The following is a 117,835-nucleotide window of genomic DNA, read 5'->3' as shown; positions in this document are numbered from 1 at the left end:
GTGAGAGGATGGCGCAAAAGAACCGGGCAGGTTCCGCCCTGCTGTCCACAGGGTCGCCAGGAGTCGGAATTGACTCAGCAGCACCAACAAGAATATCATATTACATATAATATTCACAATAAAAACCCTGGCAAGTCCCAAGCGTACCGTGAACAGTGATGGTCTCGGGATGTCAGATTGTGGGTGGTCTCTATTCTTTGTACACACACTGGTAAACTTCCCTACGTGGGTACTAAAACTTGACAAAACTCTTTTAAAATCCTATCTAAATTGGAACCATCTTTTTGAAGGACAATATATGCCACGAGCCTTAAAAACAAGCATGCCTTTTGGCCCAGTAATTTGACTTCTAGAAACGTACTCTAAAGAAATGGACGTGCGCAGAAATTTATGTACAAAGATGCCCGGACAGCGTTTCTTATGCTGACGTGGCCTGGAAACGCAATTATCCAACAACGAGGGCAGGTTAAATAAATGATGAGGGATCCAGGATGACCGGACGCCAGCGAGCTGTTAGAGTTCACGCTAGTGACCATCAAATGCCCTGCGAGGAAGTGCGGATGGGTTATTAAGGAGAATCTCAAGAAATGACAAAGAGCCAGTCTGAGGTGTTGCTGGGCGACTGTGAGCCCCTGAGCACAGACGCCACCCACATCTGTGACGCACTGATGTCTCCCCAGTGCCAAGAAACCCTCGATAAACATTTTTTTGCTGTGGAACTCCATCCTACATAAAAATAATGCTGACTCCCTCTCTCTATTCTGTGTGTGCAAACACACACACACACTTCACACACACACATTCATTATACACACCAGTCATTCACTTCACAGAAACACCCCAGGAGCAGGTGCTCTTCCAAGACCTGGGGACACGGGCGCAGCAGGGAACAAAAGACCCAAATCCCTGTGCCCTGGCAGCGCGCATTCTAGGGAAAGAGACGGACGCTGAGGAAGATAAAGATGGAGTGGGGCCTTATGAGAATGAGGCCTCCCTCTGAGTGGGCCGGAAGCCACCTGAGGGCTCAGCACACAGGAGAAGCTTCTGGCTCCGTGCGGGGGGCCCGGGGTGGACGCAGGGGTGTGGTTGGGAGGCTGTTGTGATGACCCAGGAGTTCACGGCAAGGTCCACAAACAAGTGTCTCAGGGCCCCCGCAGCATGACCCAGGGCAGCCCCTGCGTGGTGAGAGGTTGGGAGGTGTTTATTTTCTTCTTTAAGCTTTTCTGTAGTTTCTAACCCTTTGACATTGACCATTACTCACGAGTACATATAATTCACAATTTTTAAAAATCCCATCTGCCTTTCAGGTTCCAGTTCAAATGACGCCTCTCCTGGGAGGCCTGCCTGGATTCCCACCAGCCCCAACAGAGCCCCCTCTTCTGTGACTGCCCAAGGCCCAGCCTGCCTGGAATCAGAAGGGGCAGTCTCCACCAGGGCCAGCCTGGACACCCAATCCCGAGGGCAACGGCCTCCTGGGGACACACAGAGGCCCGGGAGCCCCTGGATTCTGTGGGAACAAGGCTCTGCCTCCCCAGGGGGTCCCCCAGTTCTGTCCCTCCCTCCAGGACTGTGCAAACCAGGCCCCTTTTTCCTGTCACCTTTGCCTGTTCCTCCGAGTCCCTCACATACCACGGAGGCTCCTGGAAGCCTCGAGCTAAGAAATCCACTAGATGGGGGAGCCCCAGGGGTTCCTTGGAGGGGCCCTCATGGGAGACTGGGGGGCCTGGGTGGACGGGGCACACCAGCCGTCGCCTGTCTTGGGCTTCCTCCTTAGAAGGTGTGTACAGGGGTGGGGTGAAAGTTTCTATAGCAAGAGACCAAACTGGCAATATTTTGAAGAGAGGACCCCAACTCGCAGGCCAGCACCCTGACCCTGGGGACTAAGCGACACCCCCACCCGGCTCTGGCCTTTTCTGCTCCCTCAGAGCCCAGGAGAAGATGCCCCCAGAGGCCCGGCCCCAACCAGGGACAGCCCCAGCTTCCAGGCCTGGGCTCAGCCCAAAAGTCATTGCCTGCCTCCCAAGGCTGTGGCTCCAGGACCCTCGGCTGCCGCTGAGCACCCCCCACCCAAGCACTGCCCGCACTTCACACCACCCCCAACCCTGGGTCAGCAGGGGGGAGGCAGCCGGGAGGGTCGCCCCAAGTCTGGGTGGAGAGGGGGCGGAATGTGCGCTGCAGGTGCAAGGAGGAGGGCAGGACTCGCCAGCGCCTGAGGTCAATGTGAACGCGGTGCCTGCAATGGTCCTGGGGGTGGCGGAGTCACACGCCTCCGGCCGGGTCAGCAGACATGGTCTCAGGGACCCCTACCATGTCGATACACATGCCGTGCTCGCTCGACTGCTGCCAGGTGACAAGCGGTGGCTCTCCTGGGCCTGGGTGTCCAGCCCCGGGGACAGGGGCCACCAGGGGGCCACTCCCAGCCCTTCCCCTCCTGGAGGGTTAAGTGTCCCCTGGGGGCAGGAGCGGAACAGGCTCCCTGGGCCTCTTTCTCCCTTGGAAAAATTGCTCTGCTCCTGCCAGCTACCCCTTGACAAACCCTGGGCTGGCCCCTCCCTGCCCTCGGCCGGCACCTGCCTCTCCCCAGGCCCTCCAGCTCCTGGGTGGGCAGCCGGGGCACTGACCACCTGGAGGCCTGTCCACCTGGAGGTACAGGCCGCTGCCCGGCTGTCAACACCACCACACTGCTCTCCCCGTGGCCTCCTCAGAGATCCTCTTAGGACACAGACCCAACGGCACCAATCCCGCTCCTGCTTGACCCCCTTGACAAGACCCAAAGTGTCGAATGAGCCGGCTGCTGACCCCTTTAGCCTCGTTCCCCCCACACACCCTCCCACCTTACCTCCACCCGCCCGCCCCAACACACCTTCCCTCCACTACCCAGCCGCAAGACCCCAGGGGGCTGAGCTCTGCTGTCTTTGCGCCCCAACTTCCTCAGCTCGGACATCCCCCCAAAACCAGTCTGACTTACCCCGCATCTCAGGTGAGTTGCCGCCTCCCCCAGGAAGCCCCTCCCCAGCAGGGTTGGAGGGCCCTCGCTGCGCTCCCATGGCCCTCGTTAGGGTGCTGAGCACTTGGGGCTGTCATTGTCTATTGTCCTGCTGTCCCCCCAACGCTGCTGCTGCCCCTGCACCCGGCACAGCGTCGGCGGAGGCCCCGCCCGGGTGAACGAATGATGGCACCATGCACGAGGGGCTCCGCGTCTCTGCGCTCGGACGGGCCGCCCCTTCATCGAGGCCCCATATTCACAAGGTCCCCGGGGGCGTCGGATGCCCTCCTCCCCCCGGGTCGGAGCTGGGCACTTTGCCCTCCCAGACTCTCTGTCCCCAGGAGGGAAAATACCAAAATATAGAAACACACACTAGGGCCGCGCCTCTGCCTTCATCACATCCCAGCTCGGGGACGGTGGGCAGCCCGCCTCTCCTCTCTGAGCCTTACTTCCCTCCTCAAAAGGCAGACATGCCTCCCTCCGGGGATCGGTTTAAGGATCAAGGGGAAAAGATTTCAGTACGCAGCACGGCGCGGCGTCCGCCGATATGCTCAGCAGACAGCAGGCTCCCTCCTGGATCGCGCCCCTCCTGCTTCCCGCCGGGCGGCCGCGGCCCGAGAACGGAGGCTCGTCCCAGCACCAGGGGGCAGCGTTTCCCACTCCAGCCCGAGCCCGGCGCCGGGTTGGAGGGGTTCACCTGGATTTCCAGCGAGGCCTGGGGTCCCCGGAGCCTCCGGGCGGCCCCCTCTGCGGTCCCATCAGTCCGTGGGGTCTGAAGTTCAGGGGCTGCAGGGGGCGGAGAGGGGGATGTGCCCAGGGAAGAGGGGGGCTTCCCCAGATCCTGGAGAAAAGGGGGCAATGCTGGAGGTCATTTAGGGAACGCGAGGCAGTGGAGCACAGTGGTTGGGACAGGTCCTTGGACCCTGACAGGCCAGGCCAGAGCTGGCCCTGCCCTTCTGGGTGTCCACCTCCTGGAGCCTCAGTGTCCTCTCAGCTGTAACAGTGGAGCCGACAGACCACCTTCCTGGCCGCTAGCAGGAGGCAGGAGGGTGTCAGGGAGCAGGCTGCTGGCTGCGTGCCTTAATGCCCCAGTCAGGGCGCATCGTGTGTTTGCCAGAGGTCGTGTCCAGACACGCCCAGCAAAAATATCCAGCTTGCTGGAGCCCAGGCCAGCCGCGGGCAGTGGTGGACGCCAGGAAGGAGCAGCCAAGGGGGCTGCGAAGCGGTGGGCCGAGCTTGCCAAACGCTCCATTTAATGATTAAAGCCACAGATGTCTCAGAACAGGCGTCTAGGAGAGACACGTGGATTCCACACGCACACACGCACACGCACACACATTCTCCACAGGAGGCACATTTGCGGTTTTCAAATCCTGCAGATACTGAAGGAGCCAGAAAGTTCCCTTTCGCGGTTAGTCCTTCAAGGCCCATTGTCCTTGATTTACAGCCTTCAGGAGCGACAGAAACCTCGGGGAGAGAAGGCGGACGTCACCGGGGGCCCCTCCCATCCGCCCCGGTGCCAGGCAGAGAAGGCTCCAGTGAGGGATGTGGACTGAGCGGAGGGCACCGAGCATAATGCCCCCTCACTGAACTCCGGCCGTAAAAGAAATCGCAACACACCCTGCGCGTCCTGGCCCTGCCTCTAGAGGGGGCTGCCAGGGGCTCGGGACCCGCCCGTGCTGGGACTCACCAGGAGCTTTACAAAAAATGCAGATGCCCAGGCCCCCATCTAAATAGGCTGAACCAGAATTTCTGGGGTGGGTCTGAGAAGTCTGCATTTACGACAGCCCTGGATCCGATGACCATTAGGCTCAGGAATCTGAACTGGCCCTCCTCACTCTTCCCGCTCTTAGGGATGATGAAGAAGGAGTCATGTTTTAAATGCTCTATTATTTGAGTGGAAGGGTTTTCTATCAATCTTGACAGCTCGTCTCTAAACGGCTCCATCGGCCACTTCACCCAGGAATCCAAGGGGCGCACACACGCACATGTATGCATGCACACATATGCAAACACACACAGGTGCACTGGGTCCGGGATCCCGCGCTCAGCAGTTTGCCAGGAAACCAGGCCCCGGGCCTGTCACAACCTGGAAGGGATGCCCAATCCCCTACGCGGCTCACGGTCAGCGGTCTGGCGGCAAGGAGGCCTCAGCTGGCGGTCACAGGTGGCGGGCTGCTTCCCAGATGATCTGCAGGGCCATCGAGGCGCAGGGGAGCTGGGCCACGGTGTAGGCCAGAGAGCGGGTGGGCGCCCGCAGCTTCCCCAGGTAGGCCACGGTGTGCACCATGCGGCCCAGGAAGAAGACGAGAAAGTGCATCTGGGCCACGAAAGGGTCGGGCCCCAGGAAGGAGTAGACGAAGCCCAGGAACAGGAAGGGGTAGATGGTCTCCATGTCGTTCCGGTGGGCTCTGGGAAGGCAAGGGGCAGCGGTCAGCCAGGCGTCAGCAGTGAGAACACCACGGGAGGCAGCGGTCCTCTGCCCTGAGGGGCCCCGCACCACTGGGGGTCATCTCAGGAGAGTCAAATCCGCTCACGGCCAGGACAAGGAGAGCCCCAGAGGCAGGAGGGACCACGACCCTAAGCTCCCGTTAACGGGGCTAGGAGCCAGACAGGCTGCTCCTGGGGTTTTTTTGCTGAGCCCTAGGGCTGGCTGGGCCTTGGCCCCCACCGCACTCTCCCCACCTTCCCCTCTGGCCTTGGATGCCAGGCCGGAAAAGTGGGGCTCAGCGGGGTGAGTGAGAGCTGGGAGGAGCCCAGGTCTGACTCAAGCCCATGCCCTTTACCCCCAAGGCAGCTCTGAGGCGCCCTCCTTCCGAATGCAGGTTCCCGGGCCCTCCCGAGCGGGCTGGGCTAGAGCCTAGGAGCGTGCATCTGAAACCCAGGCCCAGATCTGTCTTATTCTGCCCCTAAATATAAGCAACCCCTCCTCCCCGTTTTGGGGAAAATAAGAACAAGAACAGCTTCCACTCACTGGAGCCAACCAGCTGCCGGACCTCGGCAAAGCTCTTCATTTCATCCCTGCTGTCCTGTTTCTTTTTTTGTTTAAAATCATCAAGTGTGTGAGTCTGTGGAGTGTATCGGGGGCGGGACGGCTGTGTATAACCCTGCCATAAATAAATGACCAAGAAAGAAAACCCACTTCTGCTAAGAGTTGGTTCACATTTTCCGTGACTCCTGCTGATGGGCAGCTTCCTTTACAGAGGGTGGGGAGGTCGAGTCCCATAAATTAGAGACTGAGCGAGCGACTGAAGCCCTAGATGGCATGTTGGAAGTTCAAACAAACAGGAATCCAGTGCCCAGCCCATGACCTCCCCCAAGGACGGGCCACATGCGTGAGGCACCGGGACTCTGCTGGAACGGAAGCCCCTTCTCCAGGCCTTCCAGCTGGAACGCGTTTCTCCAACGCTCCACCAGTGGGCCAGGCAGGGACCTGCTGCAGAGTCCTCCTCTTCCCTCCCACTTGCATGGAGAGCCTTGGGCAAACGCCTTGGTATGTGGCCTGATGGAAAGGAATTGGGCTGGACAGGGCAGGGAAGAGGACTGCAGCACTTGGCCACCAAGTGTCGTAGGTGTCTCTGCAGCATGATAAGGGTCCGTGTGGTCAGGAGGCATTTGCACTGCAGCCTGAGTGATGAGGGGCAATCCATGCCGGGAGAAGAACTTTCCAGAGAATGGGATTGGCATGTGCAAAGGCCCTGAGGTGGGAATGAGCATAGTGTTTTCAAGGCACAGAAAAGTGACCCGTGTGGCTGGAGTGTGGTGCACAAGAGGGAATAGGCAGGATAAGAGTGGGAGAGAGGCCTCATGAAGCGGGATAAGGAGTCTGGAATTCTGTCTGGCATACAAAAGCTCCCAGAAACCCAGCAGGGCCTGGATCTTTCTTAGGTCAAAGTCAGGACATGCCAGTTGGTGTCTCTGTCCCCCTGTCCTGGAGCCAACATGGCCTTCCTGCTCCTTTTCTCCCAAATCTCAACCTTGGGACCCAGCCACAGGGAAAGCAAGTCTGCAGGAGGGCCGGCCTTGCCCAGCCAGGGAAAGACTGCTGGCTTCCACATCAGACAGAGGTGGGCACTGGCCAGACCCGGGCCCTGGGGAAGAGGAGAGGGGGAACTGAGGACTGGGGCCACTCCAGTTCCCCAGTCAAGCAAGTCCCTCCGTCGACTTGTGAGTCATGAGGGAGGAGGCAGCCAGTGTTCCTCTACACTCTCATGGAGATGGAGCTGAGTATCCCAACGTGCCCCCACACCCTCTTAGAGGGACGCCCTTGGAAAACCCATTTTAGGTTGTCACTGTGTCCCAGAATGTGGTCTGCATACCATAGGTGACCCACGAAATGGGACCACCTGGATGAGCTTTTTTTTTTTTTAAGGAAGATTAGCCCTGAGCTAACTGCTGCCAATCCTCTTCTTTTTGCTGAGGAAGACTGGCCCTGAGCTAACATCCGTGCCCAACCTCCTCCACTTTATATGTGGGACGCCTACCACAGCATGGCGTGCCAAGCGGTGCCATGTCTGCCCCCGGGATCCGAACCGGTGAACCCTGGGCCGCCAAAGTGGAACGTGTGCACTTAACTGCTGCGCCACCAGGCTGGCCCCTGGATGAGTATTTTTGTCATACTTATATATTTACCTGAAAGCGTCAGAAAAGCATAACTAGCATCTGAGACCCATTCATTCAGATACCTTTCCTTAAAGTACGTATTTCCATTTTAAGAGTGAGTCAGTTTTCAGAAAGCCGTTAAGAGAATCGTCAGCCAAACCCCAAAGAGCAGGAGGGAAAGAAGTGGGGGAGAGACAGGGCAGAGAGGAGGGTCAAGGATGGAGACGGTGGTGGCCGGTGGGCGCCCTGCTCTGCGGGGCGGAACTCAGAGGTGGGGAGGGGCAGCCCTTGCAGAAAACCGTGCAGCAAGTGCTGAGCGCCATCTCCCAGCTCCAGCAATCGGGACTAGAGGACTCAGAGGTCACCAGTGAGGGAGGAGAGGAGCCAGGGAGCTCAGTGCCTGCTCGCAGCCCCCTCCTCCCTCTGGCATGTCTCCGACCACAGCAGGGCCCCATGAAGCCGCAAGCGGTGTCACGGTCAGGGAGACGTGGGGAAAGCACGGATGATGCAAACAAACCCATCCTCCTCCTCCCCACCCCAGGATCCGAACCGGCAGACATGGAAAGAGTCACGTACCAGACAGACACTTGGGCAAAACGTGTCATTCCAATAATAACTGTTTTTTTAAGGTAAAAGTCACCCAAAGCAAAACCCCACTAGACTGGACTTGCAGAGCCTCCCGCGGCCCCAGGCTGCCTCCCTCTCAGCAGACATTGCAACACCAGCCGCATTTTATGGCATCAGGTGACAGAGTCGGGAGAGGGTGACCCATAGCTATCCCCAGGCATCCCGGGCAGGGACAGCTGCTGGGGGCCAGGCCAGGTCTCTCCCCTCCCCTCTGCCCTGTTCCCCATCCACACTGGTGACTTCCTTGAATCCAGGTTTGACACTAAGTAAAGGGCCGCTTCGTTTTAAAGGCAGGTAGAAAAACGGAGTAAAATGAGGTTTATGCGGAGGCGGGTACTTTGGAGCAGAGCCCACGCGCATCACACGGCCTGGGCCCAATGGCAGCTGAGCCACGCGGCCTTGGCGAGCCTGTTTCTCCCGCCGGAGATAACAGTACCCTCCTCACAAGGTTGTTGGGAGGGCCGAGCGAGGTGGTATTTATAACGCGCCGAGAACACCGCCTGCTGCCGAGTAGGTGTGTTCTAAGTTAGCTGCCATCTTCTTCGTCATCATCATCATCATCAGCCCAGTCCTGGACACAATTGTTAAAGCTAATTTCACCCTCTGCGTTCTGCCAGACTCCAGACCGCCCTCAGACGCCCTGGCCCGACTCATAGACCACATCTTCGGGGTGCTGGGCGGAGCCTGCCGTCCTGCCGTCCTGTGGGTGCTGGTGAGCTCCAGGGCCTCAGGCAAGTCTCCTCCCTCTCTGGGCCTTGGCTCACCGACCACCCATAAAATGAACATGCTGGATAATATCTAAGGAGCTTCTGGGCTCAGAATTGGGGACCAGTCTCCTGCCAAACCGGTTCACTCAGATTAAGTCCACAGACTCCAAACAGTCAGAAATACTCCAAAGCTCGGGCAGGTGTGTGTCTTCCTGCTTTGGGACCACTCAGAGACCCCCCTCACTGCAGTTTCATACACACAGACTCCGAATTGGGCCAAAGACACACAGCCAGGAGACTTGGGAGGCATGGGGAGGCGAGGTGGCTGGGTTCCATCGCTTTCCTTGACAGCTGGTTCCTGACTCCCCCCAGGGCCCAGCTCGCGTTGTGGCCGCAGCATGTTCTCCTCCAAGAACCCGGACCTAGTGCCTTCCTGTGTGCCCAGAAGGCTGACCCTCATGGCAACATAAACTCGATCTAATATTTAACTAACTTCTCCTTCAGGGCCTCTCTCACTCAGGTTCCGGCCAGTTCTCCAGTAGCAGACGACAGGACGGATGGCCCTCTGAGCTCTGTGGCCTCCAGGTCCCAGGATGTTAGGTGAAGTCAGGAGGAGGAGGAGCCCAGGGGACCAGGAACTCCCAGGTCTGGCCATGTGAGTTCCCGATGGATACTCACGGAATGGATATAACACACCATTAAATGAGGTGCTCGAAAAGTGCTGAACTGAATTTCAACGGTCTGAGCATCGGCCCCATAGATGGGGAGTCATTTCGATCAAAGGAAAAAATTGTACTGGGTGACCAGAAATGTCTCGGCACCACATGGGTCTGCAGCTCTCCTGGGCGGGGTTACAGCCAATAACAACAGCCCAGTTCCTAAGCCGCCCATGCAACCACTCCATGCCACAAGTACGCTTCGCAGCACGGAAGCTCCAAAGCTGAGAGAAGCTACACACATCCTTTGGCAGCTGCTGTGAGCCGGTTCTGGCCTTCCACAGTCATGGCAGTGGCTGCCTCGACTGGCATCTTGCCCTTCTCCACTGCCCAGGAGAGCAAAGCCAACCAGGGGGAGGCCGGGACAAGGTTCACCAGTAGGACATTCTGTGTGGGTCTGGCTTTCGTTCACTAAAGTAAACTAGTGCTTAGCACTGTGTCCTGCACACAGAAGGTGCACATTAAATGTTGAATGAATGGAAGATGGATGGATGGACCTCACACAAAGGACTGGACGCTGTAGTTATCTTAGAAAGGGCGAAATAGCAAAGAATTTCACTCCCTACATGACACGTGTCTGTAATTTTTGAAAACCACAAGTACGTATATTATTTTCAATGATCAAAAAAACCGTAACAAAAAAAACCACTGACTTCCTTCTAATAAAAGAATCTCTGTCATTTTCACTACAGCATCCCACCCATCTCCACGGGAAGGTGTTGAGAACTCCGTGAGGGTTTGTCCCCGTCTCACTCCTGCCCAGCTCCCCATCCCCCACCTCTCCAGCGACCTCCCCTGACAACCCCCAGCCCCTGGGAGTGCCACCTCCTCACTCTCCAGCCCACCGAGGTCCAGCAGCAGAGAGGAAACTGCCAAAAAGTCCAACACTGACCACTTGAAGTCATCATTTGGTCTCCAACAGAATTTTACACAGTCATTTTGTAAGAATCATTTCTTGAGTAATATTTACTCACATGGAAAGTGCTCATGAAATAATGTTAACTAAAAAAAATCAGAACCCCAAATTGGGTATATAAGGCGTGACTAATTTTATGAAAGATATTTAGACATAGAAGACGAAGAGGAGACAGACGAAAATGTTAACAATGATTAGAACCGTGGGAGGTTTTCCTCTTTCTCCTCTCCAAATTGTCTGAATGAGGAATTCTGATTTTTACAGTAAGAAAAATTGTTTTTGATTGATTAAGGGAGGCTAAGCGTATGAAATGATATTCAACTTCGCTCAGAGCGAAAGAAATACAGAGTAAACCCTGAATGTGCCATAAATTTTCACCTATCACGTTGGCAGTGTATCCACCCCGAAGTGGGTGCACTGAGGCGGCAGAGGGAAACGGCACGCACACCTGCGGCAGGAGCGGCGTCGTGCACCGTTCGGCACTATTTCTGACCATCTGGCTGCGTCCTGCAGTTTTTGCTCACACATACACACCAAGGCAAATGAAAGAGGTTTGGGTGCAATTGCTCACAACAGAGACGGACTGAGAACACGGCCCATCAGAGGAACCGGTGAGATGAGCTCGGATCGTCCGTTCAACAGGAGGACGGTGTAGACCCCGGAGCAGCCATACAATGAACGTGGCCCCTCTCTGGGCTGACGTGGAAGAATCTGTGTCATTTGGGGAAAAGGCACAGTGCAGACCAGCGGGGAAAGGGGGGTCCTTTGCGGGTAAGAAGGAAAAAGCATAGCACATGCGTTCACGTGTGCAGACAGCGCCTCTGGGACGATGCGCGAGACACTGTAACAACCTTTGCCCTTGGAGAGAAGAGCTGGGGCGCTGGAGGCCAGGGGTCGAGGGAGACTGGATTTTCACGGGATGCCTGTTTCCAACTCTGTAATCCTGAGCCATGAGCAGGTTCTACTTTCCCACAATTAGAAATTAAATCAATGAATAAGTTAAAACAATCTGAGGGGGTCAGGAAGGCAGAAGAGCTTGGCCCCCAGCAGCCCCCAAACCCCGGGGGTTCAGAGAGAGACTGAAAGGCCAGGCCGAGGCCCAACAGGACTTGCCTCAGGCAACGCTCCACGTCCTGGTCGTCCCGGTGAAACTGGAGGCCTCCGTGTCTCAGGGCGTCCTCGGGGTTGGCGAAAGCCTGGAACACACCAGCTGAGGGTCACTGAGATGCACGGCCTGGGCCCCGGGGTCTGCGGCGGCACGGCCACATACACATCCATCCACCAGCATCCACAAGCTCCTACTATGTGTCAGGTGCTGGAGACTCACCACGAAGGAGGGGGCTGTGGACTGAACGTCTGTGTGCCCTGTGCATTCATCTGTTGAAATCTAACCCCCGATGTGATGGGACCAGGAGGTGGGGCCTTTGGGAGTTGATTCGGTCATGAGGGTGGAGCCCCACAAATGGGATTATTGCCCTTATATAAGTGGCCCCGGAGAGCTCCCTCGCCCTTTCGCCATGTGAGGACACAGCCATCTCTGAACCAGGAAGCAAGCCCTCCCCAGACACCGAATCTGCCGGGGCCTTGATCTTGGACTTCCAGCCTCCAGAACTGTGAGAAATAAGTTTCTCTCGTTTACGAGCCACTTGGTCTGTGGCATTTTGTTAGAGCAGCCCAATCGGACTGAGACAAAGGCCCTCCCATCCACGCTTTTGTGAAGCTTACAGTCTGATGGAGGAATTGCCTGTGGAGCAGGGAAGACCAGGTGCTGAGTCTTAAGAAAGGGAAGACAGGGCTGGCCTTGAGAGTGCTCACAGAGACTTGACTGAGTCTGGGGGTCAGAGAAGGCTTTTCTTCTCCAAGGCAGTGACACTGAAGCTGAGGCTTAAAGGATGCGTCAACATTAACCAGAGGAAGGGAGGGTTGGAGCAACAGCATTCAAGGCATAAGGAAGAGTATGTGCAAAGACCCTGGGGTCAGAAGAAAATGGACATGTTTGCAGAACAGAAAACCAGGATGGCTGAAGCATAGAGAGCAAGGGATAGAGGCCCAAGATGAAGCTGCAGGGGTCAGCAGGGGTCCTAGAGGACCCTAAGAATTTGGACTTTGAACTAAGAGCAATGAGAGTGGGAACTCCAGCTCCACAATGACTAACTGCGGGTTTCTGGACTTCCCTGAGCCTCAGCTTCCTCATCTGTGAACCCTGGATCAGCGGAGCTCATGCACCCTGCCAAGAGTGAAGGAGAGAACTGGAGAAGCCTCCAGCACAAGATGGTTGGCACAGGAAGAATGCTTAACGAATTGTCTGCGGAAGGAAGACACTTAAGGTCACACTCAGGTCATTAAAGGCTCATGCCTGTCACTCACTTCCACGGTTCCCTGCCGGCATCCTCAGCAGCAAGTTTGCTAAACTGCTCATCCAATGGCAAGTCCTGCTGCTGCTGACTCATGAGCCCAGGTGACACCTGTCTTCAAGCGCTGGTTTGTCCTGTCTGGTGGGCCTGCCCCTGCCCCACCCCAGAGGTGAACGTAGCACGGCACTGATGCCTGTCACGGCCAGGATGGGAGCCCTCACACCCAGAATTCCTCTCCGCTAGCCCTTAAGTCACGGAGTCATCAACTCTGACGGCCCTGCACAGAGTGCGTGGACCCACGACAGCCTTGAAAGGGCCTTAGCATTCAGTGGGCAGCTGCCTTTGGAGTCTGAAGTCCACGAGGTTGCTCGGTCCTGAAGACGGATCTGGAATGCAGGTGAGCCTGGCCGGGAGCCACCTGCAGTGTGGACCGGAGGAGCCCCGGCGACAGAAGCTGGAGTAACTACCTCTAGCTGGGGCAGGGGGGCAGGCCTCTGGATGCCCCCACGAGGGACCTGTGGCAGCTGCCGTTCGTGTTAATTCCGGTTGTAATAAGTAGTGAGAACCAATATTGGTGGACCATTTGCTCCGTGCCAGGCGCCGAATTCTCCTGGCAGTACTGTGATGAGCCCCAGTTTACAGATGAGGAAACTGAGCTCCCAGACTTGCCCGCGCTCCCAAGGCTGCTGGGTGCAGGAGCCAGAGCCCCATCCGTCACCTCCCCACAGTGCAGCTCTCCCGCTCCTTCCTGGCTGACTCTGAACTCAGAGCAGAAACGATAGGGACACTGGTAAGGAGCACCTCGGGGACAGCCCAAGGGGATGTTCCTTCTGCCACTCCCCACTGACCAGGCACAAAAGCACTCCAACAGGTTTGTCTCCTCCCCTCCCTGAGCTCACATTGCAAGGAAAGCTCTGGGCTGCACCCTGCTGTTGAGGACCCCATCCCCCTGGAGCACGTGTGGGCTCTGGAGCTGGACACCCGGGTTCAAACCAGACTTCGCAAGTGATGTCTCCTCTCTGAGCCCGAGTTCCTCACTTGGAAAATAAGCTGAACCCGGCTCTTCCCCTCTTTCCCCTAGGGCTGTGGTGGGTATTAATGCTCAGCTCCATGGAAGGACTCAGTGGGTGAAAGTAGCTGCCCCTGCTCCGTGCCTGTAACCTGCATGCCAGGATGAGCCAAGGTGGGAGAAGTCAGGAGTGATCAGTGTGCCTCTGCTCCGGGTGACAGTTCATCTGGGGAGCTGCCCTGCCTTCAGCCCTGCCTGTACCTGTGCCAGGAGCTGAGCCATCTGCCAGGCAAGATGCCACTCCCCAGTGTCCCACGCCACGCCTTTGAACTGGACAAAGGGGGACAGTGGGGCACAGTTTCCAGAAACAATTCCTCTCTGAAATGCCTGGGAGGATGGTCAGCAGGTGCACCCTGGGCCTCTGTGTCTAACAGGAGGGCTGAAGAGCTTGTCCAGCAACGTCCCGGGCTCTGGCTGTCCGGTGCTAGCCGAGTTGCTCTGGAACCGTCCTCCCGCCCACCCGCCCCGCCTGGCCCGGATCTCGGCCCCTTCCTTGTTTTGTCTCGGGGACTCGGAGCCTGGGGAAAGCTCCGCCCCGAGCGCTCCGGTGGAGCCTGGCTGAGACCTGCTCTGGAGGCTGCAGCAGGCTTGGAAGCGACCTCACCGGCAAGTTGGGAATTTCCATTAAAGGTTTCCGGGGCTCCTGTTTCGCCGGTTCCCACTCCACCCAAGCATCAGATCTCCCGTGCCGGGAAGCCGCCGGTTCGACGGAGGCTTTCCGCTGCTTGCTCCACCCCCAGGACCTGCTTCCCCGGAGCGGAGCGCAGGAGAGCCCAGGGCGGGCCAAGAGTCACGTCCTGCCGAGAAGTTACCTGGTGGCACAGCCAGTGAGTGCACGCTCTTAAAACAGAGGACAAGAAGGTGCAGGTCCTGCTGGGACCGAGTGCGCCATCCCAAAGGGCTGGGAGAGGCACCTGGGTCCCGGCCTGCTCACACTCGGGCGCTGAAAACCCCGTGGCCGTGTTTCTCTTGTCCCGGACCTTCCCCCAGCACAGCGCCAGAAGCGCGCGCACGCCGGGCTGGGTACCCGAGGGCGGCACGTACCTTCTTCCTCAGCCTCACTTGGCCCGTGATGACGGCCACCGCGTACATCTTGATGACCAGCAGCGTGCTGCAGAGCAGGAAGGCCGGGAGCGCCTGGCCACTCACCATCGCGAGGCTAGGGGGTGGCATCTCGGCGGCAGGAGCTCCGGGGAACACGGCGAGAGCAGGCGTGAGGCTGTGTCTCCTAGAGAAGGGCGGAGGCGGGGAGAGCAGTGAGGGGGGCCTATCCGCGCTCAGCACCCGCCCACGCCCAGCGGCAGAAGCAACATCGGACTCCAGATGCTGGGAGAGAAGCAGAGAGACGGAGGTGTCCCGGATCCAGGTACTGGTTCCGGACCACCCCTCCCTGGCAAATCCTTAAACACTCTCTAATCGGTTTTCTCCTCTCTAAAATGTGGGCTACCGCAGTGCCTGCCTTCTGGGGGTGTGACAAAACTGGCACATGGCAGGACCTGCATAGGTGGCCAGGTCACTGATCTGTTCCCACCTTCTTGAGGGTCAGGGCAAGTGCTGAGCATGAGAACCGAGCATCTGTCCGCACACTCAGCCTGCACCCTTGAACCACAGCCACACCTACACCCATGTGACTTTGATGTTCGTGGAAGGCTGAATAATGGCCCCCAAACACGTCCACGTCCCAACCCCCCCCCCCCAGCCTGTGCACACGTTACCATATGTGGCAAAAGGGACTTTGCAGGTGGGAATAAGTTAGGATACTGAGATGGAGAGATTACTCTAGATTATCTGGGTGAATCCAGTTTCACCACGACGGTCCTCCGAAGAGAGAGGGAGCAGAATCAGAGGGAGAAAAGATGTGAAGACAGGAGCAGAGCCCAGAGAGGAGCGAAGATGCTCGACTGCTGGCTTTGAGGATGAAGGGAGGGGCCGTGAGCCCTCTGGAATGCTGATGTCTCTAGAAGCTTGCAGTTCCCTTGACTTTAGCGCACTGAAATTGATTTAGGACTTCTGGCCTCCAGAACTGTAAGATAATAAACTTGTGTGGTTTTAAGCTGCTAAATTTGTGGTCATTTATGACAGCAGCCGGAGGAAACTAGCAGGCTTTTCCACGGTCTTCTTTAGCATCTCTATCACTAGCACCAGCTGTGTGACCTTAGGCAAGCAGTCTCCCTCTCTGAACCTGTTTCCTCAACTGTAAAATGCAGCTGACAGTCAGTCACTCCCCACAGCAGCTGTGGGAACTAAGAAGAGTCATGTCTAATTATTAAGCACCTGGCGCATACAGTGCCCTCCATCTATATGAGCCTCTGAGCCTCAGTTTCTTCCTCCTCAAAATGGGGATAATGATCCCACCCAGGAAGGCTGCCAGGAGGGAAACTCGGTAACCCCTGCCCTTGCTGCTGGCGGCAGTGGGTGGAGAGTAGGGAGGGGGTAGGTGGGGGGCGGGGTAGCTTCTTATCCATTTGCTATGTGCCAAACCTTCCTTATCTGGACAAAAGATGTCCTTGTAAGCTGACACCACTGTTTCTGGAGCATGGGGCTGCCAGGCAGGGTTGTCCCAGCCTCAGGAGATAAACGATAGGTCACGGTCAGGACGCAGAAAGCATCGGATGTCCTGAAACCTGTTTTCTCCCTGCCTGCAAGTCGGGAGGAGCTGTGCTGGCTTGCTCCTTGCTGATGTTTCTATCTGAGAACAGAGGGTGCCCCCCTCTCTTGCCTCCAGCTCTGAAGAACCACCAGAGGCGGCTGTCTTTCTTGTCAAAAAGCTCAGTTATGGGGTTGGGGTCTGTGGCTGTACTGCCCCCAGAATCGAGGACCAGAGACAGCCCAGCAGAGGACCCTCGGTGTCCATCCCTCCTTGGACGGGGCGGGCTCTGTCCTGTTTGTTCTTCTGAAACGACAAGCTAGAAACGTCACCAGCAGGGTTGGGAAAACCAGCGTGGGCAAGGAGCAGATGATAACCTACTGTGACGTGGAGCCAAAAATAAGAGGGACTTTTGTAGGGATGTCCTTCCCACTAATGTGTTTGACTTCACGGTAGGAATCTTTTCCTCGTCATCTGCTGAAATGAACCAGTTAAGCCAGGGCTTGGCAAGGAGGACAATCCCCTCTCTGATCTTCCGCCAAGAATTTCCCTACAGCCTCTCTCAGTCAGCGGAAGCTGCCATGTTTTGGGTGGCGGTGATGATAGTGGCCTTACTTTTCTCTAAGCTCCCATTACATTCTCTGCCCGTAAAATGGGATTGGTGCCCCCTGCCTTGCACGGGGCGGGGGGTGGGGGAAACTGGAGAGGGTGTGGGAAGCACAGGGCAGGGGATGGGGGTGCTCACCGTGGGCGTAGCCCTGAGGCCGACAGGAAACACAGTGGTGCCTGCACAAAATGAGGGCAAGGGATGGCCTGCGTTGCTCCAGGAGGCCTCCTGGGTGTTGGAAATGTTGTATATCTTGACCTGGTGGCGGTTACACAGGTGGATATAGATGTCAAAATTCACTGAGATGTATCTTCAAATCTTGTTACTTTACAGTATTTAAAAAAAAAAAATTCTTCCATCACAACTCCACAACCCTGAGCAAAGAGGAGGTGTTATGTCTAAAGCCCCATGTGGCTCCTTCCAGCTCACCCTCCTCGGCATTTCCTGAGGATCAGAGACCCAGCTCTCTGGGCTATTTAATTGTCTGTGACTTCAGAGAAGCCCCAGGGAGAGCAGGAAGTGGCCCCACCTTGCCCGCTGGTGCCTGACCTCAGTGAGTATTGCTAGGGCTTTCTCTGGCCAGGGATGGAGAAACGCAGTGACGAAAAAAATGACTGTAGCCGAAGTGACCTTTTAAGTCAGATTTGTACTGTAGTCGTCACTGTAGCATCAACCCTGCTGGGAGAGGCAGTGTTTGTGAAATGTGGTGTGCGGGCTGCAGAAGAGGCAAATGTCAATTAGTGAGCACTTTCCGATCGCTCTGCAGCCCCTCCTGGGGCAGAGGTGGCCTCTCAGGATGAGCAATTCCATGAGAGATGATTTTGTCTGCCAGCTCACCTCTCTTTGCTACCTTCCTCTGGAAAGTCACACCCTTCCTTTCAGGAACTGTGCTCCTATTGCCTGTAATTCTGGTGGGAGAACCAATCAGAATGCTCTATCTTCTTCCTGTGGGGAAGCTGTGTGATCCAGACCAGCCAATCACAACGTTCCTGGCACCTGGCCACTGAGATTGGTCCAAGCGGAACCAATCAGAGAACTTTCGTGGGAATTTAGATTCTGACACAGATAGAGAGACCGCTGGCGGCTCCAGGAGGGGCCCTGGGATGGTGTTGGCCTGAAGTTGTGAGCATCCATTCTTCCTCCTCACACGGAGGAAGGCTGTATTCTGGAGGAGACAATGAGGCCCCAACTTCTGACTCACCCAGATCTGGGAATCTAGCGGTTTCCTTTTTCACTTAAACAAAACATCAATCAAATTACGTCTCTCCTCTGCTCCAAACTGCAGTGGCTCCTATCTCACTCAGAGTCCAAGCCGAAGTCTGGACGATGGCCCGTGACCCCATCCCCATCTGGTTCTCTCTGAATTCCTTTTACTCCTCCCCATCTCTCTCAGTCAGCCTCTCCCATTCCCTCCTTGCTGGTCCTCACACATGCCAGACGCTGTCTTTTCTCCATCCCAGCTCTGGCTGCTCCTCTGTCTGAAATTCTCTCCCTCTCAGCATCCCCTGGGTTGACACCTCATCTTCAAGTCTTTGCTCAATTCTCAGGCCCACCCTGACCATCTCAGTCAGTTCTGCAGCCTGTCCCCACCCCGAGCACTCCTCATGCCACTTCCCTGCCTCTGCTCTCTCTCTTCTTTCCGTAGTGCACGTCCCCGGACGACGCATTTTATTTCATATCCCTGCTGTCTAACACCTGGCTTCCGAGGGCCGGAACTTCAGTTTTGTTTTCCGACGGACCACAAGCCTTGGTCCTGTGCCTGACACATCGACACAGCTGCCGTTTGTTGAATTGAAATGAACTGAGATGACTTGATTCAGATTTCTCTTCTTTATAACCAAAAGAGTCTAGACCAAAGTAAGTGAAAAGCTCCAAACTTTGGTTCTCGGTCCTGACTCCTGCCCGCCTACTTCCTGGAATGCCTGGGGTAGCCTCTCCCAACAGGCAGAGAGCCAGGGAAGAGGCCTCCGGGTCTCCGAGTGGCACCGGCTGCCGGGCAGGCTGGGGCCAGAAGGAGATGATTGGGGCATTGCCCCAGGGCCCCTGCCTTTGATAACCATTCAGTCAGAACCGGAAAAGGTGGTGCGATGTTAAATTGAGCTAATTTGCACGTTGGCAGCCCCAACACTCGTCCAGCAGTGTAGAAACACAGCAGCTGACATTTATGACAAGGATAAATGCAGAAGACTCGGAAGCTGCCAGTCAGCGAACAGGGCTGGTCTGGGGCTGCATGCCAAGCCCAGCCTGGCTCCTGAAGCCGTTCCTGAGGCAGCCACGATGGCCTTCAGGGAGGATGCGATCCCGTTTAAGGAGAGCAGGCAGATGGGGTGACGGTCACAGGGTCACTGGACATTGCCCATACGGCCACCACTGGGCTAATTCCGGAGGCCATTGCATTTAATCCTGCTGAGGAGATATGACTATTAGGCCCATTTTAAAGACGTGGGACCTGAGGCCACGGTTGGTGTTTGTATACTCACCCTGGGACGTCCCACAGCTGGGCTTGGATCGAGGTGGATGTTCTTGACACAGAGGCAGTACCGTTCCAGCTCTGGGGCTGGGGGCTCAGGCCCAGAGGAACTGGATGTGGTAAGCGCTCAAGGACTAGCAACTTTTAATGAATAACTTAGGGTCTCTCCCACTGTCTTCGTGTGTCCCGAGTCAGGAAAGCATGAAGAGCTCCCCAGGGAAGCTCTCGCCCTCTTGGGAGCGAGGAACAGCAAGGTTGCTCAGCTGTGGAGTCCAGTGGTAAGAAAAGACTAGATAGCCACACTGTGGAATACTACTCAGCCATAAAAAGGGATGAATTGTGAATACGTGCCACAGTGTGGATGAACCTGGACAATATTATGCTGAGAGAAAGGAGCCAGACCCAAAAGGCCACATATTGGCTGATTCTCTTTATATGAAATGTCCGGAACAGGCAAATCCACAGAGACAGAAAGTAGATGGGTGGTTGCCAGGCTGTGGGTGGAGGAGGAAGGGGAGCCACTGCTTAAGGCATGCGGGGTTTTCTTTCAGGAAGACAAGAAAGTTCTAGGGGTGGATGGTGGTGATGGTTGCACAACAATGTGAATGTGATTAATGCCACTTGAATTGTACACTTTAAAATAGTTTTATGTTAAAAAGAGAAAGAAAAAAAGAAAAGCCACGGCCGCTGTCTTGTTCATAGCTGTATTTACACGCCTAGCATGGTGTCTGCACTGAGCCAGGCTTTGTAAATATTTGTTGGAAGACAGACCGCCTAATGTGTGCAGGAAATGCTAGTGGATTCCTGGGGCCGGCTGTGGTGCCCAACTGCTTTTCCTGTCTCGGGAGATCCAAGCTGCTCCAAGCTTGGATCGAGCGTGGCCCTTGATGGAGCCCGTCTGCTGCCCCCCCCCCCCCCCCGGCCTGCGAGCCTCAGCTTCCATTCCCGACATACAGAGCTGTGATTGGAAAGGGAGCACTTCCTGGATGCAGCCTGGGGACAAGGCGCAGCTGACGGGAGAGGCAGACGGGGGCCGAGGGGGAGGAGCACTGTTTATCCCAGCACAAACCACTGCCAAAACATTCCTAGGGAAGCTGTGTCACCCCGAGTGTGGCTCTAGGCAGAGGCTCCAGGATCAGCAAGAGTCAAGACCCTGCCCTGTGCATCAAGCGAGCACACGCGGTCTCACGCTTACACGCGCACCACCCACGGATGCTGTGTTCCCGCGGGCGATTCCAGCGTCCAGCTCTCAGACACATGGAACCCATTTCCTAGGAGGCCCTGGAGGGGAAGCTTTGCATTCCTAGGACCGGGCTCAGCCAGTGATGGCCCAGGGGATGGGGGTTTTCAATGCAGGAAAGATGGGAAGCCCTCCCACTTCTTCAGCAGCCTCCAGGATGCAGACCTTCCTCAGTCCCACGAGAAGCACAGCCCCTTTCCCTCAGGGCCTTTGTCACGGAGACAGGGTTTTATGACTGTGGGTTTTTTAAACTGATCATCTAAATGTGCCAGATGCTGAAATTGTCAAGGGGGCACATGCGTGTTTCCTCCTTTAGCTCCATGCAAGGGTCGTAGACTCTGCAACTCCTGACGGTCCATCTCAATGCGAACCCTCCAGTCCGGGGAATGCATTACTTTCTGATAATAATAACAACAATGGCCGCTGACGCCGCCTTCATTTCTGAGGCTCCTCCCAGGAGCCCGGTACCTTTTACATGCGTTTTGTACAAATCTACCTTGCGTTATCTTCAGCATCGTCACCCTCCATTATGGAGCATTATCGGACCCATTTTATACATGGAAAAGCAGGCTTGAGGCTATGAATGACCTTCTCTAGGGTCACTGGTCTGGCAGAGGCGGAGCTGTCGGAAGCCAGAGCCCATACTTGTAACGCTCAGGCGGGGCTGAAGTTTGAAGTCAAGCCAGCCTATTCCCTTCTTGCACAACTCTCGTTGTTCAAAATTCCTTCCTCTTTGGAGCCATAGAGAAAACACATGCTCCCCTCCCCTCGCCTCCTCTGATTTGCCCTTTGGAAATCAGAAATCAGAAGCCATCACCAGGCCAGCCTGGATCTCCCCTTCCAGGCAAATCAACCGCCACCCCAGCAGCTCATCCTCAGATCTCACGTTTTCCAGCCCCCACGACCAGTGGATCGTTCTGTCTGCAAAGGTACCTCTTAGAGGGGCCATAACCCCGTGTGCCGCTGACCCAGCTCAGACCAGACGGGGACCACCACACCTCGCTGGAGACCCCTCACTGCTCCAAGCACAAGAAATGTGACTCCGAGCAGGTCTGGTCACATAATTTGTGGGACCCGGTGCAAAAGGAAAATGCAAAGCTCCTTGTTGGAAAGTTATTAAGAATTTCAAGATGAGGACAGTAAAGCACTAAACTGAGCCTGGGATGGTGAGCGAGTGCACAGTGCGCCCTGCTCCGAGCCCGGGGTCGCTTGGCGGGGGGTGGGTAAGGCGGGCATGTGCTAGACAAAGCCAGAGGAAGGTTCACCTCTGACCTCATGGGATCTGTCACCACCTCGATCTAATATAACAGGGCCGACATTTTATTATCAGTAAAAACATCAAGAATCATAGCAGCTGGCATTTTTGAGTGCTTCCCCTGAGCCAGGCGTCCTGAAATTTTTTTTTTTAGGATTTTTTTTTCCTTTTTCTCCCCAAAGCCCCCCAGGACATAGTTGTATATTTTCAGTTGTGGGTCCTTCCAGTTGTGGCATGTGGGACGCCACCTCAGCATGGCCTGATGAGCGGTGCCATGTCCGTGCCCAGGCTCCAAACCAGTGAAACCCTGGGCTGCCAAAGCAAAGCGAGCGAACTTAACCACTCGGCCACGGGGCCGGCCCCTGAAATATTTTATTTGAATGACACTTACATAACGTTCACCACGTGCCTGAGACGCGTTGGCTTATTTAATCTTCATAACGTCCGGTTGAGGTAGGTACTATTACTCTGCCCATTTCAAAGACGAGAACCTGAGGGATGGAGCTGTCGAGGAAGTTACCCAGTCGCACAGCTAATAAGTGGCCTCGCAACAGCTTTTGGGGTAAGGACTCCTAACACCATTGCCTCTAATTTTCAGCGAGCACTCCTGAGGCTCAGAGGGAGAAAAACCCCAGCGTGAAGAGATCGCAAGTGCAGGATTTAAACGTAGAGCCACCCAGTTGCAGAACCCACACTCTGAGCCCGCTGCGGTCCGGCCTCCACTGAAGACCCAGGTAACATGCCTGGGGTACATTGCACAGCGTCCCCCAAAAGATAGGTCCACGTCCCAACCTCCGGCACCTGTGACCTTATTTGGAAATAGGGTGTATGATTGTTAGGGTTCTGCAAAGAAACAAAACCAGTAGGATTTATTATGAGGAATTGCCCCATGAGATCAGAGAGGCTGAGAAGTCCACGATCTGCCGTCTGCAAGCTGGAGACCCAGGAGAGTGGGAGGTGTGGTTCAGTCCAAGCCCAAAGGCCTGGGACTCAGGGAGCCGATGGCATGAACCCCGCCCAAGAGCTGGAGAAGACGAGATGTCCCGGCTCCAGCAGTAAGGCAGGAGAAGGGAGGTGACTTCTTCCTTCCTCCACCATTTATTCTGTTGAGGCCCTCACCGGATTGGGTGAGGCCCACCCACAATGGGGAGGGCAGTCTGCGTTACTGAGTCCAGGATTCAAACGCTAATCTCATCCAGAAACACTCCCACAGACGCACCAGAAGTGATGTCTAACCTAGAACCCCATGGCCAGTCAAGTGGACACATGGGATTCACCGTCACAGGGGCTTTGCAGATGTATTTTTAGTTGAGGATCTTGACATGAGATCATGCTGGCTTTAAGGTGGATTCTGAATCCAATGACTGTGTCCTTACAACAGAAAGGAGAGGAGGATTCGGATACAGAAACAGGAAAAGGCCATGTGAAGAAGGAGGAAAGATTGGCGCAATGCAGCCGCGAAGACCGCCGGGGGCTGCCTGCGCCCCAGGAGAGGGGCCTGGGAGCAGTGGACCCCCGGAGCCTCCAGAAGGAGCCACCCAGCCGACATCGTGATTTCAGCCCTTTGGCCTCCAGAATCTTGCCCCAGAGAATAAAATTCTTTTGTTTAAGCCGCTCGCGTCATGGTAATCTGTTACAGCAGCCCCAGGAAATGAACACAAAGCCTTCTCGTGTTTTTAAAAGTGTTTGTGCATCCACGCGACGTGCGTACCTGCTGGGTGGATCCCCAGACAGTGCCTGCTTCACATAACTCAGCAAAAGACTGAAGACTTATTTAACTGACGCTGCCAACTTGAAAATAAACCCACAGGTCCTTCCAGGAACCCCGAGACCCAAGGGCTGCAAATGGGAAGTGTTCTGATTCCTCGTTTACAGACAAGGAATCGGGAAGGGGAGGGGGCCCCCCCTCGTTACGGTCGGAGAAGAGCGAGGACGGTCCGGCTCGCCTGGCCTCTAAGGCTGCGTGTGGAGTAGCGCTGTCCACCAGGGACATGATGCACACCACCGTGCAGCCACACAGGGAACTTAGAATTTTCTAGTAGCCATGTTAAGAAAAGAAAATGAAGCAGGTGAAGTTAATTTAAATAATCATATTCGTTTCCTGGGGCCACTGTAACAAATTTCCAGAAACTTGGTGACTTAAAACAATAAAAATTTATTCCCTTGCAGTTCTGGAGGCCAGAACCCAAACCAAGGTGTCAGCGTGGCTGCACTGCCCGCACAGCCTCAAGGCTGGGGGGATCTGTTCCTGCCTCTTCCAGCTTCTGGCGGCTGCCGGCATGCCTTGGCTTGTGGCCCCGTCACTCCAGTCTCTGCCTCCGTGCTCACACTGCCCCCTCCCCTGCTCTCTGTCTGTTCCAGTCTTCCTCTGCCCCCCACTCATAAGGATACGGGCGATCGCACTGAGGGCTTCCCTGGAGAATCTCCGTATCTCAAGATCTTTAACCGAATCACAGTTGCAAAGAAAGATGCCTTTTCCACAGAAGGTAACATTTACAGATTCCAGGGGTTAAGACCTGACATCTTTGGGGGACATTATTCAGCCTACTATACTATATTTTATTTAACCCGGTTTGTCCAAAATGCTATCATTTTAACATGCAATCAATATTTTTTCATTATTAATGAGATATTTTCCCCTTTTTTCATATTAGGTCTTCAAAATCAGGTATGAATTTTACACTTGTGGTACATCTCTATTGGGGCTTCCCACGTTTCGGAAGCTCAGGGACCACGTCTGGCTGTGGCTGCCATATTGGACAGTGCACTCGACACAAAGGTTTCTGGGACTTTTGTCTTCTTGGTGTTTTGTTCCTTTAAGGCACAGGGAACAAGGTCACATTTGTTAGCATCTCAACGATTAGATTAGAATCTCAGATAAAATGCATGCCTTTCAGTCCAGACCCGTGAATCAAGAGGCCGAAACTGCCCTTGAGGTATGTGCCCGAATCGTGGGCTGATTTTGAGCAATCTGGACTTAAAGTCAACTCTGCAGACCCCAGTTTATTACCAAAAGAACGGCAAAATGCCTCTTCCCGTCTGCAATAAGGATGCCAACCTGGGGGCTGAGTTTTACAGTTTGGAAAGCGCTGATTTTCTGTGGCCAGCTCATATGTTAAATTTCATCCCACTTGCAGAGAAGAGGAAACTAAGGCCTGGAGACACCAAGTGAGCTGTCGACCATGGCCCAGAGGCTGACGAGCAGGAAGGGGCACGAGGCCTGAGCCAGTGCCCGGTGGCTGTCAGGCAGCCCTGCTTCCTGTCTGAGCACCGTACTTCGCCTCTCCGAGCCTTGCTCTCCCCGTCTCTAAAATGGACGTGCTAATAGGCCCTCAGCCCAGGCTTGCTGACATAACCCAAGTGGCCTGTAGAACTGTGCCCGGCATGAAATGCAAAATATCACTGCTATTGGTGTTGTTTTAACAACTGAGATTCAACCAGGCCAGTGTAACCCCGGAAGCCGAGCCCAGGGCCTGGGGATGCATGTACAAAGGTCTACTCGCCTTCCACGAATTAGCAGTCCAGTCGGGGAGGAGACCGGTAAAGGACTAACTACCCCACAGCAGGAGAAGAACCATGATGACGTGTGTGTGCCAGGTGAGGAGAGAAGCACAGAGTTTGAGAAAGGGGGCTTTTGCCGGGTCCCCCAGGAACCTGATTGGCTGCTTGGAAGCCAGGGGGTGTACTGGATAAGGCCCAGAATGGGGGCCCTGCCTGAGCCCCTGTAAGGTGGTCCCCCTCATACACAAGCAGACACCTCCTGCAGGGAAGCAGCCCCAGGCAATTCCTGGGTCGGGCCCCCATGGACACAGAGAGCCCCTGACCACAGGGAACCAATGGGAGGCTAGACGACAGCCAATGACATCGACAGCCAGGGAGATTCCGCCCTAACAGGTGCTCCCCAGGTGTGAACGGAAGATACCCAGAGAGAGACGGGGAGGTGGGCACAGGAGCCCAGACACACCAAGAGGGGCCAGCTCAGTGCCCGAGGGCTCAGCTGTGAGCGGCAGGAACAGGGCAAAGAACGTGTTGAGAACTAAGCCCCTCTGTGAATCTGCTTCAGGTTCTGGCCAGCCCTGGGGTCCTCACCCGCTCTCCCGTGTCCCACCGGAGAGGTTCCCCTTGTACCGAGAGCATCCTCCCGTGGGCTCCTCTATCCTGGCCTCCTCAGGGCAGCTCGGTGCTAACAACAACAAAGCGAACCAATGCCGCTAGCCCAGACTGGTCAGTGCAGGTCTGCACTGGTTCCACTGGATGCTGGGGTCCACCAGAAGCCAAGGCCCCATCGAAGGCCATTTCGGATCCCACTTGTCCTCTGGGTACCTCAGGGTAAGATGACATTTTCTGTGCAAGCCTCTGACTGCTTCCTTGTCCCCCCATGACCCTAACTCCACCACCATGAAGGCCTCCGGTTCTCACCTTCCCCAAGAGCCAGGTTGTCCCTGGCACGGAGGAGCGCGTATTGACCCAAGCGAGCCCCTTGCAGCCAGCTGCCCCTCCTCACTGCCTGTTCCTGCCAGGCTGTTCTCTGGGCACGGTTCTGGCCACATGGACCCATCAAAGGCCACTAGGGCCGTGAGTGTGTCCTGGTTGAGCACGTTGAAACAGCAGCTGCGAGAAGAGACCAACCAGCTCTGCGGGGAGGGGGCCAGGCCCCGGGGTTGAGCAGGCACCGTCTGGCTCCAGGACAAGAATGGGACCTGGCAAAAAAGAACAGGCTCCTCCTGCCGGACAGGGCAGCTGAGGGCCAGAGCTTCAGCTGGGGCTGGGGACACAAGCTGGGCAGTAAAATTTAGTGATAAAATAATAATTATTATAGAACAAGATTAATGATAATAATAGTTAACTAGTAACAATAACTAATAATATTTTCCAGGTCCTGTGCCCAGTGGCTTATATATTTGCTCATTGGCCTACTGTCATCCCCATTGTAGAGATGAGAAAATTGGGGTTCACAGGAGTGAAGGGACTCCATCAATTTCGGAGCTAAACTGTAGTGCCATGTGTATACATATGGCTGGTGTGTCTGACAAAGACTCTTCAGATTGCCCAGGGCAGGAGGACGGCTGAGAGGCGCTGGTGCTCAGAGCAGGATGTGGAGACCCATTGGGCGGGTCTCCATGGGCCCTGCTGGATGCTCTGACCTCCCCCAGGATCTGCAGTTTCCAATCCGGCCTGCTCATCTCAGAACCGCAGTCAAGCAGCACGCGCACTATAATGACTGCTCAGCCCAGGGCACTGGGCTGGGAGGTGGTGTTCTGGAAGCGTTCTGAGCTTGGAGCCTGGAAAGGACCAGACACATCCCTTGCCATCCCTCGCACCCTCTGGCACCGGCTGCAGCCCGGGACCCAGGCAGCCTGGCTTGACCATCTCGGAAGGCCATGACCCTTCTATCTCATCGTCAGCAGCCCCTCCAGCCCTGGGGACAGCACAGGTTTTGGCTTCTGAATTGCACCCCATTATCCTAGAGGAAAAACTTCTGCTTCTTCCCGGCTGGAGGCCCAATTTGCACCCAGCTTTCAGTCCTTCCCTAACTCTGCACAGATTGAGCCACACATGGAGCACATGAAAGCGGCGGGCCTGGGACCAGAAAGCCAGGGCGAGTCCTCATGGGAACCAGGGACGCATGAGGCCCCAGAACAGCTATTGCTGAAGGTGGCAGAGTTAAAGCGAGAGACGGGAGTGCACGGCAGACGTGCCTGCTCACTCATTCACCCATTCACCCACGTGACCCCTGAACCCTGGCCCTTAAGTGTGCCAGGCCCATGCTGGCCAGAACACAGGGGTCACGTCAGAGGCCCCTCCACATCCGGAGTGGTTTGGGCTTTTCCCTGAGGCAGAGTCGACCTCATGACCTCTCTCAACCCAGGCCGGGAGCCCCTCTGAGCCAGCCTCGCCCTCCCTCCTGCCTCTTACCCTGGCCCCAGACGCCTCTGCCTGAGCTCATCAGGTGATGCCTTCAGCGATGTCACAAGGCCGGCCTCGGCCAGCTGGAAATCCGAGGGGCTTCGGGGCTCTTGCTTTCTCCTCCCTCTCTCTCAAGCATGACTCAGGCGGGGACAGGCCCTGGGCTGTGGTGAGGTTCTTCATTTTTACGCAACGGCTTTCTTCACTCCGACCCTGCAGGGGGCCCCTTGCCCGCCTCTCAACCCCTGAGAGTCATGGCTCGGATCGGACGCTGGGCAGATGCAGACTCTCTCCTCTGCCAGGGGTCAAGGCCAGTCCTCAGGAAAGGGCCACAGCGGAGGGGAGCATCCACTCCACTCCAGAGACACCCTCTGCCCTGCATGGCTGGTACCTCCTCCCTCCTTCTCCCCCTCCTCCTCCCCCTTCCTCCCCCTCCCTTCTCTTTTTCCTCTTCTCCAACCAAGAAAGTGACCTCATAGCCAAATTCAACTGGTTAGTGAGGGCCGTATGATTTTTCCAAAGGGTAGCTGTATTTCTGAAAAAGGAAACCAGATAATAGGTCATTCATTCCTTCCTTCATTCATTCATTGAGAGGCATTAGAGCATGGGCTCGGGAGTCAGACCACCTTTGGGTGTGCCCCTGCCCCACGGCTTGCTGCCTTTGGAACTGTGGGCCAGTGACTTCCCCATTGACCTCCGTTCCCTCATCTGGGGATGCAGGAGACAAGCACATAGGGGGCCCAGGGCACCGAGAGAGCTGGCACTTTCTCGACGGCACGAGGGAGCCTTTGGGTAGCCTCAGGCGGGGTGCCGATGTGGTCATGGGGGACAGGGAGCCGGGGAAGGAGAGCGGCAGTGAGGAGGCTGGCGCTGTCGCCCAGATGAACGGTGATGGGCCTGAGAGACGTGGAATAGAGACCCGAGAGGCCCCAGGGACAAGCTGGCTGTGACGTGTCAGAGAGAGGGCCAAGTGAGAAAACAGGAGGTCAGGAGAAGTCAGAATGGCGGGTACCTCTGGGCGGAGGAGGGGTACTGACTGGGATGGCACTCGAGGGAACTTCCTGGGTGCTGAGAAATTTCTGTGTCTCCATCTGGCTGGTAGTTACGGGGATGTCTACATAGGTAAAAAAAAAAAAAAAAAAAAGGTTGAGCTGTGCATTTAAGATTTGTGCATTTGACTGCAGGAACATTGTACCTCTAAGTAAAATAAAATAAAATAAAACTCCAATGGCCAGGTCTCTGACTTGAACAGCTAAGCAGAGGGAGATGCCATTTACGGTGATGGGAAGCCTGGAAGAAATGCTGACCTGGGAGCAAAGGTCAGGAATTCAGTTTTGTGCTTAAGCAGTTGCTGAGCACGTAAGTTGTTATCAATGCACTCCTCAGTATAAACAATGCCGAGATGAACATCTCTGTGCCTTCAGATAAATTCCTGCAAGTGGAATTCCTGGATCGAAGTGTACAGGCGTGTCTGTAGGACTTGTGACTCATGTTGCTAACAAGGTTTTATCTATTGCCTTCCTGCCAGCATTTGTTCATTTGTTCTTTCCGTCACTGAGTGCCAGCTCTGTGCCAGGTGCTGTCCTGGGTCCTGGGGCCTCAGTGGCAAACGAGACGGGTCAGTGTCTGCCGCCCCCTCCCTGGAGCTCCCAGTCTGGTGAGGGGGGCAGTGTAGGAAGAGGGCCCTCTTGTTCAGGAGGGTTTATTCAGCCCTGAAGGGGTACAGATTGAACACACTTGCCCACAGCCTTAGCCGGAAATCAGGGACCAGCCGTTGTCAGTGATTTTTCTTCTACAGAGAAAGGTCTAGGAGACAGCTGCAGCCAACACAGCTCAAGAGGAAAAGAGCTCCAGAGGGGAAAAGCACTCCAGGAAAGGGAACAGAATGTGCAAAGGTCTGCCCTGAGGAGGACGTGGCAGGGGAACAGAGCCAGGGGAGAGGTTAGATCTTCATCCCAAGAGCAGTGGGGCCACAGGAGGGTTTTAAGCAGCTGAGGGACTTGGGTTTTTAAAGATGGCTCTGATTGCTGTAGGAGAAAGGATTGTGGAGCCAGGACGAGGCAGTTGAAAGCCCACTGGATAAGTTAGATGTTACTTTGTCCAGGGAATTTGCATTTAAGCCCCCCAACCTCGCCCTGGGGCTTAACAGTAGTTTATGCACAAAGGAAATATGGTTTTTAGTGGCAAAACCTCATGTGATCTCAGTTACACTGACAGAGCTTCACTCCCTAGACACGGAGAGATGGCCAAAATACACAGGAACATTTCTACAAGTTCCAGAACAATAGCTATTGTATCAATCCCTTTTTTGTACAAACCAAAGCAAATATTCCCACACAGGGACAGCTGTGTGTTTGTACAAGCAGAGGAAAAGGTCAGGAAGGACAGACACCCAGCCAGGAACCGTTCATCTCTGGGGAGAAGGACCAGAAAGGCAAGGAGGAGACCATCACTCCGGAATTTTCCGCATTTCTGTGCTGTTGCAATGCTAATCTTGGGCTCCTATTTCACACCTTCCAGCCTTGCGTTAACTTCCGGTTTAGAGGAAATATGGGCGATGGAGGAAAAAGCTGAATGACAGCCAGAGGCAGCAAGAGACAAATCTAGAGGGTAGGGCTTTCCATGGAATGCCTGGCCCAGTCTCTCCATCGGTCACTGTCACAGAAAGAGGGGCACTAGCTTAGAACCGCAAGGACACACCGTCAGACCCGATGCATGGTCCTGGGCTGAATACCGCTGTGCATGAACCAGCTGTGAAGGACAATTTGGGGTTAACTGGGAAAATCTTAATAAAATCTTGTTTTAGATAATTTTCTGAGATGGAAATCACCAACCGATTAAAACAGGTCATGAAACAGCATATTTTGTTTTGTTCCCAGAATGAAATCACATTAAGATCATTGTCAGCTTCTCCTAAGAACAATAAACATTCTTCTCTAAAACCACAGCCGGTCATCATCCCGTAATCTATCTGGTCCTATGAGGTCTCTGTTGGGAAAAGGAAACTGTGAGGAGAGTGCGCACATGCTCACGCCTGGTGAAAGATCCAGAAGGCTCTGGCATTGGACCAGCGATGATGTCTGAGAGGCGGGCATGTGATGATTCTGTTTATTTTTGCTTGTTTATATTTTCTAATTTTCTTCATGCACATGTCCTATTTTTGTAATTTAAAAATATCTTTAAAAATACACATGCATTATTGGTGCTTTTTATTTTTAACTCTCAAGTCAAAAGAAGTGATAGATGGCAGCCCGAGACTCCTCACCTGCCTCTGTCAGACCCTTCACTCGGCTGCGCAGGGCCTTTCAAAACCTATGTGAGGTCTCGGGTGGCGGTGCGCCCCTGAGCCGTGCGCCCTGGCTTCGCCCCAGCGGCGCTGTGGGGCCAGTTGTGCGTGTCATTTGCTCTTGTCTCTGGCGTCCCACCTGCATTCCCCATGCGATTCCCCGGGTTCAGATCACCTGGTGCAGCCTGATTGCACCCATTGCAAAGGCGCTGGTGGTCACGAACACCCGGAGCTTCTGGCAGCCGGGGGAGTGGTCCCTGGCAAGGTGCTTCCTGCTGTAGCCGAACCGGCTTCGCAGGCTCTCAGAGCGCGGTTGGAGCACGTTGGACGACAGGACAGGGCCAGAAGTGGGACGGGAGGCCAGCAAGGCAAGCCGTAGAGCAGGTGCTCCACTGTCTTGGTGCTCCGAGTCGACCAGACTTGGGCTCAGGTCCCAGCTCCTCCACTCTCAAGTTGGAAGGGACCACCGGCAAGGCGTTTCAGATTCCCAAGCCTTGCTTTTCTCATCTTCCAAACCAGGGCGATGGCAGCTCAGCTCTCTGACAATGCCACCTCCCACCACCTCTCCTCTATAAAATGTGGGCCATGGTCCCCACCGGGCTGCTCTGAGGAGTGAATGAGGTGCTGTGTGTGCGTCCTTTCCTCTGGCACCGGCCGTTCAAGTTCTCATAGGGACTACCGCACCGACTAGCAATTTTCATTCATTTTGGTTTAATTCAAAGTCTAGCTGCCCATGACAACTAAATTCAAGGCTTACTCCTTGATTAGATCTTGGATTTTAAAAAACCCAACGACCGGGGCTGGCCCCGTGGTCGAGTAGTTAAGTTCACGCGCTCCGCTGCAGGCGGCCCAGTGTTTTGTTGGTTCAAACCCTGGGCGCGGACCTGGCACTGCTCATCAAACCACGCTGAGGCAGCGTCCCACATGCCACAACGAGAAGGACCCACAACGAAGAATATACAACTATGTACCGGGGGCTTTGGGGAGAAAAAGGAAAAAAAATAAAATCTAAAAAAAAAAAAAAAAAACCCAATGACCTCTAAAGGACATTATTGGGATAATTGGGGAGATTTGAATGTGGACTGTGTAATAAATCCTGTAATTGTATTGAAATTAAATTGGGTAAGACAGCGGTACTGTGCTTGCCCAGGAGTGGCCCTTAACCTTAGGAGATGCTAGGTGAAGAGTTCACGGGTGAAGTTTAGTGATGTCTGCACAGTACTTTCAAAGAGGTTAGTCAAAGAGAGAGAGAGGAGGCCCAATGGGAAAGCAGCACCATTGGGTGCTTCCAGGTGAAGGATACATGGGTGTTCATCACAGTATTCTTTCTACTTTTCTGTAGGTTCAATTTTTTTTTTTCCCAAAAATAAAATGCTATCAATTTTCTAAGAAAATTGAGTCTGGCTTTCTTGTTGCGTGAGGAACAGGGCTGGAACTTTTCTCCCCTTTTCTTCTCTTCCTCCTGTATTGCTCTCAGGATCCCCAGCTAGATGGATTTGACTAGACCACCTCCACTGAGTCTAGAGGTGGGTTGCTCAGAATTAGGAGGACGGTCACAGTGCCCTTTGAGACTCTGTTAAAACTACAGAACTTCTCCCATAAAAAACACACACACAGGGCTGGCCCCGTGGCCGAGTTGTTAAGTTCTCATGCTCCGCTGCAGGCGGCCCAGTGTTTCGTTGGTTTGAATCCTGGGCGCAGACATGGCGCTGCTCATCAAACCACGCTGAGGCAGCGTCCCACATACCACAACTAGAAGGATTCACAACGAAGAATATACAACTATGTACCGGGGGGGCTTTAGGGAGAAAAAGGAAAAAAAAAAGCACAACCACACACACACATTTTGCATGTCGTGTCAAGGAGCTGGTGGAAGGTGTGACATCCACCTGCTGGCCCTAGGTTAAAATCTGATGGGCTAGCAAAAATTGGAAACAACCTAAATGTCCATCAACTGGTAAATGGATAACAAAAGCAATATAACCTTAGAATGGAATGCTATTCAGCAATAAAAAGGAACTATCTAGAGACACATGCTATGACATGGATGAACCTCGAAAAGATGCTCACAAGGGCCCAGCCTGATGGCTAAGTTCACACGCTCCGCTTCGGCGGCCTGGAGTTCACAGGCCTGCATCCCGGGTGTGGACCTACACACTGCTCATCAAGCCATGCTGTGGAGGCGTCCCATGTACAAACAGAGGAAGACTGGCACAGAAGGTAGCTCAGTGACAATCTTCCTCAAGCAAAGAGAGGAGGATTGGCAGCAGATGTTAGCTCCGGGCCAATCTTCCTCACACACACACAAATATGCTCAGGAGAAGAAACTGGACATAAGAAACCACATATTGTATGGTCTATTTTTATGAAATATCCAGAAAAGGCAAAACTACAAAGAGAGAAAGTAGATTAGTGGTTGCATGGGGTGGGGACAGGAACTGACAGTGAATATACACGAGGGATCATACTGGAGTGATGAAATGTTTTAAAACTGATTTATGGTGATGGTTGCATAACTTGGTAAATTTACTAAAAGTCACTAAATTGCACATACGAAAAGGATGAACTATGTGGTATGCAAATATGCCTCAATAGTGTTATTTTTAAATGTCACTGGGCTGGAACGTATTGACTAAAGGTTTTGGTTTTTTTTTTTTTTTTTTTCCCAAAGACCCTTGTGTTGGAAATGCCAGCCCACTTCTAGCAGACACACAGGCCCCGTAACCAAACTCGCACCGTCTTCTCCCTGCCCTCGGCTCCTTTGCCCTCAGACCCCATCACGTGTTCGTCCCGCCCTGACTGGGCTGTCGTCCCTCAGGGGAGGGAGGGGTGTTGTCCCGTCTTGCTCACCGCTGTGTCCCAGGACCTACGAAGGGAAGCTGCTCTCTGAATACTTGTCCAACGAGTGAAAGAAGAAACGAATGGCGTCATCCCCCCTTGGGGAGGTGGCTGCCCTTTTACAGGATCATCAAATATCTGACCACTTTTTTCTCCCAGGGAAGGGAGCGAATATCTTTATCCCTCAGGAGAGCATTAAACTCTGCTTGTTGTGTTGCTGGTTTGAAACCTTGTCCTTGCTCCCTGGAACTGCTTGCTTTAGAGTGGTTTGGACGTTGGTGCGTGATGTTTGTATCACTTATTGAAGGCCGACTCTGTGCCGGGGGCCTCGCGTGTGTAACCTCATTTAGCCCTTGTGACAGTTCTACGGACTGGGGACTATTATTATCCCCAGTTTGCATATCAGACAGCCAAGACCCAGACAGGTTAAGACAGTTGCCCAAGGTCACACAGCTGGTCAGAAGCGGAGCCAGGAGGTGAACCCAGGGCCTTTATGCCCAAGTCCAGGCATTTGAAGGTAAACACAGATCATTCTGTCCTCCCGAGGGGGCACACACCTCTGGGTTGTGCAACAGACGGGAGCGGAATGACATGAGTCAGACGTAGGGGTGGGAGCGGAAGCTTCCTGAACCCCTTGTTGCCACCTGTTTCAATGCCTAGCAACTGCATCTTGGGTAATTTTGAGGACGAGAAAATAGGTGCTTTATCAACCCCAGGGAATGGCATTGCTCCTTCAGCTAGGGGTCCTTTCGTTGCCCCGGGGCTGTTTTTTACCTCTCCCTGCCTCTCGTGTCTCAGATACACTCTGCGCCTCTGCTTCTCTCTTGCAAAAACTGCTGCTTCCTCGGTTCAAGTCGGTGGGGCATCCAAGTCTCCCCATTTCCAACCCTGTGTGCTGGCGCCACCTGGTGGCCAGACTTGGGAGCACACCAGCCGCCCTCTGAGAAGCCCCGGGGTGAGGCAGGATTTGGGGAGACCAATGTCTTCCAGCCCTTCTCTCGTGGACAAAATAACAACAGTCTTCAGGGTTCAGATTCTCCAGAGGCGCTCAAGCTACCTCTCTGGATGCTGCCTTAACTGTTTTATTTAATTATAAACTATTTCATTAAAGGAAATAACGTAACCCCCCAGGTCTGACGGATGTTACATTTTGCTATATTTCCTTCGGCTCTCTGTAGCTTTAATAAAATGAGAGCTCTAAGCCCCATTCCTTTGGCCCTCCTCTCGAGAGTCATCTCCATGCAGAAGTTGGAAGTCGGAGTGTATCAATTTCTTGTTGTGTTTTTACTTCAACTACACATGTGTGTATCCATAAACAGTGTGTCGCATATGGGCATTTTAATATGTAAACAAATGGTGCACTGCACATATCCTTTTCTTACTTTTTCTTTTTCACTCAGCTCTGGCTTCTAAGATTTATAGACATGGATATACACAGTTCCAGTGCATCCATTTTTATCTTTTGTATAATATTCCACAGTGGGACTAAATAATGGTTTATCCATTCCCCTAGTGACAGAAAATTAGGTTTGATCTCTATTTTTAATATTACAAGCAGTGTCTCCTTGTGCACATGTGTGGGTCCCTCCCGGACAGGCTTTGCACCCACCTTGGCATGAATGAGTTACAGGGGGGCAGACAGAAAGCGCCCGGGGTGGCCAGAGCCTGGGGCCCTCTGCTCCTCCAGCAGCTCCTCCGCTCACCCCGGTGGACGGTACCCAGACTCCTTCGCTTCATGTGCCACAACGTGATAAAGACTTGACAAGGGGAATTTCTGGGTTGCAGGGCACACACATCTTCAACTTCACCAGGTCTCTCCAAACCGGTGTTGTCTTCTACTTCAGCACACTAACTGACTTCAGGGGCTCTCGCGCCCCCAAGAGATCTGGGTGACTGCCATTTCCTGGTGGCTTAGGAACGGGGAGCATCCAGCCATCTATCCATTCCACAAATATTTAGTGACATCCGCTGTGCCGTGAGTTATACAGCCCTTGTCTCCGGCCCGGGAAGCTCACCAGGGCAGAATCCGGCTCCTTCCACAGCTCTTGACGACACACCCCCTTCCCCACCACACGTAAAGCACAGTCATGAGCCTGAAGGGCGCAAAAGAGAAGGGTCACCCTTGGCCTCTTTGCAAGGTCGTGATGGTTAATTTTACGTGTCCGCTTGATTGGGTCACAGGGCGCCCATGTATTTGGTAAAACATTATTTCTGGGTCCACCTGTGAGGGCGATTCTGGGCGGGATCAACACTTGAATCGGTGGACTGAGTAAGCAGACGCTCTCCCCGGCGTGGGTGGGCCTCGTGCGATCCGTTGAAGGTGTGAACAGAACGAAAGGCTGTTTTCAGGTGTGACATTGGACTTCTCCTGTCCTGGGACTCCTGTCGGTTTTCCTGGGTTTGGACTTCTCAGCTTCACCACCATCACGTGAGCCAATTCCTTAAAATAAATCTCTTATATATAAATATTCGTACATCTACAGCCTGTTGGTCTGTTTCTCTGGAGAACCCCAACTAAAACAAGCAAGGGAAGCCTCTGTTTTGCAGGTGAAGAAGTTGAGATGCACAGATGGTAAATAACGTGCCCAAGGAACTCACCATAAGAGTAGAAAGTGCCGGACCCAGGAAAGCTGCTTCAGCACCACCCCGGCTTTGTCTCACAGCATTTGCTGCCATCTGAAGTGATAACGGCAGCGCGTGGATCACCTGCTTATTGTCTCTCTACCGCAGCCCCGGGCGAGGAGGCCCCCTGTCTGTCTTGCTCGCTCTGACACAGTGCCGGCACATGGGCGGTGCTCAAAGAATGCTTGGTGAGTGAATGAGCAAACGACCTGAGGTGGTGAACCGGGGCTGAGCAGGCTAGCTGGGCAGAGTGAGGACGGGTGCAGACAAGGAGACTGCGCTGGAGGAGAGCGTGAGACAAGACTGACCACTCTGTACATTCTGAGCTTTCGAGACGGCCCCACAGAGCAGTCCTCACACAGTTGCCTGTGCTAGCGGAGGGAGGGGCGTCATGGTGCTCAAAAGCCAGCACGTGACAGGGGGGTGCATATTGGGTCCCTTTGTGGAGGGCCCTTTCCTCATTCACCTGGTTTACACCATGGGATGCTGTCCCCACTCCAGGCCACAGATGTTTGGATGGAGGGGCATCTGATCCAGGCGGGGCTGATCCAATCAGTTCCCTGGGAGTCTGGAATTGGGGCTGAGAGAGCGAGGGGGGAGAAGAAGAAAGTGAGTGCAGGGTCTCTCTCTGGGTGCCTGGACCGGCTGCTGTTGCTCAATCTCCTGGCAGAAGCAGAAGCTGCTGCTGTGCAGAAAAGAATGGAGCAGATCCACAGAGGGAGGGGGATGAGAGGGGAGGAGGGAGAGAGGCGGGCACTGCGGTCCTGGCTTAAGTCCCTCCCTTGGCCCCTGGGCCCCCTGCATGTGGGGACTGTGAGACCCTCCTGGGCCTGATGATCCAGCTCCCTTTGCTGCTTAATCCAGCCCTGGTGTTTCCTTTAGCCTGAAACCTACCCTCCCTATGGATGCAGTTCAATAACCACCTTCTCCAACCTCGGATTTGGACCTCAGCGGTGCGTGATCAATCTGGGCAGCAGATTTTTTCCCCTCCCCATGAAGTTTTGCTTATTAAGTGGGTTGGCAGTCCTCGAGCCCACACCCATCGGGAGGTCAAAGTGGGTGACTGGGTCCCGGGGGAGAAGTCAGTTTTGGGTTAAACATATTCTGCAGAGAACTCACGAGTGAACCACTGAGACTCATGGAAATAAATGACCTGAAGGTCACGCAGCCTGCAGTGGTGTGGCTGGGCTCCAAGCCAGGTCAGTCTTTCCTGAGCCCAGCTCTTGGTGACCCATTTGTGATTGGTTTGGGGGCTGGAGGTGGCACTTGCTTAGGGAACAATAGTGAGAGACTGGAGTGGGGTGGATAAGCACAAAGAACAGGAAACTTCTCCAGGTTTTTCAACAGCGGCAGTAGCAATATCATCGGGGCGTTTTTCAACAATATTGTGTTTATGAAGAATTCTCCTTGGGGCAGCTGGTCAGCCTCAGGTGACATTGGTAGAGCTTGAAGGAAAGAAGCTTTGAGGGACTGTAAAGGTGCAATGGAAGAATATTTATCTGTATCACCCCCACCGCCACACTGATCACCCCAGACTGCAATGCTGGGACTTGCTCCTACCTACCAGATAGGAGCCCTGGTGGGGGGGTGCCGAGTCTTTCTTACCCACTGGAAACCCCTAGTGGGGACAAGCACAGCGCCTGACACAGCCGACGCCCTCCACCACTAGTGGATGGATGAGTGCCTTTCCAACTTGAGTAGAACAGACCATAGTGGTCCAGGCGTTCAAGGAGAGAACTTTCCAGAAATCTTACCTCCTACACCAACCGCCCCTTTCTACCTCCCAGGTTCCCATCCTGCTATGCACACCTGTCTCACAGCACTCACATCCCACAGTGCGACCACATGTGGACTCATCTGTTCTGCCCGAGGCCTCTGCTAAGGTGCCTCTGTCACTCCTCAGCTCGGGTGACCCTCGGGCAACCCTGTAAGTCAGGGACGATTGTTCCAACCATTCCACGAATGGGGAGCCTGAGCCTGGACAGGTGGAGCACCTGCCTACAGTAATATCTGGGGTCATACTAGGGGCAGAATTTGAGTCCAGGCAGTTTGTCTAAGAGGCGGGAGAGAGACAGGCAGGTCAGTGGGGCAGGGGCTCAGGTGGGGCCTGAGTCTCCATCCCAGTTCCACCACTGTCTACTCGTGTGGTAAGTTCCTTGGGCACATTATTTAACCTCTTTGGATCTCAACTTCTTTTCCCGAAATTGGGGATTTCTACTGCTGCTTCACAAGGGCCACTTTAGAACTAAATGAGAAAATGACTGTGGCACACCCAGAACCTGGCACTCAGCAAGCATGTAATAAATGAAATAATATAGATTAATGTCATTTTTAAAAACATGTACGAGCTAGCCCTGATGGCCTAGTGGTTAAAGTTCGGTGACATCACTTCTTCAGTGGCCAGGGTTTGTTTCCCAGAATCGGAACCACATCACCCGCCTGTCAGTAGACACGCTGTGGCAGCGGTTCACACAGAAGAACTAGAAGGACCTACAACGAGGATGTACAACCATGCCCTGGGGCTTTGGGGAGGGGAAAAGAGAGGAAGACTGGCAACAGATGTTAGCTCAGGGCAAATCCTTGTCTAAACACACACAAAAAAGTTACTGTTAAAAAACCACGTCATATTCTATAAAAAGCATATGAATCTGCAGCGTTAGAAAGCAAATCTGTGGTTGATGGGAGGGAGCATGAGGGGAGAGAAGAGAGGGAAAGATGACAAAATGGCAAGAGGAGACTTTTGGGGGTGAAGGATGTGTTTGCTATCTGGATCGTGGTGATGGTTTTGTGGGTGTACACACACATCGAAACTTACCACACTGTACACTTTAAATATATGCAGCTTGTTATCCATCAACTTTACCTCAGCAAAGCTGTTTGAAAGCCTATGGAATATTCCATAGCTATTAAGATTTCATAGAAATAGGGGCTGGCCCCGTGGCCGAGTGGTTAAGTTCTCTTGCTCTGCCGCAGGCGGCCCAGTGTTTCATTGGTTCGAATCCTGGGTGCGGACATGGCACTGCTCATCAAACCACGCTGAGGCAGCGTCCCACATGCCACAACTGGAAGGACCCACAACGAAGAATATACAACTATGTACCGGGGCGCTTTGGGGAGAAAAAGGAAAAAATAAAATCTTAAAAAAAAAAGATTTCATAGAAATAAATCGTGTATCATCGTATGCAAGATAACTAGAAAGGAGAACACCAAACACCAGGGACCCCAGGAGAGCCCCTCTCTGCAATAAGGACACTGCTAAAACTTGGATGAGAGCCGGGCATGTATACAGTTGGCATTTTAAATAACCTAGGTTTTTGCACTTTTCATGTTGTCATTACTTTTTGTGACCCTCCGAAGGTGACAGAGGTAGTAAACGAGAGTCGGGGGTGGAACCCACGTTTCTGAGTCCCGGCCGGCAGCTCACCGGCGCCCTCTGGCGCCCCCCTCGGCGCGAGCAGGTCTCCCCGTCGGTCCGCGTGGGGCCGCCTCCCCTTGCGGGAATCCGAGGCTCCCGGGGAGACGGGCGCGGACCAGGGGGCGCTGTCTCTGGTCCTGAAAATCCCAGCCGGCCGCCAAACCGACGGGCGGAGGCCCGGCTACCGCAGGAGCGCCCGTCCAGGGCTTTCTCGGTTGCTCTTTCAAGTTACGACGGCTTAAGGAGTCAAGCTGGTGGTTTTGAACGTTTTTGATTAACATCTTAAACATCGCAGGCAATGCTCCAAGAGAGCGATGACAGAAAGAGCAAAGGGGAATGGACGACGTAAGGACCAGGGGCGTGGAGAAGAGGCCAGCCTTCCAGCCACAGGGATGCAAGATGGCAGCCACCACGGGCTCGGGCAATTGATGCAAACCGAACAATCAGCCTTAAAACAGAATGTGGATCTAAATACCCCGAAACACTCCCCTTTGCGAGATTTGCAACAAAAATGAATATGAATGGAGTTAGCTCTAATGCAGGGGTCACCCAAGAGCCACCTCAGTGCGAACAAAATGGCAGAACCTGTGTAGCATTGCAGTTGTCCCACAAGAGCTTCAGCGCCCAATGAGGTGTACAGAAAGCAGGAAACTCCCTCAGCCGCCCGAAGGACAGTATGGCAGCAATTAATAAGGATGAAAGCACAGGCTCGCCACCGCCCTCCCCCCAGTTCCGATTTAAGCAGTCTGCATTTTCCACAGTAGGAAATTCTCTAGACAGGTCTTGCAGATCTCAGAGTACTGGCAGTTCCCATTCAAAGGCAATTTCTCTTAAGATACTGTAAATGATACTAATTTTTTGTCACTGTGAAGTATGCTATTCTATAAAATTTTTAAAATTTTCTTAAAAGAGAGGGAATGGAGCACAAAGCAGTGTGAGGATCATTCTGTAGTCCACTCCCGGGGCTCGGATGGCAAGGGGTCACCCAGAGAGCTCCTTGTGAGAGGTTTTGAGGCCCTTTACCCTTGTGGCCATCTCCCCACCCTCCATGGGTTCCAGTGGCCAACTTCAAGATAAACGACCAAAAGACACATCAGGAAGTATCCGCTCTTTTATGGGAACAACATGTCATAGAAATATACAGAATAACATGAACTGGGGGCTGCCCACACACAACATCCCTGCCCATAACTAGTTGGTCCAAGGTCAGGACACCTGACCCAGGTTGGGCCAATCAGGTCGTCTCTCCACGGAGGCCCTGCCATTGAGGCCTACACACCTCACCCCTGGGATCCTCCCTCCCAAGCCGTGGTCACTTAGCACGTTCAACATTTCCATGGGCCGCCCTATATTCTTCTGTGAAGCCCTCGTCCGAGCCACTCAGTGTAGCCTCTACTGTTTGGAAGCAAAGAACCTCAACTGAGAGTGCAATTGGCAACTGGGAGAGGGGGAGGCAGGCCACTGAAGCTTAGGGAAGTGGGGGGATTTGGAATTGACTACTGAGCCCGTGGAGAGAACTGCAGGAGACACTACTTTCCCACCCTCCATCTTCCAGGAGAGCAGAGGGTCAGAACCCATGGTGACAAAACAGAGGAGTAAATGTCACCCAGAACCGCCTTGGGACCACACGCCCACCGAGGGGGATGAGCTCCAGGACTCTGAGAAGCTGAGGCCCAGACCGCCCTCTCTGCCACCACCACCAGGGTAGGGCAGTGGGTCCTAACGAAGCTGGACAGCCAAAAGATATGTGCAAACTTCACCATCCTGCCTCAGAGACTCCCAAGCCTTTCTGTGAAGAATTGTCTGGAAAAGTCTACTGCATGCAAAGGGCCAAGACCTCTGGGAAATAAATTCAGAGACTGATTACATGGATGCTGAACCCCATCATGGTTTAATTCCATTTTTCCAGGTCCTTCCTAGAGAAAAAGCAAGATGTGGACAACTGGATAGAGGATATTGGGGGGCGGGGAGAGATCTGGAGGAAACGGCAGACCGGAACTCCAAACCCTCAGAGATGCCCCCACAGCTGTGCCTCCCCACAGAGCACAGTTCTGTATCCCCCAGGCCGAGGCTCACCCATATCTTCCATTCAGCCTCAGCACCACCCTGGTGGAGGGCAAAATGTGGGATCTGAGAAGGAAAGAGGAGCTCCCTCCAGAAGGAAATGCGGGAATCCACTATGTTACATAATCAGGCAATCTAGGGGGATGTGAGAGCTATAGACTTTGAAGGTTATCTGACCAAGTGGGGCAGGTGGAATTGAGGCTGTGCGGACACGCAGGAGACTGCGTTCAGGGGCCAGCTTGGGAGACCAGGCAGCCGGGGGTCAGGATGCTTTGGGGCCTGATTAATGCAAACCTGGACCCAACACAGACCTTGTCACGTGACATCAAAGGGCATAAGTAGGGCGGGAGGCTCACTCTGCAGGCAGCGGACCCTCGGGTACCACAGGCTTTCCAAGGAGAGCACAGCATGAATAATGCAAAGAGAATCAATTCCCGGGTCCTCACTTGCTCTGCTCTCCTGCCTAAGATTGATCTGCCTCCTTTCTCAACTTGCCTTCCCTCACTCTGCAGAAGAAAGGCCCCGCTCTTGGGCACCTCAGCTCTGACACCAGGTGAGGGATCGAAGCCGAGGGCGTCAGCAAAGTCGCCCTCAATCAAGGCCCCTACTGAGAGATGTGCTATTTATCAAAAGATTTAAAAACATATTTATGCTATTTTGGCAAATTCAGAGGCTTATTCTTATAGAAACTTTTAAAAAAACTTTTACCTTTTAATTGTGGTAAAATACACGTAACATAGAGTTTGCCATCTTAGCCATGTCTAAGTGTATCGTTCAGTAGTGTTAAGTACATTCAGGTTGTCCTGCATCCAATTTCCAAAACTCTTTTCCTCTTGCAAAACTGAAACTCTATACCCACCAAACAACTCCCCTCCCTCGTGCTCAGCCCCTGGCAACCAGCATTCTGCCGTCTGCTCCCAGGAATTTGATTACTCTATGTGCCTCGTATAAGTGGAATCATATAACATGTTTCTTTTTGTGACTGCCTCATGTCACTTAGCATAATGTTTATGGGACCTTTGCATTCACTTTAAAATTTCAGTATATATTTCTACTTTTGTTGCAGACACATGATAGGTGATCAGTAAAAGACTGTTTTATCACTTTAAATATTTATTTTCATGGAAATAGAATAGATAGCTTATCCACTTCACATAATCACATTCAGTCATTTGAGCATTTCTGCCCATCAAATGCAATTTACACACTTTCACAAACCAATTTCAGTTTAGAAGAATGAAAGCTTGTGGGATTATGATTTTTACAATATCATTGATGGTCAGACAGTAGCACATATAAAACTACTTTTTTTAAACAAAAGAAACCTTTAATTTTAGAATAGATTTTGATTTACAGAAAATTTGCAAAGATAGTACAGAGAGTTTTCATATAGCCCACCAGCAGTGTTCCCCATCATTAACATCCTAATGCCAGGGGCTCCACCCTCATGACCTAGTCACTTCCCGAAGGCCCCACCTGCTAGTGCCATCCCATCCGGGGTTAGGTCAGCATACGAATTTGGGGGGATGAGAACACTCAGTCCATCTCAGCATCTCTGGCCCCAGATCAGAGCCCACCCACTCGCAGAGTGTTCTATCCTTGAATGGTAACCACATATTTATTAAGCGCCTACTGTGCACCTGGCACAGCTCCATGAATTAGAGATAGGGAGTACAATCGACAAGGCCCCTGTCCTCCTGGTGCTCTCAGGCCAGCGGGAGAGACGGTCGATAGATGAGGACACAAACAGGGCGATAGGAGAGTAGGTGACTGCAGGTGGGAGCGGGGTTACATTAGATAGGGCAGGTGGGCTTGGGGCTGAAAGCTCTTAGCCAGGTGAGACTCTGAAGCAAGAGTCCAGCCAGGAGAATGAGATGTGCAAGGCAGGAGAGAGAAGGGAGCTGTGGGGCTGAGAATGAGGGAGGATGTGGGATGGGAAAAGGTCTGAGAGGAAGGCAGGGCACATCGCATGCGACTTTGAGGTCAGCGTCAAGAGGGTGGATTTTTTTCCTAAGGGCTTTTGGAAGCCACTGACAGGTTCAAAGCAGGAGTGACATGATCTGGTTTGTTGTGAAAAGACCACCTGTCTCTGTCAGGGGGAAAATGGATCAGAGATGACAAGGGTGGGTGCAGGGGACCCCATAGGGGGCTACTGTGGTCATCCGTGTTGGTGCTTGGATTGTGGGGGAGGCCAAGGAGATGGAGACGACTGCTGAAGAGTTTTTGGATATGAAAATGTATGGGGCCAGCAACCTGTTGATGGATTAGAAGTGGAGGCTGGGGAAAAGAATCCAGGACAACCTCTAGGTTTGGGACTAAGCAACTGGTGGAAGATGGCTCCACTTCCTGAGGGAGGGACCACGGCAGGTGGGACATATTGGAGAAAACAATCGAGACTTCCATTTTGACCAAGTGGATGCTGAGATGTCTGGTGAAGAGCCAAGTGGAGACATCCCGTGTGCAGCCAGAGGCAGCGTCTGGAGGGAGAAAGTTGGGGTTCCTCTTACCCAGGGAGAGGGAATAAAGAGAGAAAGGGTCTAGAACTGAGGCTCGGGGCCATTCGGGACTGTGGAGTGGGGAGACAGAGAAGATGTGGCGACCAAGAGGGAGAGGAAGTCTGGAGAGGAAGGAGCCACCCTCTGGAAGGAGCCATCTAGCCAGGGGACTGTTTTTTGCTCACACATCCCTTTTGTGCATTTTTAGATTGACACTGAAACTTTTCATAAGTGTAAATGGTTGCAAAAGACGCAATTTCCATCTATTGTAAGTATCAATATTATAACATTGCTACATTGCTCTTCTAGTCATGCTCAATGGAATCTGAATGTTACAGCAATTTTACCTGCCATCAGCCATTTATAAGATGCATGAACAAGTGGGGTATTTACGATCATTTCTTGTACTTGAACCCATATTTCCATTCTGCTCCCCTATCAGATATCATCTTAATGAAACATATTTTTTGCCTAGCAGTCTTTTATTGATCATTCCATCTTATTTCTCTGCAACAAAGATACGTATATACTACAAATTAAAATTTAATATAAAAATTTTTCCGGTGACCACAAAGCTCTAAGTGTCAAAACATCTCTTTCGGATCATTGTTAGTACACAACTGGTCAAAACAATAGAAATGTGTTACAAATTTTTTATAAATAATTATCAAACAAAGAATTAAAATTTTATGGCAAATGTATCTCTTAATGAGACGGAGGGGTTCTCTTTTTCTTTTCCGTTTGCTTCATGTACCCACAGGGGGAAACTGCTGAGTGGCTTTTCTTCTTCCCAGGGGGCCAGAGGCGAGGACGGGGAGGGAAGACAGGAGCTCCGGAGGAGGCTGGGGCCGCTGAGGCCTTGCTTGGGGGGAAAGAGGGAAGAGGCTGAGATGCTGGCACGGGGAGCCTCGGAGTGACCTCAGAGTGACCAACCCTCACACGACCTTGGAGAGTCTGCACCTGTCTCCGGGGGTCACACACCCAGGCTGAAGACGGCTGACCTAGGACAGGGAAAGGCCCACAACAAGGGCTGCGCCCCCAACACACAAAAAAGTTGGGACTCAGCACCTGTCCCAGGGCCATCTGACAAACTGTCCCCCTGAAGGTCCCTGTGGGCAGGCTGCCAGCCGGCGTTATCTAATCTAACCAGTTCTCCTGCTGGCTCTGAGGACAGAGGCTGCTTGGCATGCAGCTGGCCAAGCCCAGGACGTTCCTTGGGGGGCAGTCATAAGAAGCGAGAGAGCGGCTCTGCAGCCCCCAGGGCCTCTGCAGCATGAGGGGATGGGAACAGAGAACAGGAGGTTGGGATCATAAAAGTCACAGAACCTGGTTCATTCTCTTTCTTTCTGCTAAGTGGCTCTGGACAATGTGACATTACCTCTCTGGAACTGTTTCCCCATCTGTAAAATGAAGATCACAACAGTCCCTTCTCTCTCTTTTTTTTTCGGCAAGGAAGATTGGCCCTGAGCTAACATCTGTTGCCAATCTTCCTCTTTTTGCTTGAGGAAGATTGTTGCTGAGCTAACATCTGTGTCCACCTTCCCCTACTTTGTATGTGGGACGCCAACACAGCATGGCTCGATGAGTGGTGCATAGGTCCATGCCAGGGATTTGAACTGGCGAACCCCGGGCTGCTGAAGGGAGCATGCGAAGCGAACCACTACGCCACCGGGCTGGCCCCGACAGTCCCTTCTTTTTGAAGTTATTGGGGCACCAGTGAGCTGACGCATGCAGAGCCCCCAGCACTGCAGACAGTGGGAAGGACAGGAAGACCATTTCCTGGGACTGTCGCCTCTTTTGACCCTCTCCACAACCCTGTGGAGCTCACAAGTCAGGAGAGGCTGTTTAGGCCACTGGTGTTTGCAAGGAAATGTTCGTGATCTTGAAGGACTGTGTGCAGTGCTGGAAGGACTCAGCGGTGTTTCGATCTGGACTCACAAGGCTCAGTAACCGGCATTTCTGACTCTGATGATAACACTGCATACACACGGTATATTTTGCAAGGAACAAGGGGATTGGGATCTGAGCAGTGGAAGTGCACAGGAGTCTCCACCATCCCCTGCCCTCTGCCTGCTCCTTCTCCATAGTGCTTCCGCCTCCCCAACCCCAGTCCACCCCTCCTCTCATTTTCATTCCAGAATAACTCTCAAATTCCTTTCCCTCCCTCCCACCGCCTCTGCTCCAGCTCAGGCCACCGCCTTCTCTCTCCTCGAACACTGCTCCAGCCTTGGACCCAGTCTCCCTACCACAGTCTTGGCCCCTCCAACCTCAGGACAGGGCCAGAGTGGTCTGAACAACCCCTGCCGAGCCGTCCTAGGGCCCCCTTCTGGCCCCAGGATAGCCCTCTCTCTAGCATGGCTCCAAAGGCCCTGATGGTTTGGCCCCATCTGCCATTCAGTCGCCCCTGTCGTCACACTCCAGCCACCGAGCCACACGGGGCTCCCGGTGTGCCCGGCTCACCCCCAGTTCATTGAACAAACTCACCCCGCCTGGAGCGTTCGGCCTGACCACTTTCGCCGTTCCTCTCTTTGCTTGCCCCAGTCCTCTTGGGTCATATTTACTCCTTCTTCAGGTCAAAACTGAGATATGGAGGAGGAGAGCCTCCCGTCCTGTAGGTTGGGTGAGGTGCCTCCTCTGTGCGTCCCACTTCACAGCACTGACCACGCTGGACTTAACCTGTCTGCTTGCCCATCTGCCTCCCAGAGCTCTGTGAAGGCATGGGCTCTGTCTGTCCTTTTTCCTGCTGTATCCCCAGCATATAACACTGGATCCGCCACAGCCAGTGTTCATTAAATATTTGTTGATAGATTGGCTGATGGATGAAGCCAGTTTCTGCAAAGGCTGAGCCAAGGTTACCTGAACCACTGTAACTGCCTCCTCACTGAACCTAGCAGCCAGCGTGATCTCTGATCTGACCATGTCGCTCCCCGTGTAAAACCTTCTGTGGCTCCCTGTTACCCACCAGAACAGAGGCTAAACTCCTTACAGAGCTTGCAAGCCTTCCCCTTGCAGTCTCGGCCCAGCTCTGCAATCTCATTCTCACCAGCCTGCACCTAGTATGTGAAATACTTTTCATGAGGATCAAGGCTGCCCCAGGGAGAGAAGCCTAAGGCGTCCTGCCCTACACACTGATCTGTATCATCCTCCGGGAAGCACAGGTCGTCCTGACCTGATTCAACTTGATTCCTTTCCAGTTATAGGACCACCCAATAACCAGACCCCACCTGCACTGACCCCAGTTTAACGATTTTTTCATGATCTTTCTTTTGTCTTGTAAAGAAATAACTCACAAACCCATGCCTTGTAAATTTAGCCCTCCCCTCGACTCATTGCAGCCCTTCACTGCCCGTGGGTCCTGTCCCCACGCCTGCAGCTCTTCACTGCCTATGGGTCCTGCTCTTCACTGCCCATGGGTCCTGTCCCCATGCTATTCTCTGAATAAAGGGGCACTACTACCTGACCTTGAGAGTCCAAGAAATCTTTCTTTCGACTCCTCGGCTCACCGAGCCCGCATCACTTTCAGTTCCCTAAACTGTACCTTCTGCATATTCCGTTCTCTGCATAGAACACTCTACTCGTCACTTTTTGCTTGGCTAACTCCTTTAATCTTCAGTGTAGACAAAAGCCTTCCCTGCTCCACGGCCCCTGCACTCCTCCGACCGCTCAGTAGCGGCCTTTGCCGCTGTCTGCTCTCCCCATGGCCTGGGAGCTGGTGAGGGCAGGGGCCGCCTCCTCTCCTTCACTGCTGTCCTCCCAGCCCCCAGTAAGGGCCCTGCCTTGGAGCGCACTGCGTGAAAGAAAGGAGTCCTGGGCTCTACTTTGCACTCCAGGACACGTCTGCCTAGGTGTATCCCCAGGGCTCAGCCTGGGCTGGGCGCGCAGAGGGCTCAGCAAGTTTCAGGAAGGCAGGCAGGTGGGTAGACATGAGAAACGCTCATTATAGCCCCGGGGGAAGTGAGAGGAACGACCACAAAGCAAGGCGCAGGGCCTCTGAGAGGCTCTTAAGAAAACAAAACCGTAAAAGCTAGACGTGGCGTTCAACTGAAGCTAACGGTCCCTGGAAGGCCTTTCGTGCCACTCACAAAGATGGCGGCACAGAGACACGCCCCTCACCAACTTGGCCGCCCCAAGCAGTCGGCGGGCCTGCGGGGCGGAAGTGACGCACGAACCGGAAGTCCGTCTGATGCCGGCGCCCAGCGTAGCCGCGGTGGCGGGGTGGGAGAGGGGGATGCGGCGGGCGCGGCGGCTGGTGGCTGCGGCCGTGTTGCGGCTGCTGCTGGCGGCCCACGTGGCGGCGGCGTTCGATCCCGTCAGCGTGGGCGTCGTCATCGGGGCGGCTTCGGCGCTCACCGGCTACCTGTCCTACTGCCGCTTCGCCGAGTGCTGCCGCGAGGAGCAGCCGCTCAACGCGTCGGGTACGCGGGTCGGGCGGGAGGGAGGACGGGTGGGGCCTCGGTCCGGACTCCAGCCCTGGAACCCGTGCCTTCTGAGACAGACTCTCCAGATCGTGGGGTTCTGACCCGCTTCCTTCCTAAACGTTCGGATTCCTTGGGATTACAGTTAAGAAGAAACTGAAAGCAGCGTGGCCGGCCCTTCCGCGCCCCGCCACCCCTATTAAGTAGTGTTCAGATGTGCAGCGTCTGCCCACAAAGCCCACATTTGGCTTTTGGTTGTCTTACGAGCCAGCAGGGGTGACTGGGCACGTAGCATGCAGCTCCCTCTCCCCATCCCAGAGGGGGCTGATGCTTGGATGAACGAACACGTTTAGCTTCCTTGTCAGACACGAGTGTTAAGGAGCACATCCACCTAGTGCGTCTCCTTGGAATTGGCATCCTGTGCCTCTGCAACCCGGGGTTTGGCCGAGACCCCGCGGGACCACTTGCTAATCTGTGCCTCTCCCTTTGGCCAGCTGGGGAAGGTGCTGCTTTTCTGGTGCGTGTGTAATGTGTATTTTTCTCTCTGTTCTCGGGCTGGCTCCTGCAGCCCTCAAGCTAGATTTGGAGGAGAAGCTGTTTGGGCAACATCTGGCCACAGAGGTGATTCTCAAGGCTCTGACTGGCTTCAAGAACAACAAAAATCCCAAGAAACCGCTGACTCTTTCCTTACACGGCTGGGCTGGCACGGGAAAGAATTTTGTCAGCCAGATTGTGGCTGAAAATCTTCACTCGAAAGGCCTGAAGAGTAAATTTGTCCACCTGTTTGTGTCGACTCTGCACTTCCCTCACGAGCAGCAGATAAAACTGTACCAGGCAAGGGAATCCCGTTATCCCATCCACAGGCCACTCCGACGGGTCTACTGGTCTGGGCAACCTGCTCCCTAATTCTGGCTTCTGCTGCTTTTCCTTGCACTGCGCTAGCCTCAGGCCCTGCTGGGTTAAGGCACTAACCACCCCTCCCCCATCCCCCCAACCCTTTGCTATTTACACAGCTCACCTACAACTTTTTTCTCCCTTGATTCCAACATAATACAGAGGGCTAGGTGATGTTATTTCCATTAAAAGATGGAGCCAAGAGCGGCGAGGTGACTTGCCCCTGACAGTCTGTGACCTTGTGGCAAATCAGAAACTTGAACCCAAATCTCCTAACTCCCAGTTGGCAGGGTAGCGGCGTTCTGCAGTGAGTAAGCGTGTTCAGCATCCCCATCACAGCCCTTGGCTGAGTGGAGCGTCATAAATGATTTGCTCCGACATGCCTTCATTAAAGCTCCCACCTGTGCTTCGGCTTTGCCTCTGCATTTAGCAACATGGACTAGTGGGGTTTTTTCCTCGGTAGCTTGTATTCCCTTTCTTCCTCCCATCCTTCAAATCCTGGGCATGGCTCGCTTTCTTCAAATGAAAGCCTCAGAGAACTGAGTCTTAAGACCGTTTCTCCTTTTGAGATATTCTTCTCACGTTTAATTTATATCCGGTTGTCTAGTAGGGTCTTATTTAAATGATGGTTGTCCTTGTAAGGATAATATTCTTACTGTTAGGCGGGGACTGAAATAAGAAATAGAAACTTAACTGAACAAGGAAGTGAAAGTGGGTCTTTGCCGCACAAACTGTAAGATGGGGAAGATGGCCAAAAAGAAAGAAGGATTTCCTTGTTTTCCAAATTGTTTCATAAATCTCTAGAAATATAGTCAGATAGGTGGGGGGTGCCTCTGGAGCAGGTCATGGAGCTGCCGGAGCCTTTCACATTTGGGGGTTTAGGGCTTGTTGCCTGGGTCTCTGTTTATTTGTTTCAAGAAAGCATAGAAACAGCGCTTTTCATAAAATGTCACCGAGGTCAGCCCCTTTGCTCATGGCACCAGTAAAAGGCACTGGTGTCGGGCACCGTGCCAGTCATACTCTAGTTTCTCATTCTTCATGTCTGGTTAAATTAACTTGAGATTTCCACCCACAGTGACACGAAAATTATGGGTTGGTTAACAATGAAATGATAAATATTCACGTATCTTTTACCTCTTACACCTTTAAAAAGTCACATTTAGCACATCCCTTGAGTTAGGAGAAAGCTTCTTGGCATTTCAGCGCCTGTCTCTGCCTGTGTCCTGTTTTGTAAAGTGCTGGAAAAGCTGCTAGCCGGCAAGCGGAGGTTAGGACGCGGTTTCCGCGAGTTCTCGTTAAACCCCGGAGTGCTCTGACGTTTCGTCTCTCAGAGCGCCAGCCACGGTGTAGCTGCTGCTCCCTTGGCACATCCTGTGAGCCTCTGCATCCTATGTCTTCTTTTCTGCTTGGTCTAGGACCAGTTACAGAAGTGGATTCGGGGTAACGTGAGTGCGTGTGCGAGCTCCCTGTTCATATTTGACGAGATGGATAAATTGCACCCCGGGGTCATCGACGCCATCAAGCCATTCCTGGACTACTACGAGCAGGTGGATGGCGTGTCTTACCGGAAGGCCATCTTCATCTTTCTCAGGTCAGCGGGAGGCGGTTTCTCGGGGACACACAAGCCCTTCCTTCTCCCAGTGCTAGAGTGAGGGCCTGGTGACCACCAGCGTTTGGTTTCCTGGGGACAAAGTGCCAGCCTGGCAAAGGGACTTGCTGACTTTTCCTTTTGCGTTGCCAGATCGGCATGGCACAGAGTGTGGGCAGGAGAAAACAAATCAGAGAAATAATTGCTGATAACAGGCAATCTCGTTACCTGCACTTGTTGTCTCTAAAGGTTATAAAAAGTCACAGCGTTAGGCAGCAAGTTCTGAAAAAGCCGATTTTAAGCTTCTTGAGGGCGGACACTGCTTTTTCTCTGTCTAGTAGCACTTCGTAAATATTCCTTGGGTAAGAATAAACCTGAGAGCAGGAATGTTGCCTGATTAGACACAGAAGTCTTCAGGTGTGATTTTAATCTTTGTTTCTTTGGCCAACTCAGCAACGCAGGTGGGGACCTCATCACGAAGACAGCCCTTGACTTTTGGCGAGCGGGAAGAAAGAGGGAGGACATTGAGCTGAAGGACCTGGAGCACGTGCTGTCCGTGGGAGTCTTCAATAATAAGCACAGTGAGTCTCCCAGGCTGAGGAGCCCCTTAACCCTGCCAGCAGAGTCTCCTTTCTTGAAGCCTTTCACCAAGCCACAGAACCCGCTTGCCTCCGTGGCTTTGCTGAAGTAGGGACTTTTTCTAGGGCATTCCATCCTAGAAGCCAGTTAGTTGGCAGGGCTGGCCAGCCGATGCTTACATTCAGCTTGTGGCACGCTGGACCAAAGAATCTCGTGGGGTAAAGACAGAAAGAATGTACTGTGGGTCGGGATCAAAACGGGCCCTGTGGGAGCAGTGACATTGACGGGCAGGAAACCCTGCTGTGTCTTGTTTCGCAGGTGGCCTGTGGCACAGCAGCCTGATCGAAAGAAACCTCATCGATTACTTTATCCCCTTCCTGCCCCTGGAGTACAGACACGTGAAGATGTGCGTGAGGGCAGAGATGAGGGCCCGCGGTTCTGCCATAGATGAAGACATTGTCACCATGGTGGCAGAGGAAATGACGTTTTTCCCCAAAGACGAGAAAATCTACTCAGACAAGGGCTGCAAGACAGTGCAGTCACGGCTGGATTTTCATGAAGCTCCTAACGGTGCAGGGTAGGAGACCGCTGCAAGCTCAGCAGGCTAGTGGCCTCGCCTTTCGGAAGCACTTTGACGCCCCCTTTGGGGTTTGCACATTTGCACCTGTGGACTTTTGGGATCTAGAAGTTTCTAAGAGTTGATTTTTGGAGAGAGGCTAATTTATCGAGTGTACTTGTCATTTTGCAAGGTGACAGCAATCCAACTGTTAACTGTGGTTAAGGTGAACGTCGAACATCCCCCCCACGCTTACTGACCTCGAGGGAATGGCCTTGGACACCGCCGTGCGGTGAGACTGGGACTGTTTCTGACCCCTGGGGACCCTCAGGAGCTGCGGTTGTAATCGCAGGAGTCCGAGGGCCCTGCTGCAGTCTGTGGGGCATCAGGTTTTCACCTGCTGGAAGCAGTCATCTGCTCTCTTTCTTTACACAGCATTCCCTGAGTTGAAGTATTTTCAGTTAAAATCGGTACCGTCAGGCGCAGCGTCCAGTGGGGACGTGGGCCTGCACAGCGAGCGCTCTGACCGGTCAGCCGTCTGCATGGGTGGGGAGCTCATCCGAGGCCTCGCAGGAGACCAGCGCACACAGCAGCTGTCTGTCTGTCCGTCGCTCTGGCCGCTGATGACAGCCCTGGTCGTGGAATTCCTTTGCCCGTCTCTCGCTTGGTGTTGATCCAGCCTTCCTTGATCCACTTCTGCTCCTGAACTTCCGTCACCACTAGATTGCCCCCACCCGCGACATCACTAGGGTGGAGTCAGAATGGGACCGTTGGCTTTGCGTTTGAGTCCTTGGTGCCCATGGTGAAATGTTTGTCTGCTACAGTTTGTAGGCGAGTCCGCCTCCCACTTTACTCCCCAGACCGTGTGAAATCCACGGCACGTGGCCATTCTCCGCGGACGACGCTGCCCATGCTGAGGGGTCAGCTTGCAGTTCTGCATTGCCAAGGAGGTGGAAGTGTCGCACGCTAGAAATGCTGGCGCTTTCAAGGATATGTGTATTTTTTATAATGTTTTTACTTCTGAATCTTAAAGAATAGAAAATACAGGCTGTTGTTTATTTTAAAATATGAGAGGGACACAGAATGGAATAATTCCTATTCCTTTATCAGGTATTCTTAAAACAAATGGTCTGAATTTTTATAGTTAAATGCGTGGTAAGATATGGTCACAACTGTACATCCAGCGAGGTCAGTCTGAAGTTGTGGCTGGTCCTGGATGTCATCTGATAATGACACCCTACATGGCAGTGCCAGCCTGGTCTCCCCTGGTCATTGGGAAATCAGAGTTAGATTCCAGCCAGGGTGAATGGTTCTGTGTCTATCCCGTAGTCGCAGTGCAGACTGCAGACGTGTAATGAGAACGACGGGCAGCCTTTTTGTACGGTTGTGCACCGCTGAATGACATCACCGTCGATGGCTGACCGCATATGTGATGGTGGTCCCCTAAGATTCGTACCATACAGCCTAGGTATGTAGTAGGCTATACCATCTAGGTTTATGTAAGTTACCCTACGATGTTTGCACAACGACGAAATTGCTCAGAACACGTCCCCGTCATTAAGTGACGCATGACTGTATGAGATGTGGTAAATGTTTTTACGATGTGGGAGTGCCTTATAAGAGGAGCACACTTAGTCTTTTAAAAATGCCACAGTGAGGCTTCAGATTTTTAGTACATATCCTCAAGTTGGAGCTAAGTTATATTTCTTTTATAACGTTTTGGGTGGCTGATCAGGAGACAGGATTCTGTTTACGATGCAATAAACTCAACGTGTTGGCTACCTTTGGACCTCGGTACTAATTTGAAACTTGAAATGGCCACGGTTGACCACGGCCCAGCCTCCCCCACCCCATGGAAGATGTAGACGAAAGCTTATGTGGACCTACTGAATATAAAATAATAAAGCCTAAATTTTATCGTGTGAGATGTCACGTGCAAATTTTTTTTCTGGTTTATTTGGTAACTGAGAAGTGTGAGCTTGGAATAAAGGCTCTTCAACAACTCGGTTGTCACTAGGCTCACCATACCCTGGTCACGCTGGGTGGCAGTCTTCACATCCTACAGAATCAATATTTATCTTGAAAGTAATCCCTAACAGATATGAAGTTAAACTGGATTAGATGATGGGTTATACTCCATATTTTCGTGGATGAAAATGTCATCAGAAAGCACTGGACTTCAGGGGCCGGCCCGTGGCCAAGTGGTTAAGTTCGTGCACTCTGCTTCTGGGGCCCAGGGTTTTGCTGGTTCGAATCCTGGGCGCAGACATTGCACCGCTCATCAAGCCATGCTGAGGTGGCGTCCCACATGCCACAACTAGAAGGACCCACAACTAAAAATACACAACTATGTACCAGGGGGCTTTGGGAGAAAAAGGAGAAAAAAAAAAAAGAACTGGACTTGTAACAAATACATTCCCCTCAAATTGAGGTAGGAAGGAAATGAGGCCCTGGGAGAGGACTCGTTGCTGATACTCTGAACCTGAGCAAGGCCAAGCTCAGACCAGGGAATCCAACTGCCAGGTCTTCCCGCCCAGAACTGGTCAATAATGAGGTGCTAGCTATGTTAACCAGATCTCAGCTGAGTCACACGTAGCCTGGCCTCTCTTCTCTGCCAGAGAATTTTAACACCAACCCTCTTCCCAGGACTGAGGATGAGCCAGCTGACTTTCTAGAAGTTCACACCCTCTCCACTGTCATCCCACTGGCTCCCCTCATTTCCTACTTGGGGGTGCTCGGGTCCCAGGAGACTGACTGTTGGTCTGGTCCCAGCCTAAGGCAGTTCCTACTCCACCCCATACTGCCTCATCGAAAAAGGCTGAACTTGCCACGTTAATCAGGGGACCCCTCTGTCCCCTAATTAGGGACTCCCAGGTGCTGGGGATGCCATCTTCAAATGATTAGCCCTAATCTGTGACTCCTGGGGACGTGACAATGGGCCAGCTTCGGCTAAACATCAAGAACATCCCAACACTCAGAGGCAGCCTTGAAGAGCCCCTCTCCAGGCTGGGAAGCCGTGAGGCAGAGGGGTCCTGCGTCAGCCCAGCTGCCAAGCTGCCACCCCATCTTCTGTGCCTGCTGCAAACTGTCCCTGCAGTGCTGTTTAGGCCTCACCCCCCAGGAGCCCCGCCTTTTGGCAGGTGTTGCGTGAACCAGGTATGTTTAGTCCCCTACAGCGCTCCCTGCGCCGGCCTGGCAGCTCAGCTGGGATCATGTCTCTAGACTCCACGGCTGGCTGGCAGGAACTCAGAGTGCGACACCCCGTGCGGCTGAGCGAGGAGCCAGGGCCAGCCTGGGATCCGCAGGGTCCCTGCATTAGACTGCACTTCCTTCCACCCTGGGCTGCACCTGCTCGGCCTCACCTCTGAGCTGGCACGAGGCCCACAGCGGAGTGGTTTTTTCTCCTTTAAAAATGTATTCACAAATCACACACAATTGTATTGTAAAACGGTAGCTATTTGCATTTTTAAGTCAAACGAGTGTTCTCAGCATCCTTGAGGGCAGCTAAGCTTTCCTAGGTTTTGGGAGTTCTGGTTAAACCTAACAAAAATTAATGATAAATGAGCAAGGTGTTTAAAAAATATGGCAAGCTGAATGACTGGCAAGTGACAAGCTGGAAATACTTTTCTTGAAAGAAACTGTTTCTAACAAACGTTTACAATGTTACTAAGATCGCTCCCACAGTTCAGTGTTACTGAGATGGAGCCCATTTAGGGTTATCTGCCGGGTGTCTCAGCGTGTCCTCTTACGTACCTGTCCTTTTGTCTATCCCTTCACTGCCCCTCGCGATGGTCATCCTCTGACAGTTCTGGTCACTGCTCCAGCCTCGGGCCCAGCGAGGCTGTCCTACAGAACACATGCCAAGGCCTCAGGCTTGGGCTGTCTTGCACTGAAGACATCATGGTATATGTTATCACAGGAACTTAAAACACACAAAACCAACAACTTAAGAGTCTGAAAAGTTTCTCATAATGTTAAAAATCATTTTAAATAAAGTCATCACATTTTCAGTAAAATTATTTGTCCTTCCTTGAAACAGAAACACTTCAAATTAAAACATGATTTTTAAAAAATCATGAGGCCTGGTGGCAGGCCGGAAGCTGGCTGCATCCTCTGAAGGGCCGGGGCTGTCCCCTGCCTGCCGTCTGCAAGCCGTGTGGCCTGCAGGCTCCCGGATGAAGACAAGGCCCAGGGAAGTCCCTCCGTCGAACAGGAAGACTCCATCTCACTCCTGCCGGGACCGACCGATTGGGAAGGGAGGGGAGGTGCGGGAACCACGCAGGTGTCGTGTGGCGTTCCTCCTTCTCCAGCTCGAAGCAAGGCCTCCGGCTTCAGTCATCGTAATAATAATCCAACTTGGTGAACACAGTTTTGCAGCCTTTGTCAGAGAAAATTCTCTCCTCTTTGGGGAAGAATGTCATCTCCTCAGCCACTCTGGTTACAATGTCCTCGTCAACTTTATAGCCTCGGGACTGCATTTCCGATCTGATGCACATTTTCAGGTGTTTATATTCCAGGGGGAGGAAGGGGACAAAATAATCAATGAGATTTCGGTCAATTAAGCTGCTGTGCCAGAAGCCACCTGGGAAAAAAAAAAGGTAATGTTCATCCATCGTCCATCTGCCCACCCACCCACCCACCCAACACTATCTAAGTGGGTGTCACCGCGCCCACCCTGGGGACGGAGCCGCACCTGTCCTCAGGGAGCTCCCCAGCTCACGTGGCGGGCGGCTATCGCTAGTGGGCTCACCAAGGAACCACGAGCTGTGACGCTTCTATGAAAGCAAAGGGCAGAGTGACGGGACAGTGGGAAGGGACACCTTTATGCTGTGGGCTCAGGGGAGGCCTGTCAAGATGTGCCTTAAAGATCTCAAGTGGGGGGCTGGCCCCGTGGCCGAGTGGTTAAGTTCGCGCGCTCCGCTGCAGGCAGCCCAGTGTTTCGTTAGTTCGAATCCTGGGCGCGGACATGGCACTGCTCATCAGACCACGCTGAGGCAGCGTCCCACATGCCACAACTAGAAGAACCCACAACGAAGAATACACAACTATGTACCGGGGGGCTTTGGGGAGAAAAAGGAAAAAAATAAAATCTTTAAAAAAAAAAAAAAAAAAGATCTCAAGTGGGACAGAGGCCCACCACGCAGGGTGCCGGGGGGCCCGGGAACAGGCAGAGAGGCAGTGGGAAGGGGACCAGCCCCCAGGTTGGCAGTTTCAGAGACAGCGAAAGGTGAGACAAGTTCCCAGGGAAGGACCAGACAGACACACCTTTATTTGGGAAACTTGTGACTCATGGGAGTTTCAGCAGCTGGATTAGCAACAGGCTGGCAACCCACTGCCGCTGCGAGCGCGGCCCAACCCTGCAGAGCATTCTGCAGGGACCAAACTAGAACCCTGAGGGCAGGAGCCCGTGCAGACACTGCTCTGCTGCAGCCGGGCTCCAGGGCATCAACTCTGCCATGGCTTCTCCCTGGGATGGGGGCTGGCTCTGCACGGGCCCAGACACAACCTCTCATGGATGCCCGGGCCTTGAGACCACACAGCACCTGCCAGATCACTCCCGCCCCTTCCTCTCAGACCACACAGCACCTGCCGGATCACAGCCGCTCCCTCCTCTAAGAGGACACAGCACCTGCTGGATCACTCCTGCCCCTTCCTCTCAGACCACACAGCACCTGCCGGATCACAGCCACTCCCTCCTCTAAGAGGACACAGCACCTGCTGGATCACTCCCGCCCCTTCCACTCAGACCACACAGCACCTGCTGGATCACTCCCGCCCCTTCCTCTCAGACCACACAGCACCTGCCGGATCACACCTGCTCCCTCCTCTGAGACCTCACAGCTCCTGAGAGATCACACCCGCTCCCTCCTCTAAGAGGACACAGCACCTGCTGGATCACACCCAGCATTTCTCCATGCAAACCTGCTCCCCTGCACTTTGATGCATAATTCGTGTGCTTAATCCTGGTCTGACACTGACACTGATTCCGATGTGTGTGTTTTATTCACACCACCATGCAATTCTCTGACACTACCTGGGCATCCTACAATTCTACTCAATTCTGACACTATCTACCTGGAGGCATTGTCAGATCCCACAGGTTGAGGGCTCGGTCCCACAGGACTGCCCTCCACATCGGCCACCAATCTCAAGTCCAGGTTGTCATCTGTGCTTCTGACTGGGGGGTTCCAACGACCCCCTCCTTGGGTTTGGTTAATTTGCTAGAGCAGCTCACAGAACTCAGAAAAGCATTTCACTTACTGGACTATCAGTTTACTATAGAGGACAGAGCTCAGGAGGCCAGATGGAAGAGATGCGTGGGGGCAAGGACCGTGGGAAGGGTGCAGAGGTTCCACGCTCCGAGCTCCACTCTCCCCGCATCTCCACGTTCACCACCTGGAAGCTCTCCGACCCCATGCCTCTGGGATTTATGGAGGATCCATCACATGGGCACGGGTGATCAAGTCATTGGCCACTGGCGATGGATTCAACCTCCAGCCCCCAGCCCATCCCCAGAGGTCAGGCGGTGGGACTGAAGGTTCCAACCCTCCAATCACAGGGTGGGTTCCCCTGGCAACCAGCACCCATCCTTAGGTGCTTTCCAAAGTCGCCTCATTAACATGAACTCAGCTGCGGTGGAAAGGGCTTTGTTGTGAACACCATACACCTTTACCACTCTTATCACTTAGAAAATTCCAAGGGTTTTAGGAGCTCTGTGCCAGAAACAGGGATGAAGAACAAGTATGTATTTCTCCTTACAAATCCCAATATCACAACTGGGGTTTATGCTTTTCTTTCCTGACAGTGTTGGCACACACCTAGTGCTCAGTACATGTCTGCTCGTCTGGATGGGGCAGAGGCTGGGGCCGTGGGAAACAACAGTCAAACCACTGAGCAGCAACAAGCGGGTCGGCTCTTCCCTGCAGGCCTACTGTGTGGGCCCTGAGGACAGAGCACGGAGCCAGGCACACACAGACCCTGCCCTCATGGGGCTGACACCTGAGGAGCCACCCCACAAGCCAGTGAACAGACAATTTCAGCGAGCGCTCGGGCTGCGAACACTGAGATGGAGTGATGAGGCTAGGACAACAGAAGGTAACGAGCCAGGGTGCTCAGGCAGAGCCAGCTGAGTAGGTGACCTCCGGGCAGAGCCTAAATGACAAGGACCTGACCGCACAAAGACCCAGGAAGAGTGTTCAGGTGTAACAAGTGACCTCAGACAGTCTGTGGCTTTAAAAACCAGCTAGGGACCACTCCCCAGTTCGTGTCCTCAGCCTGAAGGCCCCTCTGCTCCACATCTCTGCTAGGACGTCTCCAACGTGTCATCGTTCACCGAACACGTGTCACTGCTCACGGGACACACTCGTCTTTATCTCCCACCCTTCCCCACAAACCTGCTCTCCTGCACTTGGTCCCCTAAAGGGCTGGGCCACCCTTCCCGTGGCTCAAGCCAGATCCTTGACTTGTCTTTCTCCCTCATTCCCACACATATTCTTTTAGAAAATCTTATTGTTTCTACCTTCAAAATACATCCTGATCTGACCACGTCACACCACCCTAGCACTCCCACGCCCGTCCAGGCCGCCGGCATCTCTCCCTGGGTCGTCACACTTCTCCTGAGTCTCCCCACCCCGCCGCCTTCAGGCTATTCTCTACCCAGCAGCCAGCACAGTCCTTTTAACACGAAGTCCCATGCTGTCACTGTCAGCTCAAGACCCCCCAGGGGCTCCCGTTTCCACCTAGAGTCAAACCCGAGGCCTTACCTTGGCCCCACCCCAAATCTTGCTTCTTAACTAACTTCCTGTTCTTTGTCCATCCCAGACCAGCCCCAGTGACCTCAGGCACACTGCTACCTCAGGGCTCTTGCACGTGCTGTTCCCTCCAGGGCTCACACGGCTTGCTCCCTCGTTCTCAGGTCAGCCCAGGGCTCACCTTCACAGTGAGTTTTCCCTGACTCTCTTGTCCTCACACCCCCCAAACCCTTACTTTACTTTTTCCCTGTTGGGGAGGGAGCTCTCTCTCTCCACAGATACAGATACACAGCAGCACGGGATACCCGTCCTTGCTTATTTATCATCGTTAGGATGTGAACTCCAGGAGGAAGGACTCCTGCTCCTCTTCACTGCTGTCGCCAGTTCTTGGACCAGTGCCCGACACCTGGTGGGTGCTCACTAAGTGTTTGTTAAGAGAATGAGGGGAGAGTTCAGCCATCTGCCTGCGGCCAGTCAGGAGGCGGCCGAGCCAGGTCTGCCCGACTTTGAGGCAACACCCCGGAAGCCCCTTGTAAGGCCCTGGGTTGCGGGTCCCAGGCAAGCAGCCTCGGCGGAGGCATTCGGCTCCAGGCCCCGCGGCACGAGGCCCTGCATTTTGGCCCAGGAACTACTCAACACAGCACAAAACATTTTGTCTTTCATCAGTAATACCCCAGTTGCACAAACTGACCTGAAATACCCCATAGTGCGCACGTAGCTGCAGTAGGATGAATTTCCTGGCAGGTCTGTTTCAAAGGAGACCCTTTGTTTTGTAATCTCAAGAATGAACCTGAGCAAAGCCTTGGGTCACAGTCAACCCGCATGGCTCCCGGGTGTCACCCAGTGAGTCAGCCTCCATCCTGGCGGCTTTCCACCTCTAAGGGATCAAGGTCAAAGGTGCGTGTGTGAGTTCACTGGAAAAGCAGTGAGCTCGGTAGTTAAAAGCTCGGGCTCTGGAATCAGAGACATGTAACAGGCTGTGTGGCCTTAGGCAAGCTGCTATCTCTTTCTGAGCCCAGTTTCCTCATCTGCAGAATGGAGACAATAATAGTTTCTACCCCATGAGGTTTTAGTGAAGATCAAAGGAAATATAATATAATATAAAAGAGTGCTTCACAGAGTGCCCAGTACAGAACCAGGGCCCAACTACTGTCCGGCTGTTATTCTCGGGCACAGAACCTCAGAGTTCTAGGGCAGTGCCCAGAGAGAAAGGGACCCAACGGGCCATCTCCTCCTTCAGAGGCACACCAGCCTGCCTTGCTCAACCAGCTGCTTTTCTTCTACAAAGGACAATGATTTAGCCAAAGAAAACACAGAGAACTAACTTTCAAGATCTTCATGATCAACAATTTCCCTGGGGCTGGCCCGGTGGCGCAGCGGTTAAGTGCGTACATTCTGCTTCGGCAGCCTGGGGTTCAACAGTTCGGGTCCCGGGTGCGGACATGGCACCACTTGGCATGCCACGCTGTGGGAGGCGTCCCACATATAAAGTAGAGGAAGATGAGCACGGATGTTAGCTCAGGGCCAGTCTTCCTCAGCAAAAAGAGGAGGATTGGCAGCAGATGTTAGCTCAGGGCTTATTGTCCTCAAAAAATTTTTTTTTTAATTTAAAAAAACCCACAAAAAACACAATTTCCCTCTTTCTTTAAAACAGCACTTTGCGTAAGTCCCCTGAGGTTTGTTAGCACAGATTGTCTTCGGAATTCTGACTCGGGTCTAAGGAAGGGACTGAGAATTTGCATTGCTATCCAGTTCCCAGGTGGTGGCGATGCCGGTTTAAAACTCAGGGACGCGGGATCACAAACAAGAGGGGTTAGTGGCCCCACTTACTCTTCCTGTTATTGAAGGCCGACACAGACAAGGCGTGCTCCATGTCTTTGAGCTTGATTTCTTCCCTCTGCTTTCCACTTCTCCAGAAATCTAAGGCCACGTCTGTGATCCTTTCTGCTCCAGCATTGCTGCAAAATAATTCCAGTGGATAAGGACGGGGTTCTTCCTGAAGCCCACAGGCTTGGGCTCATGGCTCTCGGATCAGGTCCCAGTGCCGACCTTACCTGAGAAATATGAAGATGGCTTTCTGATAGGAGACCCCATCCACGTGGTCATAATAGTCTAGGAAAGGCTTGATGGCATCGATGAGGCCCGCATGCATCTTATCCATTTCATCGAATATGAAGATGGACCTTGCACAGGCACTCACGTTGCCGCGAATCCACAACTGTAACTGATCCTGAATTACACGGGAGAAAAGCCAACACAAAGTTCTCAGCAAGTGCAACTGACACAACCAGCGTGAGCATCGTCAACACAGCGGCTGCTCTACAAAGGCTGCGTTCACAGAGCGCTCACTGTGTGCGGCTCTGGGCTAAGAACTCTGCACGCACAACCCCAGGGCGTGGGCATGATCATACCCATTTTACAGATGAGGAAACCAAGGCACAGGGACCTTAACTTGCCCAAGATTACAAAATTAGTACGTGGCAGAGCTGAGATCTGAACCCCACCCTGCCTGGTTCCAAAGCCCCATGCTTTGATTATAATTCTTGTACTGTGAGACATCACACTGATGATGGTGGCGTTAATATATCTCTCATTTATGGCAGCCTTCTTGGGAGAAGGCAGAGACCAAATGATCTCTGCTCTCATCCAGTCCTCAGAGTGGCCTGGGGAAGCGCTCTAACCCGCACATGGAGACAGTCAGGAGTGCAGCTCACTTAGCGAGGCAACTCAACTTGAGAGAGCACACACGTTTGGGGATGAGTGTGGCAAGGGTAACACTCTTGAGTTTCTGGAACAATGCCTGTAGGTTTCTTTTTTTTTTTTTTGACGAAGACTGGCCCTGAGCTAACATCTGCTGCCAATCCTCCTCTTTTTGCTGAGGAAGACTGGCCCTGAGCTAACATCCGTGCCCATCTTCCTCTACTTTATGTGTGGGCCGCCTGCCACAGCACGGCTTCACAAGCGGTGCATAGGTCCGCACCTGGGATCTGAACTGGCAAACCCTGGGCTGCGGAAGCGGAATGTGCGAACTTAAGTGCTGCGCCACCAGGCTGGCCCCCTGCCTGTAGGTTTCTGAAATGAATCTGCCTAAACAGAAACATTCTCATAAGAAGATATTTAGGCACTTATAATACTAAGCAATGAAGGTAAGGAGATAAGATTCTTTTCCATCAGAAATTTGAGCTATGGTTCTATATGATGTGTTCCTACACCTGCCCTCCAACACACAGTGAGGAGGGGGTGGGGGGGGCAGGTGTTTGTCTTCTGAGGAAGACTGCGGAAGTCAGTGTAGATCTTGACTTATGATTTGCAGTTTTGCTTGGCTACTATGATGACGGTGATGGTTACAACGTCCACATGCATGGATCTAACCTAAGCAGTAATTCTGCTGTGCGGGGATGGACCGGCCTGTTCACAGAGAAGGAACCTTAGGAAGCTGAAGGGACTTGCCTGAGGCCACAGAGCAAGTCACTGTTCTAACAAGGATTTGCTCAGACCTGTTAGGCTCCAACAGCCAAGGTTTTCCCACCCTGTGCCCGACTTACAGGCGATAACAGAGGACTCGGACTGAGCACTCACACAGGTTAGGCACTGTTCTAAGCACAGTTCACATAACATTTTACTGTGATCTCCCCAAACTTATCTGAGTCGTTACTATTGTGTTCCCTCTTTTACAGATGAGGAAACTGAGGCACAGAGAGGTTAAGTAACTCGCCCAAAGTCATACAGCCATTAAGTAGGGAAGAGTGAATGCTACCTAGGATGACCAGGCCCTCCCTATTTGCCTGGCAGTTTGCCAGCTGTAGCCCCGAAAGTCCTGCATCCTGGGCACCCCTGGACCGCTGATGACCCTCATGCTCACCCAAGCAGAAGGGAAAACGTATTCACTCAGGTGAGGGCCAAATACCTGACCGTTCTGCTCACCTTGCAGATTTGTGACACAGACTTAAAAAGATGAGAGTTAACATTGATTTGAACGCTCATGTGCAGGTCACATGTCACACGCTTGACCAACAGAGCTCAATGAATTCTCACAAGCACCATTTCACAGATGAAGAACCTGAGTCTCAGACACGTCAGGCAACTTTCCCAAGACTACACAGCTGGAAGGAGGGGGAGTTAGGACTCAGATCCAGGTGTGTCCGCCGCCAAGCCAGGCTGTCAGCAAGTTAAATTGTCAACGCTGTCTGCAGCTCGTCAGTTGAACGAACTCAAGGCCTCTCTATAAACGTTTCCTCTTTTACAAAATGAGTTAGATTTGATGAGTTTTACGTTGGATTTGATCCTGTCCATCTCGAAAATCCTATCACCCCACTGACTAAACTGAGCATCACACTGGGCCAGTTTTCAGAAACCACCGCAAAGCTGTGATAGTGTCTTTGCTCCGAGCATCTCAAACGCTCTGTAACTTCCACACCTTCCAAAGAACCGACCCACGAAGCCGTTTTCAGGGCTCACTCATTTCAACATGGAACCCCCAGATCCCATCCCACAACCAAGAAACCCCAAACCCAGTGCCGTCCAGGAAGGATTTCAAATTTCTGCCCTTGCCTTATATAAGGTGACGTTGGAGGCGTGCGGAAAGTGCAGTGTGGCCACAAAGAGGTGGACATAGTCACTGTTCAGGCCCCCCTCGTAAATGTTCTCCGCGATGATCTTGCTGGCGAAATTTTTGCCGGTGCCCGTCCAGCCGTGCAGGGAGAGGGTGAGCGGTTTCTTGGGCTTCGCGTTGCTCATGAAACCAGACACAGCATTTAAGATGACCTTCTTTGCAAGATGCTGCCCAAACAGCTTGCTGTTCAGATCCTTCTGCAACTCTGGGAAAAACAAAGCCAGTCAGGGCGGGAGTCGGGGGGGCCCCGCTAGCAAAACTGAGTCCAGTTTACGGGCTCACATGAAGGCCGGCAAAGCCAGCTGCCAGCATCCGGTGAGAGGCGCCCGGCGGGTCAGGGAGGCCCGCCCTCTGCTGTCCTGCGCCTTTTGAAGCCTGGAGTCAGGCTCCTTCCCGGAAAGGTCCCCGGCTCCACCGCCCCGCCCCCGGGGTGCGCCCCCAGCCCCAGCTCTGCTCCCTCCGGCCGCGGCCGGGCAGGGAGAGGGCTGCGCTGTGGCCACCACTGTCGGCGCCGGAAAAGTCCCCGCCCGCCTTCCCGGATCGGCTGCCGAGGAGAAAAATCCCGCACAAGTTTCAGCCGTCCAGGCCCAGTTCTGCGCGGAGCGGCCCACCTGCGCCGCGCCTCCTCGGGCTGCGGCCAAAGTCCGGTCCGTCTGCGGCCGCGGCCCAGGAGCCAGGCCCCGTCCCTCCCGGCCCCGACCGCCGCCCCGCCCCCGGCCCGGCCCGCAGCCCGCCGTCCTACCCTCCCGGCTGAGGTTCGGCTTCTGGCCGCAGCACTCGGCGAAGAGGCAGTAGAGGCGCGGGTAGGAGATGTAGCCGGTGAGCACGCCGGCCAGGGCCAGGCCCAGGCTGATGGGCTCCACCGCCCGCACCCCGAGCGGCGCCAGCAGCAGCACGCCCAGCGCGGCCCGGCACAGCTTCATGCCCGAACCCGCGTCCCAGCCGCGCTCCCGCGCCTCCCGCGCCAGCTCGAGCGCCGGCTCTGCTTCCGCTTCCGCCCCGCCGCGGCCGCCACTTTGTACCGGGCGGACCTCCCCGCGAGGCCGGCGGCCGCCATCTTTGTGAGGGGCAGAGCCCTCCCCTGCTTCCGGGAGGTGGGGGCCGGAAGCCGCTGGGGGCCACTTTTTTTTAATAAAAGACTTTTCAAGTGTTAGATTTACAGGAAAATTGAGGGGACGGTATTGAACGGCCCCGTATACTGCCCCACATAGTTTCCTCTATTAACATCTTGCATTAGTACATTTGTTAAAATGAATGAAACTATATCCATATAACTTTATAGTTTATTCAGATTTCCTTAGCTTTTACCTAATGTCCTAGTACTGATCCAGGATCCCATCCAAGATACCACATTATATTTAGTTGTCAGGTCTCCTTAGGCTCCACTTGGCTATGACTGTTTCTCAAACTTTCCTCAGTTTTGAGGACTTTGACAGTTTTGGGGCAGGGGGTACTGGTCAAATCTTTGCAGGATGCCCCATTATTGGAATTTGTCTGATGTTTTCCTCATGATTAGACTGAGGCTATAGGTTATAGGGAGGAATATACTCTACAGAGGTAAAGTGCTATTGTTATAACGTCACATCAAGGGTACACATCAACATGATTTATGACCACTGACGTTGACCTTCATCACCTGTGCGAGGCAGCGTCTGTCCAGTTTCTCCACCGTAAAGTTACTTCCACTTAGTCCCTCATAGTTTCCAGGTCTGCCCATATATCAGGTCATGGACTGGACTAGACCCTGGGGATTCAAGAAGAAAAGGAAGCACACCATTCCTGCCTTCACTGACCTTGCATTCTAGTGAAAGGGGAAAAAAAAAAACCTACCTCCATTTTACAGATGAGAAAACTGAGGCTTGGAAGGAGAGATTTGCCCAAGGATATAATGAGTACGCTGTGAGCAGGGCTCAGATCTGACTCCAAGGCCAAAGGTCTTTAACCGCAATGCTCACTCGCAATCAGGCCAGAAGGCAACCGAGCTGCTCCTTCCTCCTCCCGACCCACGTAAGTGCCTCGGGGAAAATGCCAGCACAAGCGGCACCATACCTGACAGCTAGCAGGACGGAGCCTGTCTACATCTCAACTAAATGAGAAAATCACCCTCAGTGACTGAGTTTTGCATTTGAGCTGCCCAACCCCCAGCTGTGAACACACTACCTAGTGTTGGTGTAAGGAGACACGATACAAACAATAAGGCCAGATTCATTTCATATTTAATAGTTAAGTGCTGAAAGTGATAGAAATTGGTTTTTTCTTTCTTAATGAAAAGAAACAAGCAACTTGGTAAAAGTCAGAAAATACCAGTGTCTCTCTAATCCCGTCCTAGGTTTTTCAGCTGGATCCACTGTAAAGAGTGAAGGATGCACTTCTGAACCCCAGTCCAGATATGTGAAAGTAGAAGACATGATTGGATAGAAAATAAAAGCACAGTCTAAAGGGTATTGTCTCACCCTGCACACACAGCTGTTTCCTCCTGACCCAGGGCAAATGTTAAGAGAAACTCAACATATTTACAAACAAGATTTAATAATGCTCACAAGAATAGAGTGTGCCCCCAAATAGGAAAGCCACACATTGTTTTGTTTCAAAAAGTTACAAACTCAGTGCCTAAAAAATCCAGGGGGTAAGCAGCAGGACTAACAGTCTGTTTTTGGAACTGTCTGCTAGCAAATGAGCAGGCCTCTGTCCAGGAAGCCTTTTATCGGGGGGGCGGGGGTGGCGCTGCTTACATCCCATTTGGCACTCTCCCCTTGAGCGGCCCTCAGTACCGTCTGTTCATCTTCTTGAACTTCTCATAGTGATAATCATCGGTGGCCTTCTCATTAGCAGGACGCTTGCGGTTAGGAGGGGACCCTGACAAGGAAAAGAAGAAAAGCTGTTTGCCACGCGGGAAGCCACCAACAGGCTTTAGCTCCACACAGGCAAGGACCACGGCTGCGTCATTCCCTACAGGAGCCCCAGTGCCTGTTCTGGTGAGTAGAAGCAGGGCCTCCGTAACTCCGTGTTATTGAGTGAATGACAACAAACATGGTAGAGTCCGGGACCAGCCAAAACGTGCCGGCATCAGCATTAGACTAGGGGAACAGCAGCAGCTGCGCTTCACTGAGAGTCTGACTACGTACCAGGCACGGCACCAAATCCTTTCAGACATGACTTCCTCTAACCCTCACGGCAATCCTAACAGGGGCATTACCGTCTCTGCTCAGAGAGGGTAGGTGACTCGCTCAAGGTCACTCAAAGTGAAGGTGGGCTGCGAGTCGAACCCAAGCCTGGTGACTCCAAAGTCCTCGTTCACTAGTGTTAATAACACAAAACCCTTCGGGCATCAAAGACTCTGCAACCGAGATGTTACGGAAAACAGGTTCCCAAGTAGGAAGGAGGAAACAGAGCACCAGGCTGGACTTTCAGAAGCCTCAGCAAATTCGGCATTTCCTTAGAATCATCCCATTGTTGCTGACAAGGAAGACACTGCCTGGTGCTGGTGAGCACGCGGGCAAGGGGCACTGTTGGGTGCTGCTGGCAGGAAAACACATTAGCGCCACACTCCCACAGCATCATTTGGTGACTTCTCAGAACGTAGCCTAAGGACGTGATATAGCCAAGAATGATCAAAACACTGTTTAAATAGGGAAAAATGGGAAACCACCAAAGTGTCCAACCAGAGAGAAACAGTTAGACTACAGCACAGGTATCTACATGGTCACGAGCCACATAATGATGTTTTGGTCAACAACGACCACATATACAACCGTGGCCTCATAAAATTAAAACCATATAGCCTAGGTGTGTAGTAGGCTGTACTTTCTAGGTTTGTATAAGTACACTCTACGATGTTTGCACAAGGACAGAATATAACAATGCATTTCTCAGAACGTATCCCCGTTGTTAAGGGACGTATGACTGGACAATGGCACATAATATGGCCATTGAAAAGGAAAATATGTATTTATGGTCATGGAGAGACACGCAGGGTGCACTACTGACTAAAAAGCTATGAGATCCTGTTAAGTATGTATACAATATATGTCTCTTATATATATGAATGTTAGAAAAAGTCGGGAAGGTTATACGTAAAAATGTTAACAGTGGTCATCTTTGGGTGGTGAAATTATGAGTAACTTTTAATTTATTTTTCCGTTTTGAAATTTTCTAAGTCTCTGTTATATTTGATAGCCCAGTGAATCCTCAGAGCAAGCCCAAATGTAGGTTTTATTACTATCCCCATTTTATAGATGAGGAAACTGAGGCTTGGAAAGAGGAAGGCACATGGCCATTGTCCAGAGTGTGGACTGGAACCCAGATGCCCTGGCCCCAAAGACCAAGTGCCACCCCTGCTCAGTCCCACCCTGCCTGCACGGGCCGAGTGAGGACTGCTCCAGGCCTCTGCCGTACTCACGCTCAGGCTCCGGCTTCTCTGTGTCACCCACTCTCAAGGGTCGGGCTTTGGGCTCCTCTTTGTTTCTCCGTATGGGGGCATTGAGCTCCTCATGATAAACTGGACCAAAAGAGACCAGGGGACACGTCAGGCAAAACCTGCAAACCCAGGGACCTCAAACCAAGGGGGTGGGAGTGGGGCTGCTTCCCCAGGGAAGCTTACACCGGTTGTGCTGCACGTAATTGACGGCCATGTTGGTGGGCACGAAGGACGTCTCACTGTCTTTCTTCTTGTTCTGCTGCTCCGCCAGCAGCCGGGCCTTGGCATCCTCCGTGGAGATGATGTTTTTTATTTTGGCACTATGGGGGGAAAAGAGCCACGCCACGGATTAGACGGTCGCCCCTTTGGACAGAGCTAACTGGTGAGGCTGGCAGCCCACCACTGCCTAAGGAAAGCATCTTTTTTGGGGCACAGCTCTCTACAGTTTCCCAACTCCCTTACAGTCACATTCCCATGGAGCTCTCACAACCACTGGAGGGGCAGGAGTCACTCTCCTCCGATCAGGAGGAAACTGGGCCTCAGAGAAGTAAACTGAACTGTCTGAGGCTCAAAGCCAGGAAGGCCAGAAAAGAGGCGAGCACCCAGAAGGCTCCCACCTTCGCAGCGCCCCCAAAGATGCTCCTGACCATTGCACTTCCTCCATGACGACCCCCTTTCAGGGCAGATGCTTTGGACTAAAAATGAAAGGAGGATCGTGGGGTGGGGGTAAGCCTTTAACATTGCTTCTGCTAAAATAAAACAGAAGAAGACCAGGGCCTGATAAGAACAGCGGAAGAGCTGTGAACAAAGAGTAAATAAAAATAAACACTTTTGTATACAAATATCGAACCATTATGTTGTACACCTGAAACTATTATAACATTATATGTTAATTATATCTCAAGAGAAAACAAAAAAATACTTCTGCTTTCAGCAGTCAGGGTCCCTTATGTCTCTTTAACTACTCTGACCAATTCTTCAGGGAAACTCCCAGAGACAGACACCTCAGCCCGCCAGAGGGAAGACAGTTTCTATTCGCGGGTTTCCAAGGAGACAGCTAAGAAACAGTCCCTTTAACTGGGGAGCACGGAACTCTTCCTTTGGCCCCTGGGCCAGAGAGGCGAGAGCATGGGGGTGAAACGCACTCGATGCCTAGGTCCACCTCGGGGATGCCGCTCAGCATCTGGTTGGAAAGCATCTCCTCAGTCTTCTTTGCTGAGGAAACGCGGATGTTTTCTGGAAGTTCGTAAAGACAGTCCTCTGCATTCTTCGGCTTGACTTTCTGTTCCTCATGTTCTACGATCCCTTTCCTCTTCTTCAGCTCTGTCTCAATGTACTTCATCCTGAAACAAGAAACCCACAGGCCTCAGGCAGGAGCAGGAAGCTCACAACTGGTGTCATTTAAAAATCAGTGGTCCCCGGCACCGGCCCACAGAGCAGTGATGGTCCATGATGAAGTTTTCATGGGTCCATGGAGAAATGAGAAAAATAAAAATAACTTGAGTTTTTTTCAATAAGCTAAAATTTTTCAACTTAAAGCACCAACCTCTATTATGAGATTATGTCCTATCAATCTATTGGTGTCATCACATGTAAGGTTCTTTGAAGACAGAAAGATAATGGTAGATGGTTGTTAATTTAACAATCTTGTGGGTGAAATAAAAAGTGGGCAAGTCCAATGTTTATCCCTACAATGTTTGGGGGAAATATTACTACTCTGGAAATCTAAAATTCCAAGAACCACCTTTTAAAGAACGTTTAAGAATTTCTCAAAGTTCTCAAGCCCGGGAAGTAGGGTGAAAGGGGCCAACTTTGCGGTCTTTGAATAATTCCAGAAATGTCTTCTGTAACTAAGTATCTTGGACTCCATCTGGCTGGAGCCCACCCTCATCGCTCACAGCCAGACAGACTGACACCTACATGTCAGCATCTTCGTCCCTTCGGTTGGTTTCTGCAGAAAACGACGTCCCCAGGTGGAGATCTTCCTCTTCGCTGATCCTAAAAGGACAGAACAATGAAGCGAGCCTTAAAGTCACAACTCACTGAGGCTGAGTTTTATGTTATACGAATAAAACAAGTACACACGCAAAAAGTATAATATCCTGTTTATGCTTGGGAAGAAAATACATATGATAGGTAAACAGAGGAAATAGACGCAAGCAAACTGCTGGCCTCTGGAGATGCCTCTGGGGAATGAGTAGATACTTTTATTTTTCATTTTTGTATTGTTCCAATGTATCATTTTTGTAATTGTGTTTTTATGTTTTTCTTTAAAAAGAAAAACAAAATTTCCACATGCGTTTGAAAGATAATAAAAAAATGCACCTTTATAAAAGGATTTTTACCCATATTGTTCTAAGCTAATTTTTATTTATTTATTTATTTATTTTTGGTGAGGAAGATTGGCCCTGAGCTAACATCCATTGCCAGTCTTCCTCTACTTTGTACGTGGGATGCTGCACAGCGTGGCTTGATGAGTAGTGTGTAGGTCCACGCCTGGGATGTGAACCCACAAACCCTGGGTGACTGAAGCTGAGTGTACAAACTTAACCACTATGCCACCAGGCCAACCCCTCTAAGCTAATTTTTAAACAATTTCTTTTGGTTTCTTTTAAGCTTTCTTTGTGTTTAAACTACATATCCTTTACAAGGCACAAAGGCTACTTCAGGATGCCCCACTAACGCTGCTGCTGCAGGCCCCAGCTCCCCGGTGCACGCAGACCAGGCGGGGACTACAGGTGAATGTGCATCTCAGCATGGCCTGCACTTACTTATCTTTGCCCCTTTCCTTCAGTTTCTTCATGTCCACCATACCGCCTGTCTTCATCTGAAAGGGATCATCCTGCAGAAAGCAAACCAGCTTAGAAGAAACATCTATATAACAGGCAGTGGGATTTTTTTTTTTTAAGAAAACACAATTACCCACTGAAGAGCAGCCACATCTTCCTACTGCCCAGGGAGGACCCCGCAACTTACCACTAGAGTAGTCTCTTCTTGTACCTTCTCTCCCACCAGCAGGGCCACAGCACTGAGCAAAACCAAAGAGAGAGAGAGAAACGGCACAATTCAGAGATGAGGAAGAACACTTAGGAAGTTATAGGTTCCAACAGTAGTGCAAGAGTGAGATTTGAGGGGTGGGCACCAGAGCCAGCTGGAAAAGCCCACGAAAATAAAACAGGGCTCAACAAGCTCTCTAGGTGTTGGGGGCAGGGGATGGGGTGGTGGTGATGGTGAGTGATGTGGTACGCTTTTCTATAAAGCCATTTGGCATTATGTTGGTTTGGAAATCTCATTTCTAAGATTTTGTCTTCAGGGAAAACGAAGTTAAAGACAAACGTGGGAAAATACTTATTGCAGCCTTACTCGATGGTGAAAATTTACAAAATGACCTACAGTCCCCAAATAGGGGATTAGTTAACAAATGATGGTACATACAGGTGGTGGTATATTATGCAGCCATTAAAAAGGCTTTTGGAAAAATAATCTACAATGTGAGTGAATACCCACAATGTCACAATGAATTGAAAATAGCATAGAATAAAAGTACTCACAATCTTTACAAAAGAGAGAGAGAAAACAGATCGGAAAGAAGATTAAATGTTAACACTGGTTACCTCTGGATGGGAGAACTATGGGTACTTTTAATTTTCTCGATTATGCTTCTCTAAATTTTCTAAACTCTTAACAATCAGTGTGCATTTCACAATTAATCAGGTGCAATAAAAACACGAGTTAGTGACCTGTTTCTGCACCTCTAGACCAAACCTAAAGACCACACGACTCAAGGCACCTCCTGGTTAAACGTGTGCAAAGAATGCTGGACCCACTTCAGGGCAGTAAAGCGTGCACATGTGTTAAAAGAAGGGGCTATGTCTGAGGAGATATTTGTGACAGCGACCAGGGCGGGGGCGTGTCTATCATCCCCACCTCCTCCGGGTCCCCCAGCGGTACCCACCTCACCCCATTGGGCCTCTTCCTCAAGTTCTGTACCTCTCGGGTCTCTTCCAGTTTTAATCTGAAAAAATTCAAAGCACAGGCTGAGAGACTCCCCGCGGAACTCAGAGTCAAAAAGCAGCTTCCACGGGCTCCCTGTTCCCGCTGCTGAGCCGCCGGCACAGTGGTCCAGAAGGCGAACCTGCGCCTAGACCCACCGGGACTCAGACACTTGTCCCAGCTGCGCCTTGGGGAGGCGGCCTCACCCCTAGGAGCCTCAATTTCTTCCTCCGCAGAAAGGGACAACAACCCTGGCTCACAGTTAGCAATGGTGTCAACAAGGTGCCTGGCCGGTGGTGAGTCCCCCAAGCCGGCCTCTCTCTGCCCCGTGGAAGCCCCATCCCAAACGCACCGAACCTCCTCTGAGTCCTGCTCATCTTCCTCCGACTCCGAGTCGGCGCGGCGCCGGCGGAAAGTCTTCCCGGTGACCGGCATGGCTGACCCGGCCCCACGGTCCAGCCGCCGAGCCGTCGCGCCGTGGCCGGGACTGCTTCCGGCGCGCAGCAGTGAGGTCAGAGCGCCAGCCTCGCCTGGCCCCGCCCCAACCCCGCCTGGTCACGCCCCCGGCCCGCACCTCCCGCCTGGCCACGCCCCCATCCATGGCGTCGTCCTCTCCGGATTGGGCGGCCGAGGGGGAGGAGGCGGGGCGCGGCCGGCCGGGCCCCTCGACCCTGGGCGGCGCAGCAGGGGGCGCGCTTGACTGACAGGCGGCAGTGGCGCGGTTGCGACGGCAGGTGAGTTCCCGGCCCCGCCGGCTGCTTCTGGGGGCTGGGCCTCTGCGAGCCGGAGCGACCCCACCTCCGCTCCAGGCCGCCGGGGGCCTGGCTTTGCCCAGTGCGCCGAACGCCGCGGCCAGGTGAGCGGAGCCCGGGACCCCCAGGCTGCCGCCGCCCCCTCCCATCTCCTGCCGGCGCCCAGGGGGTTCTTGGGGGCCCCGGCGCCCCACTTGGAGACCCCGAGAGCTCCTCCTTCTCCGGAACGGGGGCTGCCCTCTCTTTTATTGTACCGGGGCCTGACCCAGCGTTGAAAGCACGCGTGTGGCGTCTCAGGGCGCTGACTTCTATTTCCCCGGGGTCTGGCCCTGACATGCATTTTTCCTTTAGGGCCAAAAGATGACCACTTCTTAGCGGTGGGGGATTAAAGTCCCAGCGCCCACTGCCCTGCTAGTCATGGCCTCCAGCCACTCTCCCCTGGGAGAGGCTTGTCTGATGTTTTGAGGGTTTGAGGGCAAAGGGCCGCTCCTCCGGTGCTTGGCCGCCGCCTCCCTGGACCTTCGAGGCCTTGTTTTCATCCTTTGTCACAAGGATTGTCGCTCTGCCTTTTGCCCCTTCCACCCCAAGGAGGCAGTGAAGATTGTTTATTTGAAAAACAGGCAACAACAAACACTTAGGAAATCACGAAATACATAAATAATGGCTTAGGGGACTTTTAGAAACTCCTTAAATAGTAGTTTTCCTTCTCTCAATACAGGCTGCTCCTTTCCTTTGAAAAAACTACCTTAGGCGCTTACTGTGTGGCAGGCGCTGGACTAAGCATTCTCTCACTGACTCTCACCACAATCCTCTGAAGTAGATTCAGTTATTCTTTTGCGTTTTGCAAATGAGCATACAGAGGCCCTGAGAGGACTGTGTGCCTCCTGCTGCACAGCTGGAAGGTGGAGCAGGGCTCAGGGGCAGGCCTGCCTCTGCCACACATTTTGCACAGTACCTGGCACGGTGAGAGTTCAGTAAATGTTTGCTGCAGGTGCTGTTTACAGCTCATTGGCTGGGGGAGGGGCTGATGCAGCCTGTTTTGGCTTCCCTCTTTCGGAAGACCATTCTGAAGCAGAGCAGCATTTCTGGAATGTCTTTGTTTCTCCGGACCGATCTCCTCTGAGATTGTTGTTCCTTGGGCTGAGATAATAGTAGACTCAGGACTTCTTGAAACAGCCTTTGCCTTTCTTTGATCAAAAGCTGTATATTAAACGTCTCAAAGTCTTACCCTCTGCAGTCTGGTTCAGCCAAACCCAGATGCATGTGGGAATCACTGGACTTTGTGTTCCTGCTGGCTGAAGGAGAGGCTCCTTGGGAATTGCTGCAGGAACCCAGGGAGTCGACGTCGGCAGCTCTCACACTCCCAGAAATGGCTCCAATTTTGCCCACCCAGCAGCCGTCCCGCCAGAGGGTACTGGACAGCCCCAGGGAGAGGGCCAGAAGGCCAGGGATGTCTCTGGGTCCTCCTTCCCCTCATCTGACGTCCCAGGGAGGAGCATCTGGTACCGATGAGCTGTCTCTGCTGGGCAAGGCCGGAACACCCAGCGAAACCACTAGGATGCAGCAAATCTGAGACTTGTTTAGCAAAAGCAATGCTGAAACAGGGGCAGCTGTGAATCTGGCAGTGGCTGGTGGGCTGAGGGGCTGCAGACCCTCGAAGTCTTGCTGGGCCTTTTTGAGCAGGGGAGGGAGCCTCCGGGACGTTTGAGTCCTCATCGCTTCAGATGTGCGTCACGTTTTAGTTTGGTTTGAGAGTTTGTTGGTTTAGAGAAATGTACGGGGTTGGCTTGAGTTGGGGTTGGTTTGCTAGCTCCCTTCTGGGGTCAGAGGAGATGTTGGTTTGTTTCAGGGTTTAGTGAGCACTGATGTCCGGATAGGTTTGGGATCCAGCAAAGTGGCTACAGTTCACAGCCTGGCCCTTGGAAATATTCAGTAAATGCTTGTTGGACTAATTTACTTATTCGACCAATATTTACTGAGCTTTTACTATATGGAGCAGGCACTGTTCTAGGTGCTCGAAATATGTCAGGGAGCAAAAGAGACGAAAGACCCTGATCTAGTGGACTTGATGTTCTAAGAACGTGATATTATGTAAAGTCTGTTGGAAGGTGATGAGTGCTCTGGAAATAGGAAAAACAGAACAAGGCAAGGGAATCAAGAGTGGGAAGAGGACTGAGTTGCAAATTTAAATTGGTGTGTTATGGTCTGTGTTTGGTCGGTAACATGACAAAGCAGTGGACTGGATTATAGGCCCTGGGTTCAAGTGACGGTTCTGCCAGCTTGACTCTGGGGAGGAGCCTTCCCTTTTCTGAGCCTCTTTCCCCACCAGAGTGCCTGCTCTGCCATTTATAGGCTGTGTGACCTTTAGTATGAACCTCTCTGGTCCTCTCCTGCTTTATGGTTTTAGGGGTCTTATAAGTCTGAGTTTCTGCTTATACTTTCACACTCACTCCAGGGTTTGCGGCCTCTCAGTGACCAGGGCCAGCCACTGCCTCCAGCCTGCCAACCGCTAAGCCTGCCGGCCTGGGGTAGCCCCAAACCCTTGCTCTCTCCAGTTAACTGACTCTTACGGAGCCCAGAACCCAGTGCAGTGCCAGGCTCAGACTGTGCGGAGACGTCATCCTAGATGTAAGGAATTTAAGTTGAGCAGAAGAATGCTCTGTGAGGAATGGCTCAGAAGAGGCTCTCATGAGGGAGGCCGGGGAAGCTGCCCGTGGAGCGTGGGTGTTTGGTCTGAGCCCACTCCAGGCCGGCCAGGGCTGTTTAGGAAGTTGAAGAGCCGACAGTTCAGAGCACTGATATCGAGGCAGGCAGTCCTGGTGTGAATGCTGGCTCAGCGGCTCAGTAGCTGTGTGACTTCTAGTCAGTTACTCCACCTCTCTGAGCCTTAGTCTCTCCTTCTTTAGTGACAGAGGTGGAGATGGATTTAGCTCCCAACGTTGCCTGACCTCCAGGGTGGTTATAAGGATTCAGTGAGGTCTTTTAGTATCAGTTCTGGTACGAGAGGCCATTCAGGGTGGGGGCAAGGTGGGTAGGGTGAAAGAGGAGCACTGGAAGTGTGCGGGAAGTGGACTCGTCAAGGCACGGGGCGGCTGAGGGTTCTGCTTTGAGTCAGAAGAATGGTGGACTCAGTGAGTTGAGCCTGGGTTAAGGAAAGGATGTATTTGGGCTTTAGGGAAAATGGGGTTGCTTGGAAGCGGAATGGAAAGAAGAGCGCAGGACGGAGGGAAAGGGTAATGCTGGGAGGGGCGCAGGTGTGTGGGGTGTAGGATGGCTAATGTGATGAGGAGCAGGGCTGGCAGGGCAGGTGGGTGACCTTGTGTCGGTGGGGAGCTTGGCAGCATCACCTTTCCTGTTCCAGGGGACTGGGCTTCTAGCTGGGAGCAGGATGTAGCCAGAAGCTCCAGGAAGATGATGACTAATGGGCACCGAGGCCTGGTCTCAGCGGATGGCGCCAGCCCCGGATGCGCTGCCTGCCTGCCCCCCGGGGGGGAGCATTCTCCCCCTCACGCGGTGCAGGCCCAGGGAGGGAAAAGAGCCTGCCCTCACTCCGGATGAAGCATCTCAGGAGTCCCACCCAGGGCCTGGAATGGGTGGGCTCTTTGCCAGACCTACCAGCCTGCCTCCTTTCCTCTGCTTTCTCGTCCCCAAGAGAGGAGGTGGGTCTGGTGGGTCAGGAAAGGGAGGTGCTCTGGGGTTGCTGTGGTGGAGGCACAGCCCTCTGGCTGACATTTCGGGCACTGGCTACGGGGCGGGCACCTTGCTGACCCCCAACAGCACGGCCAACCAGCTGCCCTCAACAGGGCCTGTTCCCGGGATCCAGTTCTCCCAGCAGCACAGGTTTCCTTCCCTTTCAGTCTTTACTAGATGCCTACTGTGTGCACTCCATTTATTTGCCCAGAGGGAAGGGTGGAAAGGGCTGGGAAGGCAGACACAACCTGGCTCACGTCCAGCTGTGTCACTTCCTCACTGTGTGGTCCTCGGTGAGCACTTCCCATCCCAGAGCTTCCATCCTTCCTCTGTAGGATGAGGAGCTGCGGTCTTACTGAGAGAGTGTGCGGCGCTGGGCCTCGTGCCTGGATCGGGGTAGGCGCTGGATCCTGGAGCTCCTGTTGCCGAGTTAGGTTACCTTTTCCAAAAGAACCCCTCCCTGCTCCCACCTTAGATGAGAGAAAGGGAATCTATAAAAAGTTTCTATGTCAAAAAAAAAAATCAAACTTAATAGAAAAGTTACAGGAATAATAAAATTAAATCCCATTTATACCCTTCACCTAGATTCACCAATTATTAACATTTTTGGCCTGTTTACTCTCTATGTATTTATATACTCATTATCATCGCTTATCCATTTGAGACTGAGTTGCAGATATCATGACCCTTTACCCCTAAATATTTCAGGGGGAATCATCTAAGAACAAGGGCATTATAATGACCAGAAAATGGTCTTCATCTTCAGAAACTTTAACGTTGATATGCTACCATGTTCGTTTGCTAGGGCTGCTGGAACAAAGGACCACAGGCCGGGGGCTTAGACCACAGAAATTTATTTTCTCACACTTCTGGAGGCTGGAATCCAAGATCAAGGTGCCGGCAGGCTGCTTTCTCCTGCGGCCTCTCTCCTTGCCTTGCCGGCCACCTTCTCGCTGTGTCCTCACGTGGCCTTTCCTCTCTGTGCATCTTTGGTGCCTCCTTGTGTATCCAAATTTCCTCCTAAGGATGCCGGTCAAAATGGATTAAGGCCCACCCTAAAGACATCACTGGAACTCAATGACCTCTTTAAAGATCTCGCCTCCAAATAAGATTACCTTCTGAGGTACTGGGGGTTAGGACTTCAACAGATGAAGGGGGCGGCAGGGGACACAATTCAGTCCGTAACAAATGCTGTTATCTACTGTGTAAGCCTGTATTCAAATTCGTCAAATGTCCCACTAATGTCCTTTTTCCCTTTAAGCCAAGATCCAATTTTGTCCTGTGTCTTTAGTGCCTTTTTTCAAAGCCTCTGTTGCGAAAGGGAATCCAGTTGCCAGGAAGCAGAGAGGCTGGTCGCCTCAGGATGGGAAAGCCGTCTAATGATTTGCTCCATTCCTTGGGGTCGCTTTTCCTGGCTTTGCTTTGATGTCAAAAACACCAGGAGGCGAAGTTGGGTCATAAAAAGAAGCACAGAGAATCAGAGCTGCTGTGCGTCAGTCTCCGGATGGGTCACGCTTGGGCACCATGGTACATTTCTTGGCTGGGCTGCTTGGCCTGCACTGTCCTGGGCCGTGGAGCCCTGAGTGAAAAGCTGACGGAGGGTGCCTTGGGCATGCGCTTACATTGCTACCAATCTTAGTTTCCTAATCTATGAAACGTGGCAGGTAACACAAATTGTAGGACTAAGCTTTTCTGGAGCATTCTTGCTGTGCAGATAAATGCAAACTCTGAGCCACCCCGAAGGTCCACGTGACCAGAAGTCGTTGTGCTAGATCCTCCCTGTGCGTCGTCTCACTTCCTCCTCTCAGGAACCCTAGTTCCTTGTCCCCATTTCATGGATGAGAAAACTCAGGATTTAATGATTTATCTGAAGACGCACAGCTTGCAAGAGACAAGAGCAGGGAGTGGAGGGCGGGCCAGCTGTCTCTCTTACTGCCTTCTGTAATCAGTCAACTCCAGGGAGAGTGTGTGCGAAGCAACTGGCGTGTGATAAGAACTCAGTGAAAGGTGGCCGCCGTTAGTAATGGCAGCATCCCCCGTGGCTGCATGCCGCCACCCTGGTGCTGAAGTACGGAACAGTGTCCCCGTGAGGGCAGGGCCCGGGCCCGGCTTGTTTTCCATCACCCCAAGTCATCGCCCAGAGGAAGTCCTTGCTCAGCGCTGGTTGGGTACCAAGGTTAAAGACAGTGAAAACCTTTAGACCCCGCAGTCTCCTGTGCTCTGATGTTTCAGGTCCTGCGTGCGGGATATTAAACACCCGAAGTGTTTGGTACTACCACTCACCTTTTCGCTTTGTAGAAGCTGACTTTTAGCCATTAACTTTAAAAAATGTTAGGAAACCTTAGATTTTCTATGTTGGGCATGCTTATACACTGTTGGTAGGCAAATAAATTTACATACTCTTTCTGGAGGGAAGTTGGTCAATTGTATCTAGAACCTTCAAAACATACATTTTGACCCAGTAATTTTTCTTTTCGTCGAAGATGTAGTCCAAGCTTTATATTCCAAAATATTTCTCACTGCCTTACTTATAATTGCAAAACACACGCATAAATACCCAGCTGGCCAACAGTAGGGAAGTGGTTAAGGTGCTGTGCAGCTTAAATTGTATGTGGGGTAATATTATTCAGCCATCAGAAATGAAGTTGTTGAAAAGAAGTTTAGTGACAGAGGAAATGTATATGATATAAACCAAAAAAGCTGTATGCAAACTGTATCTGTTATGTTTGAGTTTAGTTTTAAAAATCATATATTCATACATATGAACAGACTTAGCAAAATGATAACTGTATTTTTTCTTTCGTTTTTTTTTAAGATTGGCCCCTGAGCTAACATCTGTTGCCAATCTTCTTTTTTTTTTTTTTGCTTCTCCCCAAAGCCCCCTGGTACATAGCTGTATATTTTTAGTCGTGGGTCCTTCTGACTGTGGCATGTGGGACGCTGCCTCAGCACGGCCTGATGAGCGGTGCCATGTCCATGCCCAGGATCCGAACCAGCAAAACCCTGGGCCGCTGAAGTGGAGCGCGCGAACTTAACCACTCGGCCACGGGCCAGCCCTGACTGTGTTTTTTTCTGTATAGTAAGATTACAGGTGATGTTTTTTCATTTTGCGTCCATCTCTGTTGTCCAGCTTCTGCAGACGTGCTCAGTCCCCAGCCCTTCTTTGGTCACGCACCATGCGGCTGGCCCTCTAAGGGAGCCAATTTTACTGAAACTAAACAAAAATGTCTTTTTCAGCATAGGTAGAAGATGAAAAATTTTAATCCAACCTGAAAGTTAATCAGGTAAAAACAGAGGCGTTAAGAGCAAATCTTGGGCTGAAGGAGTCATGGGGTGGAAAGCGGTCTTTCCGGCCCTCCAGGTGGCGCCTGGGCACTTCCTCTGTCGGGGCCTCCGCGACTCCGAGACTCCATGAGAGTCTCACTGCCCTCTGTGGGCCTGGACAGTCCCAGGGGATGGCAGTTCTGTCCCCCAGAGTGTTCTCGGGGTCTGGGGAAGAGCAAGGGCAGTCCCAGGAGGGAAGCCTCACACCGGAGCAGCCAGACACATGCTCCTCTTATTTTCAAAACTTTCAAAAGAATTAAGACTAACCTTTTAGGTTGTATAGTACAAAAGCAACACAAATTCCTTGTAGAAAATGCAGACAAGCAAAGAAAGAGGAAATAGAAATCACTTGATACCATCCTCCCAGAGACAACGATAGCATCCTTTCTGTAGCCATAAAGCTGGGTTTTTTTTTTTTTTTTTTTTTTTTGCAGAGGAAGATTCACCCTGAGCTAACATCTGTGCCAAACTTCCTGTATTTTATATGTGGGTCGCCATGACAGCATGGCCACCGCCTCCTGGTGTAGGTCCTTGCCAGGGAACTGAACCCAGGCTGCCAAAGCAGAGCACACTGAACTTAACCACTAGACAACAGGGCTGGCCCTAAAACAAAATTATTTTACCAAAATGGAACTTTCTTGGAATAGTGTTTTATAGCTTTTTGCACTTTTGATCCATTCAGCAAATATTTACTGAGAAGTTATGCTGTTCCAGGTGCTGTTCCAGGTATTCAGGATGCAGCAGTGAACAACGTGGGTCCCTGCCCTCAGGGCTTACATTCTTGAGGGGAGACAGACATTAGACAAAAAAATGGGATAAATGACCAAGATGACTCCAGGGTGTGGGCCAGCAGGGACAGAGGGCCTCCCTTGGCAGAGGATAGTGGAGGAGAGTGTGACTGCATTCAGCAGGGCCAGCAGATGCCTCCGCTGGGCAGGGGACAGTGGAGCTGAGACCTGAAGGATGAGCGAGGATGGGGATCAGTGAGCAGCATGGCAGGGCACCTAAGGGGACCAGCGTCTTTCCTGGTCATCGAGCGTTTCACGTCGTAATCATATCTTTTTCATCTTTTTAATGGTGTCGTACTATGTATATCCTGCAACTTTTAATTTTCTTTTTAAAGTTCAGTAAAATACATAGAAGATTTACCATCTTAACTATTTTTTCTTCTTCTTCTCCTCCCCAAAGCCTCCCGGTACATAGTTGCATATTTTAGTTGCTGGTCCTTCCAGTTGTGGCATGTGGGACGCCGCCTCAGCATGACCTGCTGGGTCCGAACAGGTGAAACCCTGGGCCGCCGAAGCAGAGCAAGAGAACTTAACCACTCAGCCGTGGGGCCAGCCCCATCTTAACTATTTTTAAGTGTACAGTTGGGTGGCATCAAGTATATTCACGTTGGTATGCAGTCATCACTACCATCTATCTCCGGGACTGTTCCATCTTCCCTACCTGCAACTCTGTCCCCACTGACTCCCCATCCTCACTCCCGCTGGCGCCCACCATTCTCCTTTCTGTCTCTATGGATTTGATTACTCTAGGGACCTCATATAAGTGGAATCAGATAATGTTTGTCCTTTTGTGTCTGGCTTATTTTACTTAGCATAATGTTCTCAAGGTTTGTCTTTGCTATAGTATGAATCAGAATTTTCTTCCTTTTTAAGGTTGAATGATATTCTATTGTATGGATAGACCACATTTTATCTATCTGTTCACCTTTTTTTTTTTGGTGATGAAGATTGGCCCTGGGGTCACACATTGCCAATCCTCCTCTTTTTTTTTCACTTGAGGAAGATTGGCCCTGAGCTAACATCTCTGCCAGTCTTCCTCTATGTTTTGTATGTTTTGTGGTGGGATGCCAGCACAGCATGGCTTTGATGAGTGGTGAGGGTCTGCGCCCATGAACCCCAGGCCGCTAAAGCAGAGCACATGAACTTAACCGTTTCACCAGCAGGCCGGCCCCTATCTGTTCATCTGATGGACCCTTGGGTTGCTTCCACCTTTGGCTAGTGTGAATCCTGCAGCTATGAACGTGGTACACAAATGCTGTTCAGGTCTGTGCTCTCAGTGCCTTTTAGTCTGCACCCAGAAGCGGGATGGCTGGATCGTATGGTGATTCCGTGTGTAGGTTCTGAGGAGCCTCCATGCCGTTTTCCGCAGCAGCTGCCTCACTTACATCCCACAGCAGTGCGCAAGCTTCCGGTCTCTGCACCTCCTTACCTGCACTTGTTATCTTCGGGGGTTTTCTGGCTAGTAGCCATCCTGATAGGTGTAAAGCATGCAGCTTGTTTTTATTACTCTACATTCTCTGATTTATCCGTGTGATAACACAGGTCTCAGTCATTTATTTAATGTGTGGGGCTTTTTTCAGGGTTTTAAATCAGTTTTATTGAAGTATAATTTCTATCCAATAAAATGCACCCCTGTGAAGAGTTTTGTGGTTCCCTCTTTGCCTCCCATCCTCACCCCAGACGACCACTGGGCTACTTTCTGTCGCTATAGATTAATCGTGCTGTAAAGTGCTTTTAACCAACTTTATTGAGGTATAATTTACATACAAGAAAATGCAGGCACTTCAAAGGTAGGCTTCCTGAGATCTGACAGTGGAGAGACCTGGAGAAATCCTACCCCAATCAAGGTCTAGAACATTCCAGCACCACAGGGAGCTCCTTCTCACCTGTTTACAGCCTAGCCTCCTCCCCTGCCCCAGGCAATCACTGACTCAGTTTTCTGTCACCGGAGGTGAGTTTTGTCTCTTGAAGTTTCATATAAATAGAATCGTATAGTGTGTGCTCTTTTGATTCTGACTGCTTTTGCTCAGTTTAATGTTTCTGGAATTTTTCCGTGTTGCTTTGCATATCAGTAGTCATTTTCAGTGCCACGTAGTATTCCATTATATGAATGTATCAGTAGTTTGCTTCCATCCCCTGTTGCTGGACTTCTGGGGTCTTTCTGATCTTTTGGGGCTGTTATGTATGAAGCTACTGTGCATGTTTGTGTACAAGTGTTTGTGTGGTGAACGTTTCATTTCTCCTGGGCGGGTATCTAGGAGTCTGGTAAGCATATGCTGAGCTGTGTAGGGAGCTGCCAGACTGTCTTCCAGAGCGCTTTACACGGCTTCACGCTCTCATCGGACCGCACGGCGATCCCTCCACGTCCTCAGCAACACCTGGGGGTGTAAGTTTTACTAGTTTTAGGCTTTCTAGGGGGTGTGAGACGTTATCTCATGGTTGTAACGTGGCATTTCTTTGATGGCAAATGATGTCGAGCATGTGTTCATGTGTTTATTGGCCATTCTTGTTCGGTGAAGTGTCTGTTCACTCATTTGCCCATTTAACAAAATTGAAACCATTTATCCTTTCTTGGGTTGTAACATTCTTTATATATTTTGGCTGTTTGTTAGATACGTGTATTGTGAACATTTTTTCCCAGTCTGAAGCTTACCTTTTCATTTTCTTAACAGCATCTTTTGAAAAGGAATAAGTTTTAATTTTGAAAAAGTCCAGTTTATCAATGTTTCCTTTTGTAATTACTGCCTTTTGTGTCCTAAGACCTTTGCCAACTCCAGAGTTGCAAAGATCTTCTCCTGTGTTTTCCTCTAGAAATTGGAGAGTTTTAATTTTGTTTTGTTTAAAGTCTGTGATCTGGAGAATTGGCGGGCTGTGCTGCGGCCAGCTGGTCACAGAGAGGATGTCAGTCAGTGCAAGGTCCCCGTTGCTGTGGAAAGGAATGCTGACAGCAGGGCCGTGGGGGCTCAGCAGATGAGCCTGAAGGCATCGTGGGGTTTGCAGGCTCCCAGTTCAAGTGTACAGTGAATCAGTGAAGACAGGGTTTGAATTCACGCTTGAGGTCATGGCGAACCTGGACTGGGAAGTCGACATTCCTCACCTCTCCATGCCTCACAGATTTGTATTCTCCAGAGTGTCTAGGTCCTTCCCATAGAATAAAAAGACCGTACAGGTGGAACAATCCAGAGTTTTAATCAGAGAAGGTGGTGTTTGGTTGCTCCTTGCGATAGTTGACACCCAGGATTTGGAGATGCAGTCAGTAATAGTGATCGCCGGCAGCCTGTTATTGCCCACCTTGATGGTAAATTTGAGGACTGCCTCAGTGCAGAGTCTTGAGTGAACAGACGTCAGATGCCCGATGACAAGGCGCAGCGCTGTTTATGCTGAATTACCCCTTGAGGATGTGGACTTAGACCATTGGATGGAGGGTTTATGAAGAGTTTGCATGAGAAAGTGAGCATCACCCACTTATTGCCACAGCAGACACGCTCACACCAGAGGAGTGCCAACAACTGAAAGAAACCCAAGAACATAAAATTAAAATAGATGAACTTCCAGCAACAGATGATGAAGAAGAAAAGCTTGTTAAAAACATAAAGGACCGTTCACCTCTTGCTGTGAACGGTAGTAACTTCATTGAAGTTAGCGGCAGAAGGGTCAGAGGAAGGCCGCATCCTTGGGGTGTTGCTGACATTGAAAATGGTGAAGATTGTGATTTTACAATTCTAAGAAATATGTTAATACGAGGACACTTGCAGGACTTGTAAGATGTCACTAATAATGTACGCTATGAGAACTACAGAGGCAAAAAACTGACAGTTGTGACATACGTTGGAGTTGATAACAGCGAGAACAAAGGGCAGCTTCTGAAGAGCCCTCGGGCACCCATGGAAGAAGAAGGAAGAGACGTGCGGCCAAGATGAGGGAGATGGAGATGGAGCAGGTGTTTGAGACAAAGGCCAGAGAAGAAGTTCAAACACTGAAGGACTCTGAGGGCAAGCACCAACGGCACCACGAGTGAACAAAAAAGAATTTGGAAGCAGCGCAAGGAATTAGAGGAGGAATGTCGCCAGTTTGAAGATGAGAAGGCAAACTGGGAAGCTGAGCGGATTTTAGAACAACCGAGCTCTCTGAGAAGCTTGGGAAAGAACAAGAAGGAGGCAAAGGTCTTTTGAGCCCTCTGTTGACCACCAATTACGTAAAGTCTGCGATCCACTTCTAATTCATTTTTGTGTATGATGTGAGGTAGGAGTTGAAGTTCATTTTTTTCCCATGTGGATATCATTGTTCCAGTACCATTTGTTGCAAAGACTATCTTTTTCCCATTGAATTATATCGGTACCCTTGTTGGAAATCAATCAGCCGTGCGTGCAGGTGTACTTCTGGAGCCTGTGTTCTGTTCCTGTGAGCTGTATGTGTGTGTTTGAGGCAGGGCCACACTGACTCAATGACTGCACCTTTATAAAAGGTCTCAAGGCAGGTGATACGAGTCTTCTAACTTTGTTCTGTTTCCAAATCGTTTTGGCCATTCTAGGTCTTTTGCTTTTCCATGTAAATTTTAGAATCAGCTTGACAGTTTCTACAGAAAAGCCTGGTAGGATTTTGACTGAGATTGCATTGAACCTCTAGATCTGTTCGGGGAAAATGGACATCTTAACAATACTAAATGTGCTAGTCCATGAACATGGTATATCTCTCTGTTTATTTAGATCTCATTTAATTTCGTGGATAGAAAGATTCACTATTCATCATCATTTTTAATGGCTATGTAGTACAACCGTGTGTGACCGTGTCATTATTTATCCGATTGTTGGCTGTTCACTTAGATTACGTCCAGTGTCCTCCATTATAAATGGTGCCACAGTGGTTATCTTTGTTCTTCTGTCTTTGCACCCACCCTCAATTACTTACTTAGACAAAAATCTGGAGCCAGACCCTCTTGACTGTGCTTTGCTATTTGCCTTATTTAAACTGGTGGTGATCTGTGTGTGGTGGGATGTGGAAGGATCCAGGGTTGCTTTTGGTGAGGCCCAGTAGCACCGTGATTTAGAGCAGGGGCCTGCAAATCAGGGCAGCAGGCCCAGTAGGGTCTGTAGGGCCCTTGAGCTAAAATTTCTTAAAAAATATTTTTAATGGATTGTAAAAAAAAAAAAAAAGCAAAATCAAGAATATGTGATGAAGATCAATGTGGCCCACAAAGCCTAAAATATTTACTACCTGGTCATTTATAGAAAATTTGCTGCCCCGGATTTAGAGCAAGGCTGGGCATGGACCGATCTAATCAGGCCCCCACCATACTTACTCGTGGGGATTGACCTTCGCCAGGTTCCTTCGCTACTTAAGCTCCGTTCTGTTTCTTCATCTGTAAAACGGGCAGAGAGAGTACATAGAGGGTTGTTAGCCACAGGGCTTTTTCCCCCCCGTCTGAAGTTGTAGGAACTTAAGCCATCTGATTGCATGTGGGAATCAGGGGTGGGCCTATCACGGTCATCTGTGTCCTGGGCATCAGGCTCATAACCTCCTCTGCCGTCTAGCTGGAGAGATGGGGCACATACCAAACACACTAAAACAACCCTACAAACTGCAGCTTAAAATAATGTGGGACTAGCACCAACCCAGTGTGCTTGGCCTCACTGGAAACTATGAAAAAAAATCTAAAAATCTGGCTTTGAGTGAGGAGGCTTGGAATTTAGAACCTTGAACCCCATCATTGTCATGTGACCATTTTAAATGTTAGCTTCTAACTGCCTCTCTCTCTCTGAACTGCCCACATCTGGGAGACTGTGGCCCACCGAGGAAGGGGGGCCAGTGGCGACATGTGGATGAACCTGGTTGCACCCGTAGCCTGGGGTTGCTCAAGACTTGGGGGTCGGGGGTTCTGAGCAGCACAGGGTCCTTGGGAGGCTCAAAGGATGATCTGAGGGTCCCAGTGGCATGCGTGGAAGGGGCCGAGCCTTCCGTCCAGAGGGTTAACGGGCTGTAGCAGCCAGAGGGAGCAGTAGTGGGAGAGGCCCCTTGGCGTTCTCCTGCAGACCCCGGAAGGTCTCTCAGGGATCAAAAGGTAATGCCCAGCAGTGACTGGTGAAGGGCCGGCATGCTGCAGGAGGGGTGGCCCTATTTGCCAGTTCTGCTGGAGTTTTCTTTAGCTGTCCTGGGAATGGTGTGTTTTTATTGTCCCTGTGGATAAACTGGGGGGTGTGTCCAGCCTGTGGATGCCCCAAATATCCACAGTGTACTTGCCCCTCCCAGGAGGAATTTGGGGCTATTTTTAGCTTCTGGTTGGTGCTAAGAGTGATTTTAAACTAACAGAACTATATGGAGTGTGCTGGTCTGTCCCCCAGGTCCCCAGAGAGGCCTGCACTCACCCCAGCCCACTGCAGCCCACTGCTGCCAGCTGCCACCGCAGAATGTTGGCCACTTCCTGGGGGTGTCTCTTTGCGCAGAGTAGGCCCAGAGCCTCCCCTCCTCAGGTGGGGCCCTCAAGCACTGACTGAGGAGGAAGTATGGATTTTTCTTTTAGGTGAAATAATGGAATTATGGTTCTTTTTTTTTTTTTCAAGTCCTAATCTTTTAGAAAAACATATGATGTGATATCTGAGTTTTGCTGCAAAACAGAGGAAGTGGGAGGTTGAGCTGAAGCAGGGCTGGCCGTGACTTGTTAGTGGGTGAAGCCAGGTGATGGGTTCTGCACGTGTCTGCGTTTTCCAGGAGTTAAAAAGAGTCTGACCAGCTCGGGTTCCACTCTCGCTCGAGCGCTGCTCTCTGTGAGACCTGGGACAGGAAGGGCCCTTGTTTCCGAATCTGTGACATGGGGCTCATTGCAGCTGCCTCAAAGACGCTGGGCGAGTTTTTAATGAAGTAATGCATGGAAGCAGTTAGCCCAGTCCTGGCACCTAGTAGGCGCCAGCTACTCCTGTTCTGGCTGGGAGTCTGGCCAAGTGATCTCTGGCTGACCATTTAGGGCAGGGAGGGGGCTTCCAGGAGGGACCTGGGGTCCGCCTCCCTCTAGTGGACACACAGCCTCTGCGTGTGCTTGCGCTCTTGGCTGCACTCCCATCTATGGTTGGTCTGCACGTTTCTCGGCAGTGGTTTGGAGCTAGAATCAGCAGTCAGATTCCTGCCAAGATAGTGAGTGGCTGAAACATTTATTCAGTTATTTATTTTTAAACATTTTCTTTTGAAATAATTATAATTCATAGGAAGTTGCCAAAAATGTACTGTGAGGTCCCATGTACCCTTCCCCAGTTTCCCCCAATGCTGCCACGTCTTTGGTATATGGGTCGTACAGTTTCACAACCAGTAAAGTGACATCGGTACAAGCCACAGAGCTTACTCAGATCTCACCAGTCTTACATGCACCCCCCCCCCGGGAATCCTTTTCCCAGGATTTCCAAGGGAGGTCTTATCCTCACCCCCAGTTCTCAGACCAGGAGTGTTGAGGCTCAGAGAAGTGACGGAGCTTCCCTGGGTCACCGGCCGATGTGTGGCAGAGCCCGGACTCGAGACCAAAGTCGTGCACTTAACCGGGATCCCCCCTGCCTCCCTCCGCAGTGGCTGCCAGTAACACCAGACTCGTTGTGTTTTCTCGTAGGTGAGCCTGGCCCAGAATGGGGGACTCCAGGGACCTTTGCCCTCACCTTGACTCGATAGGGGAGGTGACCAAGGAGGACTTGCTGCTCAAATCTAAGGTAAAGGGTCAGACCTTATGGGCTGAGGCCCACACCCAAGGCCACCTGTTCCTGGGCCACGTTTCTGAAGCAGTGGGAGAACTGGCTCCCCATGGCCTCCACTGAGCCTTTTATGTAAATAGAAAAGCTGGTGTTTGTTGGAGAGCCCTTCCGGGGCTGCCTCCTGACAGCCATTTACGACCCTTTAGACCAGTCCACGTGGAGCCGCTGCCGCTCTGCGCATTAGCTGTTGGAGCGGGCGCAGGGCCTTTGCGAGAAGGGGGTGAATCCTGCGTTTGAGCCTCCCTGGGCGTCTTTACACGCTGACCTGAAGGGAGTGCCTGGAGGCCTGAAGTGGGGAGGTGGGCCTCGCTGAGGGGGGAGCACGTATCATCGTAAGTAGGTGACACTTCCATGTGGTTCAGAGATGAAACAATGTGAGAACATATGTGTCAAGAAGTCCCCCTGCCGCCTCCTGTCCCCACCCTCCCCATTCCACCCCAGGGAACCACTCACATTAGTTTCTTTTGTATCTGTTCAGGGTCTCTCTATGCAGATACATGCAAATAAACTTATTTGTCATTTTCCCCTTTATTACATGAAAGGTACCATGCTGTAGACACTTTTGTAAGTTGCTTTGTTCACGTGACAATATCTCCTGGAGCTCTTTGGACATTGGTGCGTGGAGAGAGCTTTCTCATTATTTGTCCCAAAGTTGTGCATATTTCATTTCATGGACTCCAGAACTGATCCTCCAGGGGTGAGCCCTGGGCTCCTGCCAGTACAAAGGACGCTTCAGTGGACGGCCTCGTGGGAATGTCGTTGTGTGCAGAGGCAGGACTGTGTGTAGAGCACGTTCCCAGAAGGGAGGTCGTCGGCTCAGGTTCTTAGACATGTTGCCGCTCCTCCTTCCAGGCCTCTGGTGCCAGTCGTCCAGCCTCCCTGCACCAGCACGTCCTGGGTGGCCTTTGGCCTGAGCTGGCTTGGTCCGGGCCTGCAGCGAGGGATCCGTTCTTCAAAGTGCCTGTGGCTTCTTTTGAAGTAGTTTTGCTTCTCGTGTGGTCTGTGGGAGGGGCAGAGCGAGGCTCTGGCGCATCTGTGCTTCTAATGCTGGGTTTCTTTCTGAGTCTGCACAAGGGAGTAAGTGAGACACACCGAGAGGAATTTTCCTCCAGAGGAGGCAGGAAAAGGGGAATCTGAGAGCAGGGAGATGAGCGAGGTGGGAGGAGGGAGGCAGAAGGTGAGGTTTGGGCTGCGATGTGGCAACCTTTCAGAAGAGTGAGTGCTTCTGGAGCAGAAAGAGCAGAGCGTTTGGAGATGTCTCAGGCCTGCATTTCAGAGAGCGTGTCTTTCAGCACCTCTTCAAGTATCCGGAAACCCGCGAAAGGAAACCAGCATTGTTTTAAAATACCCAGAACGGGCAAGGTTGTGCACAGGTAGCTCACAATGGAGGAAATGCAAACAGCTGAGAAACTTTTGAAAAGACATGCTTAGCTTCACTAGTGGTTGACGATATTGCTAATGAAAGCAAGATGATGCCGTTTTCAGATGGGAAAACACAGGCTGATCCGATTCAGAGCCCACAAGGGTAGGGGGAAGTGGTGCACGCACGATGCAGTAGGCTGGACATCACTGTAACTTTAGGGGAGCAATTCCACCTCTGGGAACTTATCTAGTAAAAATGTAGGTACCACTTATAGAGATGCAGACGCAGCAGTATTTATTGAGCATTGTTTGTAAAAGGAAAATCTGGTGACAGCCTGAGTATTCATCAAGAAGGGAAGGGGCGAATAAGCTTTGGTGTGCCCGTAGTGTGGACACTTGGGCACTTATTGCAAAGAATGAGAAGTAGTCTCTGTGTACCGACTGAGAAGGATGACCATAGATCGGTGACAAAAACGTGTTACAGAGAAATATGTATAGTGTGATCTTATTTTTCCTGAAAATTACACCCCCCCCCCCAAATCTACGCGTATATGTTTGTACCAGAAGAAAGTATAGAGGGATAGACTTCAAATTTTTACAGCATATTTGTATCATACATTATATATTTCAAACTGTATATAGCATATATGTACCATTGGAATGGTTAGAACAAGCATACAATACTTTTATCATGCAAATAACTGAAATGAAAAAAGCCCTGGGAAGATGAGAGTGAATTGTGAAATTGGGGAATCACAGGAGATTACGGATTCGGGAGGGCGGGGGGTGGCCGCTTTGAGTCCGATGAGCAGACTGATGTCCCGCCACCCACAGCGTCCTCAGGGAGAGACCCCACGTCACGGAGTGCAGGTCTCAGCCCCACCGCACGGGAGGAGCTGCTCCTCCTCAACCCGACTGGGAGCTCCGTGGGCAAACGCAGCCAGTGTCTGTGCTTGGCAGGAACACGAGCTTCCCGCAGGGGCCGGGGGGCCGACACAGCCACCCTCGCGGGGGAGCCAGGCTTCCTGGCAGCAGCTTTGATGGCCCAGGCTTCTTGGCCTCCCCTCCTGAGCTGACTCTGTAGCAGGGCGTGACTCGCTGAGCCTCAGTTTCTCGTCTGTAGCGTGGGGGTCTTGGTGAGCTGCTGCACAGACTGCCATTGGGATTATGTGAGCAACACGTGAAGAACTTAGCTGTCGTGGCCTCTCCCCGAGTGCCAGCTCTCACTCTGCTTGAGCCTAATATTGTGACTGCTCTCAGAGGCCGGCACCCAGAAGCCATCTCACACCTGACGGAGGCGGCACACTGGACGTCCCCGAGGCTCAGCTGGGAGCTGCTGTTCTAGACGTGTGCAGACAGGGTTATTTAGGGCACAGTTTAAGTTCTTGTGACAAAGACACCCTGAAATACAGTGGCTTAGATGAGATGTAAGTTTACTTTTCTCTCACAGAACAGTCCAGAGGTAGGTAGGACCGGTAGAGTGGCTCTCCCATTCTCAACACAAGGCTTTTATCTCTAAGTCCAAGGTGGTTGCTTCAGCTCCCACCATCACATCCACATTCCAATCAATGGAAAGAGAAGGAAGAGTAAGGGTAGTGTACAGCTTGAAGTAGCACACGTCACTTTTGCTGTCATCCCATAAACTAGAACGGAGTCCCATGATCACAGTGGGGACTGAGAAACATCATCTGTGGCTGGCTGGTCATGTGTCCAGCCAAAATTCACACATTCTGTTATTAAAGCAAGAGGGAGCGATGTTGGCAGATAAGAAGCACCCCCAGAGACCTGGGTTTTTTCTGTGACCGATAAACCTAACTGATCTCCTAATGTGTCCCAGGCTCTGTGGAGTCACGGGGGTAGACCAAACGGACCATGCCTCTTTCATGGAGCGCACGGTCTAGATGGGGAAAGGCTTCAATCGTGCAGCAAAGGGAGAGTGGGAGGTGTGGGGAGAGAGCATGTCAAGTGGTCTGTTTAGTTAAGTTTCAAATGATTTTATTGACAGTGTTTTCGCAGGCACATAATAAAACACAATTCCAGCAATAGAGCGTAAGGCGCCTGTGGGGAACCTAATTCAGATTGGTGGCTGGCGAAGGCCTGTGGGAGGCAAACAGAGCCTTTAGGGTGCGTCCGTCTGTCTGTCCATCAGCATCAGCTGGTGGAGACCGGTGGGCGGCGCCCTCCAGGCTGGAGCAGCCTGCTCACACGCTGCTCTTTCTCTTCCCTCGACTCACACAGGGAACCTGTCAGTCATGTGGTGTTGCTGGACCGAACCTGTGGGCCTGTCTCCAGGTAGGCTCTGCTGACAGCTGGTAGAGGCGTGGAGCTCCGTCTAGACTCCGGGCTGGGCATACCTGTCCCCAGCGGGTACTGCCGGAAAGCTCGGGCAGGGACACAGGACATGGATGTTTCGGGTGCAATGCCCAAGCCGTTAGAGCCGGCAAGTCCCTGGGTTGGCTGCCGTGGCAGCTGTGGAAGTGACGAGAGAGGGAAGCAGGCTGGAGAAGCCTCGGGACTAATGATCGCACCTGTGTGAGAGGCGAAACTGTGCACTCATGGGTGCACGTGAGCCTAATGGAGGCGTCTTGGCTCTGAGCCCTGACACTTCTTAGTGACAGTCTGTCCCCGGGTCAGCCTGGGCCTCTGCTTCCCCACCTTTAAAGCAGGTGACGACACTGAGGACTGTCCCCACCTCGTGGGGTGTGGGTGGAATTTGGGAGGGTGATGCCTCTGATGGGCTTGGCAGGGTGTGTGCCACAGACAGTACCCCGTGAAACCCAGTCATGTTTTCATTATTACTGCTTATTACAAAGAAGGACAGTTATATCAAAACATGACAGTTTTATATGGGTGGTGGAATTATGGGTAATTTTCATTTTTTGTCTGTAATTCTGTAGTATTTTCCAAATTTCCTACAAGTGTATGTTTACTGCATTTTATAATCATATTAAAAATAACTATTACTTAAAATTTCCAGGGGCTGGCCCCGTGGCCAAGTGGTTAAGTTCTCACGCTCCACTGCGGCAGCCCAGGGTTTCCCTGGTTCGGATCATGGGCGTGGACATGGCGCCGATCACTGGGCCACGTTGAGGCAGCATCCCACATGCCACAACTAGAAGGACCCACAACCAAAATATACAACTATGTATTGGGGGAATTTGGGGAGAAAAAGCAGAAAGAAAAAAAAATAGATTGGCAACAGTTGTTAGCTCAGGTGCCAATCTTTTAAAAAAAGAAAGTTTCCTTAAAAACAAACACAAGTAGAAACAAGACAGGCTGAGGGGAAGACATCACAGTTCAAGTCTGCTTTTGCAGAAAACACGGGGGCCTGCAGGGTACTCTGGCCTGTCACTCAGTATAAAGTAGATTGCAAGACACTGTCTGGGCCCCTGGGGAACAGCAAGAAGTAGGACGCGTGGTCCTGCCTCCTGGGAGCCCACAGACCCCCAGAGAGACAGATGTGGAAGCCTCATGCAGAAAGCCGCTCATCCTTTATGACTCAGAAGGCCCTCCCCAGCCTGCATGGTGCTGATCACGGTGGAAAGGACAGCACTCCTGTGGGGAAGCGGGCCAAGGGCTGGGTGGAGGCCTGCGGCTGAGGCACTGATCTGGCCTTGGAGGATGGGTAGATTTGGGTGGGAGAGTGCAAGGCCAAAGGCAGGGTCTTCAGGGTCCTGCAGGGCCCCCTGTGGGGCCCTGGGTCAGCACTGGGTCCCGACTGCCTCTGCCCATCCGGCATCCCCCATTGGAAAATGTCTGTGAGGCCCACAGAAGTGTGCGTCCCGACAACTGGCCCAGTAGGAAGTGGGGTTTGGCCGAAAAGGGATGAGTGGACGGGGAGAGGGTCTGGGCGCCGAGTAGCCAGGCCGTAGCCCATCTCGCTCAGAGCGCAGGGGCAGCTTTTATGGGGGCCACGCCTGCCCAACGCGAACTTCAGGCATGTAAGCCTGTGTCCCCGCAGGGTGGCAGGGCCTCAATTCCTTGTGGGTCCTGTCGGGTGGAGATGGGGGACACTGGCTCACTATGCTGGCACCGTCTTCTTGGCCAGCCCTAATCCACTCCTCTCCCCTCTCTCCCCAGGTCGCCTGCCCCTACGTTGGCTGTGGAGAGTCCTTCGCTGACCACAGCACCATTCACGCACAGGTGAGGGTGGTAGCCGGGAGCACGGCTCTGCAGTCAGACAGCGCAGAGTTCAAACCCCAGCTCCAGCTGCCTCCCAGCTCCATCCACCTGCTCTGGGTCTCAGTGTCTATGTCTGTAAAATGAGAAGAATCGTAGCAGGGTTGCTGCAAAGAAGCAAGAGCTAGTGCAGGTGCAAGCACTTGGCAGCTGTCCGTGCTGGATAAGTAGCAGCCCTTGGCATTCCTGGCTGGAGGGTGAGCAGGTGCCGGGCTTCCAGGCCCTGTGCTGACCAGGCCTCTCCCGGAGGCCTGGGAGCTGAGGCAGCCCCGATGCAGGCTTCAGGCATGTCTTGGGCCCGTGTATCCTTGACCCTGTTTTGGATCTGGCCCTCCAGGTGAAAAAGCACAACCTGACGGTGAACCTGACCACGTTCCGGGTGTGGTGTTATGCCTGTGAGAGGGAGGTGTTCCTGGAGCAGCGGCTGGCGGCCCACCCGCCAGGCCCCTCGCCCAAGTTCTCGGAGCAGGTGAGGGGGTGCTGCAGGGTCGGTTTGGTTGGTGGTGACAGGTGTCAAGGGCAGGGCCATGTGATCTGAACATCGGTGGAGCATGGATTGGTGGGTCCCAGACGGTGTCTGTCCCTGGTGAGTGTTCTCAGGTGACTTTGAGGAGCTCGTGTCGGCAGATGCTCGCTGAGCCCCGGCCGGGTGCCAAGGCCCATGTGAGGCGATGAGGACAGAGGTGACTGGGAGCGGGCCTCCCTCAGGGAGCTCACAGGCTGGGGGGAGGCCGTGGGGAGGTGAGGGTCTGGGTGCGCCGGGGCCGTGGGGCCGGTGGAGAGGCCCTGGCAAGCCCAGGTGTAAAATGAGCCCAGGGGAATCATGAGGAGTCACTGCAGGTGCTTCTCTGTGGGAAACGCCTGGAAACCCACTGGGCGTGCGCCAAGCGGGGCGCCGTGCAGCCCTTAGAGGTGGCGGCTCAGCGCGCGGGCGCGGAGGCCCAGCATGGGGCGGTGGTCCGTAAACCAGTTGTGGGACTGGCCAGCAGGATGGGGGCACAGGGAGGCTGGGACGTGCGTGTGCGCGTTGTGCCTCCCCCACGTTTAGAAGGTGCCCGGCACGGAAGAGCTGCTCGGTCAGTGTGTGTGGAGCACATTTGTGGGCGTGTCAGCGTTTATGATTTTTTACCAAAAACGCTGTAAAACAATATATTCAGTGCCCTGTTTTGAAGCATGTTTATGTTAACAGTTTAAAACCTACAGAGATACATAGAGACTATTAACAGTGGTTGTCTCGGAAAAGTAGGATTGCATGTTGTTGTTCTTTGTTTCTGATTTTTTCCAAATTTACTATAAATAAGATAAATTAATACTATTCATTATCGTGAATAAGGGCAAGGCCAATGATGCCATCTCTTTCCCGGTATCCTCTGCTCCCACGGGCTGGCTCAGTGCAGGCTCCCGGCTGAGGCTTGGCTTCCTTCCCCCGGAGGCACATGGGCTCTGGCGCCGACTCCCCCTCCTCCCGTTTTCCTCACTTGGAGTCTCTAACGCAGGACGCCCCGCTGCCCTCCCACCCTCTGAAAGCCGTCCCAATTGCTGTGGCCGACGAGGGAGAGTCCGAGTCAGAGGACGATGACCTGAAACCTCGAGGTAACGGCCCCTCCGCGGGACAGGGCTGCTGCTGGGCCAGGCGGGGGCCTTGGTGGCAGGCAGGGAAGCTCTGTGCGCTGTGCTGCAGGGGCAGGGAAGGGCGGCAGGATGGCCATCCGTACAGCATGGCAGCTTCTCCTGGAGGGCCAGCTGCCCGACTGAGGCCTGGAGGCCTGGCAGTCATCGTGCCCTGTGTCAGCCCTGTGGCCCTGGGCAGGCCGGCGCCTCTGCACCCGGCCTCTTGCCTGTACAGTGTGGACCATGGGCCGGGCTGCGTGGAGGGCAGAGGCATCCGTCTGTTCCGTACACTCAGGGAACCGTGGGCATTGTGAGCAGGAAGCATGTTAACTTAGTTGGAAGATTTCTGGGGTGCAGCAGCAGCCACCGTGTCCTGCTCTGCGTGGGTCCTGATGGCTGGAGAGCCACAGCCATCTCCCGGGGTGTGCTGTGAGCTTCCTGGCGGGGCAGCACGCTCACCGTCCCCTCCCCGTGTGCACTGCTTTCCTAGGCCTCACGGGCATGAAGAACCTGGGGAACTCCTGCTACATGAATGCTGCCCTGCAGGCCCTGTCCAATTGGTAGGTGGTCACCTCATCTGGGAGATGGGGGTCAGGGGACGTCCCCGGGAAATAGCAGCAGCAGCCTCCGAGTTGTGTTGCGTATGTTGCATATGGATACACATCAAAACCCCTGAAAACACACAATGACCCAGCAATACTTCCCGTCGGCCCGGATCCTAAGGAGGTAACCAGAGATGTGGAGAAAGTTGTCTGTGCCAACATGTTCATCTTCTGTGGTTTATTGGAAACCACTTAAACAATTGAAACAGTTAGAGTGCAAATTCATCCTAGGCCAGCCTTACAGTGAGTGCAGGAAAAGATGCTGCAGGACAATATTTACTGAAATGGGAAGGGGTTCAGAATATGGTAGCGGGAAAAGGAGTTTGTAAAGCTGTGTATGGTGCAATCCCGTTTTGGGGGGAAGTATTAGCTTCCATCTGGGATAGGCTGTGACCTCCATGAGGCCCGGGCATCTCCTATGCCTGCTGCACAGATGTCCCACCTAGTGGGACTCAGGGTGTGTGTGTGTGAAGGGCGGGTGGGGGAGGGGTATGTGTGCACAGAAAAGGCTACAGGGATATGCCCGAGTCTTCAGAGGAGCTGTCTTCACGTGGTAGGATTAAGGTCGGTTATTATTGTCTGCTTGTCTGTATTTTCTAGTTTTTCTACAATGAATGTATATTTCTTATGTAATGAGATAAGTTTCAAAAACTTGAGGAACAGGGGAGTGGTGGGGATGCCGTCTGGCTCCAGAAGGTTCCTACAGAATGGGCTGACAGGAGGAGCAGGTGCTGCTTCCTCTCGTTCACGCAGCAGGCGTCCCCTGACCCCACGGCCCTGAAGTGGGGCGCTCACCTGACCTGGGGGAGGAGGGGCCAGGTCTCGCATCCCAGGGCCGCCATAACAAAGTGCCACAGACCAGGGGCTCGAACAACAGAAGTTTCTCCTCTCCGGGTTCTGGAGGCTGGAATCCAAGGTCAAGGTGCGGGCAGGTTGGCTGCTTCTGAGGCCTCTCTCCTTGCCCTGCAGACAGGCCCCTTCTCCCTGTGTTTTGATGTCATCTTCCCTCTGTGCATGTTTGTGTCCCAATTTCCTCTTCTTATAAGGACACCAGTCATACTGGACTAGGGCCCACCCTGATGACCTCATTTTAAGCTAATCACCTCCTTAAAGACCCTGTCTCCAAATACAGCCGCATTCTGAGCTCTGGGGTCAGGGCTTCAGCATAGGGATTTTGGGGGACACAATCCAACCCGTAACAAGTGGGATCCTTCTAGTCATCTGCAGGTGTTTCTGGCTGCAGGGGGCTCCAGCACATCCCCCACACAAGCAGTGCCCCCACAGGAAACTTGCTTCTCCACCCAGGTTTTCAAACAGTGCCATGTCCTCTTCTTTTCTCTTCTGCCACCCTCGCTTCCCCTGTCCCCCAGCCCTCCGCTGACCCAGTTCTTCTTGGAGTGTGGAGGCCTGGTGCGCACGGACAAGAAGCCAGCCCTGTGCAAAAGTTACCAGAAGCTGGTCTCTGAGGTCTGGCACAGGAAACGGTGAGTGGCCGAGCCCCTGACCTCGGGCAGCTGTGTGTGGACGAGGATTTTCTCTCGGGCCCTCGGTCGAGCACTTGCCATACTTTACTCTGCGTAATGCTCACGGCACCCCTGTGAAGTGTCGGTCAGAGCCAACCCTATTTTACAGACTGGGGAAACTGAGGTTCAGAGAGATCTTGCTCCAGGTCACACAGCTTGGGAAAGGAGGAGGTAGAATTTGAACCTGGCGTTGAGCTGAGCCGGCAGCCACCATGCGCTCAGAGGAAAGAATCTCATGGTGGCGGCTGGTGCTGATGAGGCGGGGGCTTCACCTGTGTGAAACGAATTCAAGGACCGGAAGCTTGGGTTAGCCCTGTGTCTCCAGGGAAAGGCAAGATTGGGAATAACTTAAAATGAGTGCACAGAAATACATTAAGCGTAAACCAGATTTTAAAACAGTTTGATGCAATGTAATTCCAATTTTGTAGGAAGCCAGGTTTAAGTGTATGCCTGTACATAATGTTGTATATGTGTCTGTATTTTCATGAAAAAATCTGGACATCTTAATGGTAGTTATCTCTGGGTAGTACTGTTAGTGGTGGTGTTTCTTTGTTGGGCTTTTCTGAAATTTTTGATTTTTCAATAATGAACTTGTATTCCTTTTGAAATTAGAAAAAGCACGATAGGGCCGGCTCCGTGGCCGAGTGGTTAAGTTCGCGTGCTCCGCTGCAGCGGCCCAGGGTTCGGATCCTAGGCGCGGACATGGCACCACTCGTCAGGCCACGTTGAGGCGGCGTCCCACATCCCACAACTAGAAGGACCTGCAACTAAGATATACAACTATGTACAGGGGGGCTTTGAGAAATAAAGCAGAAAAAAAAAAAAAGGTTGGCAACAGTTAGCCCAGGTGCCAATCCTTAAAAATAAAAAGGAAGATTGGCAACAGTTGTTAGCCTAGGTGCCAATCTTAAAAAAAAAAGAAAAAGAAAAAGCACAATAAGTATTCTGGAGTGAAAACAATTTTAAAGTAGGCTTGTCGTGGACCAGTGGAAAAGGACGCCATCCCAGTCAAGAGCTCTTTGCCTGGTGGAGCTGCGACTTGACATTTTCCTTCTTGACTGTAGGGATGTGCGAGCCTGCTGGGCTCCTGGCCGGGTCGGCGCCTCCTGGCAGTGCAGGAGAGTCTGATCGGCCTCGCTGACTGCCGGCCCTGGAGGGGTGAGGAGCTCGGAGCCGGCCACCGGCGCTAATGGGTCTGGTCTTCCTACAGCCCAAGCTACGTGGTTCCCACCAGCCTGTCCCACGGGATCAAGTTGGTCAACCCGATGTTCCGAGGCTATGCCCAGCAGGTAGGCCATGGAGCTGCCCAGGGGACCCCCACTACCTCCCAGGCCTGGCTTTGACACCAAGACCAGCATGGAAAACAGTAACAGCGGCTCAGCGTGGTGAAGCGGCTCTCCCCATCAGAGCCTCGCTGCCTGAGCCCTCACGTGTGTGAGGACATGGGAGCCTCCCAGCAGATTGCCAGAATGGGGAGACTGAGGCTCAGCGGGCCACGGCCCTCGCCCAGGTCACCCAGCTGGTGCCTGGTGAGGGGAAATTTGACCTCAGGCAGTCTGACTCCGGAGTCTGTGCTCTGCGTTCACAACGGCACGGGGTTTCTCCTTCCCCAGACCACAGGCAGAATTTCCCTTTATTAAAGTAGACCTTTGATTACAAGTTTCTGTAAGTCTAGAGAACCCCTTTGAAACCAGCAATATCTATTGCGTAAAACCATGGGGCCTAGACAAAGCAGAACACAGCTGCACATGTGCCCCAGCCCCGAGCTGAGCCGGTCGTTCCTGTGGTCCAGGTCCCTGCCCCCGATCGACACACGGCCTGTGTTCACTGCTGGGCGTGTGGGTGGAGCGGAACCTGATGGCATTGCTGTCTCTGCTGCCTGAATGTGGGGGCCAGGCACAGGGCAGCAGTCACGCGAAGGCTGCCTTCTGCCCTACCCTTCGGCCCCACCACCCTACCTCCCAGCCCTTCCTGGGGGGAGGGCTGCTGGGTATTTCTCTGCTCACACCCTCGGTTGGAGGAATGCCAGGCTCCCGACTGAGAAGCCCTGTGCAACCTAAGCTTCACCCGTTTTGGAAAGTGATAATGTCCACTGATGAAAATTCACCATTCACCATTTATTAGGTGGCCACCACCTGCCACATAAGTACAGCCCTGTTCATCCTCACAGAACTCTCTCGAAGTGGGCCCTGTCATCACCCCTGTGGTATAGGTAAGCAGCTGAGGCTCAGAGAGGTTCTATACCTTGCTTAGGTCACACAGCACACAGTGGCAGGGATGAGATTCAGGCCTAGCTGAGCCATCCCTCCCTGCAGTGCCACCTTCATTCTCTACAGGGCGCCTTGCTGGCCCTCGGGCTCTCAGTGAGGATGCTGTGGGGTAGGGCCACTCAGCTGCTGCATAGCATACACTCGGACTCCAGAAACATCCTTTTCTCTCGTTCTTGGAAATAATGCACAGGACGTTTCTGAGCCTGAAAGGTAGATGCAGCTGTGGGCTTCAGTTAATAGCCAGAGGCTGCTGTGTTTCCACATAGCTTGAGCTTTAAGTGACAACTGCAGAGTACTTTTGTTAAAAGGAAGAACCAGAAAGAAAAGTGGATGACGTATCAAGAGCCTGTTTCTCAAAAGCACCTTTCGGTGTCCCTGGAATGGGACACACTTCTCCTCCCGCTCCCTCTCTGCTGTGAGAGAAGCTTGCCGTCCATTTCTCTGATCTGAGCCTGATACCTGGCCTTCGCAAATCTGCGCAGAGGCCTCCCTCCCCACCGCCAGTACTCAGAGACGGGCCCTCTCTCCAAATCCGGGATGTGAGGCTTTGGGCTTGGCTGGGTCTGGCCACTGCATGACCCCTGCCTCACGTGGGTCGGGAACTGGGCCCGGAGGGCTGCTTCTGACGCCTGCGTCAGGGACTGTGAGGGACGGAACTGGACTTGGAACCCAGTGGCCCAGCACCACACCAAGTGCCCCAGTTGTCCATGGCCAGCTGCTGTCACCATCTTCTGACCTTTAAAGTGTCTCCTGTGTGTGCACCTCTCTTGGCTGGGCTCAGTGGCAGGCTGTGCCTGAGGCATCACTGCCCTGGCTTCCCGCGGGGTTGGTGACTGAGTCATAGATGAGTCGTAATAATACGCAGAATCACTGTTGTGATTTGAGACCCAGCCAGCCTGAAGTGGCAGCCTGGTCTTGGTCATGCCCAGGTCTGTGGGAAGGTGAGCTTCTGCCTCCGGAGCCTGTGCTCATGTCACAGGCCACAGTGGCAAGGGGAGGCGTGGGCATGGAGGGCTGGAGCAAGAGTCAAGGGGAGGCATGGGTGTGGGGGCTGGGGCAGGACTCAGAGAGCAGCGCTGAGGTGCAGGTGGCCTGGCTGCCAGGTGATGTCGCTCCCTGCAGCTCTCACCTGAGCCCTCACATGCACACGTGCCTTCGGTATCATCTTTGTCCTTCCACAGGCTCCCTAACCACCCCAGTGGGTCCCCTCCTTTAGGGAGCAAGGTGACTTTAATGGCTGAATGTGGTCCCTCTGCTTTCTTCCACACTGAGTTGGAAGCAGGGCTCCAGGTCATTAAGAACGTGAGCTCTGAGGAGTCGGGTGAGGGTCTCAACTTGGCCACTTTACAGCTGTGTGACCTGGGAGGAGTCCCTCAGCCTCTCTGAGCCTCAGTGCCATCAGGAGTTTAGGGTTAGGACAGAACTGCCCTGGAGGCCACTGTGAGGGGTTGATCAGTGCATCTGCACAGGGCGCCAGCAAGGCCCCGCGAGCTGAGGTGGCCGGCATCCTCGTCAGCAGAGGCAGTGTGTGCTTGTGGCAGGTTCCTCCCACCCCCAGGGACAGCCCTCGTGACGCGACCCCTGGTTCCAGGACACCCAGGAGTTCCTGCGCTGCCTGATGGACCAGCTGCACGAGGAGCTCAAGGAGCCAGTGGTGGCGGCAGCGGCGGCCCTGACAGAGGCTCGGGACTCAGACTCGAGCGACTCAGATGAGAAGCGCGAGGGCGACCGGAGCCCATCAGAGGACGAGTTCCTGTCCTGCGACTCAAGCAGTGACCGGGGTGAGGGCGATGGGCAGGGGCGTGGCGGGGGCGGCTCGCAGGCCGAGACGGAGCTGCTGATCCCAGACGAGGCGGGCCGCGCCATCTCCGAGAAGGAGCGGATGAAGGACCGCAAGTTCTCCTGGGGCCAGCAGCGCACAAACTCGGAGCAGGTGGACGAGGATGCCGACGTGGACACTGCCATGACTGCCCTTGACCACCAGCCCACGGACGCTCAGGCACCGTCACCGCGGTCTGCCAGCCCCTGCCGCACGCCAGGTACCAGACAACTGCTCGGGGAACCACGGCCCTGTTTGTCCTGCGCCTGCAGCGTCCCGAGCGCGGATAAGCAGTGTCCTGTTAGCTCCCCCTGCACCCTCGGGGGTTCCACCACTAGATCCAACTTCCGGCTGGGAAATCAGTTGGCTACATGATGTGTCCGGACTCCCTCAGCTAACAAAGCTGAGTGACCGCCTTGAGCTGTCCACTGGAGACGTGGAGAATGTGGACAGCACGTCCTGTGTGTCTGTTGAGGGCTGGGGTGGGCACAGGACAGAGGAGACACGGTGGGTGCAGGCCTCGGTCCCTTTGGGAGGTGCTGGCAGGTCCTCTTCCTGACCAGGCACCAGAGCTGGCTTGGCCGCCCTAGTCCAGCCCAGTCCCCTCTCTGCCCCCAGAGCCAGACAATGAGGCCCACATGCGCAGCGCCTCTCGCTCCTGCAGCCCCGTCCACCACCACGAGGGCCACGCCAAGCTGGCCAGCAGCCCTCCTCGTGCGAGCCCCGTGAGGATGGGACCATCATACGTGCTCAAGAAAGGTTCGGAGGATTGGGCAGGGAGGGCAGGTCAGCAGGGCGCCGGCACGTGGAGCTCGGGCCTGGCAGTGGAAGTCGTGCCTGTGGCTGTCATTTTTGAGTGCTTGTTGCCAGGGGCTGTGCTGCGTACTCCTCCCGCAGTGTCTCTGAGCTTTCCTAATGCCACTGGGACATGAGTAGGGTGGGGTGCGGGGGGGGGGGGTCCCATCTTACAGACGATGACTGAGGCACCGGGTTGGGAATTGCAGACCCAGTCACAAGACTCGTACAGATCTGACCTCGTATCATAGCTAAGCTAGCCCCTACACCTGCCCGCTGCGGGCTGGGCCTAGTCCCGTGCTGTGCCCCCAGCCCAGGTCTTGAGCGCCGGCAGCCGCAGGCGGAAGGAGCAGCGCTACCGCAGCGTCATCTCCGACATCTTCGACGGCTCCATCCTCAGCCTCGTGCAGTGCCTCACTTGTGACCGGGTGGGTGCCCCGGGCGTGGGGGAGCGTGCTGGTCTTCACTGTCCTCGGCGGTCCTCGCTCAGGTTGTGGGGCGGCGGATGCTCCACAGGGTGCCTCTGCCTCTCTAGGGGAGCGCCTGGTTCTGGGGCTCCTGTGTCTGAGGGCTGGGGAGCAGGCCTGCTGGCCCACACCTACTGGCCAGTGGCTGGGGTTCAGGGTGCAGACTTAGCTTTGTCTGGGCAGCGTAGAACCCTGGAATGTGGAGACCCAGGCTGACCTTCAACCCCACAGGTGTCCACCACGGTGGAGACATTCCAGGACCTGTCGCTGCCCATTCCTGGCAAAGAGGACCTGGCCAAGCTCCACTCGGCCATCTACCAGAACGTGCCGGCCAAGCCAGGAGCCTGCGGGGACAGCTACGCTGCCCAGGGCTGGCTTGCTTTCATCATGGAGTATATCCGAAGGTAGGCCTGCCTTCCCGCTCGCTGGAGAAGCAAGACCACCTTGGCGCAGCCGTCTTGGAACTTGCCTCCTGGGCAGGCGCAGACCTGAAACAGCAGAGTACAAGTGTTTGCAGGGATGAGGGTAGAGTCCGGAAGGGAGCTCGAGGCTGCAGGAGGCGTGGGAGTTAGCTAAGTGGGGTGGGGATGTCCCTTGGCCACCCTGGGATGGCCAGGACTGGAAGGCCAGTGACGACGGGCATGACCCAATGGCAGCTAGAAAGGAGGACGGCAGAGGGAGTCCAGGCCCTGCCCTGCCTCATGTTGGGAACCCATACCGTGCCCAGAGGAGGGACCAGCGTGATGGCGCCCTTCACAGTGAGGAAGGCGGGGCTCAGAGAGAGGTGATGTCACCGTCCCAGGGACACTGAGCTCTCAGCTGGTGGTCTCAGGTGTCTGGCTCCAGCCCTCCGCCCACTCCACGCATGGGCCAAGCTGCCTCTAGGCCCGAGCACACCTCCATCCCAAGGCCCTGGCAGCACCCTCCCACCCCCGTTCTGTCTCCGCAGGTTCGTGGTATCCTGTACCCCCAGCTGGTTTTGGGGGCCAGTTGTCACCCTGGAAGACTGCCTCGCTGCCTTCTTCGCTGCCGATGAGCTGAAGGGTGGGTCAGCTGGCTGGCTGGGGGTGCTGCTGGGCCGGCTACAGTTCACGTTCTGGGATTCACTGTCGCTAGGTGTTCCCTGCCGGCCGGCTAGGCGGGGGGTGCGTGCTGTCCCAGCCCCACCTCCCTGTAGCTCTTAGGGGTTCACCTGTGTTTCTTTTTTTTACCAGTTTGGTGGACAAAAATGACATCATGCTTTAATTTTTGCATTTCCTTGATTATTAATGAGCTTGAACAGTTTTTCATTAAGTGTGTTAGCTGTTTGTATTTCCTATTTTGAAATTTCCCATTCCGATCCTTTTCCTATTTTTCTGCTGTTTGGCATCTTATTAATCTTTAGGCAAACTCTTCTTAGTTTTTAATTGTGGTGAAATATACATAATGTGGCCTTTACCATCTTAGCCATTTTTAAGTGTAAGTTCAGTACTGTGAACTATGTTCTCGTTATAAAAGGAGATAACTTAGGAACAGCTAAATGGAGGAAATGCTTAAGGCAAGGCATGTGGGAAAGGCACGGAGCTTCCATGCTCTCTGAGCGCCGCTCTCCCCGAGTCTCCACATGTTCAGAAGCTCTCTGAACCCCATACGACTGGGATTTTTCTGGAGGCTTCCTCACGTAGGCGGGATCAGTTATTGTCTCCGCTTCCAGCCCCTCTCCCCTCTCTGAAGGATGGGGGGGCGGGGCTGAAAATTCCAAACTTCTAATCATGGCTTGCTCTTTCTGGTGAGCAGCCCCCATCCAGGAGCCCACCCAGAATCACCTTATTAGAGCAAAAGACACTGCCATCACCCAGGAAATTCCAAGAGATTTAGGGACTTTGTGTCAGGAACCAGAGTCAAAGGCCGAATGTTAGAACAAAAAATGCTCCTCATGCTCCTATCACTTAGGGAATTGCAGAGACTTTAAGAGCCCTGTGCCAGGAGCCTCGGGCAGAGACCAATATTTATATTTTGTATTATCTCACACTCTTCTTCGGTTCCTTTCATCAATGTCGTATAGTTTTCAGTGTACAGATTTTTCACTTTGGTGAAATTTATTCCTATGTGTTTTATTGTTTTTGATGCTATTATAAAGGGTTTTTCTTTTGTTTTCTTTATTTCTCATTCAGATTATTTTTGTTAGTGTATAGAAATGCAACTGATTTTTGTAGGTTGATTTTTGCATTCTACAACTTTGCCGAATTCGTTCATTAGTTCTAACAGTGTTTTGGTGGAGTCTTTGGGTTTTCTATACCCAAGATCATGTCATCTGCAAACAGGGACAATTTTGCTTCCTCTGTTTGGATTCTCCGTATTACTTTTTCTTGCCTAATTGCTCTGGCTAGGACTTGCATGCTGTGTGGATAGGAGTGGTGCGAGTGGGCATCCTTGTCGTGTTCGTGGTCTTAGAGGAAAGCTGTCAGCTTTTCATTTTTGAGTAGGATGCCAGCTGTGGGTTTATCTTATATGGGCTTTGTTATGTTGAGGCATGTTCCTTCTAAACCCAATTTGTTGAGTGCTTTTATTGTGAAAGGGTGTTGAAATTTGCCAGATGCTTTTTCTGTATCTATTGAGAGGATCGTAGGATATTTTTCCTTCATTCTGTTAATGTAGTGTATCATGTTTGTTGACTTGCATTTGATAAACCATCCTTGCATCCCAGGGATAAATCCCATTCGATCATGGTGTATGATGCTTTTAATATGCTGTTGAATTCAGTTTGCTAAAATCTTTTGAGGATTTTTGCATCCGTGTTCATCAGGGATGTTGGCCTCTGGTTTTCCTTTCTTGTGGTGTCCTCACCTGGCCTTGGTATCAGGGTGAAGCTGGCCTTGGAAAATGAGTTTGGGAGTGCTCCCTCCTCCTCAGTTTTCTGGAAGTGTTTGAGAAGGAGTGGTGTTAATTGCTCTTTGAATGTTTGGTAGAATTCCCCAGTGAAACCTCTGGCCCTGGGCTTTTCTTTCTTGGGAGGTTTTTGATTACAGCTTCAATCTCCTTAGTCGTTAGTGGTCTGTTCAGATTTTCTATTTCTTCATGATTCAGTCTTGCTAGGTTGTGTGTTTCTAGGAATTTATCTGTTTCCTCTAGGTTGTCCAGTTTTTTGGTGTATAATTGGTCTTGGTCGCCTCTTATGATCCTTTGTGTTTCTGTAGTGTCAGTTGTAAGTACCCGCCTTTATTTATAATTTTGTTTATTTGAGTCCTCTCCCTTTTTTCTTGGTTAATCTAGGTAAAGGTTTGTCAATTTATCTTTTTGAAAAACCAACTCTTAGTTTCAGTGATTTTTCTCTATTGTCTTTCTAGTCTCTGTCCCATTTATTTCAGCTCTAATCTTTATTATTTCCTTCCTTCTGCTAACTTCGGCCTTAGTTTATTCTTCTTTTTCTAATTTCTTAAGGTGTGAAGTCGGGTTGTTTAAGGTCTCTCTTTTTTTAATGTAGGCATTTTTTGCTGTAAAATTCCCCTTAGGGCTGCTTCCGCTGCATCTTATAAGTGCTGACATGTTGTATTTTCATTTTTGTTTGTGTCTCAAGATGCGTTCTGATTTCCGTTTTGATTTCTTCTTTGACCCATCGGTTGTTCAGGAGTATATGGTTTAATTTCCACATATTTGTGAATTTTTTAGTTTTCCTCCTATTATTTGTTTCTAGTTTCATATGACTATGGTTGGAAAAGATACTAGATATGATTTCAGTCTTCTTAAAGTTAAGATTTGCTTGGTGGCCCAATGCATGACCTCTCCTGGAGAATGTTCTGTGTGCACTTGAGAATCTGCTGCTGTTGGATGGAATATTCTGTGTATGTCTTTTAGGTCCATTTGGTCTGTAGAGTTATTCCTGTCTTTTGTTCCCTTATTTTCTGTCTGGGTAATCAGTTCAATGTTGAAAGTTGGGTACTGAAGTCCCCTATGCCATTGTATTGCTGTCTGTTTCTCCCTTCAGTTGCGGCAATACTTGCTTTAAATATTTAAATGCTCCAGGTGCATGTGTAAATATTTAGGTGTTGGGTGCGTATGTATTTACAATAGTGACGTCCTCTGGATGAATTGACCCCTTTGTCACTATACAGTGACCCTGTCTCTTGTAACTGATTCTGATGGGAAGTCTGTTTTCTCTGATATAAATATAGCCCCCTTGCTCTCTCTTGGTTTCCATTTACATAGACTGTCTCTCTCCATCCCTTCACTTGCAGCCTGTGTGTGTTCTCAAAGCTCGAGGGAGTCTCTTGTAGGCAGCATGTTGTGGTTTTATTTCTTAAGCATAAGTCACTACATGTACTTCTGTCCCCATGGCCGTGCCTGCTAACCTGCGTCACTTTTACTGCCCTAGGTGACAACATGTACAGCTGTGAACGGTGTAAAAAGTGAGTGTGTGACTCTAGGGGCTTCTCCCCCACTTCCCATTTCCAACCTCTGTGGTCCGCCTGTGTTGCACACGCTTCCCCTGGGTTCCCCCAGACTTCCATCCTGATCTCAGAGAGGTGACCAGGGCGGGAGGGGTGCCCCCACCGCGGGTCGCTCACCGTCTCTCGCCCGCTCTCTCCCAGGCTGCGGAATGGGGTGAAGTACTGTAAGGTCCTGCGGTTGCCCGAGGTGAGTGGACGCCTCCTGCCGCTGCCACCCGCCAGGGTTTCTCCACACTGATGGGTGGGGACGCACAGGGCACAGGCCGACCCTCCCTGACCGGAAGCTTCTGAGCTCAAGAGGCCCGTGGAGAGTCTGCTGCTTTGGCTGAGAGACCTCCTGGGACGGTCTGGCTAATTTTTCAGTTGGTAGCTTGGCACCCTCTCGCCTGTGGCCTCAGCTCCGTGGTCACTCAGCATGCTTTGTGAGGGCCCAGAGCAAGGCAGGCCTGGGGGCACAGATGGGAGGGGAGGGCACCTGGCCGACGGGGCTGTCAGGGAAGGCCTTCTGAGGAGGTGGCGTCTCAGTGGGCCCTGAGGACGTAGGCAGGCGTCAGCCTCATGGAGGGATAGTGGGGAAGGGACAGGTGGCAAAACTCTGAAGCAGGACGGGCTTGGCTGAGCCACGGCAGGCCCGTGTGGCTGGAGCAAAGAGGAGCGTGGCCCCAGATGCGGGTGCCTGAGGTGGTGCTGAGCGGGTTTGGGAAGGCTTTGTGGAGAAGCCTTCTAGAGGTCAGTGCCAACGGAACTAGGTGTCAAGCTCTTTGGATGGTGAATTCGATGGGCTGGTGAGAGTCAGCTTCATGTACAGACGAGGCCAGCTATGGGACAGCCCACCTCGAGATGGCGGCCGATCCTGTTAGCGAAGCTTGGCCCTGCCATCATGTCTGCCTTTATCGGGGCTCTTAAAGGAGCCCAGCTCAGCTTCCACGCGTGGTTCTTCCACGTGTCCAGACGGAGTCAGTGGGTGGGACCCATCAGCTGGCTTGGGCTTCTAGAAGGCTCTAGCCACTGGGTTTCTTGTTTCCACCTGGCTGACAAGACCTGAGTGGGTCAAGCAGTGGGCTAATGGGTGTCCCAGGGCCCTGCCTCGAGGCCCCCGCCTGGTTACCGGGGCTCCCAGGGCCATGGGCAGCCCTGGGACGAGCGAGGCCTCCGCGCCCGCAGATCCTGTGCATCCACCTGAAGCGCTTCCGGCACGAGGTGATGTACTCATTCAAGATCAGCAGCCACGTCTCCTTCCCGCTCGAGGGCCTCGACCTGCGCCCCTTCCTCGCCAAGGAGTGCACGTCCCAGATCACCTCCTACGACCTCCTCTCGGTCATCTGCCACCACGGCACGGCAGGCAGTGAGTCTAGCCCCGCCACCCCGCCCCGTCCCCATGCCCTGGGGTGTCTGTGACCTGTCTCCCTCTCCTGGGCAGGTGGCCACTACATCGCCTACTGCCAAAACGTGATCAACGGGCAGTGGTATGAATTTGATGATCAGTACGTCACCGAGGTCCATGAGACGGTGGTGCAGAACGCCGAGGCCTACGTCCTCTTCTACAGGTGTGGGCCCTGGGAGTCGGAGGACGGCTGGGGCTGGCTGCAGAACAGTGACCGGGCCCCCACCTGGTGACCTGGGGGCCCGGATGTCCTGCCCCTCCTCCCCAGGGCTTACTCTGGGGTGTGTGGGGATGGTGGAGCTGGGGGCGTTTTAGGTCCCAGGGAGTAAGGATTTGAGTTTTTAAGAAAGAGCCCCTCATTTCTGTGGGGGAAGCGGGAAACTCAGAAAGTCGAGTCTGGGTCTTCTAGAGTGGTTCTCGTGGGAGGTGAGGGGACCAGAACCCCGGCAGGGATGGTGAGCCTCCTGAGATGCAGCCAGATCACCCAGGGGCTCAGCTGGTGGGTGGCTCTGCACACAGCGCTGGAGAGGACGTGGCTGGTGCCCCCAGACAGCTGTGAGCCCAGACACAGCCCCTCCTTCCTCTCCCTGCCCCACCCCTGCCCCAGGAAGAGCAGCGAGGAGGCTGTGCGGGAGCGGCAGCAGGTCGTGTCCCTGGCTGCCATGCGGGAGCCCAGCCTGCTACGCTTCTATGTGTCCCGAGAGTGGCTCAACAAGTTCAACACCTTCGCTGAGCCAGGGCCCATCACCAACCACACCTTCCTCTGCTCCCACGGAGGTGAGGGCACCCTCTCTGTGGCCGGAGTACAGGGCGGGTGGGCCGAGCCCCCAGCTCTCCCTCCCTCTGCCTTCCTCCGCAGGCATCCCGCCCAACAAATACCACTACATCGACGACCTGGTGGTGATACTGCCACAGAACGTCTGGGAGCACCTCTACAACAGGTACAGCCCCCGGGCAGCCTCTCCTGGAGGGCCAGCCTACCCTGAGCAGGCCAGGTGCTCAGCTGGGCGGGACAGGAAGACCTCTGGGACCCGTCGCTGTCCCCACTCAGGCAGCAGACCAGAGTGGAAGCAGTCTCAGGGGCTTCCTGTACAGCTGTGTCTGCACTGAGACACCCGTCAGCGGTGGGTGTCCAGCGTCATCCCTCCAGTCACGAGGGACTGAAAACTGGCTCCAGCAAAAGCCTATGGGCCCCTCTCACAGAGTCCTGGGGGTGCCGGCTGCAGGGTGGGCTGGCCAGTGTGTCTCCCCAACCCTGTGCCCAGCCTGGGCCACCTTGGGCTTGTGCTGCCTGGGGCCTTCCTGGTTCAAGTCCAAGACCAAGAACGCTGAGGACCTGCCAGGCCTGGGTTGCTCTGCAGCCAGGCAGGCGGGAGGTGCCATAACCCAGAGAGTGGCCAGACTGGTCAGGAGGGATAGGCCAGGGAGTGCTGGTACCTGGCCACCCGTTGGACTGGCTTTGCCCCATCTACTTGCAGGTCAGGCGCAGACTCTGCCCTGTTGCCTGTGGGTGGATCAGAACCCCACACACTGTGGGATCCACCCTCCGTCCTGCGACCTCCCTTTGATGTCCCCAGGGTTCCGCCTGGGGCCTCTTGGCCACCACAGCTCCTGCCCAGTAGCCAGGGGAGGAAGTGAGATCACTAAGCCATCCTTTGGCCATTAAACAAATATTTGTGATGCACCTGCCCTGGGCAGGCACTTGCTGGGTACTGTGGGCACGCTGGCGTGAAGGCGTCCTTGCCAGTGTAGTGAGCAGGGCGCTGAGGGAGCCCCTGGCGGGGAGGAGCCAGCCCAGTGGAGGGCGGCGAGTGCTGTCTGGCAAGTTCCGCTGCTTCCCCCTCAGGACCCTCGTCTCACGGCTCACGTGTCTGTCTGTCTGTCTCTCTGCCTCCCACCATGGGTGCAGGTTTGGGGGTGGCCCCGCCGTGAACCATCTGTACGTGTGCTCCATCTGCCAGGTGGAGATCGAGGCGCTGGCCAAGCGCAGGCGGATTGAGATCGACACCTTCATTAAGGTGTGTGCGGGTGGGGGTGGTGCGGGGCACCCGTGGGGACCGGGGGACAGAATGAGTCAGGCTGTTTGGAAGATGTGTTCTGTGGGAGGCCGGACGTCTCAGGCTTTTCCTGGCTGAAGGGGCCGGGTTTAGTGAGGGCAGGGCCGTCTGCTTGGCATACTGTGGGGTAGCTGTCAGAGGAGAGGGTGCTGCTGTTGGGGCCGGATGATTCCTTATTGGGGGCTGTCCTGTGCCTGTAGGATGTTTAGCAGCATCCCTGGCCTCTACTCATATGATGCCAGTGACAACCAAAATTACCTGCAGACGTTGGCAGGTGTCCCCTGGGGGCCAGAGTCCCTCCTGCTGAGGGCTCTACCGACAGACATGGAAAGGTGCCGTCCGTGAAAAAGCACGTTGCAAAACATGACCGGTAGCACCCACATAGGAAAGGGACTTGTGCAGTGGGACAGGTGTGTGAGGAGCGGGGCCCTGCGGGCCTCCCTGGTAGGGCTCAGGGCAGGGGCCCGCCTGCCCGCTGGCAGGAGAAGGTCCAGTAGAGACAGCCTCTTTGTGGCCGTTGGGGAGGAAACCCATCTACTGCGCGGCCTCAATGGGGTTACTGAAGAGGTTCACCAGGATGTTCCCGGCAGGCGTTTGAGTGGCGGGGTTGCGGGAGGTGTGTGTTTTCTTTGAACTCGTCTGAATTTTCTACCTGAAGTATCTAGTTTTGTCAGAGTCGGGGGTGAGGGTTGGCAGGTGTTGGGGCGTTTGTGCTGACCTTCCCCTCTCTCTGCCCCTGGCCCTGCCCCTGCCCCGGCCCAGCTGAACAAGGCGTTCCAGGCGGAGGAGTCGCCCAGCGTCATCTACTGCATCAGCATGCAGTGGTTCCGGGAGTGGGAGGCCTTCGTCAAGGGGAAGGACAATGGTGAGTGGAGCGGGGCCCTGCCCACCCCGCAGGAGGGACTTGGGGCTGCGGATCTGCTGGGAGTGCCGCAGAGTCCCAGCGGGGTGCCCAGGGCCTGTGCCTGCCCAGAAGGTTTCTGCGGCCACCCCTGCAGCTGAGCACTTGCCCCGCAGGAGCAGAGAACACAGGTGCTCTTCCAGTCCCGGTGCTGGGATCACTGTCCCCACCCCAGGCCAGCCACCCTATGCCCTCGGGGGACGGGGGACGGGAGCCGTCTTGCTCCGCCCGCTCCCTCCCACTGTCCCCCCCATCCACACCCAGCAGAGGCTGCCCCTCCTCCCGCCAGCACCTTCCTTTGGGGACTCTGCTGCCCTGTGTGACAGACTTTACTGGATAGATGGCCTCAGACTCTTAGGAAAGGACTTGGACACTGTGTCCTCTGACCCTTGCATTTACGTGGGTGGAAACAAGTCCCATCCCCAGACAGTTCCGAGTCCCCACGGTCCACGGCAAGGGGCAGCACAGCCCAAGCCCTGGCCTGCACGCGGCCTCCGTCACCGCCCTCCAGCCCCACACTTGGGCTCCAGACCAGGGCCTGGCGCCAGGCAGGGTCGGCAGGGCCAGCAAGTTCTATGTGCTGGACATTTGCCTTTCGGAGCATAAGCCCGAGCCATTACTCAGGAGAGGTGGGGCCTTACTGCCAGCCAGGCCCTGCCGGGCGGGAGGGCACCAGGGACCCCCGCATCCTCCCTAGTGCTGTGGAGGCAGTCGGGCGTGGTTGTGGTCGAGGACCCGCTCAGAGTCGAGCCCTGCCTTGGGCCCTGGCTTTCTTTGTCTTCTGCCCGCTCTGACCTGGACGGTGATGTCACCTGTCTCCATAAACCGTTCTCGTCTCGTATGGTTGTTGCGGTGTACGTGGGATATGGGGCACACAGGAGGGCTGCTCAGCGAGATTAGAGCAACGTCCACGGCACTGGCTTCCCCCCTCCCCCACCCACGCTAGGGTCTGAAACTAGTGCGCGTCCTAGCAATTCCCTCTGCCGGGTCAGGGGTGCCACCAGGCCCTCTGGCACTCAGACGTCTGTAGATGAACATTTGGTGCCCCAAGCACCTCACCACAGGGGACTTCACGCTGACCCCTGGGGCTCAGGACGGCCTCTCTGGCATCACAGGTGTCTCAGTCACACCTGGAGGATGGCTCTGTCTGTCGCAGGGTGGAGGGCCGCGGTGGGGGCTGGCTCTGGGGTTTCCTCCCGCTGCCTCAGGGGCCCAGAGGTGCTGAGCCTGCGCCATGTCTGTTGCAGAGCCCCCTGGGCCCATTGACAACAGCAGGATCGCACAGGTCAAAGGAAGCGGCCACATCCAGCTGAAGCAGGGTGAGTCCGCCGGCCCCAGCCCCGGCCTCCCAGGCCCACCGGGCTCTTCCCTGCCCCTCCTGGCTGCCACTCACGGTCCTTCCAGGAGCCCCCTTGCCATCTGCCTGAGTCGGGCTGAGCCTCACCCCGGTCTGGGCCCAGGGCCTGAGCCCGGGGGCCGCCATGCTGGGCTTCTGCGTGGGTCCTCCAGGCCCCTCCCCACGCCTTCTGCTGGCTTTGCCTGCCTGCCCTTTGTGTGGACTCCCCGCTCTGGGAAGCGGGCAGCAGCCAGAGACGGCCCCTCTGGAGCCCTCAGAGAAAGGGTGTTCTACTGGAAAATCCTGAGATTTCCATTTAACAGCTTTGCACAAAGTTGTCCTCCCTCCCGTTTGGGGCCTGGCCCCCAGAGCCCCCTCAGCCGGGACCATGGCTTCATCGATGGAGCCAGGGCGAGCCCAGCCTCACGGGTGGCCCCTGGTCTCTGCAGGAGCTGACTACGGGCAGATCTCAGAGGAGACCTGGGGCTACCTGAGCAGCCTGTATGGCGGCGGCCCCGAGCTTGCCATCCGGCAGAGTGTGGCCCAGCTCCAGGACCCAGAGAGCTTGCACGGGGAGCAGAAAATTGAAGCCGAGACCCGGGCCGTGTGACTTGGGGGGACAGTCTGTAAGTGTCCTCCTCACTCTCCAGAGACCCTCCGTGTCCCCTGAGTGCTGAAAGAGCATGTCCCTGAACACACCTCCCACGAGGCTGCTTGCAAGAACCCTCGTGTGGGCCCTGGGCTGATGACCCGGTGTCCCCACAGGCCCCCGCCCTCGCCCTCCTGCCTGTGGAGGGTGCATTTGTACTCGGAAGAGAGGCCAGCCGCTTCGGAAATGCAGATGCGTACAGAGGCAGCAAAGTTGTTTTGGTTCACAGTGAGTAATGCTGCAGCCAGGAAATATATCCACTTCCGTCTTGTTGACACCACCACGGCTCCATGATGTTAACTTGGGTCTTTGTCCTGGAAGTGCCCACACGTCACTGTTGTCGTTGTTTCCCCCAAACCCGCCCTCTCACTAGATTGGGCCCGGCTTTTGTCCCTGGAGCTCTCAGGGGCTGTGGCCTTGGGACGGAGGGGTGGGGAGTAGCTGCTGCTTGCCGGGCATCCCCCAGGCGCCTGGTCCAGCCAGCACCAGGACTCGCAGGCAGACGGTCAGAGTGGCGGGCAGAGTGCCGAGCGCCAGGGCGGTGAGGATGCTGCTGCTTGTCACTGGAGCCAGTTCCTACGAGGCCCCGCTTCACCCCTGCACCTCCTGTTTGTCACAGAAAGGCTCCTGAATCCTGGCTGCTGTCAGTGTTTGTCCTACAGACTCCCGACTCCGGACTCCTTCGTGATGGGGACCCGAAGGGGGGGGTGGATTTCTGTCAGAAGGGGTTGTTCCTGGAGGCAGCCGGCCTCCTCTCCCCCTGTGCTGCTGAGCTGGCCCTAGGGATTGGCTGTAACTCGCCTCTGCTAGGGAGCGGGATGATGAAACAGGAGTACCTCGCCTTGCTCTCATTTGCTGTTAACGCAGCTTCCCTGGTGGCTGATGCCAGAGAAAATGTACTTCCCCTTTCTCCCCAGCACCGAGCTGGGTAGAGCCCTGGCCCAGGGAGGGGTGGCATTGGGGCAGCTCTCGCACGCACGGCCCGGAATTGTGTCTTCTGGATGCTGAGCGAGGCGGCTGCTGAGCGCGGCGGCTGCTGAGTGCAGGGACCACCAGGCACGGGAGGCTGAGTCTTGCCTCCACTGGCACTGAAGCCCTGGACGAGGCAGCTGGGGAAAGATGCTCACCTCGTCAGGGCCGAAGCAACGGGGGGTTGGGAAGGGTCCCAGGATGAGACCCCCCAAAACCGTGGCCTTCAGTCTCTAGAAGCAGGCTTTGGTGGAAATTCCAGCAGGCACTTCTGGCAGGGTCCCTTCGAGCTCTCGCAGACACGGTGCTCGCTTCTGTGATCTCTGGTTACGGACTCTGGTCCCTTCCCCACCGAGGTGCACGTGAGCAAAGAGCAAGCCACTGCTGGAATTTCTTGACATGTGCCGCAGTCCTTTGAAAGTTGCTTCTGCAGCCAGCGGCGCCCCCCTGCAGAGCTGGCGTAATCCCACCCCACGTCTGCGCGGTCTCGTTTGTGTTCAGAATGTCATAATAAATACATACGCGTTCCCCACAGCCCACACTGTTGTCTCCGCATCCACTGCCCTTCATTCTGCTACTGGAGGGAGGGGGGACCCACCGTCTCGGGGGCTGGGGACGGGTTGGGGGGGCCAGGAGCCATGGCGACCGACATTACAAATGCCCGGACCTGGGCCTGGGAGGGGCCTGTGCAGGGCTCCCTGAAACGAGAGAGCCTCTGGAGGCTGCAGAGCGGAAGAGGAGGCCGAGCCGCCTTAAACACCCGGCCGCATGGGTTTTTCCTTTCTTGGAACCAGCCCCGGCCCCAGAGACGTGGGGCCAGCTGTGGCCGGAGGATGAGGCCAGCGCATCCCACAGGCCGGTCCCCTGCTGGCACTGCATCGTGGGCTCAGTTGCTCCGATGTCAGAGCTGCCATGGAGCAGGGGTCACCCTCCCTGACCGCGGCGAGGGCTCTGCTGCTGGAGGGTAGCCGTCGCTGGGCTGACGGTGGGCGTTGGTGCCTCCATCGCGGTTGCTGGTGTCTGGCACTGGGAGCTCCCTGACCTTTAGTGGTGCTGGCGTTTTACAGTCCCTGCGGTTTGGGTTGGTTTTGTTTATACTTTTTGGGTTTTGGCAGGGAGAGAATAACTTGAGATTTTTATGTATTTAAACATTCCTTGTGAAATCTCATCAGACAGGAGTGTGCAGAAATGTGTTCACTATAAAGAATGATAAAACGGTGACAGTGCCGCCCCGGGGTCTGTCCCGTTCCCGGGTCCATGGAACTCCCAGGGCCGCCTGATCACGTCTCCCGCTGTGCCCCACCCCAGAGTAACTCTGCCTGCATTTCCTCTCTCCTCACTTTCTCGTGTTGCCACACATGCGTGTGTGTCTAAGTAGTAGTTTTCGATTTGCTCCCGTTTGAACGCTGTGTATGTGGAATCCCGAGGTACAGGTTTGCCTGGCTTTTCTTAGGTACCGTGGGAGGTGAGATCTGTCTGGAGGGTTGATTGATTTCCGAGGTTTGGGGACATTCACTTATGGTGCTACAGGAAGCTGCGAGAGAAATACGTAGGTACCTGTTGGCCTTCAAATGTTTCCTTTATATTTTCCCTTGAAACACCAGGCTTTTCAGTAGCTTGGCCAAACTTAGATGC

At 53.2% G+C, this 117,835-nt stretch overlaps 5 protein-coding genes, 2 long non-coding RNA genes and 1 pseudogene across 15 annotated transcripts; 5 read left to right on the top strand and 3 right to left on the bottom strand.

Moving 5' to 3' along the window:
• Positions 1 to 4,856: 4,856 nt before the first annotated feature.
• PTGES (prostaglandin E synthase) lies at positions 4,857 to 28,437 on the bottom strand. Of its 4 annotated transcripts, XM_070518559.1 has the most exons (5): positions 28,053 to 28,437; positions 17,310 to 17,429; positions 15,022 to 15,205; positions 11,668 to 11,750; positions 4,857 to 5,397 (listed from the first exon to the last, which is right to left on the bottom strand). In XM_070518559.1, exons 3-5 carry the CDS (start codon positions 15,148 to 15,150, stop codon positions 5,148 to 5,150), a joined length of 462 nt encoding a protein of 153 aa, XP_070374660.1. In that variant the 5' UTR covers positions 15,151 to 15,205; positions 17,310 to 17,429; positions 28,053 to 28,437; the 3' UTR covers positions 4,857 to 5,147. The 4 variants fall into 4 exon arrangements, with proteins under 4 accessions (XP_070374660.1, XP_070374661.1, XP_070374659.1 ...); XM_070518560.1 differs by lacking the exon at positions 17,310 to 17,429 and having other exon boundaries at positions 28,053 to 28,421; XM_070518558.1 differs by lacking the exons at positions 17,310 to 17,429; positions 28,053 to 28,437 and adding an exon at positions 15,474 to 15,584.
• On the top strand, positions 12,061 to 16,032 carry LOC139046325 (uncharacterized). The gene is made up of 2 exons (XR_011506203.1): positions 12,061 to 13,305; positions 13,990 to 16,032. It is a non-coding gene; the product is annotated as an uncharacterized lncRNA (long non-coding RNA).
• Positions 21,606 to 23,744, top strand: LOC123289272 (uncharacterized). Of its 2 annotated transcripts, none has more exons than XR_011506204.1 (3): positions 21,606 to 21,810; positions 22,735 to 22,870; positions 23,518 to 23,744. It is a non-coding gene; the product is annotated as an uncharacterized lncRNA (long non-coding RNA). The 2 variants fall into 2 exon arrangements; XR_006533096.2 differs by having other exon boundaries at positions 21,673 to 21,931; positions 23,518 to 23,743.
• Positions 28,438 to 48,926: 20,489 nt separating the features above from the next.
• On the top strand, positions 48,927 to 55,160 carry LOC106845403 (torsin-1B). The gene is made up of 5 exons (XM_014863480.3): positions 48,927 to 49,178; positions 49,747 to 50,012; positions 51,488 to 51,663; positions 52,114 to 52,241; positions 52,558 to 55,160. Exons 1-5 carry the CDS (start codon positions 48,947 to 48,949, stop codon positions 52,818 to 52,820), a joined length of 1,065 nt encoding a protein of 354 aa, XP_014718966.3. The 5' UTR covers positions 48,927 to 48,946; the 3' UTR covers positions 52,821 to 55,160.
• A 1,581-nt stretch (positions 55,161 to 56,741) lies between these two features.
• Positions 56,742 to 66,242, bottom strand: LOC106845303 (torsin-1A). Of its 3 annotated transcripts, none has more exons than XM_044778567.2 (5): positions 65,901 to 66,242; positions 65,098 to 65,363; positions 62,601 to 62,776; positions 62,377 to 62,504; positions 56,742 to 57,377 (listed from the first exon to the last, which is right to left on the bottom strand). In XM_044778567.2, exons 1-5 carry the CDS (start codon positions 66,079 to 66,081, stop codon positions 57,127 to 57,129), a joined length of 1,002 nt encoding a protein of 333 aa, XP_044634502.2. In that variant the 5' UTR covers positions 66,082 to 66,242; the 3' UTR covers positions 56,742 to 57,126. The 3 variants fall into 3 exon arrangements, with proteins under 3 accessions (XP_044634502.2, XP_044634503.2, XP_044634504.1); XM_044778568.2 differs by having other exon boundaries at positions 56,742 to 57,280; positions 65,901 to 66,222; XM_044778569.2 differs by lacking the exons at positions 62,377 to 62,504; positions 62,601 to 62,776 and having other exon boundaries at positions 65,901 to 66,220.
• A 1,624-nt stretch (positions 66,243 to 67,866) lies between these two features.
• On the bottom strand, positions 67,867 to 74,138 carry C10H9orf78 (chromosome 10 C9orf78 homolog). Its single transcript, XM_014863481.3, has 9 exons — positions 73,921 to 74,138; positions 73,531 to 73,590; positions 72,552 to 72,603; positions 72,347 to 72,417; positions 71,496 to 71,573; positions 70,721 to 70,918; positions 69,759 to 69,895; positions 69,558 to 69,656; positions 67,867 to 68,014 (listed from the first exon to the last, which is right to left on the bottom strand). Exons 1-9 carry the CDS (start codon positions 74,001 to 74,003, stop codon positions 67,923 to 67,925), a joined length of 870 nt encoding a protein of 289 aa, XP_014718967.1. The 5' UTR covers positions 74,004 to 74,138; the 3' UTR covers positions 67,867 to 67,922.
• Positions 74,139 to 74,169: 31 nt separating this feature from the next.
• Positions 74,170 to 116,739, top strand: USP20 (ubiquitin specific peptidase 20). Of its 3 annotated transcripts, none has more exons than XR_011506202.1 (25): positions 74,170 to 74,302; positions 89,711 to 89,807; positions 93,450 to 93,503; positions 95,292 to 95,354; positions 95,728 to 95,859; positions 96,887 to 96,983; positions 97,492 to 97,561; positions 98,974 to 99,087; positions 100,337 to 100,415; positions 102,988 to 103,435; positions 103,834 to 103,974; positions 104,323 to 104,438; positions 104,709 to 104,881; positions 105,427 to 105,521; positions 108,829 to 108,862; positions 109,046 to 109,091; positions 110,069 to 110,249; positions 110,325 to 110,451; positions 110,896 to 111,065; positions 111,148 to 111,229; positions 112,250 to 112,306; positions 113,108 to 113,210; positions 114,494 to 114,565; positions 115,032 to 115,208; positions 115,348 to 116,739. XR_011506202.1 is itself a non-coding variant. In XM_014863476.3 (25 exons), the coding sequence occupies exons 2-24, from the start codon at positions 89,727 to 89,729 to the stop codon at positions 115,190 to 115,192; spliced, it is 2,748 nt and encodes a 915-aa protein (XP_014718962.2). In that variant the 5' UTR covers positions 74,170 to 74,302; positions 89,711 to 89,726; the 3' UTR covers positions 115,193 to 115,208; positions 115,348 to 116,739. The 3 variants fall into 3 exon arrangements, 2 of the variants coding, with proteins under 2 accessions (XP_014718962.2, XP_070374634.1); XM_014863476.3 differs by having other exon boundaries at positions 112,198 to 112,306; XM_070518533.1 differs by having other exon boundaries at positions 74,274 to 74,424; positions 112,198 to 112,306.
• LOC106845402 (septin-7 pseudogene) lies at positions 84,759 to 86,421 on the top strand (annotated as a pseudogene).
• Positions 116,740 to 117,835: the final 1,096 nt, after the last annotated feature.

This window comes from Equus asinus, chromosome 10 (genome assembly GCF_041296235.1).
Source record: "Equus asinus isolate D_3611 breed Donkey chromosome 10, EquAss-T2T_v2, whole genome shotgun sequence".
NCBI lineage: Eukaryota > Metazoa > Chordata > Mammalia > Perissodactyla > Equidae > Equus > Equus asinus.
The sequence above is the reverse complement of the archived record's forward strand: the minus strand, read 5'-3'. Positions and strand labels throughout refer to the sequence as shown.

Coding starts and splice junctions, on each gene's coding strand:
- C10H9orf78 (XM_014863481.3), bottom strand. CDS start 74,003: ATGCCGGTCACCGGGAAGACTTTCCGCCGGCGCCGCGCCGACTCGGAG. Junction 72,604..73,530: donor AAGAGGCCCAATGGGGTGAG/GTGGGTACCGCT, acceptor GGTTTTGCTCAG/TGCTGTGGCCCTGCTGGTGG. Junction 68,015..69,557: donor AGAGAAGCCGGAGCCTGAGC/GTGAGTACGGCA, acceptor TTTCCTTGTCAG/GGTCCCCTCCTAACCGCAAG.
- LOC106845403 (XM_014863480.3), top strand. CDS start 48,947: ATGCCGGCGCCCAGCGTAGCCGCGGTGGCGGGGTGGGAGAGGGGGATG. Junction 49,179..49,746: donor GCAGCCGCTCAACGCGTCGG/GTACGCGGGTCG, acceptor TGGCTCCTGCAG/CCCTCAAGCTAGATTTGGAG. Junction 52,242..52,557: donor AGTCTTCAATAATAAGCACA/GTGAGTCTCCCA, acceptor CTTGTTTCGCAG/GTGGCCTGTGGCACAGCAGC.
- USP20 (XM_014863476.3), top strand. CDS start 89,727: ATGGGGGACTCCAGGGACCTTTGCCCTCACCTTGACTCGATAGGGGAG. Junction 103,975..104,322: donor ATCATACGTGCTCAAGAAAG/GTTCGGAGGATT, acceptor CTGTGCCCCCAG/CCCAGGTCTTGAGCGCCGGC. Junction 112,307..113,107: donor AGATCGACACCTTCATTAAG/GTGTGTGCGGGT, acceptor GCCCCGGCCCAG/CTGAACAAGGCGTTCCAGGC.
- PTGES (XM_070518559.1), bottom strand. CDS start 15,150: ATGCCACCCCCTAGCCTCGCGATGGTGAGTGGCCAGGCGCTCCCGGCC. Junction 11,751..15,021: donor AAGTGAGGCTGAGGAAGAAG/GTACGTGCCGCC, acceptor GGTGTGTTCCAG/GCTTTCGCCAACCCCGAGGA. Junction 5,398..11,667: donor GACGTGGAGCGTTGCCTGAG/GCAAGTCCTGTT, acceptor TTGCCTTCCCAG/AGCCCACCGGAACGACATGG.
- LOC106845303 (XM_044778567.2), bottom strand. CDS start 66,081: ATGAAGCTGTGCCGGGCCGCGCTGGGCGTGCTGCTGCTGGCGCCGCTC. Junction 65,364..65,900: donor GCCGAACCTCAGCCGGGAGG/GTAGGACGGCGG, acceptor TGTTTTTCCCAG/AGTTGCAGAAGGATCTGAAC. Junction 62,505..62,600: donor GCCATCTTCATATTTCTCAG/GTAAGGTCGGCA, acceptor ATTATTTTGCAG/CAATGCTGGAGCAGAAAGGA.